The sequence below is a fragment of the Triturus cristatus genome, chromosome 10, assembly GCF_964204655.1.
Source record: "Triturus cristatus chromosome 10, aTriCri1.1, whole genome shotgun sequence".
NCBI lineage: Eukaryota > Metazoa > Chordata > Amphibia > Caudata > Salamandridae > Triturus > Triturus cristatus.
Window position 1 is genome coordinate 1,182,210,061 of NC_140593.1, and position 144,179 is coordinate 1,182,354,239.

The 144,179-nt window shown below is 45.7% G+C and overlaps 1 protein-coding gene across 1 annotated transcript; it reads left to right on the top strand.

Moving 5' to 3' along the window:
* The first annotated feature begins 26,056 nt into the window (after nt 1–26,056).
* Nucleotides 26,057–26,959, top strand: LOC146796963 (olfactory receptor 8D1-like). Its single transcript, XM_085630282.1, has one exon. The coding sequence runs from the start codon at nt 26,057–26,059 to the stop codon at nt 26,957–26,959; it is 903 nt and encodes a 300-aa protein (XP_085486408.1).
* The last annotated feature ends 117,220 nt before the right edge of the window (nt 26,960–144,179 follow it).

The following is a 144,179-nucleotide window of genomic DNA, read 5'->3' on the forward strand; positions in this document are numbered from 1 at the left end:
GTAGTGGTGGTGTAACCTGTGTTGGTGAGATCCATGCTACATCCCGCTCAGTAGCAGCCTTTCTGGATAGGGTGAGAATGTTGGTCTCCAATCCCTTTGGGGCGGGAGTAATGTGCGTGATGACTGGCTCGTCTTCATCAACATCATCACCCCCCTCTTGTACATCTACTTCCATAACTCCAAGTTTTTCTGGGACCTTCCTTTTCAGAAGCATTGTCTTGTGGCGTATATCACTCTCAGACCGAGCTGGTGGGACCCAAGTGTCATCACGATCATCAGAAGCGGGGCTTGAAGAAGAAGATGATGGACTAAGCCTCCTTTTCCTTGCTGGTGGTCTGAAAGACAATAGATCTTCTGAAACAGTGGTTTGACTTTGCTCCACTTTGTCTGCAGGAAGCTCGATTTCCTGAAATGCCCCTACGTCAGGAGCAACAACTACTATGGTGGGCTGTTGCGGCAGCTGCTGCTGTTCTTGTTGCGGCGGCTGCTGCTGTTCTTGTTGCGGCGGGTGCTGCTGTTCTTGTTGCGGCGGGTGCTGCTGTTCTTGTTGCGGCGGCTGCTGCCGTTCTTGTTGCGGCGGCTGCACACTGATCTGCTGAGTTTGCGCCTGCGTTGAACTTGATTGTGTACTACTTTGCGGTAATGACATTTCTTCAACATCGCTGCTCGTTAGTAGACTGGCTACCTCTGCGACACTAAAGCCCTTGGGCCTAGGTTGGTGGGGTTGGACCGCTGTGCTGCTCCCAGCTTGGTTCCCGGACAACGCTTTGGTGCCAAAAAAAACATTGGCCGGCACACCACCAGTCGTGGTTAATGGCACTTCCTTTTTCTGTTCCTTCTTCTCACCGGCAACTTTCTTGGTACTGGACCTGGTACATTTCTTTGAGGCCATCTTCTTCAGATGTCAGGCAGAATGCAGATGCACAACAAGTTCTGGTCACATGTGGACGTGATGCGCAGCAGGACTTCTGTCTGGCTGGCAGTACAACGGGTAGCCGGGTGATGCTGATGACACCTCCTACTCTGTCTTTTGTGTACCTAAAAGCAAATAAGACAGGAGAAGAACATCAGTGAAATGTTGCATTTGTTGTTGTGGTTCAGTTACTTAGTACTGTACTAGTGCAAACAAAAGATAGTCTAGCCATTTATGACTTTTTTTTTTCACTAGAGCTATGTTATACTACTGTGTACAGCCACACACTACACTCTCAGGAAGGATAGGAAAGTTAATAATAACCACCAAAATAAAAATGTAATGAAAGTGGGGTGGACCATTAAATTATTTGAGCATCTCAGCATCCATGGAGCTGCTGCTGGCAAAGGGGGTGGATGGATGGAAGCAGTAAGCCAAATAGCCAATAGGAAAACCATGCAGGCCTATGGCAAAAGCAGGACACTAATAACTCACAGTCAAAAAAACACCAAAAAAGGCCACCACCCACATGGACACTCACAAATCACAAACAAGCCGGGGGCCTGGGAAACACCAGGAGCTGACAAAAGGCCTATAAAAGCCAGGTAAAGGATGCATGCTAAAGCACACTGCTCTGCCTTTTTAATGCAACAAAATGGAAATACGAACATTCACAGGCCCCAAAAAGGTCTGCAGGGTGCATGCATTGCACACCAACACACCAGACACATACAACAAAAGCATGTTTTTAAGACAACAAACATCAGAAAGGCCACCCCAAAAAACACACTTCCCCAACTCAATCCAATGCCATCCATGCCCTAAATGATGTCTAAATTCAACAGACCACACAGAAAACAAAACACTTGATTAATAAAGCTGTGGCTACCTGCTCTGATCCTACTGGATGAAAGCAGGCCTGTTGGCAGACAAGGCCAGACAAGCTTGCAGGCCTAGGCTTCACAATGGCCACCAGCCACATCGCCAGGCCCAACAACATCAGAAAGCCCACCCCAAAAAAACACACTTCCTCAACTCAATCCAATGCCATCCATGCCCTAAATGATGTCTAAATTCAACAGACCACACAGAAAACACTTGATTAATAAAGATGTGGCTACCTGCTCTGATCCTACTGGATGAAAGCAGGCCTGTTGGCAGACAAGGCCAGGCAAGCTTGCAGGCCTAGGCTTCAAAATGGCCACCAGCCACATGGCCAGGCCCAACATCAGAAAGCCCACCCCAAAAAAACACACTTCCCAAACTCAATCCAATGCAATCCATGCCCTAAATGATGTCTAAATTCAACAGATCACACAGAAAACACTTGATTAATAAAGCTGTGGCTACCTGCTCTGATCCTAGTGGATGAAAAAACAGGCCTGTTGGCAGACAAGGCCAGCCAAGATTGCAGGCCTAGGCTTCAAAATGGCCACCAGCCACATGGCCAGGACCAACAACATCACAAAGGCCACCCCCAAAAAACACACTTCCCCAACTCAATCCAATGCCATCCATGCCCTAAATGATGTCTAAATACAACAGACCACACAGAAAACACTTGATTAATAAAGCTGTGGCTACCTGCTCTGATCCTAGTGGATGAAAAAGCAGGCCTGTTGGCAGACAAGGCCAGGCAAGCTTGCAGGCCTAGGCTTCAAAATGGCCACCAGCCACATGGCCAGGCCCAACAACATCACAAAGGCCACCCCAAAAAACACACTTCCCCAACTCAATCCAATGCCATCCATGCCCTAAATGATGTCTAAATTCAACAGACCACACAGAAAACACTTGATTAATAAAGCTGTGGCTACCTGCTCTGATCCTAGTGGATGAAAAAGCAGGCCTGTTGGCAGACAAGGCCAGGCAAGCTTGCAGGCCTAGGCTTCAAAATGGCCACCAGCCACATGGCCAGGCCCAACAACATCACAAAGGCCACCCCAAAAAACACACTTCCCTAACTCAATCCAATGCCATCCATGCCCTAAATGATGTCTAAATTCAACAGACCACACAGAAAACACTTGATTAATAAAGCTGTGGCTACCTGCTCTGATCCTAGTGGATGAAAAAGCAGGCCTGTTGGCAGACAAGGCCAGGCAAGCTTGCAGGCCTAGGCTTCAAAATGACCACCAGCCACATGGCCAGGCCCAGCAACATCAGAAAGCCCACCACAAAAAAACACACTTCCCCAACTCAATCAAATGCCATCCATGCCCTAAATGATGTCTAAATTCAACAGATCGCACAGAAAACACTTGATTAATAAAGCTGCGGCTACCTGCTCTGATCCTAGTGGATGAAAAAGCAGGCCTGTTGGCAGACAAGGCCAGACAAGCTTGCAGGCCTAGGCTTCAAAATGGCCACCAGCCACATGGCCAGGCCCAACAACATCACAAAGGCCACCCCAAAAAACACACTTCCCCAACTCAATCCAATGCCATCCATGCCCTAAATGATGTCTAAATTCAACAGACCACACAGAAAACACGTGATTAATAAAGCTGTGGCTACCTGCTCTGATCCTAGTGGATGAAAAAGCAGGGCTGTTGGCAGACAAGGCCAGGCAAGCTTGCAGGCCTAGGCTTCAAAATGGCCACCAGCCACATGGCCAGGCCCAACAACATCCCAAAGGCCACCCCAAAAAACACACTTCCCAAACTCAATCCAATGCCATCCATGCCCTAAATGATGTCTAAATTCAACAGACCACACAGAAAACACTTGATTAATAAAGCTGTGGCTACCTGCTCTGATCCTAGTGGATGAAAAAGCAGGCCTGTTGGCAGACAAGGCCAGGCAAGCTTGCAGGCCTAGGCTTCAAAATGGCCACCAGCCACATGGCCAGGCCCAACAACATCACAAAGGCCACCCCAAAAAACACACTTCCCCAACTCAATCCAATGCCATCCATGCCCTAAATGATGTCTAAATTCAACAGAACACACAGAAAACACTTGATTAATAAAGCTGTGGCTACCTGCTCTGATCCTAGTGGATGAAAAAGCAGGCCTGTTGGCAGACAAGGCCAGGCAAGCTTGCAGGCCTAGGCTTCAAAATGGCCACCAGCCACATGGCCAGGCCCAACAACATCACAAAGGCCACCCCAAAAAACACACTTCCCCAACTCAATCCAATGCCATCCATGCCCTAAATGATGTCTAAATTCAACAGACCACACAGAAAACACTTGATTAATAAAGCTGTGGCTACCTGCTCTGATCCTAGTGGATGAAAAAGCAGGCCTGTTGGCAGACAAGGCCAGGCAAGCTTGCAGGCCTAGGCTTCAAAATGACCACCAGCCACATGGCCAGGCCCAACAACATCAGAAAGCCCACCACAAAAAAACACACTTCCCCAACTCAATCATATGCCATCCATGCCCTAAATGATGTCTAAATTCAACAGATCGCACAGAAAACACTTGATTAATAAAGCTGTGGCTACCTGCTCTGATCCTAGTGGATGAAAAAGCAGGCCTGTTGGCAGACAAGGCCAGACAAGCTTGCAGGCCTAGGCTTCAAAATGGCCACCAGCCACATGGCCAGGCCCAACAACATCACAAAGGCCACCCCAAAAAACACACTTCCCCAACTCAATCCAATGCCATCCATGCCCTAAATGATGTCTAAATTCAACAGACCACACAGAAAACACTTGATTAATAAAGCTGTGGCTACCTGCTCTGATCCTAGTGGATGAAAAAGCAGGCCTGTTGGCAGACAAGGCCAGGCAAGCTTGCAGGCCTAGGCTTCAAAATGGCCACCAGCCACATGGCCAGGCCCAACAACATCCCAAAGGCCACCCCAAAAAACACACTTCCCAAACTCAATCCAATGCCATCCATGCCCTAAATGATGTCTAAATTCAACAGACCACACAGAAAACACTTGATTAATAAAGCTGTGGCTACCTGCTCTGATCCTAGTGGATGAAAAAGCAGGCCTGTTGGCAGACAAGGCCAGGCAAGCTTGCAGGCCTAGGCTTCAAAATGGCCACCAGCCACATGGCCAGGCCCAACAACATCACAAAGGCCACCCCCAAAAAGCACACTTCCCCAACTCAATCCAATGCCATCCATGCCGTAAATGTGCTTGAAAATGAAATACATTAAAAAAACAACAAAAGGAACAGTTGCTTCATCATGCACACACACACCCATGAGGCCATGCCCATGGCTAGCTCGGGCCTACTACTACTACTACCCACAAAATAAAAAAAATAAAAGGAATGATGATAATTAATTATCAAAAATAAATTGTAGTTACAACAACTGCAATGCCCACAATCAAACAAACACAACAACCACTTACTTGTAAAATATCCTATTCCAAAAATCCTCAAATCCAATTGCAATGATGCAGCAGACAAAAAGAGTGATCTTTCCAGCTCCAAATCCAAAGGCAGAATAATAATAATAATAATAATACTGATATTTGTAGAGCGCGAACAGCTACCTCACAAGGAGGTGTCCCGGCGCTATAGACCGCTGGGGAACCCGTCCTGGCTATCCCTGTGAGATGGTCCCTTTCTGGGTATCTCCAAGGTGAAACCAGGCATCCCCAGCGTCTGTGGGGGGCCGTTGTAGAGATGAGGCAAGCTTAATGCCCAGAGTTGCCGAGTGTGTTCCTGGTTAGAGTAGGTACCGAGGCGAGAATTATCGAGTCCGTTTTGACCCTGGTCCACGACCCTGCCGCGTCGGGAATTGAACCCTGGTCCCTGGCCAATTCTCTGCTTACGGGTCTGCCGCATCTAACCAGTGAGCCACACCACACAAAGCACTGGGAGGAGCCTGCTGGACAGGAACAGGAAGTTGGAGATTCTGTGTCACTTCCTCCCTCTCTCCACCTTTTAAAAAAAGGACTCCTTGCACAAAAAAGGACAGCCAAATGTCAATGTAAGGAGTTGTTTTCATCCAAAATCAGCATTTGCAGAAGGTTTCATGCTGCTAGAGCTGATATTCCTCTCCAAATTGAAAATTTTACATGTTGAGTTCTCGAGCTTCACATTACTTCCGCCGGCGTGTCGAAAATGACATGATCGCGTTCTCTTTGTCCCTGTCGCGTTGGATATGACGTGTTCGGGGTCTCTTTCTCCTGTTCGCGTTCGATTAGACGTGCCCGCGTCTTCATCCTCTGGCTCGCGATGTAGAATGACGTGTTCGAGATCTCAATCTTCTCATACTCGCGCGGTGCATGATCGCGAGAAGAAAGACGTGATCGCGCAACAAATGACGTGATCACGCGACAAATGACGTTAATGCGGCCGCAAACTGTCACGAGACAGCGCAAAATGGCTACCAACAATCCAACATCTCGTGGAGAACGCGACCGGGTGGTGAAAACTTGTCGGCGAACGCGGGGATTCAGGTAAGGCGATCGCGCGAACGCGAGAATGTATTTTTTTACAGCGCGAGCAAGAAACAAATTATCGCTAAGCTGCGGAATGCGGAAATTTTGACATTTTTGCGCTTTCCGCGGAACGCGAAAATGCCAAAATATCGCAATTTCCGCGAACGGAACAGAATTTTGGCCCAGTCCTACTCCATACACACACTTGGACTATTAGACTACACATTTTTTTCCCATGTACACCAAATTTATTCGAGCTTCAATTACATTTTCATAAGCCAAGGGCTATTAGGGTCCCTCCAAGTTGCGAAAATTCTCCTGATCTCTATATCGGACCACAGACTAGTCACGATCTGTTTATCTTGGGAGGGCGGTGCACCCAAGTCACAGAGATGGTATTTTCCTGTCTCCTTGACGAGAGATAAAATACTAAGAGATGAATTATGAGGGACCATTACAGAATTCTTCCAACCAAACCAACCGCAGGATACCTCCCCCGGAATAACTGGGATACTTTTAATGCGGTTGTACCGGGAAAGTGCATGGAGCTTAACTATGCATTAAATAAACAGAGAGCCAAGGAGAGGGAAACTCTGGATGCCGAACTTGAGGTTATCGAAAGGGAACATAAAAAGAACCCCTTGTGGCTGTTGCAACTCAAATTGAGCACCTTAAAAGGGGAAAATTACAGCGATCTATTCCAATAGGGCAAAATATACTCTTTTACTGCTGCACCACATCTCTTACGCACAGGGGAACAAGATAGGAACCCACCTAGCCAGACAGCTACGGTAAAAGAGGGAGAAAGAACACATCGGCGGTATAGTTGACTCAATGGGAATCATATCACACTCGGATGCTCATAAGGCAAAGGCATTCGGGCATTTTATTAGGATCAGTATACAAGGGACCACGTAGATACAACAGCACAACATCACAACCTATGGTGGCTAAACCTACCACAGGTCTCTCAGGCCTGGAACGATACTCTAAATGCCCCCTTCACTGAGGAGGAGACAGGGAAGGCGATTGCTGCACTTGAATCTAATAAGTCTCCGGGGCCCAATAATAGGGAAGGCAATTGCTGCACTTAAGCCTAATAAGTCTCTGGGGCCCAATGGTCTTGAGGCCCATTTTTCCAAAACTTTTACGCTGGATATCATCCCACAGCTTATGCAAATATTCAATGTAATGGCAGAGGGTCCATTCGTCTCACAATCAATGGTGGAGGCTGTTATAACGGTCATCCACAAGCCCAGGAAAAATCCACAAAAGTGTGCCTCTTACAAGCCTATTGCACTCCTGAGCCTAGACGCTTAATTATACGATAGTGGTGGCGAGACTGGAAGACCTGATGACAATTTTAATCCACCCTGACCAACTAGACTTAAAAAAAAGCCAGACAGACCCATGACAATATTCGTAGGACCCTTTATCTGATAGAGAAGGTATCCAAATTCAAGATACCGGCAGTTGTGGTGGGTCTGGATGCTGAGAAGGCCTTTGACAGAGTGGACTGGTTGTTCCTCTTTCTCATGCTTGAATACTTTGGTTTCGACAAGCCATTTATAGATATGGTTAGAGCTAATTATGCGCACCTGCGCTCTAGAATTCACGTTAACGGGACCAGTTCAGCCTTTTTTTCTCTAGAGAGGGATATGAGGCCGGGTTGCCCACTCTACTCTTTGCCCTAAGTATAGAACCACTGGCATTACGGGTCCGGGCAGCCCCTGAAATTCTGGGCATTCCTTTCGGGGGGAGGAACATAAAATATCGCTCTTTGTTGATGATGTGTTGCTTTCACTCACTTCCCCTGACCACTCGCTGCAAGCGCTACAGGTTGAACAGAGGGAATTTGAAGAGGTACCGGGCTTTAAAGTACACTTGGCGAAATCGTATATCCTGAATCTCACATTGCCAGAGAAAGAAACCGGCAGGCTTCTGCAATACACCTCCCTTCAATGGGCCAAGCATACACTTAAATACCTGGGTATTCAATTAACTCCCAGATTGGAAGACTTATTTAAAGCTAACTTCCCCTCACTTATGCTTCAAATACAGCAGGATCTCAAACGCTGAAAGCCTCTCTTTATCTCATGGTTGGGTCGCACACTCGAAAAATGACAGTTTTACCCACATTGTTATTCCAGGCCCTACCAACAGATTTGGACAGGGATTTCGTGCCCAGGCTGCGTTCTCTTTGTATACGATATATCTGTCGGTAGATCGCAGCTTCCCTTTCACACATTAGGACGCGCAAAAACGAGGGGGGTTGGGTGGCTCTGCAGGACTTTAATCTTTATTTTAAAGACGCCCAGCTAAGAATCCTGACAGAATCCGAAAAGCATTGGTTGCACATGGATTGGGCAAAAGTGGTGAAAACAATCTGGTATGTAGTATGGACACCTTAGAAAGATAGAGCACCGAAAGCTTACATTAGCACCCCTACACGAACCACACTCAAAGTATGGGATGAGGTATCCAGAGGGATGGATTGGTCTACATTCTCTTCTCCCTGCACTCTGATCCACTTTAATCCGGAATTCCCCCCGGCGATGCACGAAGGTCTGTTTGACGCCTGGAAGAGGGAGGATGCCTGATACTCTCAGATTTATTTCACAACCCCGATATTCTCCGATTTGACAGCTGCCAAAGGGATTTTAATGTACCGCCTAGCGAACATTTCCACTTCCTTCAACTTAAACATTGGGCCCTACAGCTACAGGTCAGAGAGGCATCAACACAACAAAATACGGCAATAGGAAAATTTGTGCAGCGGGTGGGTTTGATGAGGGGAGCGATCTCCTTTTTATTCAGCCTACTTCGCTCCACTTCACACTCACTGAGACCCAGATACTTTAACACATGGGATCAATGGGCAGGAAGAGATATCTCAGAAGTGGAATGGAAGCACTGATGGAGGGATATTGCTAAAGATAACCACTCCCTAGATTTAAGGGAAGCACACTATGAGATTCTCTCTGATTGGTACCTGTACCCAACCAAACTCAAAAAGATTTTCCCAGAGACATCAGATTTGTGCTGGAGGGGATGTGGTCTCTTAGGGGACTTTTGTCATATATGGTGGGATGTCCTACGATTAGAACATTTTGGGAGGAAATTCTATCTCACATGAAGGACATCCTTGGATATCCTTTTCCAATATCCATGTAGGGTGTCCTGCTGGGGATAAGAGACCCAGTGCTAGAACATTACACAAAAGCAGATAGGGCCATAATGTGGGCATGTCTAAGGGCCGCCAAAATAGCGATTGCAGTGGCATGGAAAGAAAATGCAGCACGGGTACTTTCCCAGTGGCACTCACGTCTCTGGAGAATATTGACCATGGAAAGGATGGCTGATAATTTTAGGGATGAATATAAATTTTTTGAATATAAATGGGGCCCTCTCGTCATTTATCCTACAAGCAGCCTTCCTATGGTGGTATGCCAACCCTTGTTGCGTGATATGCATCTATTCCAGTGCTAGGCAGGAGTCTCTTAGCCACCTTGAATGATTGACCAGACATCGGAAGTTCACATAGTGACAACAGGCATATATATTAGACTCAGAGACCAGTGTACACATCATCCAACGTCCACCTCCCTTGTTGTTATTTTGTTGTGGAGTGAAGAATGGGGGTGGGGGAAGGTAGAGTTGGGAGGGGGAAATACATTTCTAGGACTCATGATATATAAAATATCAGAATAACAGGGTAGGCTGGCACTTACACTGGCTAATGATCTCGACCCCCTCATTTGAGGAAACTGTACCCCCGATAGAGTGTTTAATAGCCTTGGGGAATGTTGCTTCATCTTTATCGCTGTGTATTGTTTCTATGCCTAATAAAAATAATTTAGACAAAAAAGTGATGATGGAATGCTTGAACTAATCTTAGCCATTGGTAATTTTTAATCACCATCATTAATAATGAATTATCCCAGTCTGTTGTTATTTGGCACACCATGCCACCTCAGTTTGGTCCCGGTCATATGTAAATCAGTCTTGACCCTGCTCAGGTAAGTTTTCACATTCGAAGAGGACATTAATGTTGACAACAGACCCACTGTGATAGAGGCTAGTCTGACTGGTAGTACAAAAGAAGGGTGCAGGCAATGCTATCAAGAGCACAACAACACCTCAGCACACCCAATGCCTTTTGTCCCTGTTCTATGAGCATGTTCACACCTCATTCAAACCCATTATATTTCTAATTATTGGCTCGCAGATTTAGCTTCAGGGACTTCAGGCAGAGCAAAGATAACTTTTCAAAAATGTCATTGTTCTAAAATATTGATTACATATCTGAGTAATTTGGGTCTATAATACATATTTAAAACATTTGTAGCTGTTTCCTAATCTGAGATAACATGTATTTCACTTAATATTATATCCCATTTTTTTCCTATGGAACAGCTGACCCTGCTAAGGTGAAAATAGCTTGTGGTGCTAGACACTGTAAGACATGTCAAACATTAAACTTTTACATGTCCTACTTTTTAATGTCATGCACCCTGCTTTATGGACAATAAGGCATACTCAGGGGTAACCTAACATTGAAACCGAAGGTTTAGGCCTGTCTAAAAAGGGGTTAATTTGATAGGTCCCAAATTTAGTTTTCAAACTGCACAGCCAGGCTACAATGGTAGGCCTGAGACATGCTATGCAATACCACTGCAGTAGATGGCTCAATGAGTGCTGGAGTCTACTGGTAACATTTAATTTGCAGGCTCTAGGTACAATTGGCATCATATAATAGGGACCCCATACAATAGGGAGTAAAACAACAAACAAAAGCACGTTATCTCTGACTAAAAAAAAAAAAAGGAGTACAAAATGGTGAAGTACAAAAACTAAAACAAAAACAAAGAGAGCCAACAGTATTTGCCAATGGATTACTGCTAAGAAGAAACAGAGTTATAATTTCACAGAATTTAAAAGAACAGGGCCGGCTTTAGCCCTGATGGCGCCTGGTGCGACAGTCTGTTTTGGTGCCCCCCTCCATGCCCAGTCAGCAAAAGAGCCCCTCATCTCTCCATAGACCCTCTCTCACATACATTTTATTTATTTTAGAGCGCTGGTAAAGGCTGGCTTTGCTAATCCACACAGCTATCTACATAAAGTACAGATCTGTTCTTTGCAGCAGACATATTAACCCTCTGCACTACTATATGGCAAGTCAAAACTGCTTCTAGAAAAAACTCTGCACTTTCTAGCAGGAACATTATTCACAAGATTTATCTTGACATTTATATTGCTGTATGAAAGCTGGACCCACAAGGAACTCTGCAGCGTGTGCTTTAAAATTGTGTAATTGCTAAACACAGCAGCCCGCAGTGAGGCCGGTGCCCCCTTCCAGGTCAGTGCCCAGTGTGACTGCACTGGTCGCACCGCCCTAAACTCAGCCTGGTACAAGAACAAACAGTGATTATTGCTCACAAAACCCATCTAGACATTGGGTCAACAAAACAAAAAAACTATTGAGAGAGAAAGTGTGGTTCCAAACATAGTGTCTAATCTATATGTAGCCCATTTTTCCAAGAGGGGGAGGGAGTGAATTATTCCATCATCCCCATGGAAGTGCCGCCCAACTAATTTAGAAATGACCACCAATCTTGAGGTCATTTCTAAAGTATTTGCAGTAACTGTTATCACAGTGGTTCCTGTCAAAGTTGTTTACAGTTTGTTACAGGGCTTCGTCATCATGAAAGCCCGCCATCACATTGCTTTCTTTTTTATTTTCAAAAAGAAAATCCTAAAGCGGGATTTTCTTTTTGAAAATAAATGTAAAATGCTTCACTCTCCCGTGATGAGGGGAGCATTTAGTCGTTTTTACTACCCCTTATCATCTAGGTTTTCCTGGTGATGCTAGGCAGTGAAAACTTAACTACAATTCTGCTCATCTAAATCAGGTGGGTGGAATTAGAAGCCAGCCTCCAATGGCCCTTACTCCAAAGGGCCGTTGGAGTGGTTTAATCACAGAAGAGATGATTAAATCTAAGGTGATTTAACCTAAGGTCTCCTCACTTTTAAATTCGGCAGGCTGAACTTTATCTTGGCAGTATGTATCAAGATGCATCGCCCTTGTGATGGAGCATGCATACAGTCAACAAATAAATTGGGCCATTTGAATTTTTGGGTTAAACTTGAGGTTCCGGACTTTTTAAAAGTCCAGAGGTGTCAGGGAAACAACACCCGAAGACCCCTGAGTTCCTCCTGTCCCGGTGCACAAATAAACAGAGACACGGGCTTCTCGATGGTGGCGTCAAAGACCAAGGTTTATTTACTGCAGGGACACAGAAATCATAGGAACCACACAGAGGCAGAATCTACGAGACTGTTCAAATTGCATTAAGTGGGTTGTTCTTTAAATACACGCAAAATGTCTTTAGGCAACATTACACGAATATTTCTCATGCCCAACCCGGTATCCCAAACAAACAGTAAATAGACATCAAACAATAATTAGTCGTAGGTTTTCGGTATTCGATCAGGTCCCCTCGACAGTTTTCCATTCTTTGCCCGATCCTCCCCATCATAAAAATCGTAACCTCCCCATTGTAAAAGCCCAGAAGGAGAGGAGCAGAGCCAGGTGCAAAGGATTGAAAAGTAGGATAAGAGGTGTTTATGGATCATAAACGGGCATGGCTACCGTCTTCGGCCTTTCAGTCAGGACAACGGACACGAGAACCAGTATAGCAGGACTGGCCTCAGGCAAGGGAGGCAGCTTGATTCTGCCTAGTCATGCAGCGTCAGCCTTTCTCGGGCTCGAGCTTACTTGTCTTTAACAAGGTGACTCTGCCGGGGTCATCGTCCGTTCATTGACTATGTGAGGGCAAGAAACAAAATGGATGCCGTAACTAAAATGGATGCTATGACTTTACAACAGAATGCCCTATTTCTCAGTGAATTCATGCTAGTTGCGCAGCGAAAACACTGTCATGCCTATAATGGATCATTTGCGGTTCATTGGTACCGAAATCGTGTCAGTACTACGATACCGAATTCACGGGTTCGGATCGCTACAGAACCTCAGACCGTCCTTTTGCCCTTACATAGGCAATAACTCACTCTATGTCAGAGTCCATTTCTATGTTCATCAGGTCACTGATATGTTGTTGAAGCATTACTCTATCTCGTGGTGTATCTCTAAAAACAGGTGGTCTTCTTACGCATGTAGAAATGCAGAGATTACATAAGGCAGGACCACACTGAACAATGAGGCAGCACGAAAATAAAAATACCAACGCAACACCAGTGACTATCAGAACCTTCCATCCCCACGCAGACAACAGGCTCCAGAGCCATCCCATTAATGACCAGTCACCTTCCTCTACATGAATAGAGTCAGAAATTTTATGTAACTTAGAGATGGCCTTGTATACCGTTGGCGCATTATCTGGGATAAAAACACAGCAACTCGATTGGATCATCTTACATACTCCACCTCGATCTGCAAGTAACACATCAAGAACCATACGGTTCTGTAACGTCATGAGGCGATCCGCTTGAAGCTCAGCTGTCAGGTTACTAAGGGCACCCGCAGTTTCGGTGATAGTGGATTCAACTACCCGTGTTAGTTGACGTAAGTTTCTACTGTTGGCCATAGGCCCCCAGAATGGGAGGAAACCTTTGAAGAAGTCTCCTGCCTCTTGGCCAGCAGTATCTTCTTTACTGAAAACACCTCTCACAACTCTAGTTTTGTGATAGTCCGGTGCAGCAGTGTATGTCGGAGGTAACAGTTGAGCGATGTAACATGAGCCTGAGAAGTCAGCAGGCAGCCATGTGTATGCTCTGTCTTGGCAAACAAAATAGGTACCCTTAGCAGCTAAGAATGCAGGGGAAGACTGTGACGGGAAAACATATGTTTCGATACAGTCACTTTTCCCTAGTCGAGCTTTCGGATTCCTCCCATTTCCTTGCAAACAGACCTGACCTTGGTGGGGTACGACCCAGATCGGAGTCAAGCTTTTACGTTTGTTCTCACCCAGAGTAATGCCATATTCCGTAACATTCCAACCCATGTAAACTCGCAATTCATCCTTGGGAATGAACGGAGTATTATTGACATCTCTAACCATGTCAGTGATTCCTTTTACCAAGGCTCTATTAGCAGAGTTATACCGAGTGGAACGCGGAGGTCGTGGAGGATAGGTCTCTAGGGCATAAGCGAACATGGTCTGAAATGCCCAGAATGATCCATTATAACTAAAGGGCAGAACCAGATAAGGGATGCCCTTGTTCATGGTATGTGGTATCAAGCCACACACCCAGCAGTTTGTTGTGTTAACCACTAGTTGATGTTGGTGCAAGAGCTGAATGAAAGTGTTATTTATAAACTCAGAGCGTCGAGCTTGCTCGTGGGCAGGAAAAGGATGGAAAGAATGAAGAGAAACAACAGTCGGAGAAACAGGAGCATGGGGAGATACTGTAGATGTAACAGGTGTAAAGATCAACTGAATACCAAAAATAATTCCGCCTACCAAAGTTATTAAGACAATTAGAAATGTCAGAGTACATTGCATTAGAAAACATTTACTATATAATATGTCATATAGTTTTGTCTTGTGCACATTTATGACGTTAACCCGTCGTAGTTCAGGAAGCTCCATCTTCTACAACCGTTCGCAACGGATGGTTTGTACCTGTTAAAAACTTGCCTCTGTTTACCCTGGGAGTTCCCAAGATAAACAGAAGAAACCGACCTTGTGTCTGATTCCCTGCAAATTAAAACAAGGCACACGTTACGACCCTACGGTAACCCAGATGGTAAGGTGAGAGAAACAAAAAAAAATAAAAAGATAAAAATTTGAGCAAACTTCCTGACTGAATGGAATGCAATACGATCAAAACAGTTTTCAAACAGAAAGGTAATTATGCAATGTCATTAGTTCATAACATGAGAACGTAGATTATATCTGTACTTTCCGGGTCTTGTCTGATCTTGAAATAGCTGGTCTATAGGTGCGGAAATGTTCGACTCCACAGGTGACAAATGTTCACTTTGTACAATACTCGGTTCAAGATTCAAAGGAGCGGTTCCTGCTGAGGTGTCAAAGTTCTGTGTTTCAGTTCGTGGGTGGTCCGTTATGTACTCTGCATCACTGAAAGGGATGTGCCTAGGAACAGGTTCTGTCTCGGATACACCAAATCCCTGTCTAACCCAGTTGTCATAGGGGAGTGGGAGAGGGACACGCTTCGTATGGCTAGCGTGCATCCAATTTTTCCTTCCAGCTAGGCGTACAGCAGTTCTTGTTGTGAGGAGTACCTGGAACGGACCCACGAATCTTGGCTGGAGGTTCCGAGTACGTTCAAAATTCCGTACTACAACTTGGTCGCCTGGTTTCAACGTGTGGCCTGGACTCTCCGGCAGTTTAGGCAAGGATTCGAATACCTGTTGATGAATAAGGCTCAATTTAGCAGTCAGATCATGAAGGTAATCAATCAACATTGGGTATTCAATCTGTTTGAATTCCTTTGGCCTAGGGACTCCCCAAACATTAGCAGGGCGGCCGAACACAATCTCATATGGGCTAAGCCCTACTCGAGAGTGTACAGTCGCTCTGGTGGACAGTAAAGCTAAAGGCAGTGCGTCTGGCCAAGAGAGACCAGTGGAAGCTTGAATTTTAGCAAGTTTCAGCTTCAGGGTGCCATTGTACCCTTCAACCAAACCCGCTGACTGTGGGTGATTCGCACTGTGAAATGTTTGGGAAATACCCAAACCCGTACACACACTCTTCATAACTTTCCCTACAAACTCACTTCCATTGTCCGACCAAACAATCCGTGGCATACCGTACCTGGGGAAGTATTCTTTGAGGAGGATTTTGGCGGTGGACATAGCAGTGTTATCCTTTAACGGATATGCCTCAATCCATCTTGAAAAGGCACAGACCACCACTAGGACGTATTTGAGATTGTTACACCTGTCCATGTGGATAAAATCCAACTGAATCACTTCAAAGGGACAAGAAGGGGGAGCAAAATGGCCAGTTGGGGTTGGGGTTCCCTTGCCAGGATTATGCATCAGGCATATCATGCAATTTTTCACCACTCTTTCCACACACTTAGTAATTCCATCGTTCTTCCATACTGGAGCTAACATTTTACAGATCCCTTTCGAACTTATGTGCGCCGCTCCATGCGCCATCGTGACTACTGCAAGTACATACGCATCAGGTAACATCCAACGTTGCTGCTCAGACAAATCAAGCCAACATCCACTTGAATCCATTTTACCCGTTTTCTCCTTCCATTCATTCTTCTCGTTTTCAGTTGCTTCATTCTGGATTGCCTTCACACTTTCAATCGTATTCTCACACATTCCTGATTCAGCAATCCATCTTGCAGACGTTGCAACGTACATTCGGCTCGTCATGTTCTTGGCCGTTTCTTTAGCGACCTCATTAGCAAACGCATTCCCATGGCCAACATCATCCGTAATCTTTCGATGTGCACTGCACTTCACAATTGCAACTTCATTCGGTAGGGTCAGGGATTCCAATAGATCACTGACTAACTGTCCATGTTGGATCTTAGTCCCATGGGACGTGAGAAAACCTCTTTCTCTCCAGAGACGTCCAAAGTTGTGTGCTACGCCGAAGGCGTATTGGCTATCAGTAAACACATTCACTCTCTTTCCCTCGGCTAAAACACACGCTCTTGTTAATGCAATTAATTCTGCAGCTTGGGCAGAATTCTGACTTACTCTTGCAGTCTCAACAATCGTACTTAAAGTCGTAACTGCATACGCGGCCGTCACATCACCATTCTGTAACTTAAAACACGACCCATCGACATATAAAGTGCCGTCTGGATCTAGTAACGGAGTGTCTTTTAAATCAATCCTACCTCTTGTCTTTTCCTCAGTTCTGAAACAACAGTCATGGGGCTCTGAATCACTCGACTCCTGAGTAGTCGGCAACAGCGTTGCTGGATTCAAGATGTTGCATCGCTTAATCTGAATGTGACTTGCCAAAAGCGTCAGCTCATAGCCTGATAGTCTAGCACTGGTGAGGTGCTGAGTTTTCGTTCGATTCATGAGTGTATCCACAGCATGTGGAACCATGACTACTAACATGTTGTTCATGACTAGTCCAGCAGACTGTCGGATCGACACTGCAGCTGCTGCTGTAGCTCTCAAACAACTTGGCAACGCTCTGGCTACCGGATCTAATGTAGATGAGAAATATGCACAAGGCCGCTGTTTGTCACCAAATTGTTGCGTTAATACACTCAACGCACAACCTTCTCTTTCATGGACATATAGAGTAAATGGCTTACAGTAGTCAGGAGTACCCAACACAGGAGCTGAACACAGCGCATCACGTAAGTCGGAGAAGCTCTGTTGACATTCATCAGACCATGGCAAAGGGCTCGGAACACCTTTTCCCGTCAGGGCTACCAATGGTTTTGCCATGAGAGAAAAATTTGGGATCCATTGCCTGCAGTATGACGTAATACCCAAAAACGCACGTACTTCTCTCTGTGTGCTTGGTACAGTCATCTGCGAAATTGCTTTGATTCTCTCTGGGGTCAACCTTCTTCCCTCCTTTGACAAAAGATGACCTAAGTAGGTCACTTCTTGGCAACAATATTGCAGTTTAGAAGGTGACACCTTGTGATGTAAGTCTGACAAATGACGTAATAAAGAAATTGTAGCTGCTTTGCAAGTTTCCTTGTCATCAGCGGCTAGTAAAAGATCGTCTACGTATTGGATCAGAGCAACACCAGGAGGAAGTACAAGAGCATCTAATTGACTCTTCAATGCTTGGCTGTAAATTGAAGGGCTCTCACAATAACCTTGTGGAGCGCGTTTGAATCTGAAACTGCGACCTCCTAAGGAGAAACCAAAAATGTCTCTACTTTCCTCGGCTATGGGAATGCTGAAAAAGGCATTTTTCAAGTCGATCACTGTAAACCATGAAGCTGAGGCAGGAATCAACGTCAATAATGCAGTGATATCTGGGACTTCAGGAAACTGTGGAATCACTATTTTGTTAACCTCTCTGAGGTCAATCACAAATCTGTAGATTGGAGGTTTGGAAGGGTCAGTACGTTTCAAAATCGGCAGAACAGGACTATTGCAGACATTTCCCCTAGTTTCCTCAATCACATCTTTCTGTATTAAGTCTTTCACAATCAGCAAGAGTGCACGTTCACCTTCATTCGAAATCCGATACTGTGGGATTCGTGGGAATTTAACATTCGCTTTCAGACTTACTACATAAGGGGGAATTTCCAAGAGGCCTACATCGTTAGGACCAGTTGCCCAAAGAGTATCAGGGAGAGAACGCAGCTCTGGTGGGAGCTTATCCATCGACATATACATTGGAGAGATGACTCTTTTGCCTAATGTGAGCTGTACTCCCGAAGGGGAACAGTACAGTGTCGCATGCAGGCGTTTCAACAGATCTAAACCAAGCAGATTCTCATTACAACCGGTTGTTAGAATAAGGGGCGCTTCCAGTTCGCATGGCCCAACAGATATTGGCAAAGGACTAGAAACAGGATTGTGAACAGGGGCGCCTGAGAAACCTACTGAAGTGTTCGTTAAGCCAGACAAAGGTGCGCCAGGGAGTTTCGCATGCATAATTGAACTTTTTGCCGCACCAGTATCCAACAGAAACGGTTCGACCACGCCTGAGGTAACTACTGCGACATAAGGTCCACTCTGATCAACTGGAACTGATACTACTCCCTCTCTTTGCCTGTGGCTGTCCTAGTGCTCGCTTCTCTGAATCTCTTCATTATGATCATAATAATCTTCAACATGATACTGTGGAGATCTGCCTGGTTGCGTAGATAGTACATTTCGCTGATCGAAATAATTTGATTGGCGATCAGTCTGTGGTGTCATCGTACCACTTCCTCTACCTCTAGGAGTTTGCATAGATCCAACATTACCTCTCTGAGCTGGGACACCACTAGTCTGTGCGTGCAGTACTGGACACTCATTCTTATAATGACCCTCCTTTTTACAATAAGCACACTGATTCCATGCTAACTGTTGTCGGGAAAAACCATAATTAAATCTTTGGGACGTCCCTTGCTGGAATTGTGGCTGTTGCTGAAACTGGGGTTGCTGCTGTGAATCTGACTGATTCGAACGAGGCGGATACGCCTGTTGCAAAAGAACTTTGGTCTTTAAATCTTTCGTTTTCTTTTCTGACTTTTCCTTCTCTTCTTTCTCTCTATTCTCGTAATACTGAGCAGTTGCAAGTATATGTGCTGTCGTTGACACTGCCCATGCACTTTCAGAATCCTTTATCTTGTTACTAAGCTCAGGTAGTAAATTAAACACGAACTTGTCGACAAACAATCTCTGGCCTCCCTCAGTACTCATATCTTGCCCACTGTGGTCTACGAAGGTCTCTTCAAATCTAGTGAAAAAGTCAGAGACGCTTTCGTCCTTCTTTTGCTTGCATGCCGATAGTTTATCCCAATTGACTCGTAATGCTGGCATCAGCGTTTTCATCAGATTAATTATTCTGCCAGGTAAGGCAGCAATCAGAGGTTCTGGTTTAGCACCGCCAATTTGTTGCGCATCTGCTGCTACAATAGCTGGCCAATCACCTCCTAAGGCGACTGGGTGGTTCTCTTGTCGAATCTTGGCCCATATAGGCTGTGGCACTACATTACCAAATAACATTTCAATGTCTGCCAAATTCATGATGCACGCTTGAACTGTCTGCGTTAACTCTTTGTAATAACCAGCAGGATTTTTACGTGGGTCTGGTAACACTTGTTTTACTGCTAATACTTCGGCCCGTTTCCAAGGGATGTGTATCCACACTCTCTGGAATTGTGCCGGGGCAGCTGCAATACCATTAGCTGCATCAGCTTGAACTGCATCACGCCATATCGGTGGAACTTCCCTCATCGGATATTGACCTCGTTTTTTCCTAGTAGTAATCGGTGAACCATCAGGGTCTCTTGTCGCTCGAAGAGGGGAATCATCCCTATAAGCTAAAATCAGTTCTATCGCTCCTCTTACTTCTGAACCTATCACCATTCCTGCGGCAAATTTCTGTTGAATATTTATCAGATCAGAGGGGACAGAATCTAAGTCATCATCTTCCCATTCTTCACGCACAAGAGAACACATCACGTCAAAAACATAACGTTAAGTAGGTTCATTCCATTGCATAAAGGTGTCTAGCACTCTTTGTGCATCATACTTCACAGCTTTCGACATCCACCTAAGAGCTGTCGAATCTAACATGTCTCGTTCCTGAGGACCAGGAAGCTGGCTACGTCTCTGTATAGAGTCAGAAACGGGGGTCCCAATTAAAGACCTGTAGAGAGGAGTTAAGATATTAGTTACAGAGTCGGTTATTTTCCGACGAACGGAAAGCGGAGTCAGAATGTTCATAGGATTCGGGGACAGGACAGCTGAAGCAAATGAAATAGTAAAGGTGGGAGTAGCAGGTAAAGCAGTTTGCGAAACGACAGGCAAAGGCGGAACAGGCGACCCAGGAAGAGGGAGTGCCGAAGGAACATTAACCACAGGAAGGACAGGAGCTGGAGTCAAAGGAAGTGGAGCAACTATTCCAGGCTGACCAGCAGCTGGCTGTACAACAGGTAATAACTGTGGGGCTGTAATACCCTGTGCATACGGTGGAGGTGAATTCAACAGGTAAGACAACAGAGGATCCTTTTCATAATCCTCCATCGGCTTAGTAGGACAAGATGGCAATACAGGGTAACATTTATCAATTGCCAAATTATATTTTCTATTCGCCATCTCCATTGCTTTCTCAGTTTCGTTGACGTGCAGCTGCCTAGCAGACTCCATTAAAGTCAACCCTTTCTCTTTCTGTTCTTTCTTTGTCTTCCTAATTTCTCTCTGTTTGGCTTCTTTGCGCCATACGCGAAAAGAATCAAACATTGCCGGACGGGCTTTTCTCTTGAACAACTTCATTTCTAGATTGTCTAGTATTTCCGTTTCGAAACTACCATGCGGTGGCCAACTAAGGACACCATCTTTTCTGGTATAACGGACCCATACTTCATTATACGTAATAGGACCCACACCATGTTTACAATAGAGCTCATATGTAGGAGTTCCAATCGGAGGAACCAAACACGAATCCTCCAACCGGGAATCCCCGTTGCAACGTAACCAGGACAAGAAACAATTACTACTGGTAGTCATGACAAACAAATACAAATTCCAACCAAAATGCGCAGAGAACTTAGGCCTATCAAATGAACTAATACCAAAACAAAGATTATCTAAACAAGAGCAACCAATGATAATCTACGAATCAAACCAGAGCAACAAGGAACAACCAAACCGAGCGTAACCCACTTAATACTTAACTGAAATGTGGAAGACGTCACCAAGGAGAACCTGTCTACGTCTCGCCGTACTAAGGTCTGCACCTCGGGTCCAAGACAGGACGACAGTCAGGGCAGCGGTCCTCTGTAGCCATCTGGGAACGGGAACCCTCGTGGAAGAGATCGTCGGGCCACTTTTACGACATGCAGGGATCGATGAAGCGGGGTACCTCCCTCCGGAATCTTCACACGAAACTTCTCGAACTTTTCAGGCTTTGGACCGGTACCGGATGACGTCGCCCCATGTTGGGCGCCAATTTGACGTTCCGGACTTTTTAAAAGTCCAGAGGTGTCAGGGAAACAACACCCGAAGACCCCTGAGTTCCTCCTGTCCCGGTGCACAAATAAACAGAGACACGGGCTTCTCGATGGTGGCGTCAAAGACCAAGGTTTATTTACTGCAGGGACGCAGAAATCATAGGAACCACACAGAGGCAGAATCTACGAGACTGTTCAAATTGCATTAAGTGGGTTGTTCTTTAAATACACGCAAAATGTCTTTAGGCAACATTACACGAATATTTCTCATGCCCAACCCGGTATCCCAAACAAACAGTAAATAGACATCAAACAATAATTAGTCGTAGGTTTTCGGTATTCGATCAGGTCCCCTCGACAGTTTTCCATTCTTTGCCCGATCCTCCCCATCATAAAAATCGTAACCTCCCCATTGTAAAAGCCCAGAAGGAGAGGAGCAGAGCCAGGTGCAAAGGATTGAAAAGTAGGATAAGAGGTGTTTATGGATCATAAACGGGCATGGCTACCGTCTTCGGCCTTTCAGTCAGGACAACGGACACGAGAACCAGTATAGCAGGACTGGCCTCAGGCAAGGGAGGCAGCTTGATTCTGCCTAGTCATGCAGCGTCAGCCTTTCTCGGGCTCGAGCTTACGTGTCTTTAACAAGGTGACTCTGCCGGGGTCATCGTCCGTTCATTGACTATGTGAGGGCAAGAAACTAAATGGATGCCGTAACTAAAATGGATGCCATGACTTTACAACAGAATGCCCTATTTCTCAGTGAATTCATGCTAGTTGCGCAGCGAAAACACTGTCATGCCTATAATGGATCATTTGCGGTTCATTGGTACCGAAATCGTGTCAGTACTACGATACCGAATTCACGGGTTCGGATCGCTACAGAACCTCAAACTAACCATGCAGACTCGCCAATTCTGTAAAACCTTTAGTAAAGATAATCCACCAACAAAATAAATAATCTGGGAACTTCTATATACTGTATCATTAATGGTACATGTCAACATCTATGGACCAAAAGAGTCAAGCTGTTATTTGAGTCTGGTCATTGATGAATATTCCTAAGTCCTTTTAGTGTGACATGCATCTTCTACCTCTGTGACAGCTGTACTTCTGATTCTTGATGAAATATTTGTGGGATGTGGATAATCAATTACATTAAAAACTGATTATCGGCCTACATTCAACTGAATTGCTTGTGCTGCACGATATCTAGAGATTAATCACAGGAAGATTGGTCCAATGTGGACCAAGGCAAATGAGACTGTAGAGAGAGTCATGGCCACAAGTAAGATAGCAAGCCAAAAAGCAATACTATTGCATATATTTTGCATCAAGCAATTTGTGAAGGAGTACAGACTATGGTGCAACTCCACATTCTACCACCGGGAAGTAGGCATCAGAGTTGATGATTGAAAATAATATTTACACCTGATTACCTCAATTTATGAAAGACCCCACCCCTGAATGTGAAAGTATTAATAATCGAGACAGTCAAGCAAAGCAGAGAACTAAAGAATGCACTGTTTCACGTCGACATGCAAGAGACTCAGATATCTGACCAAAAGACTGGGTGTTAGCGTAACAACCACAGCTAAGAAAGACAGGTGCTTCTTTAAGAACATGCTACTAATCACTCAGGTTGAAGGTGCTATGGCGTCTGCTACAGGTTTTTCAAAAACAAGAATCGTGTCTTAATTTAGGGGCCCAATTATGACTTTGGTGATGTGGGAGTAGGGCCACCATGCAATCGCACCACACCGCCAAAGCTATGTGAGCACCGCCCACCATGTTACGAGTTTTCTTATGTCTGGCAGGCATTTCTTTGGCAGTCCCACAGCTGTGCCTCTGAAAATGGGCACCGATATGGGAGAGTGAAGGCAGTTCCAGTATGGCATGGATCCTGCAGTCTATGTCGTGCAGGAACTGGAGTGCAAGCACACTGGGGAAACAACATGTGCCCCCTGCATACCCCAGTGCACAGGGCCAATAGGCTTTCCTTACCACCAGCAGTTCCATGGAATAAGACCCTCCATGAGACCGCTATCAGTGAGGAAAGTCTTAATATGCTTGGCAGTGCCGCAGTGCACCACCAAGCATATTGAGATTTTCAGACTGCCGCACCACCACCAGCAGTTGCTGTGGTTCCATGGTGGTCTGACCATCCGAGTTGTAATCCAGCGGTCGGACCACCAGAGCAACGGTGGCCGGACTGCCACTGCTGTGCCACCATGAGATTGGCGGTTCAAGATTCATAATTATGCCCATAACGTGGCCGTCAGACCACCGCATCACCACCAGGGATCTCTGATTCCTGGCGGTTGCGGCAGTGCTACAACGGTCTGCCCGCCAAGTTGTAATAAAGGGATTATCTGGAATCCAATCAAGCTAAATAAAATACTAGGGGTGGGCGGAATTTGCGCAATCGCGTTCCGCAAATCTCCGCGAAACGGTAAAAAATCTCCGCGAACACGCAGAAATTCCGCGAACACGCGAAATTGCTTGTTCGCGATGCTTTTTTCCTGTTCACAATCGCTGAGTGCGTGCTCGGGGAGAAATATCTCGCGAACACGCATTTTGAGAACGCGAACAAGCAAACATTTCGCGAAGTTGCGGAAAGCAGCTTTTTGGGCAATTTCGCGTTCTCCGCAGAACGCGAAATTACCCAAATTTCGCAAATTCCGCGAGCGGAACGAAATTTACCGCCCAGGCCTATAAAATCCACATCAGTTTGATGAGTATGGAGAAGGAGGTGATGAGGTGGAACCCAGAAAAGTAAACACCTGCAAACATAACCATGAATGTAAAAGTGGTAAGGACTGTGTTGATGTAGCAGGGGACAATGTGAATAGCAACCTGTTTGTAGATTTGTTTTGTATTCCTGATGTAATGTCCCTGTTTCTGTTTAGAGTATATGTAAGTTCTAAAACAGAGAGAAAATGTTGGCTCTTTAATTATAACTGTATTAGTTGCATGATTCTACAGTCTCACAGATAGAATGTTTTGGTTTGGTAGAAGTGTAGTTCTAGAGCTGGTTACAAGGAAGAAGCTGCACTGTACATGTCTAATACTGTATCCCCTACATAAACAATTTGTACAGCAAAGCTAGCCGCTCCTATTTTCACTTGACAGGGTGCTGTGAAGTGCTACTTGCAGGTGCAAGTTCAACTCTCCTGAATATTTTGTACATTTGAGAGTCTTCTAGCAAAATAGGTAGACTAGCTGTTGTTGCTTACATACATGTGCAAGGGAACCTTTACCCCTTCTAATACTGTAGGCCTTATTTTGATTTTGATGGTCTAATGGACCACCAAACCCAGGGTGGTAGTGGTGCGGCTGCCGCCACACTGGAGGTCCAACCACCCTATTACAAGTTCAGCGGTTGGACAGCCATGGGACTCTGCTGCCACCAGTGATCCATGATCCCTGGCGGGCTTGCCGTGGTCTGAGGCCCCCTAATATGCTGGTGGTGCCGCTGTGGCACCACCAAGCATATTAAGAATTTCCTCACCACCACAGTTTTCATAGCTGTGAACCCACCATGAAATCTGTAGTGGTGAGGAGACAAATGCCAGGCCTCTGTGCCAGGGAAAGCATGCAGAGGGTAACATAGTGTGCCACCCTGTATGAATGCACACCCAGTTCCTGAAGGCCATGCACTTGACAGTCCATGCTCTGCAGGAATGTGCAATGGTGTTCCCATTGGGGTGTCTTGTTAGGGCTGACATATGAGCCTTAGCACTGCACTGCCGCGGGCCTGTCGCTGTAGGACCACCTGACCTGGATTGCAGTCAGAATCCGGCAGGCGGTTTCGTTATGGCTGCGGTGTTGTGGCAGCGTGGCGTTGGCGTGGCGGCCCGCTGTCACTCCACCAAAGTCATAATAAGGCCCTGTATCTTTTTTATTTTTAGACACAGTGAAGTCACTTTTAGGACTTATCATGAGAAAATCCTAAAAGTTTCTTTGCTGTATTTAAAAGCAGAAAATATACATTATTAATGGGGGTAAAAGTTCTCTTACACCTGTATTAAAACAATTGAACTAATCATCTAAAAAACTTTAGAGCTTTGCGTAGTAATGAGGTGAGTGTTTAATATATTGGTAACTTGTCAATGCTGAATGCTCTTAACTCTCTTGCTTAAAATATGATTTCACTTTTCACCCACAGCTGTTTGGAGATAAAAGAATGGGCATGGAGAACCAGACCAGTGTGATCTACTTTATTTGCCAGGGCCTGTCAGACAATCCAAAGCATCAGACTGCTCTCTTCGCCCTGTTTCTTACAATTTACTTTGTTGGGATAGTAAGCAACGGTGCCATCATGGCTGCCATTGCTACTGATTCAAAGCTTCATACCCCCATGTATTACTTCATCTGGAGCCTGTCACTGGTGGACCTCTGCATATTGACAGATATTTTGCCCCAGCTGATGGTCAGAACCATCTCTCAGAGGAAGACCATCTCGTACTCACGCTGCATTGCACAGTTATTTTTCTTTGTTTTAATGGAGACAACTGACAGTCTGCTACTTGGGGCAATGGCCTATGACCGATATGTTGCCATCTGTAGGCCGTTGCAGTATTTTACAGCAATGAGCAAGAATATGTGCATTCTACTGGTGGCAGGTGCCTTGATAGTTGGTTTCCTGAATTCTTTTCTATACAGTATGATGGTTCTCACACTGTCATTTTGTGCATCCAACCTGATCCAGAGCTACTTCTGTGACGTGTCTGCACTTTTGAAGCTCTCCTGCACAGACACCACCATCATTGAGATCCTGATTTTCACTGTGGGCACGTTCCTAATCCTGGTCTCCATTGTCCCCATAGTGGTCTCATACATCCGTATCATCTCAACCGTATTGAGTATCCGCTCAAGTGAGGGGAGGAGTAAAGCATTCAGCACCTGCTCTTCACACCTTATTGTTGTCAGCTTGTACTACGTGACCATTATATTCACCGAATTCCAGCCTAGCTCCAGCTACTCGCTTGAGAGGAAGAACGCAGTAAATGTGATGTACATCATTGTCCCCATGCTGAACCCTTTCATATACAGCCTAAGAAATGAACAGATAAAAAAAGCTTTGAAGAAGTAATGTGTAGATGCATCTTCTTTTGCAAGTTCTAAAGATGTTGACTTTGTTTCTGATTTATAAACCAAACCTAGGGTAGATATTATTTAACTGCAAACCAAATTCTTCATCAATCTCTAAATTCCACCCTACTCAAACTCATTTCTGAATAAAAAAAGGGTGTTGCTGATACACAATCATGTTTTTTCCAATCAAATATCTAATTGGAATTTCCTGTGTAAGGGACTCACTGGCTCAATTTCACTTTCTCTCCCCTGCCATGTTTTCACTTGTTCTGTATGTGTCACTGTTTTATGTCAATAGGACAACCAATTCAGTTGTCAGTGGTTTTCTAATTGTTATTGGTTGACTTATTAATGAAATTAGACTAAACAGAGTTTTGTCTCACCCCAAAGCTTTTTGTTGCTTACTTTTAGTCCTTATAGGAGGCTCCATTATTGTCACTAGTGCTTGCACAGGTTGTGTGACATGCTCTTTTTGGTTTCACTTGAACGTGTTTGCTTGAATAGTGATGCATCAATAATAGTTGTCTTGCCAACAGTCAATACTCCCTTGATGCAAAAAGCCACCTAATATTGTGTTTGCAAGTATGTTATTTGGTATCTTTCATCTCCTGATGAGCTGAGACATATGTAAAGCAAAGATCCCCCACAGATGAAAACACCAGCTTATTTTAGGCAACTTCTTTTGTATTTTCCTCAGCTACTAATGTCCTTTTTTAGGGTCTATTTTTAAGTCAGAATAGTTTCTCTTTGACTACATTTGTCTGGGAATGCACTGTACTAGTATGACAACCACCACCTGCAGAGGTGTGGTAGAAGCTAAAAATAATTAAAATATCCCTCTGTTTAAAATCTATTATACGGATTAAAGTTAAAAGGAAATGATAAACTGTAGATATCTTTTATGTTGCTGGTAAAGTTAGAGGACAGGGTCCTCAAAGAAGAGTCTGGAGCCACTCAGGTAAGAGATAAGTTCTTTAGTCGATGTTAGCCTTTTAGGTAACGGCACCAGCATGTGGGTTATGTTAGGGCTCCATCCTGTCTCCACTGTCCCTATCTCTTATCTCCTAGTTTCCACTCCACACCACTCACCAACATTATATTACATTGTTCACTCCACCCCCCTTGGCGCATACTACATGGAGCAATGGGGTACCCACTGTTCACGTTGGATCTTTTCACTTTGGTTGACTGCAGAAATTCTGGGCACATTTTTCGTATCCCTTAAAAATATTTCCTATGTTTTCATTTACAAAGCTGGTTCAAAGTGTATGGTTTAAAAACAAAATTATATTAACGTTAAATCCCAGCTATTTATTTGCCCTGTATTTTTGGGTGTCCATTTTGGCGACATTTTATTTTCCGTCTCCTTCTTAAAGCTGCTGTTAGAAAGTGTGCGAGTCGCTCTGTAAGATTGAAGCGATCTGCAATTTGGTTGCTTGGTTTGGATGTGAATTATTCTTGTCTCCTTCACTAATAATAATCAGCAAACGCACTGTACAACTGAAAGGATTTTTATTTAAACATTCCTAGCAAACCGCCTACCTCAGTGAATGTTTTTAATTAAAGCTTTTTTTTATTATATGGCAGCCACCTTTCATTTTTTTTTGTGGCATGTGCTTGCATCAAATACACCATTTCAGCAACGAAGGCAATACCTAGTGGCTTTGCCAGAGCTTGTTTTCCTTTTTGAAACAGTTTGAGGAAGCCATCCAACTGTTAGTCTTAGTGCTCCCCAAGGTCACTTTTAGTGTGGCCTGAGACTCTGGATACCCTCTGTCTCCCCACCTTTTTGTGGCAGCTTTGTAGTATGTTGAAGTGCAGTAGATGGAGCGAGTGGTGAGGCCTACTTGTGTAAGTTTCTGAATGAAGTCCAATTTCCTAGGTCAAATATGATTTATGTCTCTTTTGTAGCTGCGTGAAAGGTTTGAACACAAGAGTCTGGAGCCACTCAAATAGGAGAGATGTTCATTATTTCACGCTAGGCACTTAGGTTATAATCACAGCTGTGTCGCCCCACTTAGGGCCTCCTCTTCAACCCAGATATCAGTCTGTAACCTTGGAGCCAAAGGTGGAATAAAGAACTTTCCTCCTACCTCAGTGGCTCCAGACCCTATGAAGAGACTGCCCTCAAACTACAACAGTCTCCACGGCCTGTTTGAAAGGAATGCACAAGGTTAGCTGCCAGGGCAGGTCTCTGAATGTTGTACATTTCAGGGTATGCCTAGAGAGTAGCCACCACAGTGCATTCTAGGGTGATGGCAAGTGGCAAGTTATCCTGCAGCCACTCTAAAGAGAAACCATGCTCAAATCTGGATGGCTACAGTTTCAAATTGCAAATAGTGCACTGACTCTGATTGGCAGGTTGATGATGCCCAACTGTGCAAAAGTTGACTTAATAGCTCACATGAAGATTTATCATAGCTGAGGAAGATCTTATAAAATTTGAATAGAACAGGTGAATCCATTTGTGGTGCTTCCAGATCATGGCGCCAAGAACTGTTCAAGGAGGGTAATGATGTATAGCCTCACCAGATGGTGTATGCCCTGTCCTGAACCCTGTATATGAGTCATTTGTATGTGGTCTTGTACATCTCGGACAGCCATTCATGCGTTGGTCTATGTTGCACCCACCAGTGGCACAAGATGCAATTTTTCCCCGTGGTGAGGCCCGTGGGATATCAAGGGGCGGATATTAGTCATTTAAAGGGATACTAGTGATCCCATCAGTATAATAGGCATCTGTGGGCCTCGCCGAGGGAGGACCAAACTGAGGACCAATACACAAACAGGTCCAAAATTTGAAAGAGTATGTGGGACATGTCACATTGATTGTATGTTCATCTCCAGCAGGCCATGCGGTGCAACAGCCCTACATTTTTCAGTTTTGAGGGACCAATAACAGCTCTGAAGCATTTTAAATAGGGTAAATTTCATTCTAGATTCCCTGATACCCCTGTCCAAATTTTCAATAATTTTGGTGCAGTTGTTGCCCGTATATTCAATGTTGAGTAGCTGTTGCAAGGTGGCATGCACCTGCAATAGAAGAAGTTTTGAGTGGCGATGGCACACTATGAGATTGTAGAATCTTGAGAATACCCACTTGAACTGGTCCCACTGGGTCAGATATTGCAGTACGAGGAATTCCTCTACTACCCACGGGGGGAACAACGACAGCTGGAGATGGAGTGTTTCAGTTGCCAATATTTTCACAGCTAGGAACTGACTAAGTGGATTTCCTCTTGTAGGAAGATTTGAACTGATTGTCAGACAGTACATGGCCGATAGTAAGAATGCCACCCGTTTCCAAAAATTACACAAGATGGGCCGGTCTCCCATACATACAGTGGCATTATGCCATATGAGCTCGCCTGTGTATTTGCACGTCGCTATTGAGAAGTATGTGTTCATGATTCCACATCTTATCCATGAACTGTAAAACGGGGTTAGCAGTGTTGAAGGAAGGACAGTGGGTCAAGGTTGAACAGCATGTGGAGAATCAGACTGGCAGTTAATAAATGCCATTTGATAAGGGCCCACAAAGGGAGCTCTTATGTAGTCAACCAGAGCTTAAGAAGTTGGGACAAGTGGAGCCCTGTTTGGTAATGCTCTACACTCAGGAGGCTGAGTGCTCCACAATGCCTGTGAGAGGTGAGTTTAGAAATGTTCAGCTTGGGCCTCATGATCCCATATATGAAGGATTTGATACCCTTGTCAATTTTTCAAAGTACAGAGGTTCGGACCATCAGGGATAACATACCCAGGACACATATGGAGCATGGCATTACTAAAGCGTTTACCTCTGGCACCCTCCCCAGAGGTTCGGACCATCAGGGATAACATACCCAGGACACACATGGAGCATGGCATTACTAAAGCGTTTACCTCTGGCACCCTCCCCATAGGCATATGTTCAGATGTGTCCATTCAGCATAGACCAGCTTCATTTTGGCAATAAGTGGGCTGAGGTTATCCGCTACCATCCGCTCTAGATCCCTATTGACGTAAACATCCAAATATCTCAGGCGATATGCCTTCCACTGGAATCCATAGCCTGCTATGGTCAGAAGAGTGACATATTCTCACTTTTACTTCAGTTAACCCAGTAACCCACAATCTCAGAGAATTTTGTGTTGGTAGACATGAGGGTCAGCTGTTATGCGGCAGGTCAGGAAGGCTGAGCAAGATATCACCAGCATTTAAAAGGTTTTTGGAGGTGTCCGCTGGACTAAGAATCCCTGTGAGCTGTGGGTTTTGCAGGATAATAACCGTCAGGGGCTCAAGGGCAAGAAGGAACAGATGGAGAGAAAGAGGGTACCCTGATGCCCCTCCGGAACTCAGAAGAAGTGAGAAAGAAATTCTCTGCACTTGTGCCATAGGTGTATCAAATAGCCATTTAACCTTGGAGCTAAAATCGTCTCCAAGTCCAAGTCTCTGGAGTGTATATGGCCACTCAATCTGATCGAATGCCGTTTTGGCATTCAATGAGAGGGCGATCCTTTCCTGCTGAGAGTCCTTTGAGGGAAGGTTTGTAATCTCAACACAAAGTAACCAGCTTTAGGCAATAAGGTTATTATACTCAATCGTACAACTTAGTATTTGTAAACAGATCGCAATTGTGTTAAATGCTTGTGATTATTGTATGCACCACCCACTTGTATTATCCCTAACAGCATTGTGTTGCTTTTGTGTTCTTATTTTCAGGATTGTTCCAGTGTTTTCAATCATCTAATGACTGCTAATGGTACATAGATATTGTATTCAGGAGCCGCTATGTCCAGGCTAGTTTGAGACAACAATGGTCTCACCTCAAATCAGGGCCAGAGTCAGGAGTATTTATTTTGGGCTGGAAGATCCTCAGTAATAATAACATGTGGGATTTAGGGAGGCAGGTTCTGAACACAGCTACCAATTTCATATACTATATATAAATATCTGCAAGAGAAACTGACATTTGAGGGGAGCAGCTTTGGAATGTATATGGTGTTTTAGTGTATTCCATATATAAGGAGCTGCTCTTCACCTGAAACTTGGCAACCACATTTGATGAAACTTCACAAAATGTTTTTTTTTTTTTTTTAAATGGACTACTTCAGCTTATTTCCAACAAGTTTTGGGGTGATCTGCAAAGTGATGGCTGTGAAAACTGGTGTGTCCCATAGGAAATTTTGGGAAGGGATACTGAAAATAATGGTTAAACAGAATTATACCAAATTTAGAAGTTAAAAGGCATTCTTTTTTATTAATCACTGAAAAAACAAAAGGTTAAGTGGCATTATAGTTGGATATGGTTAAAGATCTTATTTTACATTGAAAAAATCTTCGATATACCCTGAAAAACCCAGGTTAAAGTTAAAGTGATAGCTAGGTAGGAAATAACATTTTAGCTTCTGTTTAAATAACCCTAGAAATTAACTGAAAAAAATAAAGGTTAAAACAAGGTTATAGTTAGGTGCTCTGATAATAGAAAGACTAACATTTAAAAACAAAAGAAACAATAAAGTTCACCAGTTATACTGACCTACCTGTAAGTTGCTCCCGACAATTCACTGCTTATGACCTCACATATCACATCACTCATGATGACATGTTACATGACATCATTGATGACAATTTATTTTGTTTTTAAATGTTATTTTATATATCATAACAGCACCATCTATAATGTCACATTACCTTTGCTTTTTGCAGTAGATATATGTATAGCTATATATCCACCAGTTGCTGTCACCTGGGGTAGTTAGGACTATGTTTCCATGGGAAAAGCAGTTTTCAGATTGAAAATAACTTTGGCACCAATTAACGAATCTTCATAAAACTTTCAAAAACAAAAGTTCATCCGTTACAGCTCGTTTCTGTAATGATTTTGGGTGATCCATCAAACAGGGGCCAAGAAAAAAGGGAGTGCAAAAACCCATATTCCACATTAATTTTTACTTAGGAAAATTAGACACAGCTATAGCAAAAACGACTGAACGAAATTATACCAAATTTGCCAGAAATCTAAATCTTGGTCCAGAAAAGGTGAATTTTATGATTTGCTGTAATCATGTTCAGTAATTTTAAAAAATATTAAGGATAAAAAATAAATATATTTCATGCCGCGGACAATCTGCTGAGCCAACAGATCTGATTGAATGCCACCATATTCATAAAGATGTGATGGCAGACATTTTAACTATAACTCGACCCTCTACCATGCAGTCTTCTCGTAAATGATGTCTTTTGAGATGACATGAGTTTTGCAATGAATTGTTAAATTTAACATGCAATAAGTGACATAATATGAAAGGGCATGATCAGTGCATGGAGATGGCATGAGTTATAAGTAATTTAGTCTGGCAGCTAGTAAGTTTTGAACAGGAGTAAATTATAACTTTAAGTTATGACTGAAAAGTTATTACTATTACTTTTACATTTTGAATTTTTGTGTAGTTTAAGTTGGTTTTGTGTAGAAATAATACATGAAGTATTTCAAACTATTATTAATCTTAAACACTTGTTTTTTTCATTAAATGTGTATGTTTTAAAAAAATGTGTTTCTAATCATACAATGTTTTTTACTATGGTATTAACTATTGTAAATTTTGTTTTTGTTACCGCTGTACTTTTGCGACAGGTTAAAAATAATTATGAATGTCAGCATCGTCTGCATGATCATTTTGCTCTCAATAGCAAAAGATGTGTCTTAAAGCTTCATAGCAAATGGTAAGTTAATTATAGACTACTACAGTTAAATATACTCGGCCATATGTCATTATGATGGGAGAGAGAGATATGACCATGAATGAATGAAATAAATTTATAAAGCGCACAGCTACTCCAAAAGGAGTGTCCCGGTGCTGCTGATTTACACAATGATGACAAAGAAATGGTTTAACTCCCAAAGAGCCAAGTTTTCAACAATCTTTTAAAATTCGTCAAATCCGTTGAAAGTTTAAGGGGCAACAGAAGTTTATTCCATGCCTGTACCCCCAGAAGGCTAAAGGATTTACCACCCCTACGTGCCAGGCGCACCTTAGGGACACAAGCATACGACCCGGAGGTTGATCTCAGTGCCCTTGTCGGAGTGTACCAGCCAACACGCCATCTGAGGTAGCAGGGCCCCTTGCCGTGAAGAGCCTCAAAGAAAGTTACTAAAGCCTTAAACTTTATCCGCTCCCTCACCGGGAGCCAATGAAGGTCTTCGAGATACGGTGTCATGTGGGAACTCGGTTTTAGATGGAGAATAGCCCTGGCTGCAGAATGTTGCACCACCTGAAGGCGTAGTAGGAGAAAGTCTGGCAAGCCCAGGTAGAGGATGTTCCCATAGTATAATCTGGATGTGATCGGTGCCTGTATCATAATCCTCCTACAATCCAACGGGAGAAGCGGAAGAAACTTTCACACCATCCGGAGTAGTCCAAAACAGGTCCCCACCAAAACCTGAACTTGGGAATGCATAGGGAGAGCGTTATCAATATGGATTCCCAAGTTTATGACTGTGTATTGAGCCACACTGGGACGTGGAAATTCTTCCAGCCACCATTGACTCCAGTCATGCACTGCAGGCAGGCCGAAAAAAACAATTTCTGACTGGTCAGAGTTGCACTTAAGCTGGTTTTCCTCCAGCCACCCGAAGACGTCAGTGAGGCAGGATCTAATCATGCCCCCATAAAACTCATTGCCTCTGTTGCAGGAGAAAATCATCTGAGTGTCGTCAGCATACAAAATTATCTTTGCACCATAAGACTTCAACATAGTGGGGCATATATAAGTTAAAAAGCGTTGGGTTAAGGCAGGAGCCCTAACTTGAAGGCTAGGCATGGTAGAGGAAAAAGGGGGAGTCCAAATAACCTGTTCTCTGTCCTCCAAGTAGAAAGTTAGCCAGGCTAGAGCCATTTCCCCGAAGCCCATTTGTTCCAGTCTATCGAGGAGCCTCCTATGTGGCACCATGTCGAACGCTGCCGACAGGTCCAACAATATGAGGATTGCTCTACCCCCTGATCCAGTTTCTCCTTAAGGTGTTCTGTCACCTCCAACAGAGCCGTTGCAGGGCTATATTTAGCCCTGAAACCTGACTGAGAGGGGTGCAAGAGATTTTGATTTTCGGCAAACTCGAAATGATTTTATTTACATGCTTTCCAGCACTTTGGAGAAAGCCGGAAGGAGGGAGATAGGCCTGTAGTTTGTGGGTATGAGGGGGTCGGCGCTCGGTTTCTTTAGAAGGGGCAGGATTTTCGTCTGTTTCCAGAGTGACAGCATAACACCAGATGCCAAAGAGGAATTCAAAACCGTGTTGATTTATGGTGGGAGCAAGGGCTGGTAGAAGCTTCGCAGGAACACATCTACTGGTGAACTGGATTTTAGGCTCATCAGATAAGAGTGTGAATCCCCAATGTCAATGGCCGGGAAATGTAGTAACTGAGGACCTTGTGGGGGTTCCAATGATGAAGAAGGCCTAACTGGATACTCTTCTGTACTCATCAAGGACGTATTAACAATGGTTGACACCAAAAAGGACTGCTGGATTGTCATTTTTTTGGCGTGAAAGTATTGGGCCACCAGGTGCATCCAGTCCGCTGTATTGTAAGCTTGTGGTGGCTCACCAGTGTTCTCCCCAACAGTCTTAGTTTTGCTTTTTGCCTTAGTTGCCGCCCTGTTTCCTCTTCAGACTATAGTTTTGCTTGGTCATGTTCACCTTGTAAAAAGAAAATCCCGCAAAAATCTCAAAATAAGAAAAAAAAGTTGTTTTTAGAACTAACCAAATAGCTCAAAAGATAAATAGCTTCTACTAATAATAACCATATTTTTTCAGGTATGAGAAATATTACATTGTAATTCATATAGACATAAATGGTAAGTATAAGGTAAGTTAAACATGTGCCTTATGGTGGTGTCATAGTAGATGTTAAGTTAATAAAGACTACTACTGTGACATCTGATTGTAATTATTAAGCATAACACAACATAAGACCATCATTGTTTTCCTTTTTATGTGTTTTCAGGAGAAAAATCCCTTCAGTTACACTGCTATGTCATCATTTAGAACATTTACGGGTCAACATCATCATGAAACACTGTGGAAAAACAAATCAATTAGATGTGAAAAATGTGATTATAATCTTCCAAGTAGCATCTTTTCGTTAAATGTCCTCCTCTCTTTTTGCTTCTTCAGGTATTGTTTTTTTAGGTATTTTATTCAATGTGGGCAAATCCGTTTTGGAAAAGACATAAAGGTGCCGATTCTAATCCTGTAAAACCTGGGTACGAATGGTCGTACGGAGCGTATTCTCCGTACGACTCGTACCCAGGAAATCCACCATACAATCCAGCAAGTACTATTCGTACAGAAATACCATTTCCGTACGAAACGTACAAAACAGCGTACGGCTAAAAAATACCTACGAGTCTGATCCTGGACAGCGCGTACGCGACGTCCGTACGGAGTAAGGCAGCATTTTACGGACCAGCAAGTACGAATCGTCCCTACGTCACTCCGCACAGCTATTTTTTTAAGGCAGCCAAAAACTCCCGGAAAACTGAGTCCGACGCGAAAACGATGCCCCGGTATGCAACGGACAGCCATGGACCCCATCCTACGTGTCATCCCGGCCCTCTTAGCCTACGACCTGGTGCACTGAACCCGACGCACATGCCGCAGAAGGTGAGAAAACACCCAGGGGCCAAGGGGGGGTGAGGGGCAGGAAACATACCCCCTACCTAAATTAAAACGTACAATATTGAGGACATACATTACCTCCAGGGTCTAGTCACTTCGGGGGGCGTGTCCACCAATCCCTGCGTCCCGCAACAACGGAAGTGGACGTGTACGCGTACCCCTACGGCAACACTACAGTAGTGATACGCACCGTACTCACACATCCATAGCGTGGGTACGGTCCGTATCACTATTGTAGTGGGGCCGTAGGGGTACGCATGGTATGGCCCGTACACACGCTCTGAGAGCGTGTGTAGGGTCCGTATCACTATAGTAGTGGTGCCGTAGGCGTACGTGTGGTACGGACCGTACACAAGCTCTGAGAGCGTGTGTACAGCCCGTATCACTATAGTAGTGGTGCCGTAGGAGTACGCGTGGTACGGACCGTACACACGCTCTCAGAGCGTGTGTACGGCCCGTATCACTATAGTAGTGGTGCCTTAGGGGTACGCGTGGTACGGCCCGTACACACGCTCTGAGAGCGTGTGTTAGGTCCGTATCACTATTGTAGTGGTGCCGTAGGGGTACGCGTGGTTCAGACCGTACACACGCTCTCAGAGCATGTGTACGGGCCGTACCACGCGTACCCCTAAGGCACCACCACTATTATAGTGATACCGGCCGTACACACGCTCTGAGCGCGTGTGTACGGTCCGTACTACACACACTCCTACGGCACCACTACTATAGTGATACGGGCCGTACACACGCTCACAGAGCGTGTGTACGGTCCGTACCACGCGTACGCCTACGGCACCACTACTATAGTGATACGGACCATACACACGCTCTCAGAGCGTGTGTACGGGCCGTACCACGCGTACTCCTACGGCACCACTACTATAGTGATACGGACCGTACCCACACATTCATAGCGTGGGTACGGGCCTTATCACTATTGGATTGGGGCCGTAGGGGTACGTGTGGTACGGACCGTATACACCCTATGAATGCGGGGGTACGGTCCGTATCACACGTACCCCTACGGCACCAGTACATTTGGGATACAAGGCATACACACGCCACGAATGTTGGCTTACAGCCTGCTGCAGCGTATTACCTTTATATTGGTGTGTGTGTAGGCCCAGGACAGCAGTGTACTGCACCAAGGGGGTGGGTGGGTGGGTGGCTGCATAGGATTCCCAGCAGTGGACAGATATGTGAGGATTGGGTGCAGAAGACTCCCAGCAGTGGACAGACATATGTGGGTGGGTGTATATGACTACCAGCAGTGGCCAGAGACATGGGTGTGGGTGCATATCACTACCAGCAGTGGACAGACATGTGAGGGGTGGCTGCAGAGGACTCCCAGCAGTGGACAGACATATTTGTGTGGGTGCAGAGGAATACCAGCAGTGGACAGACACATGGTGGTGGGTGCATATCACTACCAGCAGTAGACAGACATGTGAGGGGTGGCTGCAGAGGACTCCCAGCAGTGGACAGACATATTTGTGTGGGTGCAGAGGAATACCAGCAGTGGACAGACACATGGTGGTGGGTGCATATCACTACCAGCAGTAGACAGACCTGTGAGGGGTGGGTGTAAATGACTACCAGCAGTGGCCTGCAATATGAGGGATGGGTGCAGAGGACTCCCAGCAGTGGACAGACATGTGAGGGGTGGGTGCAGAGGACTCTCAGCAGTGGACAGAGACATGGGGATGGGTGCATATCACTACCAGCAGTGGACAGAGACATGGGGGTGGGTGCATATCACTCCCAGCAGTGGACAGACATATGTGGGTGGGTGCAGAGGACTCGCAGTAGTGGACAAAGACATGGGGGTGGGTGCATATCACTATCAGCAGTGGACAGAGACATGGGGTGGGTGCATATCACTCCCAGCAGTTGACAGATATGTGAGGGGTGGGTGCAGAGGAATACCAGCAGTGGACAGAGACATGGTGGTGGGTGCATATCACTACCAGCAGTGGACAGACATGTGAGGGGTGGGTGTATATGACTCCCAGCAGTGGCCTGCAATATGAGGGGTGGGTGCAGAGGACTCCCAGCAGTGGACAGAGACATGGGGGTGGGTGCATATCACTCCCAGCAGTGGACAGAGACATGGGGGTGGGTGCATATCACTACCAGCAGTGAACAAACATGTGAGGGGTGGGTGCAGAGGACTCCCAGCAGTGGACAGACATATATGGGTGGGTGCAGAGGACTCCCAGCAGTGGACAGACATGTGAGGGGTGGGTGCAGAGGATTCCCATCAGTGGACAGAGACATGGGGGTGGGTGCATTTCACTACCAGCAGTGGACAGACACATGGGGGTGGGTGCATAGCACTACCAGCAGTGGACAGACATGTGAGGGCTGGGTGCAGAGGACTCCCAGCAGTGGACAGAGACATGGGGGTGTACATCATTATCAGATGACCACAACTCCATGGGTGTATGTACGCATCCCTAACTTTGGACTATGATGATAGTGCCATGACAACACATCACTGATAGCAGTGTCCCACTCCCAGGAGGATGGATGTCTTTCCCCCACTGCATGACACACCACATGTGGGTGTGAGGACAAATAACACATGCATACCCACCCCTGGCAGATGCAGCACAATACACACACTGAGATCATGCCACAAGACTGTATAATCATGTCACTGCCTACTAAACTAAGAGAGCCAAAGGGAACACACACTGTCACGCACATCGCAGGACTGATAGGAATGTACAGGTGCTGGGCCAGCCACAAAGATGTTGTCTCTCATGGAAGGAATAGGGTGGAGTTCCCACAGATTCAATGCCCACAATTGTGAGTCAGGTGCCCAAATACCCTGCAGAACAAGTACCATATGTGTGCTAGGCCGGGATTACACACATGCATAGTGCTGAAAAGGGAGAATTTCTCCATGAAGGCATTTCAACATACTCAATACACAAGTACAGTGACTAGCAAGGATGGCACAGACGATGCAGCCGGAGACATTGCTGAGCAGGCATGGCCATAGTTGAAGGGATCCGTCACCAACAAAGGAAATGTAGACACAGGTCAGCACAACAATTGTGCAACTCTTTGCAGGGAAGATGTCAGGTGCCACAGAGGAAGGAACACTCCTTGGGACAATGTCTCAAAACCAAAATAACACACACTACCAATGATTCTTTGCAGAGACCTCGTGATGGCACGCAGATACCATGGTCCACCTCATGACCATCAGACTAGAACATTTCTCAGAACAATAACACATTACCACAACACCAACTCCTGGAGCCTCAGCACCAACATCAATACCTGAAATGCAATAGTGTTCAAAGTAAAAATAAAATGCTTTATTCAGCAAAAAAAAAATCAAACTATATACAAAGGCCAATGGCCAGTCCATAATAGAAGTCCTTGGGGGGACACATGGGCACGCGTCTCCCCTAGCTTGCCTGCACAGTGGAACCCTCAGGTTCGTCGACTGGGGGGGGCATCATGTGGGGAAGGACCAGGCATCGCAGGGACAGGAGGGGGAAGGGTAGGTGTGGTGGGTGCAGGGGTGGACGTCTCCACCACAGGGGGTGGGGCAGTGCCGAAGGTGGTGGTGAGCTCGGTGCTGCACACCGCAGCAAGGACGTCCTGGCTAACCCCTGCACCAGAGGATTGCCCAGGGTCAGGGGAGGGTGTGGTGGGCAAGGGATGGGGCGCAGCGCTCATGGGGGAGGGGGTTGAGGTGGTGGGGGACTCAACTCCCCTGCCTGGGGACTTCCTCACCCGCTTGGGGGGTGGTGGCTCAGCAGGGACGAGGTCCAGCTCAGCAAGTAACAGCTGCTGGGGTGACAGTTTTGCAGGGGAATCAAGGAGAGTGCTTTTGGAGGGACTGGGTTGTGAGGCCTGCGGACTCAGACTTTAGCTGCATGTATGTCTTTTTGCCCCAGACCCAGTGGGTGTGCCTACATCCCCCTGAGTGTGCGTGCCAGGAGGTGTGCGCTTGCCCTTACTTGGTGGTGTGCTGCCTGTGTCTGGTGAGGTGCGTGCTTGGGAATGTCTGGGTGTGCATGGGACAGGTATGGGAGAGGGAAGTGTGGATGGGGCTGGGGTAGGGGGGGACGAAGCGCTGCAGGAGAGTCACTGCTGCCATCAGGGAAGAGTCCATGGACCGCAGAATCCTGCGTTGGTCAGACATCGTTGCTGACATGCCCTCCATGAACAACACCATCTGTGTCAGCAGTGTGGTGTGGCCATGGAGGACATTCAGCACCGATGCCTGCCCATCCTGCAACTGCCGCTGTATGTCCACAGACTCTTCACTGAGGGCAGCAGGGGTGACAGGGGCAGGGGGTGCAGTGCCTGTCCCGAAGGAGACATGGTGGGGCTCTGCACAGACAGAAGGGACTGGAGCAACTGGGAGGGAGGTGATGGAAATGGAGGAGGCAAGGACAGATGTTGGGCTGCTGCCAGGTGTTGTATCAGCCTCCGCCCCCTCGATTAGGTCAGCCTCAGACCCGTCTGCGTCGTAGTTGGGCTCGCCACCAGACAGGTCCTCTTACTGACTCCCCTCGCCCTCCGTGCCACCGGCTCCCGCAGACTCGGCAGCACTGGTGGCACTGGTGCTGGGTCCCTCCTCCAGGTCCGTGCAGGTGTCTCCCTCGATTTCCAATGATGATGCTGTGGGCAAGGTGAAGATACAGAAAAACATCAGTCACCTGTATACATCTGACACATGAGTACAAAAACAATAGGTCACAGTGCATATCAGGCAATGCATCATGAGTAACAGCTAGATTACTCCGCACTTATGTAAGCCCTGTACTCCCCAGTTGGTAGACCCACCATGCAACTTGGACACAAGGAAAAATAGGACACACCAGCCCAAAACTTGATTGAGAAATACACTGAGAAGCTAGTGTCTGGGCACAGGTGAGCACAGCAATACAATGAAGTCATGCCACCTCTTGTTTACCCTGAAAGAAACAGTAGTGGTGCACCCAAGGTAAACTAACAGACCTCAATACTAAAGGTGTCCCCACACTCAGAGACCTGTAAGTACTTTGGAACACAAAACGAAAAAATTTTGGTCCCTTGGGAATCACAATACTTTACACAATCAACATGTTTAGAATGTGGGAATGTGCCATTTTGTGAACAGAACACACATGTGCCTGTATAAAAGATGTCTCCCAAGGAGGTGCACACAAAACTACATTTACCCAGTCATTGAAGAAGCTGGCAGCCTTACTTAAAGCAGACACTGTTAGAAAGAAATGGTGTTGCAGAAAGTACATATACATGGGCCCACGGAGGTCTTGATGACTTGACACTCGTAAGTTGGTATCACCAACAACCAAGGATTTACCCAAATTCCAGAACACTGTGGGAACATGTATATGTATAATCTGAAAAACAGTATTATTAGAACATTGTCTTCTTTTAAATGTGCCAGTGTGTTCCCTGACAGTGTAAAGGTGATTTGTTGTGCACTTCCTTGGGAGACATCTGTCATGCAGGCACATTATTGTTCTTAACAACAAAACATCAAACTAAAGCATTTAAAACATGAAGACCTGTTGACAAGTGTTGTGAGTGCCAAGGTACTATACTTTTTGGCTAACAACTTGAATTATGTCAGTTGTCACATGGCCATCCGTTACCTGATGACACAGTTGGCAACACATCTGACCCACTGCCTGTCATGTGGAGTGGCACACATGTCCAAACCCAGGACAATGCATAAGCTAATGGGCCTGCAATTTTGTTGTAAAAAGGCATACCTGCACTGAGGAGACACCCTCATGGCAAGCCAGAATGTCCACACAGATGTCAGCACACAAAGACCAAACTACGTAGCATCTGGACCACACACTGGTGCAAAAAAAGTATGAGCAGGAATCATGTATTTAAACAATTGACACATGCTACAAAGCACAAAAATTAAACCCTGCACAACATCACTGGGTCACTGCATGTTGAGTCTCTGTCCAGCCAATTATCACACACAGGTCAGACCTGGCAAGGAGACATAAGGTTTGGCCATGTAGGCCTCGCCCGCACAAACCCCCCCATACCTTAAACAATGTGCTTGAGACAGATCAAGAAGTGACACCTCTTAATCAGGGTTAACAAAAATGTGCAGCAAGAATTCCCAAATGTACTCAACATCACCTCGTGAGGCTGGAAACACATATTTGTGACAAACAACCATCAACAGATAGTTGTGAATAGACACACAGGCACTGTCCAGTGTGAGTATGCACAAGCCAAATGGGGTCTCCCTGTCCAGTGGACACATGTTGCACACTTTGGATAAATACAAATGAGGCCAGGGAACAATACCACAGAGGCCAACCTATGCTGAACACGCAGAGAATGGGCACAGTGTTGGATGACACACATGATTATGAGGCAAGGGTGTCTCAGAAGACTGTAGTGGGCACACTGCTCCTTGTTCCTGGAATGATCTGACTGTAACATGAGCAACCGTCCTGGCACTATGCATATCTCCCACTCATGCACATCATGTCTGAGGCCACAACATTGGTCATGCATGCTGCAAGTGTGTTCATTTGAAACCTCACACTCTTATGTTGAGACTCATCATCAGTGCCAACATGCTGATTTCCCATGTCTGTGCATGTTTTCCAGGGTCTGCACACGATGCCTACATCATGAGGCGTAGCAGGGTGCCACAAATGATGCTGCGGCTGCACAACGAACGAGCATGACTTGTTGGTGGGTATACTCTGTTTGTCCTGTGTGTTGCGGTATCTTTGGCTCTTACGGCATCTCCTGACCCTCTTATATACATTATGTTTCCATGTAGGGGACTCTGGATATCCCAACATGCAATGGCTGTTGACACCTCTCCGCAACCCAAGATCAGCTGCAGATCACCGGTACAACAATGCACACAGGCAGACCAGGCGAGTGATTGAGAGGACGTTTGGCCTCCTGAAAAGCCGATTCTGGTGCCTTCACAAGACAGGCGGGTCCCTCCCATATGCACCGGAGAAGGTCTGCAAAATATTCCTTGTGTGCTGCATGCTGCACAACATGGCAGTGGAGAAGGCAGTGCCACTCCTCCTGGAGCAGGATGAGCAGGAACATCCACCCATGGAGGATGAAGGGCTTGGTCACGAGGCAAGTGAGGAGGAGGAGGAGGATATCCGGAGTCAGCTCATACGCAACTTCTTCTCATAATGGTGAGTCACTGGGTCTGAGTGTGCACGCTTGTAGCCTTGGGTGGCATGTGTTGCAATGTGTGTGTCCATCTGACTGTATGCAAAGTGACTTAGATGTGTGTTCTGATGTGTCACTCGAGTGATGATGTCATTCCACACATTTTTGCAGAGACATTTTCTTTTAAATTTGCATGGGGACAACATTGTTCATGTTTAATAAATGCCCATGTATGCAGAGAAAAATCTTTTAGCTGACTTCTTGTGTGTCTGTCATTCCCAGGTTCTTGCGCATGTTGTCTGCTCGTGTCATCGTTGTCCTCCTGCTATTCCTCATGAGTATTGCAACGTGTGCTGAATCAGCGTTCCATGCACGGACATGGGGAAATGTCATTTTTGGTAAGGATTGCAGCAAGGCATTTTGGGGGTAGTACGTGTTTGGAATGTGTGGGGACTGCTTCTGTACATGTTGTGTTACCATGCATACATGTCTACACACCATGGGGCACATAACATGTAGCATTACTCCCATGAATTGATTGTCACCCTTCGTGACAGTCATCTGTAATGGATTTTTGATTCTGATGAAGGCATCAATGTGTGTAAAACTTCCTTCTGAAACATACGGGATGCTACGGGTGGACATAGTGTGGGACATCCCCATAACAGGCTCAATGGGGAATTGCAGCCTCTCCATGTGCAGCAGGAGGTGTTCGGCTCATCCCCTTAACTTGTGTGCCAGTTCATTGGGATTTACAACATGACAAAATGACCTGTGAGTCTGTTCATATTGATGCATTTCCCTTAGTGTGAGTTTGAGTAATAAAGGTGTTCCTCACCCTCCAAAGTGCCTCATCTCTGTCAATGCAGGTCTCTTGTCACTTTGCATGCGTCATCTCTGGCATAGTTGTCAAAGATTGTTCATATGAGTGTATGTGTAGTTCGGCAACATGCATGCAGTTCTTCATGGCTAATAATCTCTATTGTGCATGAAGTCCATGGTTGTGTATGTATTTGGGCAGGTTGCTCCCCCCAACGGGCCGTCAACGCCTGCTGAGGGTGTGTCTCCTGTGCGCAGCTCGGCCTTCTGTTTCCTGATCCTGTGTCAGTCATCTTTGATGATTATTCATCCATTTTCTCTGGGTGAGCCATGAGTAACCTGACGCTCCTTCCTTTACGTATGCCTGTTGCAGTTGTCCTTTCTGACCTCCTTGTCTTTGTGTGCTACTTTCGGCCTAGTTTCCAGTACATGCCTCCTGCTGCTGTGGCCCCTGCGGCAAGGGCCCACCAAGTTTCCGGATTCTGCAACACACACGCCTCCAAGATGCTCCTCCCTTCTTCCCTCCACCCGTTCATTAGCCTGTCATCAGCTTGTCTGTGCCACTGTTGCGGCCATGCCGTGCCAAAGGCAGGACCGTCAGTGCATGCAACGTGCACATTGCACGACCCTCATGTCCTTGCATGACCCACATCACACAACAGTCTCATGTTGCAGCCACCCTCCAAGCAATGTCCAACCGAAAATCAACCGACTGCTCTCAGGCATACCCTAAGCGCACACACGACACCTTCGCATACTGAGTGGGCAACTCCAACTGCCTACACAGCGCTGCCCCGCCTTCCTGGCCCTGTCACACCAACCAGGTCATGTCCCTCCTACTCCACACCGGCTCCGTCCAACAGCACGCCATTGGACTCTGTTACCTCCTCAACACAACAGGCCCACACATCACCTTCATGACAGCGACCTGGATAAAAGCATCCTCAGCACACAACTTCTTCATTGCCATCTCAGACGGATACAAGAGCACCCGCAGGGACGGCACTAATAATCCCGGAGGATGAATTGATATCTATTCACAAGTACGCACTCAGGGTCACAAATCCACTTTGGCACAAACCCCCTGCAAACCCTCAGAGTAACACTCATCTACAGATCTCCAGGCCTACATCCACAATTCCGCAAAGCCATCAACACGTCCATCTACACGCACGCCCTCACATCCACAGGATACATGTGGCTGTGGGCCAGGAGCTTCTGGCTGGAGGAGAACCACACCAGCATCCATCATTGGTCCATCCACATTAGCATTCACGTCTCCGACAAGCAACACACTGCCACACACCCCCTACCAATCCCCCAAAGATGCTTGATGTAAGTCAATTTAGACATGCTGTGTGGGACACTAGAACCAACACCACCGCCACACCCTGCAACCTCACACACTGGATCAGCAACTGATCCAACAATCTAGCCACATTGACAGACTTTCCTGTGACGCACAACAACAATTAAGCCACCTGGGACAAAGCAGACCTACTGGACTCATACACGTCTAGCCGGGCTCTTGTGCACAGCTTGCAACACAAATAACCATCAGTGGCCATACAACCCTGGAAAACGGCACATACAGCAATCACCAGATCATCAGCAAGGACAATTGGAGATCCTTCAGATGGGGCAGAGGCAAACAAACGCACGACATCAAGGAGCTCTTCAGCATTGTGAGTGCACTGACATCAGCTCTCCATCCAAAAGACACCCCACCCTTGCAAGGCTGAGCCAATCCCTTGCAACTTTCTACCACTGCAAGCTCATGGACATACACGCCAGCCTTGTCACACAGAGGCAGAGAGCACTATTATACGCGGGACCAACCCCCCTCAGGTTTTGGACTTCCATCAGCAGGAAATACAACACCCGGCTCATGTGCAACATCCCCTGGGGATCTCCATCAGGCCCCTTCCCACACAACATCTCAACCACATCATTCCCCATCCTTGTAGCCCCCGTCAAGCACGTCATGTATGTATCATTGGAGTTAGCCACATTCCATGGTAGATAGAGGCATGCAGTGACCCAGGCCCTTCTTAGACAACGGACGGCAGGAACGCAGGCTCTCAAGGAACATCACCGTGCTTCCCTAGCCGGCAAATGTCAACAGGAAGACAGTCAATGAGCAACTGACAAACTTCCTCCCCGCAAACAGCTCCAGGCAACCTGCACAAGATCATCTTCCACAGTAATCACACCACTGCAAGCATCATCATTGCCACCAACACCGACAACTTTGCCCTGCTCAACAATGGTGAGGCCACCCCCTTGACCTCTCCACAGCATTATACATGATATGCTCACACACTGTCAGCTCACACATCTCCAACACTGGTATCCAGAGGATGGACCAGGATGAAATCACCAAGTAGCTCACCAGCAAGGCCATGGGAGTCGGACTCAAGCCTTAAGCATGTAGTACAGTGGCGTCATATGGCACATGGCCCAGGGCTCATCTCTCAGTGTGTCAATCTTCAATGTGTCCATGACCCCCCTCTCCTCCATCACATGCGCACACAACCTCATCATCATCTCGTATGCCATTGAAAGCCAGCTGCTCCTCACCCTCACCAAAGACCCATCCATTGCCAGTTCCAACCTTCAAGAAGGCATGAGGTCCGTTGATGAATGGCTGAACATCAGCCACCTGAGGCTGGACTTGGCCAGGACTGAGGTAATCATCTGAGGATTGGCCCCTTACAGCTGGGTCAACTCCTTGTGTCCCACCTGCCAGGGCACTGCACCAGCACCCAGTGGCCACGCACGCAAGATGGTGTGCATCATGGACTCGTCGCTCACAATTGCCATGCAACTCACCAGCGTCTGTACCTCATGCTGCAACACCCTCCGCATGATGCACATGATCCACAGATAGATCCACTCCAAGGCAAGACAGACCGTCCCCCAGGTCCACGACACCAGCCGTGTCAACTACAGCCCTGCCCACTACGGAGCAAGAACAGCCAAACTCCCGGAGAACTTGTCCGCATGCAGGGTTCATCTGCACACCTCAGCTTCAATATCCCGCGCCCCAGCCATATCACCGTCCACCTGAGATAGCTGCAATGGATCACTGTCTGCTGTAGGATGACCTTCAGACTCCTCACCCAAACTCAGGAGGAAGTCCACAACCCCAGATCCCAAACCAACCTTGGACGTCTGTCATTCAAGTCCCCGTTGTGCCAACTCCGTGCATCCAACCTTGCCCTGGCCAACATTCTTCACATCCACCGAACTCCAGCATGCAGGAGATCGTTCTCCCACCTGGCCAAACATACCTGGAACTCCCTCCCCGGGAACCTACACATGAGCCATGACCTCTACGCCTTAATAAAACTCTTCCAAATAGGTTTGTCTGCACAGTATTGCAAGCCCCCCCTCAGCAGCTTGAGGCCATCACGGGTGAGTATTGGGCTCCATGTCTGTATTGGATGATGCATTGTGACCCATGTGTGACCTGTACCGGACTCAGATCCCAGGGTATGGATGGCTGGAGTTAGTTCAACACTCAGGCATAGTTTGACATTTCCTCACACGTATGTTGTGGACTCATGCAAAATGACTGCAACATCTAATTACAAATATTTAGTTTTATTCTCGGTGGGGGGCGTTTTTAGTGGGAAAAAATAGGCGCTATACAGTGTGCCTAGAATCCAAAGTTCACAGGGGGAGATGGGATCCTTGGCATTTGAAGTCATCAGAGTCCAGAAGACAGTGTTTGTCATCATTGGTCAGACTGTGACCAGCAAGTCCATGTGGCAGAGAATGTCAGTGAATGAGGTGATGCTGTTGCGCATGACGGCCAGGTGCCAGGCCAGGTGACCTGGGAGATGTGGATGGCCCGCTGCCTCTCACGGTCTTTTCCGTGGACGACCCACCTTCCTCGCTGGACCCTCAGATGCAGGCCTTGACGATGCTTGGGACGCTCTGTCGGACGAATCCTCCTCCTCCTCCCTACCTGTGGCTGGTGGTGGTCTTCGCCTGGTGGCACAGGGAGGATTACCCATGTTGTCTGCGATCCGACGGAGTGAACGGCTTATGTCCGTTTGCACTGCCAGGAGCTCAGCCAGTCTTGCCTCCATCCGTCCTTGGTGTTCTTGTTGACTGGCTTGTTGCTCGGCCGGCTGGTTCTTAATCTCTGTGAGGGTCTCCACTACCTAGCTGATGGCCCTGGTGTCACGTCGGTATGCGTTCATGATGTTGCGTATGTGTGACATACCGGTCCCTTCAGCTGGCTGGTCAGGTCCTCGCCTCCGCCTGCCTCCACTCCCACCACCCCTGCCCACACGAGCCTGGACTGCCGTTGTGGGCACATCGGGTCTACGGGACCCCTGAGGGATGGCAGTTGCGGGGTTGTCTGCCTCCTCCTGGGTGCCCGGCGAACCTTGTCCCTCCAGGTCAGTCTGGCTCAGTTGTTCAGTGCGGGCAGGGCTCCTGGGTGTCTCCTGGGATGTGGCAGGAATGAGGGTGGTGGTTGGCACAGATGTTCCTGAAGCAGGTGTTGCAGGGGCTTGGACACCAGAGGGTCCAGGTGGGTTGGGGTCATCCGCGTAGTGTTGAGAGGCGTCACTGCCGGTGGGCTCAGGTTCCTCCCGAGCCTGGGACTGTGATTCTTCACCCCCATTGTTGGGGGGAGGTCCATCAGGTTGCCCTGTGTGTGAGAGAGAGAGACAATGTTAATGCTGTTTCATGCGACATCCATGTTTCATACATATTCAAGTTGGCACAGTTCCTCCAGGTAGTTGTATGTGCCTAGCATGCCTCAATGTTCACTTGTGGATGGGTATGTTGCGGGGGACACATTGATATGTTCTCCTGAGTGTTTGACATGTATATTTTGGGCTTGGATGCTTCTTTGGCTATGGATTGATCTTGTTGTGTCACATTTCCATTGTGAGAGTGGGTAAATCCATTGCCTGCCCCGGGGGCGTGTGCTTGTGTAACGGGTGTGTATGACAGGGCCTGCTGGTGGGTGTAGTGAGATTTGGCAGTGGGTCTCCCAGGTGATGTATCTGTCTCCCCATGGAGCATGCTGCCATGACAGTGAGTGTGAGTTCCTGTCCTAGATATCTGAGCTTGTTGTGTTGGTGTTTGAGTTTGCAGTGGTCACAGGAGGGCCTTGTGCTGCCTTCAGCAGGGCCAAGTGTCAGCTATCTTGTCAGTACTTTGCCAGTCCCTGTGCATTGAGCATGGTGCATGGATATGAGGGCAATGGTGTCTGATTCAGAGCTGAACAATGCGTTTTGTGAGCCCCCCTCCCAGCATCCCGGACATCCAGTCTTGGGTTAGTGCTTCGTGTAGCCTGGGACATGGCATGGCCTTGCTTTGTGAATGGGGCATACACATGTTAGTGGCATGAGCATTGTTTTTGAGTGTGGTTGTGTCCGGTGAGGGATTGGGGATAGTTGCGTGCATTTTGTGTAGTTGGGGTGTGGATGCCATTCCCCCATGTTCCATGAGTTGTTTGTGTACTCACCAGGCTCTGGAAGTCCTTGAAGTTCGTGTGCTCTCACCGGCGGAAGCAGGGCCATCACCTTCTCCTCCCAGGGATGGTAATGTAATGTACCAGTCTGCGGGGCAGCCCACCTCCAGTGTTGTTGCTCTGGGCGTAGTCCTTCTTCATTTTCCGCCTGACTGCCCTCCGCAGATCGTACCACCTGGCTTGGCATTCATTCCTGGTCCTTCTGATTGGTGCAACAGCATTCACCCTATCGACGATCCTCTGCCACAGGCGTGATTTTTCGGCTATGCTGGTCTGTCTGACCAATGTTCCAAAGAGCTGTGGCTCGACTCTGATGACTTCGTTGACAAGGATGACCAGCTCCTCCCTTGTGAACTTTGGATTCTTGTCTGTGGGCATGGTGTGGGGTGAGGGTGTGGATGGTTGTGGGTGTGTGGGTGTGAATGTGAAGGTGTGTGTGGGAATGTGAAGAGGGGGTATGTGTGAAGGAGTTTGTGTGAAGGTCTATATGTTAAGGTGTATGGGTGCAGTTGTTGGGGTGTGCTCTGTACCTGCAGTGAGTCTGTTGCAAAGGCTCATGGTTTGTGTGTGTGGGCCCTTTTTATTGGTCCATTTGTGGGTTTGCCTGAGTTTGAAATTTTGGTGGGTGTGTTATAAGAGGTGGTTGTGAGTTTGGGCCTCTGTTTGCCTGTTTGGATGTGCCAGGTCAGTCATTTTGATGTTTTTTCTACTGTAGACGTGTTTTGTGGTGTTGTGCGAGTCGAATTGACCCTCCTTGTGCTGTTTTACAGTGTCCTGGTTCAGTACGAGCCGTTTTCGCGTATTTAAGGTGCGTACATACGCGATGATGTTGTATCGTGCTCGCATATGCAATGTTGTTGTAAGGTCCGTACATACGCGATGCTGGGGGACGGGGCTGGGGTACGGTGCATCCAAGTACGGCACTGGGGTACGGTGCGTCCAAGTACGGGGCTGGGGTACGGTGTGTCCAAGTACGGGGCTAGCGTACGGTGCTGGGGTACGGTGCGTACAAGTACGGGGCTGGGGTACGGTGCATACAAGTACGGGGCTGGGGTATGGTGCATACAGGTATGGGGCTGGGGTACGGTGCTGGGGTACGGTGCGTCCAAGTACGGGGCTGGGGTATGGTGCTGGGGTACGGTGCATCCAAGTACGGGGCTGGGGTACGGTGCATCCAAGTACAGGGCTGGGGTACGGGGCTGGGGTACGGTGCGTACAAGTATGGGGCTGGGGTACGGTGCAGAAAAGTACGGGGCTGTGATACAGTGCTGGGGTATGGTGCGTACAAGTACAGGGCTGGGGTACGGTGCGTACAAGTATGGGGCGGGGTACGGTGCGGACATGGGGGGGTACGGTGCTGATATACGGGGGTACGGGGCTGACATACGGGGGTATGTGCGGACATACACGGGGGAGGGGGGGACTGTACGACTCGTATCCCGGGCACAAGTTTACCCAGGATACGAGTGGACAGAGTTCGCTACGTACGGGACGTTTTACATACGCTTGTGTATTCGGAAGGGCGGTACGGATCGTACTTGTGCGCTCGGACTTCAGTTTAACAATTTGTACGCAAAACTGTCTGGGTACGTCTCGTAGACCTTTTCCCGATATGATTCTTATGTATTTTTCACATACGAATCGTACTTCACCGGTGGGACGGGACTTGTACGATTCGTACGTAAAAATATACGGATACGAGTCGTACGGGAATTTTTTTTCCCCGATCGGAATCGGCACCAAAGAAGTATAGTTACCACAGTGATTGTCCTAATGCAAATGTTATTTATTTTCCTGTAATATTTTTACATAAAGAAACGTACCTCTTTTATTTAGAAATATATAGATGGAGGTAATGAGGTATAATTTTCAGTTTCTCAGTTCTTTCTTTAAAGAAGGATTTGAACTCTATTGCTTTCCAACAGTCTCTAAGGTTGGTGGTAATATTTAGTAGAACTGGAGTCTGTTTATTGACCACTTTGTGTTATTAAAAAATAATTTCTTATCTATTTCTTTATTCTTTTTCAGTGTCATGTGACCAGAAATGTGTGATTCACATGCCGTTCTAATACTTTTTAAATGACATTGCTGCAAACTAGCTTATTTTTTCTCCTCATTTTGGGTTTATAATAGTGTTCTTCTTTGGTAGCTGAAATTGTATTCATGCCAATAATTGTCCTCCTTTCAAAATTAACTTGTTGGTATGATCTAGTTTCCTAATGGCCAACAATCTAATTTTTAATATATTTATTTGTGTGGCTTTGTGCTCCTTATTCTTGTATGTCAGTGTATGTACAGGATTATTTGGATTTGGCTGGTTGGGTACAGATTAATTCTTTGGTCCAGACACTATGCTAAGAAAGTAGGGGCCTCATTTGTAAACTTTTTGGCGTATGGCAGTGCCATAAGCCTTCCTGCTATGCTGCTCTATGTCAAAAAGGGCAAGAATACACCGTATTTATGAGATATGATGCATTCCTGTCCTTTGTTACTGCCCTGGCGCTCAAATGGCTGCCATGCGCTAAGTTAGGCACTGTGTCTGCATGTAAATCAGATTGTTTTTGTTAAGTAGGGGACATCTTCCCTCACAAACTCAACCCTTACACCACCCCTGGGAGCCATAGGCTTTTTATGCATTTCCAGGTTTACAGCTTGTTGTAAATCTGGGAATGTGTCAAATGCCATGGGTGTTACCCGAGAATACCCACCATAATGTCCATGGCATGCCTTACCATCGCAGTGTGAGGCAACCCAGTGGCTTGCTTTGCGTTGCCTCACACCATATCTACGAGGCCATGAAAAGCCATGCAGGGTGGCTTTCCGTGGCCTTGTAGATATGGGTAAGCCCAGTGCGTCACCGATACATCGTTAAAAGTGACGTTCCGGCAGCAAACTGAGCCCCTAGGTGTTAAAAATCATTTAGGTTTGAAAGGAGTTTAACTAAAATGGATTGGTGAGAGAGGTTTGAAATGGAATCCATTACTCCCTCTACTTTCCTATGTATGTAATTGTGACCATCCCCACTTTATGGTTATCTACCGTGACTGCAGTGATATAGGACACTTAACTGGAGTTAGATTGGAAATTGAGATGAAGGAGACATTTTCCATTTAGACGTCTAATCTTCTGAACACACAATTTGTGTTCTCAAATATTTGTCAGAGACAAAACTGGAAGTAGTCTACTGTAGATGCTGCTAGCCTTGAAAATACTCAAACACATGAGAACAAGATAGTGTCAGAATTCCTTTGCGATAATAAAATATCTTCCATTATTCATTTAAATATAAGATATGGCAATGCAGCACTGTTTCGTCCTGGTGCTGTACATTTTTTAACCTATGCAAACCATACTTTTATTTAAAACCAAAGAACTTAACTTGCCAAAAATGAATAAATATGTTGAGTGAAATAAACAAATATTTTTTTAAGAGCCACCCTGTCTTATGCCTAATTGTATTTCGTCATCTATGCATTTTTATTTTTTACATTTCAATAAGTACCGCATCACTTGCTAGATAATTTCAAGGTAGTACTGTGATACATCATAAACATTTAAAAAGATATAGAAATCAATAAAAATACATTTCCCTAAATCTACAGAGTTTGCTAAACTGCCTTGTGTCTTCCAATACATCACGAAAACAGTAATAAGCCATATTTCACATTAAAGCACAGAACAAAGACAATGTGCGGTGCAAACAATATGGCTTCCTTTTTTATTTTGTAAGGGCTTTGATTAACCAATACTATTGTGTTTTCTCACCACCATGAAATACAGTATGCCACACAGGTACAACAAAACACCATGGCCTATATATATGGAAGTAAGATTTTTTCACGTATTACTTGAAAGACACTGAATAAATTCAGATCAAATAACAAAAAGGACCCTTTCCACAACATAATCTATATTACTGCCCAATTTCATGTTAATCAGTTCAGCTAGTTTGCCACTACGTCTCTTTAAAAAGTCTATAAAAGGTTTTGGTGGAAAAACGTGTTTTTGGAAATTTTCCCCCCAAAGGTTTAGCCACCCCAATGCCTTCCTTAAATATTGGTGCACTGACCAATCAAGCGTGGTCCCAGAAAAGGGGAGGTCCCAAAAAATGTATTCCTAAGGAGAAATCCCTTAGCAATCTTCTGTTACAGCTACAGAAAAAACACCAAACTTGGTAAAAAGTTTGAACTTTACTCAGCAATAGTGCTTGATAGGCCATATCAGTCCAGACTGGCTGGACACAACCTGAACAATGTATTTTGTCAACCATTAGAGGACTCATAGATGTGGTCCCTGCAACCCACAAAAAATTGAAAAAAATATAAAGGGGCAGTACTTGGACCAGTTTTTGAAGGTCAGAAAAAGAGTACATCTAATTGTTGATAATATACTTTAGTCACAATGTAGATCATTTGTTGGTACCATTTTAATTTTCGATTTTTTTTGTGGGCTAATGTGATTTTACCATGTGAAAAGTGATGATCCTCTGCTGGGCTTTGATTTACCATGTTTGAGAGAAAACTGTTACGAACGGTACCCTAGAAGTTAAAATGCAAGCACATTTTTTTCTATAGGTTCATACTATCTTCTTCTGCTATGCACGGCTGACCCCTCCCCTTTAATAAAAAATGGCCCAGGGTGATAGGGCCACCAGAGACAGGTCATATGGCCAACCCCCCCATACACACAAAGCTGAAGGCTGTGTGCCATCTGGGTTTGATTTTCTTTGCGGGGGGTTGGCCACAGAGCCCTGAACGCAAGCCAGGCCTTTTGGCCAACCCCCCTGGGCGTGTCCATAGCATGTGTGCAGCATAGGGTTGGGCTGCATGAGGGACGTTGGTTGCAGGGCCTGGCCATAAATTTCTGCATTTTTTTGTTCTCAAAATGTTAATGTGGTCACTGAGAAATTCACCTTACTATATTGTTACTTTAACCTGTTTTTTTCAGTAAATTTCCAAAGGTCAAAGTAAATGCAAATGTGTGGCAGGGAGTTAGATGCTCCTATGTAAACTATAAAACAAACAAAGAAAGACACTCATTGGATGATGTCATCTGTGATGTCATTAGTGATGTCATCAATGATGCCACGTAAGCCATGTCATGTAAAGTCACAGGGCCTTCTGTATTTTAACGGGGAGGTGGCAATGTGGCCCTCCTCCCCAAGCCTATATATATGGAAGTAAGATTTTTTCACGTATTACTTGAAAGACACTGAATAAATTCAGATCAAATAACAAAAAGGACCCTTTCCACAACATAATCTATATTACTGCCCAATTTCATGTTAATCAGTTCAGCTAGTTTGCCACTACGTCTCTTTAAAAAGTCTATAAAAGGTTTTGGTGGAAAAACGTGTTTTTGGAAATTTTCCCCCCAAAGGTTTAGCCACCCCAATGCCTTCCTTAAATATTGGTGCACTGACCAATCAAGCGTGGTCCCAGAAAAGGGGAGGTCCCAAAAAATGTATTCCTAAGGAGAAATCCCTTAGCAATCTTCTGTTACAGCTACAGAAAAAACACCAAACTTGGTAAAAAGTTTGAACTTTACTCAGCAATAGTGCTTGATAGGCCATATCAGTCCAGACTGGCTGGACACAACCTGAACAATGTATTTTGTCAACCATTAGAGGACTCATAGATGTGGTCCCTGCAACCCACAAAAAATTGAAAAAAATATAAAGGGGCAGTACTTGGACCAGTTTTTGAAGGTCAGAAAAAGAGTACATCTAATTGTTGATAATATACTTTAGTCACAATGTAGATCATTTGTTGGTACCATTTTAATTTTCGATTTTTTTTGTGGGCTAATGTGATTTTACCATGTGAAAAGTGATGATCCTCTGCTGGGCTTTGATTTACCATGTTTGAGAGAAAACTGTTACGAACGGTACCCTAGAAGTTAAAATGCAAGCACATTTTTTTCTATAGGTTCATACTATCTTCTTCTGCTATGCACGGCTGACCCCTCCCCTTTAATAAAAAATGGCCCAGGGTGATAGGGCCACCAGAGACAGGTCATATGGCCAACCCCCCCATACACACAAAGCTGAAGGCTGTGTGCCATCTGGGTTTGATTTTCTTTGCGGGGGGTTGGCCACAGAGCCCTGAACGCAAGCCAGGCCTTTTGGCCAACCCCCCTGGGCGTGTCCATAGCATGTGTGCAGCATAGGGTTGGGCTGCATGAGGGACGTTGGTTGCAGGGCCTGGCCATAAATTTCTGCATTTTTTTGTTCTCAAAATGTTAATGTGGTCACTGAGAAATTCACCTTACTATATTGTTACTTTAACCTGTTTTTTTCAGTAAATTTCCAAAGGTCAAAGTAAATGCAAATGTGTGGCAGGGAGTTAGATGCTCCTATGTAAACTATAAAACAAACAAAGAAAGACACTCATTGGATGATGTCATCTGTGATGTCATTAGTGATGTCATCAATGATGCCACGTAAGCCATGTCATGTAAAGTCACAGGGCCTTCTGTATTTTAACGGGGAGGTGGCAATGTGGCCCTCCTCCCCAAGCCTAATTAGGCCTGTTTGGCCCTGGGAACCCCAGGGCAATATGATTTTTTGAAGGGGAAGGGGCCAAGCGGCCCCCTCACCAAGCCTTATTAAGCCCTGGGACCATCTCCGCCAGTGCCCTTTCTTTTTAATTTTAATTAGGTGGGAACTTTGTGGCCCCCTCTCAAAGCCCTATTAGGCACAGGGGACCCCATCCTCACGGCTGTTTTTTATTAAAAGGGTAGGAGGGCCAAGTAACCTCCCTCCCTAAGCCTTGTTAGGCCCTGGGGACCCCTTCCCCCAGGGCCACTTCCTAAAATAATCTGGAGGTGGCAATGCAGCCTCTTCCCAGGGCCTTGATAGGTCCTGGGGACCCCTCCCCCAGGGCCAATATTAAAAATAAACGAGCACAGCGAGTCTCTTTAGGCCCTGGAGACCACATCCCCAGGGCTGTAAATGCAAGTAAATAGGATAGAGGGCAGTGTGGCCCTCCTCCAAGCCTCTTTAGGCTCTGAGGTACACTTCCCCTTGGTGTTTTTTTTATTAAAGAGGATGGGTTACTTGGCCCACCCTCCCTGAGCCTCTTTAGGCCATGGGGACCCCATCCCCTAGAGCAGTACATATAAATTAAGAGGGGAGCGGGCCGCACGGCACCACTCCCTAAGCCTTAACGTTCCTGGGGACCCAATCCCCTAGGCTGTTTGTTTGTTAATAAAAGTGAGGAGGATGTGCGGTCCCCCTCTCTGGGCATCCTTAGGCCCTGGGGACCCCATTTCTAGGGCAATTTCTAAAAATAAAGGAGCTGGGGCACATGGTTTCCCTCCCAGAGCCATTATAGGCCCTGGGGACCCCATTCCCTGGGGTTACCTATTTAAATAAAGGGGAGGAGGGCTGTGCAGCCTCCCTTCCGGGCCATTATCTGCCCAAGGGACTCCATCCCCAGGGGCCCTGAACACTTAAAGCTGGGTGCGCACCCAGGGCATCCACCATACACATGTTGGGGGGCACGGAGGGAGCCCCAGCTGGCTCCCTGCATGCTGCAGGAGCCAGCAATACTCCCGCCCACAGTGAGCAGCTATTTATGCTGCTTCCTCCAAGCTGGAGCAATCTGTTGATCTGTTTCCCTGTCCAAATCACTGTGGGCAGGGAAACAGAACACAAGTCTGCCCCCACCTTACAAGAGCATTTATAAATCTCCACCCACTTGCAGAAGATTTTGTGCGTGCTCCCATTTGATGAGAGTTTTAACAAATGCTCCTGCCAGGTAGGATCAAACACAAGTTTCCCTGCACACAGGAGTGGGCAGGGAAGCCACTTTGTCCTGGAGGTGGGTTCCCGGAAACACAGCAAGCGAGCCGGCCCTGGGGGTGGGTTCTCTGGAGCCATTAAAGGCTTAGGGATGAGGGCTGAACAGCCCTCCTCCCTTTTTCAAAAAGTAACGATCCTGGGAGATGGGGTCCCTAGGGCTTTTTAGAGGCTCTTAGAGTAGGGCTCCATGGCCCCATCCCCCTTAAAAATATATTGGAACCTGAGGAATGGGGTCGGCAGGGCCAAATACTGCTCAGGGAGGCGAGCTATGCAACCTCCTCCTCATATTAATAAATTGAGCTTCACGGGCTTGTGGCAAAAAATAAAGGCTGGCCCCGGGGGATAGGGTCCCTGGGGCCTATAGAGGCCTAGAGGCCTCAGGAGGGGGTCTCGCAGCCCCCCATAAATAAATACATATATGTGGCCATGTCCCGGGGGATGGGGTCCCCGGGGCCGGAATTTGCAACGGGAGGGGGCCCACGTGGCCCCCTTCCCATTTAGAGTTTTGTTTTTTAAAAGGGGTCAGGCCCTGGGGGATGGAGTCTCCAGGGTCCAAAAAAACAAAAAAGAAGGGAGGTCACACAGCCCCCTTCTAAAAAAATAGAAATAAAAAAAAGACCGGCATCGTGCCAGAGGCCCCGCCCCCTCCCAGAAACACTCTGCAAACCTGCCCTGTGGCGCATTTTAACATGGGGGATTAATTCCCCTTCAATACTGGGGGTCCCTGGGGGCCAACTAGCCCAACAGGTACCTCCAGTATGCGCCTCAGAGCTGCCTTGCAGAGAGGTGGTCCGAGGCCATGCTCCTTTTTACACCTCTCGGCAGTGCAGCTCTGTGGCACTTACTGTAGGACCTGGTGGGCTAGTTGGACCACAAGGACCTTCAGGATTTAATCTCCCAAGTTTACAATGCACCAGGGACGTGTTTGCACAGTGGTGCAGGGAGGGGGCATGGCCTGATTTGACAAGTGTGCAAACGTGACCTGTGGCGCGTTTTAAGTTGGAGGATTAAGTCCCCTTCAATCCTAAGGGTCCTTGGGGGCCCACTAGCCCACCAGGTACTGCCAGTAAGTGCCAGGGAGCTGTGTTGCAGAGTGGTGGATCAAGGCCACACCCCATTTTTATATCACTCAGCAACGCAGCTCTATGGCACTTACTGGAGGTAGCTGGTGGGCTAATTGTCCCTCAGGGACCCTCAGGATTCAAGGAGACTTAATCACCCAACTTATAATGTGCCACAGGATGCGTTTGCACACTTGTCACATCAGGCCCCGCCCCTCACCCTGCACCACAGTGCCATTGAGGGCTCCAGGAGGGCGGCTGTGTGGCCCCCCTCCCTGTATTTTGAAGCCCCGGGGAGGTGGTGGTCCCAAGGGCCGGGGGGCCGCTACAGACCCCCCAATGTCAATATTAAGTGCCACGGGGAGGTGGTGGCCCCTGGGGCAGTGTCACACTAATTCTTTTTTTAGCTCTGGGGAGGTGGCGGTCCCCCCAATTATCATAAATGTGCCGGGGAGTTGGCAGTCCCCGGAGCAGCGTGGGGGGCTGGGACCCCCCGCATTTCTTTAGGTAGCCCCGGGTAGGTGGCGGTCCCCGGGGCTACGGGGAGCTGCGTGCCCCCCCGCATTTATTTTAATAAGCCCCAGGGAGGTGGTGGTCCCGGGGCTGCAGGGGCCCTCGCAGACCCAGCAACATTACTTATAAGTGCCCCCGGGACCTGGCCCACCCGTGGACTTTTTAAATAGGAAGCGCAGGAGCCCACGCTTCGTTTTTGTAAATTTTTCAGCCGGATTCACGCACCCAGCGTGAATTCGGCTTTTTTTTTTTTAAATGCTCTTTTTGGCCCTGTGGGTCCTTGTGGGACTCCCTGAGCAGGCCTAGGGTGTCAGGGTGTTTCTACCCTGCACCCCTTTTCTTTTTTTTCACCTTTGTTTTTCTGTTTTCTTGTTACTCGTTTCTACCGAGTCACAAGATGGCTGCCAACACTTCCTGGTTTGGAGTGTTGACAGCCAATTAGAATAAAGCTTGTGGTCGGGAGGGTTCGGGAACCCTCCTCGGCTATAGATATCGAAACTTTTATTTTTGATTCTCTCAGCAACTACTGAACGTATTTACCATTGAATTCTGAACCGAGCACTACCTTGCCAAATTTAGGTTAATTCCATTCAGCAGTTCGGGCTGTCGCCTTGCCTAAAGTTTACCATGGGAAATTGATTTTTTTACTTTTATTTTTTGAATTGCTCAGCAGCTATTGAACGGATTTACACCATTTTAAAAAAGGTCGCTTTCTGAACTAAGCACTACCTTTTTGCCAAATTTGGGGTAATTCCGTTCAGCAGTTCGGGCTGTAGCCCGTCTCAAAATTTTCTATTGAAATTAACATGGGTAAAACATGTTTTGGGACCCTCCTTTTTTCTCACCCTGAAACTTTCAGGATAGGAGCTAACCTGGATAGACTTTTTTTGGGAGAATTTCGCGAAGATTCGTCAAATGACGCCAAAGTTATTAGCAAATCAAGAAATGCTTTTCCTATGGAAACTAGGTTCTAACTATACCTACCTTCTGGCGACCGCCAGTAGGTAGTTATAGTTAGGACCTAGTTACTATAGGAAAATGGCAACATTCTATTCGCAATAACTTTGGCGCCGATTGATGAATCTTTGTGAAATTTTCAAAACGAATTCTTTGTTGAGATCAGCTCCTATGTTGAAGGTTTTGGGGTGATTCGTCAAGGGAGGGGCCGAGAAAAAAGGGGGTCCAAAAATGTGTTTTTTCAATGTTAATTTACATAGGAAACTTTAGACAAGGCTACAGTTCGAATGGGTGAACAGAATTACCCCACATTTGGCAGGGAGAAGGGTCTTGGTCTAGAAAGCACGCTTTCATTTATTTGGTGTAAATCCGTTCAGTAGTTTTTGAGAAATATCGAAATGTACAGATATTGATATTTGGGAATTCTGCTATCTGATTGGCTGAGGTGTTACGAGCACGAGCTTGCTGCTGATTGGCTGCGAGCGCTGCGAGTGTTTGCAACTAGGACGTGTTGGCCGCCATTTTGTGATTCTGTTGAAGCGAGTAAGGGGAAAAAAGGGCAAAAAAAGTGGGAAATAGGAGGGTAGGACCACTGTAACCTCTGTGGGGTGTTTAGGGTGTGCTATAGAGTGGGTGCGAAGTGAACTAATCATACATACCGGTGTGAAAGTGCTAGGCTACGAAAATTAAGTGAGGTATTGCCTAGAGTGTGATGCTGCTAAGGTGAGGTGATGCGGGACTCGGGGATTAGAGCGTGAGTCTAAATTGTGTGTCTTATACTGTGAAGTCATGTGCCATGGCCGCTGCACTACAGCTGTGGAAGTAGTGTCAGCATGTGTTTATAACTACTAGGACGAACTACTGACCCGTACTGGTCTGAAAGTTCAGGGGTACGGAAAATATGTGAGGTAGTGTGTAGAGTCTCATGCTGCTGCTAAGCTGAGCTGCTTCTGGATTCGGGGATGAAAGCGTGAGCCCAAACTGTGTGTCATATGCTGTGAAGTCATGTGCTCTAGCCACTGTGCCACATCTGTGCAAGTAGTGTCAGCATGTAGTTATAGCTACTTGGAGGAACTTTTGTTTCGAACATTGTAACTTGTGTATGGTGCTTAGGGGGTGTTATATAGGGAGTGCGAAGGTAAATTTGTGTGTACGAAATGAATTTGGTATTTGGAAAGTGGAAAGCACTGACTCCTATGGGTCTGATGGTGCTGGGGGTGCAAGGTAAGGTGAGGTGCTGCTGGAGTTGGGAATAAAGCTGATGAACTACTGACCCCTATTGTGAAATTTTAACGTGCATGTGCCGTTAAATGTTCGATAAAATGTTGCAAAAGTATATTGTTAGGTTAGAAAGTGTGGTGATAAAATAGGTTGAACTTGTGACCTGCTTGTGGTGCGGAATAATAAGTAGCTTTTTGGAAGGAAAATTCAAAATTAACCAATGGAGGTAAGTTTTGTAATGTCGCTGAAGGAGTGAAGTATTCTGATTTGTTCTTTGCTTGTATTTATGTGTGGAGCGACAGAGAAATTGTGTCATTCCTGGTTTAATTCTTGATGAAGTCAGAGCTTTACATGTACTATGTGAGAAAGAGAGAATTGTATGCGTGTGTCATTTGAAATCTGGATAAGAACTACAAAGGTGAGTTAGAAATGAACAAGGTGTGTCATGTGTTTATAGTATTGATTAAGTATTTGAGGTGATGTTTTTAACTTTGAAAGTATTTTTTATTTCAAAGTAATATAGTGTTAGTAAAGTGTGGTGTTTGATATTGGTTATGAAATATGCATAAAATTTGAGCTGTTGTTATATAAGTATTTTAAATATGTTTAGAAATTTTTCACAGAGAAGAAGTGTAGTTTGTCATCTTTATAGGACTGTATTGATTTGAAAATGAGGTACAGCGTTAATTTGAGTTTGTAATGTTGGGGAGATAAAGAAAATGTTGCACGTTTGCAACTGATACTTTTTGTGGAAATAGTGGGGTGTGGGGGGTAGTGGTAGGAGACGTATGTGTTATTAACTTAAAAGCGATAAAACGAAATGCAGAAATGTTATGTGGGCAGGTTGTGGTCTTATTTTTGACACTGAGAGGTAGGTTTGAATGTAAGTCAGGGAAGTTTGTTGTACAGTGGGGCCGTGTACAGTGTTTGGAGATTACATGGAGAGGAGATGGAGATAGGAACAGTGATACGTTCCTTTTATATGTACGCATAGTTTGAAGCATGTGATCCTAAGTTGAAATATAATAAGAATATGGTTTCTGGTTTGCATTTGGATATAGTTAATAGTTTTTGTAGTTTCTGACTAGTGAATAATAAAAAGGTAAATATACTAAAATATATGGTAGTAAACATATTAATTATTGTCTGTTCTTATGGAATAGAAGTAGTTGGGGAGTGCTTCTTTAGAAGAGATGTTTTATAAATGTGTGAGAGAGAAAAAAAATTAAATGTGCGGTATATTTTGTGTATGACTTTGTTGACATTAGAGAACTACATGTGATTATTAGTGATACTATGTGTCGCTGTGGCGGATATATGTAGGTGTTGAAGTGGTTCGTGTTTTACCTATGGTGAGCTTCACTATCCCTTTTGAGACACTCGTCAATGTATTCATTCCATTTATTATCTTTAATACAGATACAGTAAAGGGACTGTATATCAAAAGTTTGGGAATTAGAACTTTGTTTACTCTCCCCATGTCCTGCTATACACTCTACAGAGTGTTTACGCGACTATCGTAACATATAGATGTCTAGCTAGTAAAGGTGGTGTAGTTCGACTGGGCCCATTTATAAACCGTGCTATGGGATGGTTTATGTTTTACCCGCAAATTTGCATGTTTGAATACTTTTTGCTGATATGTGTTCCGGCAGACACTTGTTAAAATTAACGTCGTATATGGGTATAGTGGCGCTACTACGAATGGGGGGGTTTCTGTTTGATTTCGTACTGTTAAGCAGGGGTGGCGGTGGGTGTGGGGGAGGTAGTTATGTTGCTGTTTGAAACACATAATATAGTAACGTGGAGGCACTAAAGGTGATGTAGTACCACTGGGAGCACTTATAAAGTGCCATATGGCATGGTATATGTTTTACCCGCAAATTTGCATGTTTTAATACGTTTTGCTGATGAGCTTTTCGGGAGATATCTGTTGAAATTAAGCCTCTGTATGGCTATAGTGGCGCTTCTACGTTTGTGGGGCTCTTTCTTTTATTGCGAAAGGGTGGGTGTTGAGGTGGTGTAATGGTACTGTGACTATTTATAAACCATCTTATGGTATGGTGTATGTGTGAGTTTCAGAATTGCAGGTTTTAATAGCTTTTGCTGATGAGCGTCCGGCAGACACCTGTTGACATTAAGTCTATGTATGGCTATAGTGGCAGTAACAAGAGTGCTGGGGCTCGTTGTTTGATTTCGTAAGGTTAAGCAAGGGATGGGTGGGGGTGGGGGAGGTGCATATGTTGCTGATTATAAGACGGATATTTGTAATGTGGGCATGTGTAGTTACTAATGGTAATGTAGTTTCACTGGGCCAATTTATAAACAGTGCTATAGGAAGGTTTATGTTTTACCCGCCAATTTGCATGTTTGAATAGTTTTTGCTGATAAGTGTTCCGGTAGACACATGTTAAAATTAAGCCTGTGTATGGGTATAGTGGCGCTACTAGGAATGGGGGGTTTCTGTATGATTTCGAACTGTTAACCAAGGGTGGGGGTGGATGTGGGGGAGGTAGTTATGTTGCTGTTTGAAATACAGAATATAGTAACGTGGAGATGTGGAGCTACTAAAGGTGATGTAGTACCACTGGGAGCACTAATAAGCACCCTATGGCAATATATGTTTTACCCGCAAATTTGCATGTTTTAATATGGTTTGCTGATGAGCTTCCCAGGAGACATCTGTTGAAGTTAAGGCTGTGTATGGCTATAGTGGCGCTTCTACGTTTGCTTGGGCTCTTTCTTTTGTTGCGTAAAGTTAAGCAAGGGTGGGTGTTGAGGTGGTGTAGTGGTACTATGACTCTTTATAAACCGTCTTATGGTATGGTGTATGTTTGAGTTGCAAAATTGTAAGTTTTAATAGCTTTTGCTGATGAGCGTTCCAGCAGACACCTGATGACGTTAAGGTGCCGATTCCGATCCTGGAGAAACCGGGTACGACCCATCGGACGGAGCATTTTCTCCGTCCGACTAGTACCCGGTCAAAAAACATTACAATAATGCAAGTACGATTCGTATGGAAACACTATTTCCGTACGAATCGTACAATACACCGACCGACGAATATATACATACAAATGTGATCCGGGAAAGCGCCGACGTGACGTCAGGATGCATCCAGGCTGCGTTTCACGAACCAGGAAGTACGATCTGTACCGACGTCACCCCGCACGGATTATATTTTCCGACTGCCAAAAACTGCCGGGAAATCAGGACGACGCGCACAAGGAGCACCTGTACGCGACGGACAGCCATGGACCCGAACCTACGTGTCATCCCAGCCCTCATAGCAGTCCACCTGCTCTACAGGAACCGACGCAGATGCCGCAGAAGGTCAGAACAACACCCAGGGGCAAAGGGGGGGGCAGGGGCAGGACACACAACCCCCACCCAAGTCACAAATCATACATGCCCTGGACATACCTGACCTTCAGGGCCTGGTCACTTCGAGGGGGTGGGGGCGTGTCCAGCAACGCATGCATCCGCCACAACGGAAGTGGGTGAAGACGCGAACCGCCAACACAACAATTCTGGTACGTACCGTACCCACGCCTTAAGAGCGTGGGTACGGGTCGTACCACACCCACCCCTACGTCACCCCAACAAAGGCGGTACGGCCCGTACCCACGTTCTAAAGGCCTGGGTACGGGCCGTACCAGCATTGTTGGGGTGATGTAGGGGTACGCGTGGTACGACCTGTACCCACGCTCTGAAGGCCTGGGTACGGTGCGTACCCTTACGGCACCCCAACAATGGGGGTACGCACCGTAACCACGTTCCAAAGGCATGGGTATGGGCCGTACCCAGGCCTGCAGAGCGTGGGTGCGGGTATGTACGGAGCATACCCCCACCCGTGTATGAATGGAGCGTACCAACACCCCACCCGTGTATGTTCGGCGCGTACCAACACCCCACCCGTGTATGTATGGCGCGTACCAACACCCCACCCGTGTATGTACGGCGCGTACCAACACCCTACCAGTGCATGTACGGAGCGTACCCCCACCCGTGTCTGTATGGAGCGCACCCACACCCCACCAGTGTATATTTGGAGTGTACACCCACCCGTGTATGTATGGAGCGTACCCGCACCCCACCAGTGTATGTTCGGAGCGTACCCCCACCTGTGTATGTATGGAGCGTACCCACACCCCACCAGTGCATGTACGGAGCGTACCCCTACCCGTGTATGTACGGAGCGTACCCCCACCCGTGTATGTATGGAGCGTACCCACACCCATGTATGAATGGGGCGTACCAACACCCCACCCGTGTATGTACGGCGCGTACCAACACCCCACCCGTGTATGTACGGCGCGTACCAACACCCCACCTGTGTATGTACGGCGCGTACCAACACCCCACCCGTGTATGTATGGCGCGTAGCAACACCCCACCAGTGCATGTACGGAGCGTACCCCCACCCGTGTATGTATGGAGCGTACCCACACCCCACCAGTGTATGTTCAGAGCGTACCCCCACCCGTGTATGTATGGAGCGTACCCACACCCCACCAGTGCATGTACGGAGCGTACCCCCACCCGTGTATGTACGGAGCGTACCCCCACCTGTGTATGTATGGAGCATACCCACACCCCACCAGTGTATGTTCGGAGCGTACCCCCACCCGTGTATGTCCCGAGCGTACATGGCCAGACATAGGAGGGGTGGGTGCCTATCACTCCCAGCAGTGCCCAGACATAGGAGGGGTGGGTGCAGAGTCCACCCAGCAGCACCCAGACACAGGAGGGGTGGGTGCAGAGTCCTCCCAGCAGTGCCCAGACATAGGATGGGTCGAGGCAGAGTACACCCAGCAGTGCCCAGACACAGGAGGGGTGGGTGCAGAGTCCTCCCAGCAGTACCCAGACATAGGAGGGGTGGGTGCCTATCACTCCCAGCAGTGCCCAGACACAGGAGGGGAGGGTGCAGAGTCCTCCCAGCAGTGCCCAGACACAGGAGGGGTGGGTGCAGAGTCCTCCCAGCAGTGCCCAGACATAGGAGGGGTGGGTGCCTATCACTCCCAGCAGTGCCCAGACACAGGAGGGGTGGGTGCAGAGTCCTCCCAGCAGTGCCAAGACACAGGAGGGGTGGGTGCAGAGTCCTCCAGCAGTGCCCAGACACAGGAGGGGTGGGTGCAGAGTCCTCCCAGCACTGCCCAGAGATAGGAGGGGTCGATGCAGAGTCCTCCCAGCAGTGCCCAGACACAGGAGGGGTGGGTGCTGAGTCCTCCCAGCAGTGCCCAGACATAGGAGGGGTGTGTGCCTATCACACCCAACAGTGCCCAGACATAGGAGGGGTGGGTGCAGAGTCCTCCCAGCAGTGCCCAGACATAGGAGGGGTCGATGCAGAGTCCTCCCAGCAGTGCCCAGACACAGGAGGGGTGGGTGCAGAGTCCTCCCAGCAGTGCCCAGACACAGGAGGGGTGTGTGCAGAGTCCTCCCAGCAATGCCCAGACGCAGGAGGGGTGGGTGCAGAGTCCTCCCAGCAGTGCCCAGACGCAGGAGGGGTGGGTGCAGAGTCCTCCCAGCAGTGCCTAGACATAGGAGGGGTGGGTGCCTATCACTCCCAGAAGTGCCCAGACACAGGCGGGGTGGGTGCAGAGTCCTCCCAGCAGTGCCCATGGAAAGAAAAGGGTGCAGTACCCACAGATACAATGCCCACAATTGTCAGTCAGGTGCTCAAAGACCCTGCAGAACACGGAACACATGTGTGCGAGGCTGGGAGTACACACATGCATAGTGTGTAAAAGGGAACATGTCCACATGCTCAAGACTCAAGTACAGTGACCACCAAGGATGCCACTAAGGATGCAGGTGGAGACATTGCACAGCATGCATGGGCAAAGTTGAACGGATCCGTCACACACCAAGGATATGTAGACACAGCTCAGCACAACATTTAGAAAACACCCTGCATGGAAGATGTCAGGGTCCACAGAGGATGTAACACACCTTGGGACAATGTCACCATGCAGTAAGAGCTTACATAAACAAAGTTATTTTGCAAATACCTTGTGATGGCACACAGATACCAGGGTCCACCCAATGAGCAGCACACTACTACATTTCCCAGACACCTAACACATTATCCCCACCCCAAATAATGGAGCAGCACCACCAACAGCAATACCAGAAAAGCATTAGTGTTCAAATGAAAAAAAATGCTTTATTCAGCATGAAAATAAAAGAGGTTGTTATGTGTACACTATCAACAAGCCCCATAGGGCAGTCCATATTTCCATCCCTGGTGGGGGACACATTGGGACACCTGTCCCCTGGCTTGCCTGCACAGTTTATAGTTCCTTGTCTTCCACAGGGGTAGGGGCATCATGTGGGGGGGAAGGACCAGGCACCGCAGGGACAGGAGGGGCAAGGGTAGGTCCTCCGCCTCACTCCCCTCGGCCTCCGTGCCACTCGATGTGCCAGACAAGACAGCACTCCTGCCACTGGTGCTTGCTCCCTCCTCACGGTCCGTGCCAGTGTCTCCCTCGGAGTCCCCCGACGATGCTGTGGGCAAGGTGAAGAGACAGGAAATAATCAGACACCAGTATACATATGTCACATGAGTCAAATCTACATAGGTCACAGTGCATAGCCTGAAAAGCAGCATGAGTAACATCTACAATACAAGGTACATATGTAGGCCCTGCAACGCACAGCTGTTTGACCCACCATGCCACTGAGAAACAATGGAGAGCATGACCCAACAGCAAATTACTTGATATCAAATTGGACAGAGGAGCCAGGCTCTGGGGACAATCGTGCACAGCATCTGTACCACACAGCGTTGCCAAAAAAGGGATGAGCAGGAACCATGTCTATTAACTTTTTGCACATGCTGCAAAGCTAACGCATTAAAACATGCCCAACATGACTGGGTCACTGCACCTTGAGTGTATGTCCAGACAAACATCACACACAGGCCAGACCTAGCAAGTAGACTTCAGATTTTGACATGTAGGCCTTGCCCGCACAAACCACCCCCTACCTGAGACAATGTGATTGAGACAGAGGAAGTACTTACACATCTTACTCTGGGATGAAAACACATGTGCTGCACTAAATCCTGATTGTACACAAACCACCCCTGTTGCGCCTGTCCACATACATCATTGGCAACCAACCATCATCAGATTGTCGTACCAAGACACACAGGCACTGCCCACTGTGAGTATGCACAAGCAAAATTGGGTCACACTGTACAGTGGACACATGTAGCACAGTTTACGTAAATACAGATGAGGCCAGGGTACAATGCCACAGAGCCCAACCTATGCCGAAGACACAGAGAATGTCCACATTGTTGGATGACACACATGATACCTAGGAAAAGGTGCCCCAGGGCACGGTAGTGGCCACACTCCTCCATGGTCCTGGATGGATATGACTGCAACTGAAGCAACTGTCCCTGCACTATGCATTACTCCCACTCATGCACATCATGTCAGAGGGCACAACATTGGACATGCATGCTGTAAGGCAGTACACTTTAAAAACACACTCCTATGTCATGACTCAGCATCAGTGCCAACTGACATGGACCCCACAATGACAGAACTGGCCAGGGCACAGGCAAGGTCCCAAAACCTGTTACACACCACCCCCACACATGATGCTGCAAGCCTTGTGCACTTGGATTAACTGCCAGCCTAGATTACCGTGTGCAACAGTGACTACACACAGACCAGGGAACACATGGCAAGGAGGGGAAGGGAGGAAGAACAGCACCGGTTTACTTTGGGGAACTGGTTATGCACTGCACATTTAAACCCTGGCAGTGTATCCATGCAACTGCGCACTTCCAAAAGCTGGTGACACACAACAAACACACATGTACCTACCCCCTTCCTGCTGCTGCTTCTCTTGTAAGCGCCTGTCCAAGTCGGGGAAGACCACCGCCAGCACACGCTTATGGATGTGGGTCAGACGCCGGCGCCCACGGTTCTTGTGGCTCTCAGGTGAGTCCCCCAGCAGGACCCGTGCAATCCTCCTCGTCCAGCACCAGATATCCTGCCAGCGTTTCCTCACCTGGGCTAGGCGCCGCTTCCGACCCTCCGTCTTCCTCAATGCACTGACGGCTTGCTTCCATATCTCCCCCTTGGCATGGACGCCTACCTGTGAGGATGCAAAAGTGAGAATACTTTAATACACCTGAGCAATGACACAGAGACACACATATTATTAATTTGTCTTGTTTGAACAGGCCATGGTATGCAGGCAACTCATTGCACCTTTGTCATAGTGACATTATCCTCTGGGGAAGGCAAAATGCACTACGTGGCATTGAAAGTACACAGGTGGCATGAGGGGTGACGCACAATCAATGATCCTGGATCACACTGTGCATCACAAGCTACACCAGGATTATGTACAGCACCTCAAAGCAGTCACATGCCCCAGCCCACTGACGCAACCTCAGCAGAGTACACAGACACACACAGGCACAGGACAATCACCTGCCATTGCCAACTGCGGGAACAAACCTCACTCAGCCCATGTGCCACTAGACTGGGGGGTGTCACAGGTGTGGGGCTGGCTCAGCACGGCAGTCACACAGCACTGCTCCCTGCTCACATCACATGGCCAGGGTATATCCATCCCTCATGCAGCTGGTGTGCAACACTCCCCATATGCACTCACCCACATGACAGGGGACTTGCACACACACACCAATGTCCAGGGGATGAACACATCATTTGGACACTCACAGCACAGGTACACTAAACAAACACACATCTATGGGTACCGTCACCTGTCACACTGGGGGGACCACAGAATCACATCAGGACTGTAGCAACAACATTCCCAGGAGGAGTAGCCAGGCAGAATGTGGCATGCACCATGCATTGATTGTCACAGTAAGCACTATGCAAGTGAGGAGTGCACACAGGAACTACAGCATGCTCTGCATGGGAGACATGAGTCCTTCCTTACCCTGGGACCCACTCTAAACAACATTGCATGTCTGTCACACAGGGACACAATGCCAGAAGTTACAGTCACAAAAAAGGGGCACAGTCTAAGCTAGTGGAGTCAGCCCTCACCTGCTCCCCTGGTCGACCATACAGCATGGTGTACTGTGGGAGGATCACATCCAGCAACGCCATATTCTCCTCCATGGTGAATGGCTGGGCCCTCTCCACAGACCTGGACATGGTGCCAGAGGAATCACGAGCAGCAGCAGTGTTGTGGAATGAAAGGATGTGCAGGCAAGTGCTCTCTCATGGGACCTGGCTTCCTTATATCTGCCTTGCCTGTTTCATTTACAGGAGTACAGAGAGATTGGTCAGTCACATTACCATCCTACGTTTCCTCCAATCCCTTTAAACCTACCCCAGTGAGTGGCTTTGCATGGTTTAAAAATTGAGCGTGATGTCAAGTCAACAACCACTTTGCAACAAAGTATATTGTTTCCAACCGACTTCTGCTGGCCACCTGATGCAAAAATTCAAACTGTAAACTCGGTCTCCATGACAACCAGCATGCATTTAGGCCATTATACTTGTCCCTCATGTGTTCCCTATGTTATTTCAAAATTTTCACACAGGTACGGTGCATTCCACGGCCCTAGGGCACCCCAAATGCAGTGATACGGACCGTACACGCGTGTGTAGGGTCCCTATCACCATGGGAGTGCTGGCGTATGCGTACTCCATAGTAATACTACCCGTACATGCATGTGTGTGGTCCGTATTACTATGGGAGTGCTGGCGTATGCGTACGCCATAGTGATACGGACCGTACACACGTGTGTAGGGTCCCTATCACCATGGGAGTGCTGGCGTATGCGTACGCCATAGTAATACGACCCGTACACGCGTGTGTACGGTCCGTATTACTATGGAAGTGCTGGTGTATGCGTACGCCATAGAGATACGAACCGTACACGCGTGTGTAGGGTCCCTATCACCATGGGAGTGCTGGCGTATGCGTACGCCATAGTAATACGACCCGTACTCGCGTGTGTACGGTCCATATTACTATGGGAGTGCTGGCGTATGCGTACGCCATAGTGATACGGACCGTACACACGTGTGTAGGTCCCCTATCACCATGGGAGTGCTGGCGTATGCGTACGCCATAGTAATACGACCCGTACACGCGTGTGTACGGTCTGTATTACTATGGGAGTGCTGGCATCTGCGTACGCCATAGTAATACGACCCGTACACGCATATGTACGGTCCGTATTTCTATGGCGAACGCATACGCCAGCACTCCCATAGTAATACGGACCGTACACACGCATGTACGGGTCGTATTACTATGGCGTAGGCATACGCCAGCACTCCCATAGTAATACGGACCGTACACACGCGTGTACGGGTCGTATTACTATGGCGTACGCATACGCCAGCACTCCCATAGTGATAGGGACCCTACACACGCGTGTACGGTCCGTATCACTATGGCGTACGCATACGCCAGCGCTCCCATAGTGATAGGAACCCTACACACGCCCTCAGAGCATATGTACGGTGCGTTTCACACCTGACAGTGGTGACAGGTGGCACACAGACAGGAATAGAGCTGTCATACTTGGCCAAGGCTGGACATCAAGGCATTGTCTGTGCAGTACTATATGTGTCGGGCACAGGTGTGTCAGGCTGTGATGTGGCACATTACTCCTGAGGTGTGAAGCTAATTAAAGTATGATGAGCTGTGTACACATGTCATGTGTGATGGTGCACTATGTGCCACACATCCCCTTCACTCCTTTGACATGTGTGCATGTAGTACAGACTTGTTGAGCCATGCGTCACTGGCATGGCACAGTCACCGACACCCGCAACTGTCCCCTGATGCCAGGTACATGGAATATTACCCCTGAGATGTGAATGCCCACGTTGCACGCTGTAACTATGTCATGTGTGTGTCATATGTTCCCATAGGTTTGCTGTAGGTGTTTTTTCAAATGCATCTGCAGTTGCTGCAACCAACATGTGTCTGTGTGTAGATGGGCATGGCACACTGTTACGCACACCAGCCCACATGTGTAATCCGACGTAAGGTGTGTATGTATGCATCAACACGGAGTCTCAAAACAAGGACATATCTGCATACTCTCAATGTATGTGTGATCAGTCTTGACATGCACTCCCTCATGGCAAGGTGTGTGGTCTGTCCTTTTTCTATGACATGTGACCTGTGCATCTAGTGTTCCGCAACCTGTCTGTACAATGAACATCCTTCTTCTGCACATATGTGGATGACTGTAACTCCTGTAATGCGTCTGCCTGTTCACTTACACTGGCCCACAGCTAGTTTCATGGCATGGCATATTGAGGTTGAGAATAGACGTTTGTAGCTTGCTCTTGGTAGGAGTGTCACCTGCCTGGCATACGTGTCCAGGGCATGTTGCACAGACCTGACTCTGTATGTAGCATATGTGTATTGCCTGTTGAACATGTGCTCAGTACATTGACATTGGTGGTGTACTGTACTCACTCTTCGTTGTCCCTTCAAATTCACTGCAGGGCTCCGCCTCTCCCTCGACCAATTCCGGACTTGGCTGACCTGAGGGAACATGACTGTATACACCGCTACCGCTTCCCCCAACTGTTGATTGAGGACTTGACGACACGGCTGGCACCACACCTCCAACCGCTACACAGGCATCCTACTGCACTGACACCCAAGATGAAGGTGATGGCAGCCCTACATTTCTTTGCCACGGGTACCTTTCCACATACCATTGCTCACGTTGGTGGCATGTCCCAAACCATGTTCAGCCGTGTTCTGCATGATTTTTTAGAGGCCATGTTGGATCACCTGGATGAGTTCATTAAATTCCCAACTCCTGAGCAGTTGACAGGTGTCAAGCGTGAGTTCTATGCCCTGGGAGGGATGCCCCATGTCATTGGGTCCATAGATGGAACACATGTGGCTTTGGTACCACCACAGGCACAGGAGGTAGCGTATAGGAACCGTAAGCATTACCACTCCATTAATGCCCTTGTGGTGTGTCTTGCCAACATGGTGATTTCACATGTCTTTGCTCGTTTTCCAGGATCAGCACACGATGCCTACATCATGAGGCGTAGCAGGGTGCCTGAAATGATGCTGCAGCTGCGCAACGAACGGGCATGTATTGTTGGTGGGTATACTCTGTCAGTCCTGTATTTAGTGTCATCTTCCTGTCTTACTGCTTCTCCTGACCCACTTTTGTCCATGATGTTTCCATGTAGGGGACGCTGGCTATCCCAACATGCCATGGCTGATCACGCCTCTCCGCAACCCCAGCACGGCTGCCGAGCACCGCTACAACAACGCCCATGGGCGGACCAGGCGAGTGATAGAGAGGACGTTTGGCCTCCTGAAGAGCCGATTCCGTTGCCTCCACAAGACCGGTGGTGCACTCCCATATGCATCGGTGAAGGTCTGCAAGATCTTCCTCGTGTGCTGCATGCTGCACAACATGGCAGTGGAGAAAGCTGTGCCACCCATCCTGGATCCGGATGAGCAGGACCATCCACCCGTGGAGGATGAAGGGCTTGGTCACGAGGCAAGTGATGTGGAGGAGGAGGAGGCGGTAGAGGACATCCGGAGTCGGCTCATACGCAACTTCTTTGCTTAGTGGTGAGTTCCAGTGTCTGAGTGTGCACGCATTGGGCCGTGTGTGGCATGTGCTGCAATGTGTGTGTCCATCTGCATGTCTGCCAGGTGAGTTAGAGGTGTGTTTGGATGTGTCACTCGAGTGATGGTGCAATAGACGAATGTTTTTCCAGAGTCATCATTGTCACCTAGCATGTTGACAACCTTATACGTGTCGAGTACATGCACATGCATGCGGATGTGCTTCTTTTGGCTGACTTCTGGTGTGTCTCTCATCCACAGGTACTTGCGCATGCTGTCTGCTGGTGGCATTGTTGTGATCCTGCTATTCCTCATGAACACAGCAACATGTGCAGAATCAGCGTTACATGCACGGACAAGTTAGAAAATCTCCTTAGGGTAAGGGATGCAGCACGGCTTTTTGGGTGTGGTATTTGTTTTGATTGTGTGTGCACTGCTCCTGTTCATGTTTGGATACTTAGCATACATGTAGAATCACCATGGGGCACATGGCATGGAGCTGAATTCACCAGAATTGATGGTCAGACTTGGTGACAGTCATCTGTAATGGGATTGTGGATTGTGATGAAGCCATCAATGTGTGTAACGCTGCCCTCGGAAACATACGGGTTGCACCGGGTTGACATGGTGTGTGAATTCCCCATTGGGGGCTCAATGGTGTATGGCAGCCTCTCCGTGAGCAGCAGGGGGTGTTTAGCTGTAACCCGTCACTTGTGTGCCAGTTCTATGGATTTTAAGCATCTGTGGTGCAAAGGGGGGTGCCAGTGTCAGTCCCACATGTTCATCCACATGACCTGTGTATGTGTTGACAGAGTTGCATTAGCATTCCGACACACATGACTAATAAAGGTGTCCCTCTGCCTCCAAGGTGCCTCATCTCTGACAATGGTGGTCTGTTGCCACTGTGCATGCAGCATGTCTGGCATAGTTATCAGAGATGGTGCATATGAGTCTATGTGTAGAGTAGCAAGATGCAAGCTGTTTGTCAGGGATTAGAATCTGTATTGTGCATGATGTCCATGGCTGTGTGGGTATTGTGGCATGACAGTCTCCACGACGGCCACTGTGCTTCATGTGCATCCATTGTGTGTGTGTGTGGCATGTTGAACTAGACATTCCTTCCTTGCCATACACATTTTGCATAGTACCTTCCTGAGATCCTTGTCTTTGTGTGCAACTTGGGGCATTGTTTTCTTGACATGGCGCATGCTGCTGCAGGCCCTGCAGCAAGGGCACCCAGTGTCAACGGAAACGAGCTGGTGTTCATCATGGATTGCTTGCTGACATGTGCTATGCTGATCAGCAGCATCTGTGCCTCATGCTGCAGCACACTCTGCATTATGCACAAGATCCCCAGTTCCATCCACCTCAAGGCAAGAGAGACCATCCCCCAGGTCAACTACGACATCCGTGTCTAATCCTACCCTGCACTGTACGGACATGTGCGTTACAACTCCCATGATACTTGTCCACATCCAGGGTGCATCTGCACAGCTCTGCTTCTACATCCGACGACCAGGCCACATCAACGTCCAACATAGATGGGGGGAATGGATCACTGCCAGCTGCAGGATGACCTTCTCAATCCACGCACACACTCAGGATGCAGCCCACAACCACAACACAACCTTGTGGCACTGTGATCCAAGACCCCATTGTGCCATCTCCATGCATCCAACTTTGGCCGGCCCACCATTTTCCACATCCACCTGACTCAAGCATGCAGGCCATGGTTCTGCCACCTGTCTACACATACCTGGGAGTAGCACCCCAGGACACTCCACATGATCCCTGACCTCTGCGCATGACTGTTGCTCTTCTAAATAGGTCTGTGGGCACAGTTGTGCGGGCACCCCCTCAACTGGTTGGGCCTATCACGGGTGAGTATGGTGCTCCATGTCTGTATTGGATGATACATTGTGACCCATGTGTTTCCTGTGCAAGACTCAGACCCCAGGGTATGGATCGTTGGAGTTACAATTCAGGCATGGTTTGACTTTACAACACACACATGTAGTGGAATAATGCAAAATGACGGCATCATCTTGTGATTGTGAAGATATTTATTGGTGGTGGGGTACGTGTTTGGGGGGATGACAAAAGGTGCTTGGCGGGAGTGTAGAATCCAAAGTTCACTGGGGGAGTTGGTATCCTTGCCATTGGAAGTCATCAGAGTCTTTGCCACAGTCTTTGTCAATATTGGTCAGACAGTGACCAGCAAGTCCATGTGGCAGAGAATGTCATTTGCTGATGTGCTGCTGTTGGGCCAGAGGGCCAGGTGCCAGGCCAGGTGACCTGGGAGATGGTGATGTTCCGCTGACTCTCACGGTCTTTTGCGTGGACGACCCACCTTCCTGCGGGGACCCTCAGAAGCAGGCCGTGACGATGCTTGGGATGCTCCGTCGGATGAATCCTCCTCCTCCTGATCCCTCCCTGTGGGTGGTGATGTTCTTCGCCTGGTGGCACAGGGAGGGTTGCCCATGTTGTCAGCAATCCGACGGAGTACACGGGTCATTTCCATTTGCACCGCCACGAGCTCAGCCTGTCTTGCCTCCATCCGTCCTTGGTGTCGCTGTTGACTGGCATTTTGCTCGGCATGCATGTTCTTGATCTCATTGAGGGTCTCCACTACCTGGCTGAGGCCCCTGGTGTCACACCGGTATGTGTCCAGGATGTTGCTGACATGTGACATTACCGGTTCCTGAGCCAACTGGTCAGGTTCGCGCCTCCGCCGTCCTCCACTCCCACCACCCCTGCCCACTTGCACCTGGCCTGCCGTTGTGGGCACATCGGGTCTCCGGGACCCCTGAGGGATGGCATTTGCGGTGTCGCCTGCCTCCTCCTGGGTGCCCGGAGAACCTTGTCCCTCCTGGACAGACTGGCTGTGTTGTTGTGTGCGGGCAGGGCTCCTGGGTGTCTCCTGGGATGTGGCAGGAGTGGGGGTGGTGGTTGGCACAGTTGTACCTGACGCAGGTGCTGCAGGTGGTTGGACACCAGAGGGGCCAGGTTGGTCTGGGTCATCCACGGAGTGGTGAGAGTCGTCGCTGCCGGTGGGGTCCTCTTCACGCAGAGCCTGGTCCTGTGAGTCTTCCCCCCCAGTGTTGGGGGGAGATCGACGACGTTGACCTGTGTGTGAGAGAGACAATGTTAATTGTGTTACATGCGACATCCATGTTTCATTCATTTTTGAGTTGGCACAGTTCCTCTGGGTGGTTGGATATGGCTTACATTCCTTTCGCAGTGCACTTATGCATGGGTATGTCCCTTGGCCACAGCTTTCAACACTTTACCTATGTGTGACACAATCTTAGTTGATGCATCTTTTTGGAACGCAGTCAGCAGTGTAGTGAGCGGGCGTAGCAAGCCATGCAGAGCCGCCTTACGTGTTGCACTGTACGTGGCCAAATGGTGTTTTTTCCATGCTATTTGAGAATGCAGGTAGGTAACTTAAGCATTTGTGACAGGGTTCTAACAAACACAGTGGGTGGGTATACTGGATGTAAGGTTAGGTTTGTGCCTGCAGCACGGATGTACTCGTGCACAGATTGACACATGGCCCAGTGTTTATCAAAGGAAAAAGGGGGGGTTCACGCACTGCCAAACCTTGTCTACATGCACACAGTCCACATGCTGACGAGCGGACATGGCCACACCACCCAAGGGTGATTTGGTCTCCCTCTGTCTCCCTTTCTCCCTCCCTCTGTCAGCCTCCTCCCTCTGTCCGTCTCCCTCTGTCTCCCTTTCTCCCTCCCTCTGTCAGCCTCCTCCCTCCCTCTGTGTGTCACCCTCTGTCACCTCAGCCCAGCTTCCTGGGCACACACAGTTTGCAGATCTTTAAAAGGCCATTGGCTTGTTCATGTGGGTTTGTTTCTAATCTCCGGGCACCCATTGGGCGGAGTGTCTGAGTCTGCGCTGCTGCTGTGGCAGTGTGTGCTGACACTCTTCCAGAGTGATGCATCTTCATTAGCTGCTGTTATGTGCAAATTGTGCCTTCATACCCATGTCATCCTGCAAGGCGGCCACCATTTGCAGGCAAAACAGTACTGTGTGGGGACACACTGTTTGTACGGCTGTGCCCTAGGCCATATGGGCTGAGGGCATTGTGAGGTTCTGTAGTGATCCGAACCCGTGAATTCGGTATCGTAGTACTGACACGATTTCGGTACCAATGAACCGCAAATGATCCATTATATGCATAACAGTGTTTTCGCTACGCAACTAGCATGAATTCACTGAGAAATAGGGCATTCTGTTGTAAAGTCATGGCATCCATTTTAGTTACGGCATCCATTTTGTTTCTTGCCCTCACATAGTCAATGAACGGACGATGACCCCGGCAGAGTCACCTTGTTAAGGACACGTAAGCTCGAGCCCCGAGAAAGGCTGACGCTGCATGACTAGGCAGAATCAAGCTGCCTCCCTTGCCTGAGGCCAGTCCTGCTATACTGGTTCTCGTGTCCGTTGTGCTTACTGAAAGGCCGAAGACGGTAGCCATGCCCGTTTATGATCCATAAACACCTCTTATCCTACTTTTCAATCCTTTGCACCTGGCTCTGCTCCTCTCCTTCTGGGCTTTTACAATGGGGAGGTTACGATTTTTATGATGGGGAGGATCGGGTAAAGAATGGAAAACTGACAAGGGGACCTGATCGAATACCGAAAACCTACGACTAATTATTGTTTGATGTCTATTTACTGTTTGTTTGGGATACCGGGTTGGGCATGAGAAATATTCGTGTAATGTTGCCTAAAGACATTTTGCGTGTATTTAAAGAACAAACCACTTAATGCAATTCGAACAGTCTCGTAGATTCTGCCTCTGTGTGGTTCCTATGACTTCTGTGTCCCTGCAGTGAATAAATCTTGGTCTCTGACGCCACCATCGAGAAACCCGCGTCTCTGTTTATTTGTGCACCGAGACAGGAAGGAACTCAGGGGTCTTCAGGTGTTGTTTCCCTGACACCTCTGGACTCTTAAAAGTCCAGAACCTCAAAATGGCGCACAACGTGGGGCGACGTCATCCGGTACCGGTCCAAAGCCTGAAAAGTTCGAGAAGTTTCGTGTGAAGATTCCGGAGGGAGGTACCCCGCTTCATCGATCCCTGCATGTCGTAAAAGTGGCCCGACGATCTCTTCCACGAGGGTTCCCGTTCCTAGACGGCTACAGAGGACCGCTGCCCTGACTGTCGCCCTGTCTTGGACCCGAGGTGCAGACCTTAGTACGGCGAGACGTAGACGGGTTCTCCTTGGTGACGTCTTCCACATTTCAGTTAAGTATTAAGTGGGTTACGCTCAGTTTAGTTGTTCTTTGTTGCTCTGGTTTAATTCGTAGATTATCATTGGTTGCTCTTGTTTAGATAATCTTTGTTTTGGTATTAGTTCATTTGATAGGCCTAAGTTCTCTGCGCATTTTGGTTGGAATTTGTCTTTGTTTGTCATGACTACCAGTAGTAATTGTTTCCTGTCCTGGTTACGTTGCAACGGGGATTCCCGGTTGGAGGATTCGTGTTCGGTTCCTCCGATTGGAACTCCTACATATGAGCTCTATAGTAAACATGGTGTGGGTCCTATTACGTATAATGAAGTATGGGTCCGTTATACCAGAAAAGATGGTGTCCTTAGTTGGCCACCGCATGGTAGCTTCGAAAGCGAAATACTAGATAATCTAGAAATGAAGTTGTTTAAGAGAAAAGCCCGGCCGGCAATGTTTGATTCTTTTCGCGTATGGCGCAAAGAAGCCAAACAGAGAGAAATTAGGAAGACGAAGAAAGAACAGAAAGAGAAAGGGTTGACTTTAATGGAGTCTGCTAGGCAGTTGCATGTCAACGAGACTGAGAAAGCAATGGAGATGGCGAATAGAAAATATAATTTGGCAATTGATAAATGTTACCCTGTATTGCCATCTTGTCCTACTAAGCCGATAGAGGATCATGAAAAGGATCCTCTGTTGTCTTACCTGTTGAATTCACCTCCACCGTATGCACAGGGTATTACAGCACCACAGTTATTACCTGTTGTACAGCCAGCTGCTGGTCAGCCTGGAATAGTTGCTCCACTTCCTTTGATTCCAGCTCCTGTCCTTCCCGTGGTTAATGTTCCTTCGGCACCCCCTCTTCCTGGGTCGCCTGTTGTGCCTTTGCCTGTCGTTTCGCAAACTGCTTTACCTGCTATTCCCACCTTTACTATTTCATCTGCTTCAGCCGCCCTGTCCCCGAACCCTGTGAACATTCTGACTCCGCTTTCCGTTCGTCAGAAAATAACCGACTCTGTAACTAATATCTTAACTCCTATCTACAGGTCTTTAATTGGGACCCCAGTTTCTGACTCTATACAGAGACGTAGCCAGCTTCCTGGTCCACAGGAACGAGAAATGTTAGATTCGACAGCTCTTAGGTGGATGTCGAAAGCTATGAAGTATGATTCACGAAGAGTGTTAGATACCTTTATGCAATGGAATAAACCAACTCAACGTTATGTTTTTGACGTAATGTGTTCTCTTGTGCGTGAAGAATGGGAAGATGATGACTTAGATTCCGTCCCCTCTGATCTGATAAATATTCAGCAGAAATTCGCCGCAGGAATGGTGATAGGTTCAGAAGTAAGAGGAGCGATAGAACTGATTTTAGCTTATAGGGATGATTCCCCTCTTCGAGCAACAAGGGACCCTGATGGTTCACCGATTACTACTAGGAAAAGACGAGGTCAATATCCGATGAGGGAAGTTCCACCGATATGGCGTGATGCAGTTCAAGCTGATGGGGCTAATGGTATTGTAGCTGCCCCGGCACAATTCCAGAGAGTGTGGATACACATGCCTTGGAAGCGGGCCGAAGTATTAGCAGTAAAACAGGCGTTGCCGGACCCGTGTAAAAATCCTGCTGGTTATTACAAAGAGTTAACGCAGACAGTTCAAGCGTGTGTCATGAATTTGGCAGACATTGAAATGCTATTTGGCAATGTAGTGCCACAGCCTATATGGGTCAAAATTCGGCAAGAGAACCACCCAGTCGCCTTAGGAGGTGATTGGCCAGCTATTGTAGCAGCAGATGGGCAACAAGTTGGCGGTGCTAAACCTGAACCTCTGATTGCTGCCTTACCTGGCAGAATAATTAACCTCATGAAAACGCTGATGCCAGCGTTGCGAGTTAATTGGGATAAACTATCGGCATGCAAGCAAAAGAAGGACGAAAGCGTCTCTGACTTTTTCACTAGATTCGAAGAGACCTTCGTAGACCATAGTGGGCAAGATATGAGTACTGAGGGAGGCCAGAGGTTGTTTGTCGACAAGTTCGTGTTTAATTTCTTACCTGAGCTTAGTAACCAGTTAAAGGATTCTGAAAGTGCATGGGCAGTGTCGACAACAGCACAGATACTTGCAACTGCTCAGTATTACGAGAATAGAGAGAAAGAAGAGAAGGAAAAGTCAGAAAAGAAAACGAAAGATTTAAAGACTAAAGTTCTATTGCAACAGGCGTATCCGCCTCGTTCGAATCAGTCAGATTCACAGCAGCGACCCCAGTTTCAGCAACAGCCACAATTCCAGCAAGGGACGTCCCACAGATTTAATTATGGTTTTCCCCGACAACAGTTAGCATGGAATCAGTGTGCCTATTGTAAAAAGGAGGGTCATTATAAGAATGAGTGTCCAGTACTGCACGCACAGACTAGTGGTGTCCCAGCTCTGAGAGGTAATGCTGGGTTTATGCAAACTCCTAGAGGTAGAGGACGTGGTACAACGACACCACAGGCTGATCGCCAATCAAATTATTTCGATCAGCGAAATGCACAATCTGCGCAACCAGGTAGATCTCCACAGTATCATGTTGAAGATTATTATGATCATAATGAAGAGATTCAGAGAAGCGAGTACTAGGACAGCCACAGGCAAAGAGAGGGAGTAGTATCAGTTCCAGTTGATCAGAGTGGACCTTATGTCGCAGTAGTTACCTCAGGCGTGGTCGAACCGTTTCTGTTGGATACTGGTGCGGCGAAAAGTTCAATTATGCATGCGAAACTCCCTGGCGCACCTTTGTCTGGCTTAACGAACCCTTCAGTAGGTTTCTCAGGCGCCCCTGTTCACAATCCTGTTTCTAGTCCTTTGCCAATATCTATTGGGCCATGCGAACTAGAAGCACCCCTTATTCTAACAACCGGTTGTAATGAGAATCTGCTTGGTTTAGATCTGTTGAAACGCCTGCATGCGACACTGTACTGTTCTCCTTCAGGAGTACAGCTCACATTAGGCAAAAGAGTCATCTCTCCAATGTATATGTCGATGGATAAGCTCCCACCGGAGCTGCGTGCTCTCCCTGATACTCTTTGGGCGACTGGTCCTAACGATGTAGGCCTCTTGGAAATTTCCCCTTATGTGGTAAGTCTGAAAGCAAATGTTAAATTCCCACGAATCCCACAGTATCGGATTTCGAATGAAGGTGAACGTGCACTCTTGCTGATTGTGAAAGACTTAATACAGAAAGATGTGATAGAGGAAACTAGAGGGAATGTCTGCAATAGTCCTGTTCTGCCGATTTTGAAACGCACTGACCCTTCCAAACCTCCAATCTACAGATTTGTGATTGACCTCAGAGAAGTTAACAAAATAGTGATTCCGCAGTTTCCTGTGGTACCAGATATCACTGCATTATTGACGTTGATTCCTGCCTCCGCTTCATGGTTCACAGTGATCGATTTGAAGAATGCCTTTTTCAGCATTCCGATAGCCGAAGAAAGTAGAGACATTTTTGGTTTCTCCTTAGGAGGTCGCAGTTTCAGATTCAAACGCGCTCCACAAGGTTATTGTGAGAGCCCTTCAATTTACAGCCAAGCATTGAAGAGTCAATTATATGCTCTTGTACTTCCTCCTGGTGTTGCTCTGATCCAATACGTAGATGATCTTTTACTGGCTGCTGATGACAAGGAAACTTGCAAAGCAGCTACAATTTCTTTATTACGTCATTTGTCAGACTTACATCACAAGGTGTCACCTTCTAAACTGCAATATTGTTGCCAAGAAGTGACCTACTAAGGTCATCTTTTGTCAAAGGAGGGAAGAAGGTTGACCCCAGAGAGAATCAAAGCAATTTCGCAGATGACTGTACCAAGCACACAGAGAGAAGTGCGTGCGTTTTTGGGTATTACGTCATACTGCAGGCAATGGATCCCAAATTTTTCTCTCATGGCAAAACCATTGGTAGCCCTGACTGGAAAAGGTGTTCCGAGCCCTTTGCCATGGTCTGATTAATGTCAACAGAGCTTCTCCGACTTACGTGATGCGCTGTGTTCAGCTCCTGTGTTGGGTACTCCTGACTACAGTAAGCCGTTTACTTTATATGTCCATGAAAGAGAAGGTTGTGCGTTGAGTGTATTAACGCAACAATTTGGTGACAAACAGCGGCCTTGTGCATATTTCTCATCCACATTAGATCCGGTAGCCAGAGCATTACCAAGTTGTTTGAGAGCTACAGCAGCAGCTGCAGTGTCTATCCGACAGTCTGCTGGACTAGTCATGAACAACATGGTTCCACATGCTGTGGATACACTCATGAATCGAACGAAAACTCAGCACCTCACCAGTGCTAGACTATCAGGCTATGAGCTGACGCTTTTGGCAAGTCACATTCAGATCAAGCGATGCAACATCTTGAATCCAGCAACGCTGTTGCCGACTACTCAAGAGTCGAGTGATTCAGAGCCCCATGATTGTTGTTTTAGAACTGAGGAAGAGACAAAAGGTCGGATTGATTTAAAAGACACCCCGTTACTAGATCCAGATGGCACTTTATATGTCGATGGGTCATGTTTTAAACTACAGAATGGTGATGTGACGGCCGCGTATGCAGTTACGACTTTGAGTACGATTGTTGAGACTGCAAGAGTAAGTCAGAATTCTGCCCAAGCTGCAGAATTAATAGCATTAACAAGAGCGTGTGTTTTAGCTGAGGGAAAGAGAGTGAATGTGTTTACTGATAGCCAATACGCCTTCGGCGTAGCACATAGCTTTGGACGTCTCTGGAAAGAAAGAGGTTTTCTCACGTCCCATGGGACTAAGATCCAACATGGACAGTTAGTCAGCGATCTATTGGAATCCCTGACCCTACCGAATAAAGTTGCGATTGTGAAGTGCAGTGCACATCGAAAGATTACGGATGATGTTGGCCGTGGGAATGCGTTTGCTGATGAGGTCGCTAAAGAAACGGCCAAGAACATGACGAGCCGAATGTACGTTGCAACGTCTGCAAGATGGATTGCTGAACCAGGGATGTGTGAGAATACGATTGAAAGTGTGAAGACAATCCAGAATGAAGCAACTGAGAATGAGAAGAATGAATGGAAGGAGAAAACGGGTAAAAAGGATTCAAGTGGATGTTGGGTTGATTTGTCTGAGCAGCAACGTTGGATGTTACCTGACGCGTATGTGCTCGCAGTAGTCACGATGGCGCATGGAGCGGCGCACATCAGTTCGAAAGGGATCTGTAAACTGTTAGCTCCAGTATGGAAGAATGATGGAATTACTAAGTGTGCGGAAAGAGTGGTGAAAAACTGCATGATATGCCTGATGCATAATCCTGGCAAGGGAACCCCAACCCCAACTGGTCATTTTGCTCCCCCTTCTTGTCCCTTTGAAGTGATTCAGTTGGATTTTATCCACATGGACAGGTGTAACAATCTTAAATATGTCCTAGTGGTAGTCTGTGCCTTTTCAAGATGGATTCAGGCATATCCGTTAAAGGATAACACTGCTATGTCCACTGCCAAAATCCTCCTCAAAGAATACTTCCCCAGGTATGGTATGCCACGGATTGTTTGGTCGGACAATGGAAGTGAGTTTGTAGGGAAAGTTATGAAAAGTGTGTGTACGGGTCTGGGAATTAACCAAAAATTCCACAGTGCGAATCACCCACAGTCAGCGGGTTTGGTTGAAGGGTACAATGGCACCCTGAAGCTGAAACTTGCTAAAATTCAAGCTTCCACTGGTCTATCTTGGCCAGATGCACTGCCTTTAGCCCTACTCTCCACCAGAGCGACTGTACACTCTCGAGTAGGGCTTAGTCCATATGAGATTGTGTTCGGTCGCCCTGCCAATGTTTGGGGAGTCCCTAGGCCAAAGGAATTCAAACAGATCGAATACCCAATGTTGATTGATTATCTTTATGACCTGACTGCTAAACTAAGCCTTATTCGTCAACAGGTATTTGAATCCTTGCCTAAACTGCCAGAGAGTCCAGGACACACGTTGAAACCAGGCGACCAAGTGGTAGTGCGGAATTTTGAACGAACTCGGAACCTCCAGCCAAGATTCGTGGGTCCGTTCCAGGTACTCCTCACAACGAGAACTGCTGTACGCCTAGCTGGAAGGAAGAATTGGGTGCACGCTAGCCATACGAAACGTGTCCCTCTCCCACTTCCCTATGACAACTGGGTTAGACAGGGATTTGGTGTATCCGAGACAGAACCTGTTCCTAGGCACATCCCTTTCAGTGATGCAGAGTACATAACGGACCACCCACGAACTGAAACACAGAACTTTGACACCTCAGCAGGAACCGCTCTTTTGAATCCTGGATCGAGTATTGTACAAAGTGAACATTTGTCACCTGTGGAGTCGAACATTTCCGCACCTATAGACCAGCTATTTCAAGATCAGACAAGACCCGGAAAGTACAGATATAATCTACGTTCTCATGTTGTGAACTAATGACATTGCATAATTACCTTTCTGTTTGAAAACTGTTTTGATCTTATTGCATTCCATTCAGTCAGGAAGTTTGCTCTAATTTTTTATCTTTTTGTTTTTTTTGTTTCTCTCACCTTGCCGTCTGGGTTACCGTAGGGTCGTAACGTGTGCCTTGTTTTAATTTGCAGGGAACCAGACACAAGGTCGGTTTCTTCTGTTTATCTTGGGAACTCCCAGGGTAAGCAGAGGCAAGTTTTTAACAGGTACAAACCATCCATTGCGAACGGTTGTAGAAGATGGAGCTTCCTGAACTACTAGGTTAATGTCATAAATGTGCATAAGACAAAACTATATGACATATTATATAGCAAATGTTTTCTAATGCAATGTACTCTGACACTTCTAATTGTTTTGATAACCTTGGTAGGCGGAATTATTTTTGGCATTCAGTTGATCTTTACATCTACAGTATCTCCCCACGTTCCTGTTTCTCCGACTGTTGTTTCTCTTCATTCTTTCCATCCTTTTCCTGCCCACGAGCAAGCTCGACGCTCTGAGTTTATTAATTACACTTTCATTCAGCTCTTACATCAACATCAACTAGTGGTTAACACAACAAACTGCTGGGTGTGCGGTTTGATACCACATACCATGAACAAGGGCATCCCTTATCTGGTTCTGCCCTTTAGTTATAATGGATCATTCTGGGCATTTCAGACCATGTTCGCTTATGCCCTAGAGACCTATCCTCCACGACCTCCGCGTTCCACTAGGTATAACTCTGCTAATAGAGCCTTGGTAAAAGGGATCACTGACATGGTTAGGGATGTCAATAACACTCCGTTCATTCCCAAGGATGAATTGCGAGTTTACATGGGTTGGAATGTTACGGAATATGGCATTACTCTGGGTGAGAACAAACGTAAAAGCTCGACTCCGATTTGGGTTGTACCCCACCAAGGTCAAGTGTGTTACTTGCAGATCGAGGTGGAGTATGTAAGATGATCCAATCGAGTTGCTGTGTTTTTATCCCAGATAATGCGCCAACAGTATATAAGGCCATCTCTAAGTTACACAAAATCTCTGACTCTATTCATGTAGAGGAAGGTGACTGGTCATTAATGGGATGGTTCTGGAGCCTGTTATCTGCGTGGGGATGGAAGGTTCTGATAGTCACTGGTGTTGCGTTGGTATTTTTATTTTCGTGCTGTCTCATTGTTCAGTGTGGTCCTGCCTTATGTAATCTCTGCATTTCAACATGCGTAAGAAGACCACCTGTTTTTAGAGATACGCCACGGGATAGAGTAATGCTTCAACAACATATCAGTGACCTGATGAACATAGAAATGGACTCTGACATAGAGTAAGTTATTGCCTATGTAAGGGCAAAAGGACGGTCTGAGGTTCTGTAGTGATCCGAACCCGTGAATTCGGTATCGTAGTACTGACACGATTTCGGTACCAATGAACCGCAAATGATCCATTATATGCATAACAGTGTTTTCGCTACGCAACTAGCATGAATTCACTGAGAAATAGGGCATTCTGTTGTAAAGTCATGGCATCCATTTTAGTTACGGCATCCATTTTGTTTCTTGCCCTCACATAGTCAATGAACGGACGATGACCCCGGCAGAGTCACCTTGTTAAGGACACGTAAGCTCGAGCCCCGAGAAAGGCTGACGCTGCATGACTAGGCAGAATCAAGCTGCCTCCCTTGCCTGAGGCCAGTCCTGCTATACTGGTTCTCGTGTCCGTTGTCCTTACTGAAAGGCCGAAGACGGTAGCCATGCCCGTTTATGATCCATAAACACCTCTTATCCTACTTTTCAATCCTTTGCACCTGGCTCTGCTCCTCTCCTTCTGGGCTTTTACAATGGGGAGGTTACGATTTTTATGATGGGGAGGATCGGGTAAAGAATGGAAAACTGACAAGGGGACCTGATCGAATACCGAAAACCTACGACTAATTATTGTTTGATGTCTATTTACTGTTTGTTTGGGATACCGGGTTGGGCATGAGAAATATTCGTGTAATGTTGCCTAAAGACATTTTGCGTGTATTTAAAGAACAACCCACTTAATGCAATTCGAACTGTCTCGTAGATTCTGCCTCTGTGTGGTTCCTATGACTTCTGTGTCCCTGCAGTGAATAAATCTTGGTCTCTGACGCCACCATCGAGAAACCCGCGTCTCTGTTTATTTGTGCACCGAGACAGGAAGGAACTCAGGGGTCTTCGGGTGTTGTTTCCCTGACACCTCTGGACTCTTAAAAGTCCAGAACCTCAATTGTTGTGTGCTTCAGAGTTGATATGTGTTAGTTTTGGGGCCCACCCTCCCGACATCGGGGACATCCTGTCTTGTGTTGGTGTTTTGTGTGGCCTGTGACTTGGCATGGCCTTGCTTGGTGCATGGGGCATGGAGGTGCTAGTGGCATGTGTGTGTTTTGGAGTGTGGTTGTAACCGGTGCTGGCTTTGGGGGGGTTGCATGCATGATTGGGATTTTGGTTGTGTATGGCGTTCCCACCATGTGAGGTGAGTTGTTTGTGTACTCACCAGGGTCTGGGACTCCTTGTACTCCATCTATTCCCACCGGCGGCAGTGTGGCCATCACCTTCTCCTCCCAGGGATGGTACTGTACTAGTCTGCGGGGCGGCCCTCCTCCAGTGATGTTCCCCTGGTTGTGATCGTCCGTCATTTTGCGGCGGACCGTCCTCCGCAGATCGTACCACCTGGCTTGGCACTCATGCCTGGTCCTTCTGGTGGCCTCAACAGCATTCACAGCATTGACAATCCTCTGCCACATGGCTGATTTTTCGGATATGCTGGTCCGTCTGACCAATGTTCCAAAGAGCTGTGGCTCGACTCTGACGATTTCGTCGACAAGGACCTCCAGCTCATCCTTTGTGAACTTTGGATTCTTGTTAGTGGGCATGGTGTGGGGTGTGGGTGTGGATGGTTGTGGGGGTGTTGGTGTGGATGGTTGTGGGTGTGTGAGTGTGGTTGTGAAGGTGTGTGTGTGTGAAGGTGATGAGGGGGTGTTTGTGATGGTGGTTGTGTGAAGGAGTGCAAGTGTAAGGTGTATTGATGGCTGTAGTATGGCGCAGTGCGTTGTATCTGTGGTCTGGCAGTAGTGGATCTGTTGCAAAGGATCATGGTTTGTGTGTGTTGGGCCTTTTTATTGGTCCATTTGTGGGTGTGGCTGTGTTTGAACTTTGGGTGGGTGTGTTATAAGGAGTAGTTGTGTTTTGGGCCTCTGTTTAGCTGTTTGGCAGTTGCAGGTCAGTGTATGGGGTGTATTTGGGCTTGTTGGACATGTTTTGTGGTGTTGTGTGAATCGAATTGACTCTCCTTGTGTTGTTTTGGTTTGTCCTGGTTCAGTACATGTGTGTTTGGCGTCTGTACGGTGCGTACGTGGGCCATTTTGTTGTACAGTGCTGTCCTTTGCTATGGCTTAGTACGACTCGTCCATGCGCGATGTTGGGTGAGGGTGCTGGTGTAGGGGCCTGGGGTAGGGTGCGTACAGACACGGGCAGGGTGTTGGTCCGCACCGTCCATCGGTGGTGGTGTTTCGCCACGTACATACAGGGGGGGCTGGGTGTACGCTCCGTAAATACATGGGTGGGGGTACGCTCACATACACTGGTGGGGTGTTGGTACGCTCCATTCATACACGGGTGGGGGTACGCTCCATAGATACACGGGTGGGGGTTCGGCGCATACATACACTGGTGGTGTGTTGGTACACGCCGTACATACACGGGTGGGGTGTTGGTACGCTCCATTCATTTCATACACGGGTGGGGGTACGCTCCGTACATGCACTGGTGGGGTGTTGGTACGTGCCGTACATACACGGGTGGGGGTACGCTCCATTCATACACGGGTGGGGGTACGCTCCGTACATACACGGGTGGGGGTTCGGCACGTACATACACTGGTGGTGTGTTGGTACGCGCCGTGCATACACGGGTGGGGTGTTGGTACGCTCCATTCATACACGGGTGGGGGTATGCTCCATGCATACACGGGTGGGGGTACGCTCCATACATACACGGGTGGGGGTTCGGCACGTACATACACTGGTGGTTTGCTGGTACGCGCCGTACATACACAGGTGGGGGTACGCTCCATGCATACACAGGTGGGGGTACGCTCTGTAAATACACGGGTGGGGGTTCGGCGCGTACATACACTGGTGGTGTGTTGGTACGTGCCGTACATACACGGGTGGGGTGTTGGTACGCTACATTCATACATGGGTGGGGGTACGCTCCATGCATACACGGGTGGGGGTACACTCCGTTCATACACGGGTGGGGGTTTGGCGCGTACCAACACTGGTGGTGTGTTGGTACGCGCCGTACATACACGGGTGGGGTGTGGGTACGCTCCATACATACACAGGTGGGGGTACGCTCCGAACATACACTGGTGGGGTGTGGGTACGCTCCATACATACACGGGGGGGGTACGCTCCGTACATGCACTGGTGGGAAGTTGGTACGCTCCGTACATACACTGGTGGGGTGTTGGTACGCGCCGTACATACACGGGTGGGGTGTTGGAACGCACCGTACATACACGGGTGGGGTGTTGGTACGCAACATTCATACATGGGTGGGGTACGCTCCATGCATACACGGGTGGAGGTACACTCTGTTCATACACGGGTGGGGGTTCGGCGCGTACATCCTGGCGGGGGGGCGTTTCGCGCGTACATACGGGGGCTGGGGGGGGTGTTCGGCGCATATGTAGGCACATGTCTCCATGGTTGCTATGTGAGTTCGGTCCGAACGGTGTTTTTTCCATACGGTTGTGAAATCGGAAGGACGGGACAGATCGTACTTGCGCGGTCGGACTTCATTTTTCCGATTCGTACGGTAAATCGTCCGGAGATGTGTCGGACACATTTTCCGACCCAAGGACGTGTGGGGAAATTTTCCCAATGCGATTCGTATGGACTTTTTCCCATACGAATCGTACTTGGCAGTTTGTACGCTACTTTTACGATTCGTACGGTAAAAAATCCGGATACGATTCGTACGTGGTAAATTTTTCCAAGATCGGATTCGGCACCTTAGTCTATCTATGGCTATAGTGGTGGTAACGGGAGTGCAGGGGCTCATTGTTTGATTTCGTAAGGTTAACCATAGTATGGGTGGGGGTGGGGGTGGGGGATGTGCGTATGTTGCTGATTGTAAGATGGACATTTGTAACGTGTGCATGTGTTCTTAGTAAAGGTAATGTAGTTGCAATGGGCCCATTTATTAACCGTGCTATGGAATTGTTTATGTTTTCCCGTGAATTTGCATGTTTGAATACTTTTTGTTGATAAGCGTTCCAGCACACACCTGTTAAAATTAAGCCTGTGTATGGGTATAGTGGTGCTACTAGGAATGGTGGGGGTTTCTTTTTGATTTTGTACGGTTAAGGAAGGGTGTGGGTGGTTGTGGGTGTGGGGGAGGTGGGTATGTTTCTGATTAAAACACAGAATATAGTAATGTGTAGATGTCGAGCTAATAAAGGTGATGTAGTACCACTGGGAGCACTTATAAAGTACCCTATGGCATGGTATATGTTTTACTCGCAAATTTGCATGTTTTAATACGCTTTGCTTATGAGCGCTTCTGAAAGTGGGGGTGCTCTAAAAGTGGGGGGGCAAAGCTCTTAAAGGGGTGTGAGCTATGCAAGTTGGGCCGTGGTCTAAATCAAGATAAGTATCATTGTGTGCTTTAGAAAATTCTCTCCAATTGTCCTATGTTTGGAAAAAAACATTCTTTAAAGGATTTCCCTTCCTTCTACAACGTGGGTAAAGTAGTGTGATGTCTCCAGTTCTCAGTAGTGAGCAAAATAAGCATGCGTACATCGATGTGCATGCTCTCACTGCAGTGCAATAAAAAAAAAAAATTGACAATGTTTGGGTGGGCCGATAATAAAATTAACTGTTTGCGAAGGCTGAAAATAGAGCTTTATAGAGACCCTTTTGGAGGCTCCTTGAAAATAAGTGTTGGTACTCAGACCCGGCCCAATTAAAGCACAGCATTCATCTATCCTAAGCACTGCACCATCCAACCACCTTTTAATTGATGCATACATTCCTACTTATATACATCTGTTCCTGCACTTATCTTAAGCATCTATGAGCGCACTCGCCTATTGTAAGCGCTGTGTCATTCATGCAGCCATACACCTTTATATCCATAGATACCTCTGTCCCATAACCAATCCTAAGCATCTATCAGTCCACCAGTCTATCGTAAGTACTGGTCCCTGTATTCATTTATCCTTCCATTCATACATTGATACATCCATCTATGTATATATGCATTGATGCATCTGGCCATGCATCCACTCGCCTTTTATTCAACTATACCTTCTTATTTTCGGGCATCGTCCGCCCCCGATCCTAAATAGGACGCATTATACTCATCCATCCAGCTTGTTAAGGGGTCGAAAAGGTTTGCGAAAAGCATTGACAGGCAGATTATTTTATAAAGAATAAAAAGCTTTGAGTTGCTCTTTGTGGAGCATACTTTACCATCCTTCTCTGGTGGTGTTTTAAAGAAAGGTACATATAGCGAAAGAAATGTAAAGGAGCTTTTAAGTGTAAGACGTTAATTTAGAAACATAACGTTTTGTCGAGTTGTATATAGGTACACTGTTTAAAAGTGGCCGTGACTGACAGATACTGAATACCTGTATTTCTTCCATTTGAGAAAGTATACCAGGGAGGTAATTTGGGGTGGTGAGAACCTTGATTTCAATAATTCCATGTGAAGTACAGTATAGGAATATAAAAGTAAGTGGAAAGCTTTTATGTTCATATTAAAGAGGGGGTGTTAGAACGTAGCGCTGGGGGTCCACACCGTACATACACGGGTGGGGGTACGCACCGTACATACACTGGTGGGGGAACGCACCGTACATACATGGGTGGGGGTACGCACCGTACATACACTGGTGGGGGTGCGCACCGTACATACACGGGTGGGGGTACGCACCGTACATACACTGGTGGGGGCACGCACCATACATACACAGGTGGGGTGGGGGTTCAGCGCGTACATACGGGGGCTGGGGGGGGTTCGGCACGTATGCGGGCACATGTCTCCATGCTTGCTATAGAGGATCGCTCCGTACGGTGTTTTTTCCATACGGTTGTACTATCGGACGCACGGGACGGATCGTACTTGCGCGCTCGGACTTCAGCTTTCCGATTCGTACGGAAGATCGTCCAGGGACGTGTCGGACACTTTTTCCGACCCCAGGACGTGTTGAGGAATTTTCTAGGGGTGGGCGGAATTTGCGGAATTGCGTCACGCAAATCTCCGCGAAACGGTAAAAAATCTCCGCGAACACGCAGAAATTCCGCGAACACGCGGAATTGCTTGTTCGCGATGCTTTTTTCCTGTTCACAATTGCTGTTTGCGTGCTCGGGGAGAAATATCTCGCGAACACGCATTTTGAGATCGCGAACAAGCAAAAATTTCGCGAAATCGCGGAAAGCAGACTTTTTAGCAATTTCGCGTTCTCCGCGGAACGCGAAATTCCGCAAATTCCGCAAATTCCGCGAGCGGAACGGAATTTACCGCCCAGGCCTAGAATTTTCCCAATGCGATTCGTATGGATTTTTTCCAATACGAATCATACTTGGCAGTTTGTACGGTACTTGTACGATTCGTACGGAAAAAAATCCGGATACGATTCGTACAGGGAAAATTTTTCCAGGATCGGAATCGGCCCCATAGTATCTGTTACTCGGAAACAAAAGGAGTTTCATGAAAATCGTCAGAGACTTTTTCGATCTAGAGTGATTCAGAATTCAATGAAAGAATGCTTCAAATATAAAAGGAATATTTTTTAATTGAAAGAGAAACAGCGTATTGAAAGTATAGTGGATAGTGCTTTCAATTTAAAACAGAAGTTATTCATTGTGATTTTGAAGAGAAAGTATTAAACAGAACGTTAAGTTGTTACAAGGACTAGATCGATGTCACGTAAGAAAATATCCTGAGAAGTATGGGCATTCTCTGACTTGTCTTTGAGGAAAAGTTTGTAAAAGTGTTTTTTATCAGTTGAGGATGATAGCAGTATGTTATTCAGAAATGCGGAAGTTTGTGAGGAAAGTGTACTATGTAAAAAGTTCTGCATTATTTTTAAGTGAACTGAGTACAAGTCTTTTATATGCTTCTTTATTAGTTGTTCAAAAAAAATATGATGATATTGAAATGCGATATTTTGGTACAGAGGAGCAGTTCATAGAACGTGAAAGTTTGACAATTACAGATGTTGGAGGAGATGGGAAAGTGATTAGCACTGATCAGTTTGAAGAAGAAATTGGAAAGTTTAATGTAGTGTGGTGTGAAATACGAGACTATGTTTGTGTTTGTTGTTGACGTACTGATTATAAAAGTCAAAGTAGGAATGTTAATTTGTATTTGAAAAGTGAAAAGGAGAACAATGGTAAGTGGGTAGAATTTACAATTTACTTGTTGGTGGAAGGTCAATTTGAGTTAGGTAGTGATCAAGTATATGTAAATATTGTTATTACAAATTAGAAGAGAGCAAAATGCCTTTTAGAGCAGTACATAATAACTTAGAATTAGTAGCTATTGTGGAGAAACTGGCAGAATTGAATACATATGAGTCTGTTCTAATTCAATGTGTTAATTCTTTTCAAACTATAATTCGGATGGAGCCTAAAACATGTAAACTGTAACCAACAGACTAGCAAAGAGGTTTGAAGAAAGAGTGGTGTACTTACCTTTGGATTTTAAGAAGTATTTTGAAACTATTGCTGGAGTGCAAGAGGAAAATAAGGCAGTAGTCATTCTAATAAATGTTGTTATAACAAAAAGTTGGAAAATATGGAAAGATTTTGTGGGTGTTAATAAAGTTGAAAAGGCTACCTTATATCTTATAGAGAACAATATTTATTACAAAACTGTAAATGTGGGTGACCAGGTAGTAAGTTTAGAAGATGAATCTTGTTGATCGATATTCTGTAGCTGCAATCGGTGCAAGTGGATCATTATACTGTCCACCTTCTCCTGTAGGAAAAAGCTGTGGAAAATAATGACCTTCCAAGGTTTTCTCCCATACACTTATTGGAGTTCCCTGTGCTTTTTTCATTTCAAATAACTCAATGCTGCTTCCTATTACTTCTTTTGAATGCAAAGGACATATTGTGTAATGTTCATAAATATCTTCAGTCCTTGACTTGTCCACTTTCTCTATTTGACCACTTGAAATTTCAGATTATATTATGAAGATCCTAGATTTTGCATGTTATACATATTTCACCTTTTTGTTTGAAAGTGATCTGTCTTCTTTGTCGTATGCAGTGAACCACATACTTAAAACTAAAGTTCATCAATAAGAACTTTCTGCGATAGAATTTGTGGAGAAACTTCAAGAAAGAGATGAAAATTTAGAAGGACACTTAATCAATTTGATGGCATGTCAACGTGGAATAAATGAGTATTGGTATTGTCTTCATGAAGAACTCAAGTGCATGTAGGTACAAGAACATGGTTTGTCTCACTTAGCTGTGCAGAGTATGCATGGGAAGATTTGCTTGACTTTCTAAGAGAAGCGAATTCCAATATAAAAAATGTTGAAATAAAGACTTGTGGTGAACTGTGTTCATTGGATCCTGTATATGTGTGCAGATATTGTAATGATAGGTTTCAACCTATAATGTCTTTCATCTGCAAGAAAAAGAATACAGCTCTTGGAGAGGTTACCAATTTCTTTTGGAGAAAGGAGTATCAAGCAAGAGGTGCACCTCATATACTATGGATCAAGGATGAACCTAAATTTGGAAATGATTCTGATGAATCAGTATTGTCTTTCATTGAATAGTATGCGGCATGTGAGATACCAAGAGAAGAAGGAGATAGAAGCTTGAGATAGCAAGTTTTACGTTTCCAAAGTCACATTTGTTAAAAGTATTGCAGTAGAAATTACAACTTTAAAGGAAAATTTTACACCAGATGTCGGTTTGGTTTCTCCTGTCCAGTCATCAATGATTACAATCCAGTCATTTTAAAAATGTGTAATGCGAACATAGACATTCAGTATGTTGCACATAACTCAATTGTTGTTGCATGTTACGTTACATCGTACATAACAAAATCAGAAAAAAAGAGATGAAAGAACTGTGGGAAGAAATTACACAAGAGAAAAGCCTTAGTAAAGAATTGTACAGCTTTACTTTGAAAATGCTTTCCCACCAAGAAATTGGATTGTACGGATGTTCAGACTGATTGTGCTCTTCTAGTTTAACCCCTTCGCTGCCAGGCCTTTTCCCCCGGTAAACAACCTTTACAACGCAACTTTTACAACGCACTACCATTAGAACGAAACTTTTACAACGCAAGTGGATTTACAACGCATGCTTTTACAATGCATGCTTTTACAACACAAGTACCTTTACAACGCAAATACCTTTACAATGCAAGTATTATGTTTTCATTATTAATTTATATTTGTGATTTTTTATAAATATTGTATGAAAAAATACTTTTTTTTAGTGAAGTTGTTTAATTAATATTTAAAAATATTAAATGGTAAAAATACTACAGTATTGAGAAATAGTACTTTAGTATTTTTAATACAAAAAATATGGACAAGTAAGAGTGTGCAAATATTTAAAAAGTATTTTTTTAAACAAAGGTATTTACTATAATTATATAGATTTTTTTTTAAAAAATATCTTTTTAGAAACAAAAACATTTGGGTTTAAATACTCTAGTATATTTTTAAAAATATATACTGTGTAAATTAGGAAATATAATTTAAATGTTGGAATAATTAATTTTTATTTTTAAAGATAAAAAATGTAGTGTAAAAAATCATTTTATACATAGGTATTAAAAATAATGTTAAACTAATTTTAAATAAATAATACATTTTTTAAATAATTATTAAAAAGTATTAAAAGTGAAATATTAAATATATATATTTTTACAAAAATAAATTAGGTGAAAAATAATTTTACATTATTATAATAAAAAATGTTCCCACGCTTTTGCATTGTTTTCAATGGGAAAAATTGTCCATCATTTATGTCAATAGATGAAGCTGTTTCTCCCGCGGAACAGAAAAGGAAGGTGTAAAAAAAGAAGAAAGGGGATCTTTTGAAAGGAAATGGAATAAGCATCCAGGTAAGGAAAAAATTACATTATTTTACAATTAATAACATACTAAAAAGATGTATAGATAAAATAGATACATTAATAAAAATGAAGATCACATAGTTTAATATTTTTTTAATTTCAAAAATATAGAAGAAAAGCATTTTTTAATTTGATATTTTCACATATTTTACCAATATTTTTTAATGTAATATATTATTTAATTTAATTCACTAAATAAATTTAAAAATAATATAATTAAATAGTCCGTTTTCAATCTTTGCAGCTTCAGATGACGAAAGCACGTAAACATGAACGTAAGCGGCCATTTTGAAGAGCATCGATGGAGGAAGCAGCTGGAAGCTGATCTACGTCCAGGTAGGAAACATTTTAAACTTTATTTATACATGTTAAGTGAAAAGAATATAAATATATTGTAAAGAAAGGTTAAGGAGAGGTTGCGGTTTAAGAATGTAATGTTAAACTGGTAAAAAAGTATGTCTCCAATCGTGTTATTAGAGTATGCCTATGTGGGGTCAAAAAAAGTTAAAGTGAAAAGTATTTTGTGTTTAGAATTTGTTGCAAATTAAAGAAAAAGATTTGTAATATAAATGTTTAATACTACGAATTTGTTTACGCAAAGCTGAATTAAAAAAATGCTTTTTAATGTAAAAAATTTTTGGAAACAAAATATGGTTTCTGATGGTTGAAAAATTGTAATGGATTTTTAATTTTTGAAACAATTTTTATCTCCTTTAAACTTTTGATTGTTTGGGGTTTTTGGAAGTTGCAAAAATTTGATTTATTTTGGTGGGAAAAGGTAGGCTGACCCGACGTAAATTTTGGAAAAATGTTTTGGAAAAATGTTATTGCCAATTGTAATTGGTGTTTGATTAAATGTAGGGGAAAGTAGGAAAGTAAGGTGAAAAAGTTATTTAGAAGTTTAGAATGTTAGCAAGATTTTCAAGGTAGTCTAGAGCCACACACAACGAAAACTGTTGCATAATACTCAATAGTCTCACAGACATTTCCTTTGTTTTTTGTGTAACTCGTGGGTTTAGACTACCAGTTAATGTTTGTGAAAGTCTCATTTCCTGAAAACGTTGGTCCTTCTTCAAAGTTTCCAAAAAAGAGTAGAAATTAGGGTGTGGTTTGCCAATTGTATGGTTGAAGGAGTTATGCCATCCCTCAATGGCATTATTTGTTTTAGCTTCTCCCTCTAAACAGCTCGTATAACAGTTCCACCACTCCACATGGAAACGTGGCTTCCTCCTGCGACCCGATCTGCTTAGGTGCCCAATCCATGTGTCTTCAAAATAATTTAGGATGGGTGCCAATTTGTTTTCATTTACATTGTAATAATCTGATTCTGTAATGGCAGTGTAGTACTCGTCTACACTTTCGGGAGGAACAAAACAAAAGAGCTGTTAATTTTTTTAACTCAAATTGTAGTTTGCTATCTGTTGAGTATTCTGCAACCAGGGATGTTTTCTGTAACTTACGCCAGAATGCCTGGGAAAAATGGAAAAAACACCCCTGAATTTGGGTATCCGTGTACATTTTACTGATCACATTGATCATGCTCAATTCAAAATCGACAATTATTTTCCTAGTACTTTTGGATGTACTATTTTTAATAACTGATAAAAGTTCAGTGTAGGTTGCAGAAGTTTTATCAAAAACAACAATTGAGGGACAGAATGCAGAACAATGTCATACATTCACCCCAGTGCAGAGATCTGGGCCTAAATCCATCGTTTTTTTGCTCACCATGCCGTTCCAGTTTGAACCCAGCCATATGCAAATCAGTCTTGACCCTGTGCCTCATGGGAACAGTCCAGCCCGAACTGCCAAGCCAGGTCCTCCCTGGACTGGAAACAAGCATCCTAGGACCGGTTTCTGGCATTTCAGCCATCTTCAGCCAGGCTTGCTTGATTTCCAGTGGCATGGAGAGCAAGGGACCCACGTCTGGGCATACCCTTCCCACTCGGGGTGACAAATGCAAAAACAACAATTGATGGACAGAATGCAGAACAATGTCATACATTCACCCCAGTACAGAGATCTGGGACTAAATCCATCATTTTTTTGCTCACCATGCCGTACCAGTTTGAACCCAGCCATATGCAAATCAGTCTTGACCCTGTGCCTCATGGGAACAGTCCAGCCCCAACTGCCAAGCCAGGTCCTCCCTGTACTAGAAACAAGCATCCTAGGACCGGTTTCTGGTATTTCAGCCATCTTCAGCCAGGCCTGCTTGATTTCCAGTGGCATGGAGAGCAAGGGACCCACGTCTGGGCATACCCTTCCCACTCGGGGTGACAAATGCAAAAACAACAATTGATGGACAGAATGCAGAACAATGTCATACATTCACCCCAGTACAGAGATCTGGGCCTAAATCCATCGTTTTTTTGCTCACCATGCCGTTCCAGTTTGAACCCTGCCATATGCAAATCAGTCTTGACCCTGTGCCTCATGGGAACAGTCCAGCCCGAACTGCCAAGCCAGGTCCTCCCTGGACTGGAAACAAGCATCCTAGGACCGGTTTCTGGCAGTTCAGCCATCTTCAGCCAGGCTTGCTTGATTTCCAGTGGCATGGAGAGCAAGGGACCCACGTCTGGGCATATCCTTCCCACTCGGGGTGACAAATGCAAAAACAATAACTGATGGACAGAATGCAGAACAAGGTCATACATTAACCCAGTACAGAGATCTGGGCCTAAATCCATCATTTTTTTGCTCACCATGAAGTTTTATCAGGCAGCAAACTATATACTAAGGGGATCACATTATGGTTAATTTTAGTGTGTATAGTGTAAATTTGAGTGAAAGGATGGGGTGTACTTTTAAACGTCCCATCCATCATCCAAATTTCACTATTTTCTAACTTAACAAGGTTGCGTGGTGTACTAAAAATTAGAATACGTTCTTGAGGGTTTTCGTTGTCATGGAGAAGGGAGGGTTCATCAGCAAACGAAATAGTAAGATTGTGTGGAATAAGCATGTCAGAAAAGGTATGAGGTGTTGTGGTTTGTGTGTTACTTGCCTGCTTTTGTCTTTGTATAATTCGCCTCAATTTAGGAATTATAGGCATATTACTAGCAACATGACTGGGGACATGCTGTGCAACCTCTCTTAAAATGGATCCAGTAGAATCATTGGAAGTGATTGCAAGTTTTTTCATCTCATTTAAGGTTTCCCTTACATCAATCTCAATAGCAGAGGCAGAGTGGTTATGATCTGTTGTTTTAATAATGATATCATCAAGGGTAACCGCTCTCCCGCTGCAATGGGATGAGTAGTATTGCACACACCTCCAATGATTTCTTGGAAAACTTATCCTTTCTTTACAATATATGTATCCTGCATGCTTAAGTAATCTGTTTCCTTTTCTGGATTTTAAGTAGGAAGCTGTTTCCTGAGTAGACATTATCTGTGAAGACAAAATGTTTAATTTTAGTATGTGGATTAAAATGACAAATAAGAGAGAACAATATCCTACATTTTCCCTACTGCTGCACTTTCCTGGAGTTAGAACAGCAAATCCTGCCCCTACACTATCCCACACTTTCCCAAATGCTGTACCTTCCAGGAGTTAGAATAGTAAATCCTGCCCCTACACTATCCCACACTTTCCCTATTGCTGCACTTTTCTGGAGTTAGAATAGTAATTGTGACCCCTACAGTATCCCACACTTTCCCTACTGCTGCACTTTCCAGGAGTTAGAATAGTAATTGATACCCCTACACCTTCCTACACTTTCCCATACTCATACTAGGATGAGAATTATCAGTCATTTTTCAGAATGACTTCTTTTTTACACAATGTCTTTGATTTGGAAGGCAGAAATGCATCGAAAGTCAATAGGTAATAACAGTTCCTTTACAAATCTGAATTACCCTAAGTCTCCCGATAAAAATGGTACCTCACTTGTACCTCACTTGTGTGGGTAGGAATAGTGCCCCCACCAGGAAATGGCTCAAAACCCAACGTGAACACACCACATTTTCACAATGAAAATGTTCCCTTTTTATGCGAAGTGTCTAGCTGTAGTTTTTTAACACTAGCTCTGCCGGCACCTAGTGAAATGTTGCAAACCTATACATTTATTAAAAATAGACACCAAGGGGAATCCAGGATGGGGTGACTTGACTGCCTCCCACCAGGTTCTGTTACCCAAAATCCCTTGTCCAAAAAACACATTTTCCCCACATTTCTGTGGTGGAAAGTTCTGGAATCTGTGTGGATCTAAATATTTCCACCCACCCCGCATCCCCCAAAGTCATACGAGAAAAATGGTACCTCACTTGTGCGGGTCGGCCTAGTGCTTGCGACAGGAAACGGCTCAAAACACAACATGGTCACACCTCAATTTTGCAGTGAAAAATGACCCTTTTTCAGCAAAGTGCCTATCTCTAGTTTTTCCACTCTAGCTCTGCGGGCACCTTTGGAAACCTAGCAAACCTATACATTTTTTAAAACTAGACACCCAGGGAAATCCAGGATGGGGTGACTTGACTGCCTCCCACCAGGGTCTGTTACCCAGAATTCCTTGCAAACCTAAACAACTGTCAAAAAAAACACATTTTCCCCACATTTCTGTGGTGGAAAGTTCCGTAATTTGCATGGAGCCACAAATTTCCATCCACCCCGCGTTCCCCAAAGTCTTACGAGAAAATGGTACCTCACTTGTGCGGGTCGGCCTAGTGCCCCCGACAGGAAACGACGCAAAACGCTACGTGGTCACACCTCAATTTCGCAGTGAAAAATGACCTTTTTTTGGCAAAGTGCCCAGCTCTAGTTTTTTAACCCTAGCTCTGCGGGCACCTTGGGAAACCTAGCAAACCTATACATTTTTGAAAACTAGACACCCAGGGGAATACAGGATGGGGAGACTTGACTGCCTCCCACCAGGGGCTGTTACACAGAATTCCTTGCAAACCTAAAAAATTGTCAAAAAAAACATATTTTCTCCACATTAATTTGGTGTAAAGTTCCAGAACCTGCGTGGAGCCACAAATTTCCATCCACCCCACCTGACCCCAAAGTCTTACGAGAAAATGGTACCTCACTTGTGTGGGTCGGCCTAGTGCCCCCGACAGGAAACGACGCAAAACGCTACGTGGTCACACCTCAATTTCGCAGTGAAAAATGACCCTTTTTTGGCAAAGTGCCTAGCTCTAGTTTTTGAACCCTAGCTCTGCGGGCACCTTAGGAAATCTAGCAAACCTATACATTTTTGAAAACTAGATACCCAGGGGAATCCAGGATGGGGTTACTTGACTGCCTCCCACCAGGGTCTGTTACCCAGAATCCCTTCGAAACCTTAAAAAATTGTAAAAAAAACAACATTCCCCCACATTTCTGTGGTGGAAAGTTCCGTAATCTGCGTGGATCCACAAATTTCCACCCACCGCACGTTCCTCAAAGTCTTACGAGAAAAAACGTACCTCACTTGTGCGGGTCAGCCTAGTGACCGCGACAGGAAACGGCGCAAAACACAACGTGGTCACACCTCAATTTTGCAGTGAAAAATGACCCTTTTTCAGCAAAGTGCCTAGCTCTAGTTTTTCAACCCTAGCTCTGCGGGCACCTTGGGAAACCTAGCAAACCTATACATTTCTTAAAACTAGACACCCAGGGAAATCCAGGATGGGGTGACTTGACTGCCTTTCACCAGGGTCTGTTACCCAGAATTCCTTGCAAACCTAAACAACTGTCAAAAAAAACATATTTTCTCCACATTTCTGAGGTGGAAAGTTCCGTAATCTGCGTGGAGCCACAAATTTCCATCCACCTGCAATCCCCAAAGTCTTACGAGAAAATGGTACCTCACTTGTGCGGGTCGGCCTAGTGCCCCCAACAGGAAACGGCGCAAAACACAACGTGGTCACACTTCAATTTCGCACTCAAAAATGACCCTTTTTTGGCAAAGTGCCTAGCTCTAGTTTTTTAACCCTAGCTCTGCGGGCACCTTGGAAAACCTAGCAAACCTATACATTTTTGAAAACTAGACACCCAGGGGAATACAGGATGGGGTGACACGACTGCCTCCCACCAGGGTCTGTTACCTCAGAATCCCTTGCAAACCTAAAAAATTGTCCAAAAAAAACATATTTTCTCCACATTTCTGTGGTGAAAAGTTCTGGAATCTGCGTGGATCCACAAATTTCCACCCACCCCTCGTCCCCAAAAGTCTTGCAAGAAAATTGGTACCTCACTTGTGCGGGACGGCCTAGTGCTTGCGACAGGAAACGGCGCAAAACACAACGTCGTCACACCTTAATTTCGCAGTGAAAAATGGCCCTTTTTTGGCAAAGCTCCTAGCCGTAGTTTTTAAACCGTAGCTCTGCGGGCACCTTGGGAAACCTAGCAAACCTATACATTTTTTAAAACTAGACACCCAGGGGAATCCAGGATGGGGAGACTTGACTGCCTCCCACCAGGGTCTGTTACCCAGAATTCCTTGCAAACCTAAAGAATTATAAAAAAAAGCATATTTTCTCCACATTAATGTCGTGGAAAGTTCCGGAACCTGCGTGGAGCCACAAATTTCCATCCACCCCACGTGACCCCAAAGTCTTACGAGAAAATGGTACCTCACTTGTGCGGGTCGGCCTAGTGCCCCTGACAGGAAACGGCGCAAAACACGACGCGGTCACACTTCAATTTCGCACTCAAAAATGACCTTTTTTTGGCAAAGTGCCTAGCTCTAGGTTTTTAACCCTAGCTCTGCGGGCACCTTGGGAAACCTAGCAAACCTATACATTTTTGAAAACTAGACACCCAGGGGAATACAGGATGGGGTGACTTGACTGCCTCCCACCAGGGTCTGTTACCCAGAATCCCTTCCAAACCTAAAACATTGTCCAAAAAAAACATATTTTCTCCACATTTCTGTGGTGAAAAGTTCTGGAATCTGCGTGGATCCACAAATTTCCACCCACCCCTCGTCCCCCAAAGTCTTGCAAGAAAATTGGTACCTCACTTGTGCGGGTCGGCCTAGTGCTTGCGACAGGAAACGGCGCAAAACACAACGTCATCACACCTTAATTTCGCAGTGAAAAATGGCCCTTTTTTGGCAAAGCTCCTAGCTGTAGTTTTTAAACCGTAGCTCTGCGGGCACCTTGGGAAACCTAGCAATCCTATACATTTTTTAAAACTAGACACCCAGGGGAATCCAGGATGGGGAGACTTGACCGCCTCCCACCAGGGTCTGTTACCCAGAATTCCTTGCAAACCTAAAGAATTGTCAAAAAAAACATATTTTCTCCACATTTCTGTGGTGAAAAGTTCCGGAATATGCGTGGATCCACACATTTTCACCCACCCCGCATCCCCCAAAGTCTTATGAGAAAAATGGTACCTCACTTGTGTGGGTCGGCCTAGTGCTTGCGAAAGGAAACGGCGCAAAACACAACGTCGCCACACCTTAATTTCGCAGTGAAAAATGGCCCTTTTTTGGCAAAGATCCTAGCTGTAGTTTTAAACCCTAGCTCTGCGGGCACCTTGGGAAACCTAGCAAACCTATACATTTTTGAAAACTAGACACGCGGGGGAATCCAGGATGGGGAGACATGACTGCCTCCCACCAGGGTCTGTTACCCAGAATTCCTTGCAAACCTAAAGAATTGTCCAAAAAAACATATTTTCTCCACATTAATGTGGTGGAAAGTTCCGGAACCTGCGTGGAGCCACATATTTCCATCCACCCCGTGTGACCCCAAAGTCTTACGAGAAAATGGTACCTCACTTGTGCGGGTCGGCCTAGTGCCCCCGACAGGAAACGGCGCAAAACGCAACGTGGTCACACCTCAATTTCGCAGTGAAAAATGACCCTTTTTTGGCAAAGTGCCTTGCTGTAGTTTTTGAACCCTAGCTCTGTGGGCACCTTGGGAGACCTAGCAAACCAATGCATTTTTTAAAACTAGATACCCAGGGGAATCCAGGATGGGGTGACTTGACTGACTCCCACCAGGGTCTGTTACCCAGAATCCCTTGCAAACCTTAAAAATTGTCCAAAAAAACATATTTTCTCCACAATTCTGTGGTGAAAAGTTCTCGAATCTGCGTGGATCCACAAATTTCCACCCACCCCGCGTCCCCCAAAGTCTAACGAGGAAAATGGTACCTCACTTGTGTGGGTCGGCCTAGTGCTTGCGACAGGAAACGGCGCAAAACACAACGTGGTCACATCTTAATTTTGCAGTGAAAAATTGCCCTTTTTTGGCAAAGTGCCTTGCTGTAGTTTTTGAACCCTAGCTCTGCGGGCACCTTCGGAAACCTAGCAAACCTATACATTTTTGAAAACTAGACACCCAGGGGAATCCAGGATGGGGAGACTTGACTGCCTCCCACCAGGGTCTGTTACCCAGAATCCCTTGCAAACCTAAAAAAATGTCCAAAAAAACATATTTTCTCCACATTTCTGTGGTGAAAAGTTCCGGAATCAGCGTGGATCCACAAATTTCCACCCACCCCGCGTTCCCCAAAGTCTTACGAGAAAATGGTACCTCACTTGTGTGGGTCGGCCTAGTGCCCCCGACAGGAAACGGCGCAAAACACAACGTGGTCACACCTCAATTTCGCAGTGAAAAATTGACCTTTTTTGGCAAAGTGCCTAGCTCTAGTTTTTGAACCCTAGCTTTGCGGGAACCTTGGGAAACCTAGCAAACCTATACATTTTTGAAAACTAGACACCCAGGGGAGTCCAGGATGGGGTTGCATGACTGCCTCCCACCAGGGTCTGTTACCCAGAATCCCTTGCAAACCTAAAAACTTGTCAAGAAAAACATATTTTCTCCCCATTTCTGTGGTGGAAAGTTCTGGAAACTGCGTGGATCCACAAATTTCCACCAACCCCGCGTCCCCCAAAGACTTACAAGAAAAACGGTACCTCACTTGTGCGGGTTGGCCTAGTGCTTGCTACAGGAAATGGCGTAAAACACAACGTGGTCACACCTCAATTTCGCAGTGAAAAATGGCCATTTTTTGGCAAAGTGCCTAGCTGTAGTTTTCAAACCCTAGCTCTGCGGGCACCTTGGGAAACCTAGCAAACCTATACATTTTTAAAAACTAGACACCCAGGGGAATCCAGAATGGGGTGACTTGACTGCCTCCCACCAGTGTCTGTTACCCAGAAGCCCTTCCAAACCTTAAAAAATTGTGAAAAAAAAACACATTTCCCCCACATTTCTGTGGTGGAAAGTTCCGGGATCTGCCTGGATCCACAAATGTCCACCCACCGCACGTTCCTCAAAGTATTACGAGAAAAACCGTACCTCACTTGTGCGGGTCAGCCTATTGACCGCGACAGGAAACAGAGCAAAACACAACGTGGTCACACCTCAATTTCGCAGTGAAAAATTACCCTTTTTCAGCAAAGTGCCTAGCTCTAGTTTTTCAACACTAGCTCTGCGTGCACCTTGGGAAACCTAGCAAACCTATACATTTTTTAAAACTAGACACCCAGGGAAATCCAGGATGGGGTGACTTGACTGCCTCCCACCAGGGTCTGTTACCCAGAATTCCTTGCAAACCTAAACAATTGTAAAAAAAAACATATTTTGTCCACATTTCTGTGGTGGAAAGTTCCAGAATCTGCGTGGAGCCACAAATTTCCATCCACCCGGCGTCCCCCAAAGTCTAACGAAAAAAATGGTACCTCACTTGTGCAGGTCGGCCTAGTGCCCCTGACAGGAAACGGCACAAAACGTAACGTGGTCACACCTCAATTTCGCAGTGAAAAATGACCCTTTTTTGGCAAAGGGCCTAGCACTAGTTATTTAACCTTAGCTCTGCGGGCACCTTGGGAAACCTAGCAAACCTATACATTTTTTTAAACTAGACACCCAGGGGAATACAGGATGGGGTGACTTGACTGCCTCCCACCAGGGTCTGTTACCCAGAATCCCTTGCAAACCTAAAAAATTGTCCCCAAAAAAATGTTTTCTCCACATTTCTGTGGTGAAAAGTTCCGGAATCTGCGTGGATCCACACATTTTCACCCACCCCGCATCCCCCAAAGTCTTACGAGAAAAATGGTACCTCACTTGTGCGGGTCGGCCTAGTGCTTGCGAAAGGAAACGGCGCAAAACACAACGTCGTCACACCTTAATTTCGCAGTGAAAAATGGCCCTTTTTTGGCAAAGATCCAAGCTGTAGTTTTAAACCCTAGCTCTGCGGGCACCTTGGGAAACCTAGCAAACCTATACATTTTTTAAAACTAGACACCCGGGGGAATCCAGGATGGGGAGACATGACTGCCTCCCACCAGGGTCTGTTACCCAGAATTCCTTGCAAACCTAAAGAATTGTCCAAAAAAACATATTTTCTCCACATTAATGTGGTGGAAAGTTCCGGAACCTGCGTGGAGCCACATATTTCCATCCACCCCGCGTGACCCCAAAGTCTTACGAGAAAATGGTACCTCACTTGTGCGGGTCAGCCTAGTGCCCCCGACAGGAAACGGCACAAAACACAACGTGGTCACACCTCAATTTCGCAGTGAAAAATGACCCTTTTTTGGCAAAGTGCCTAGCTCAATTTTTTTAACCCTAGCTCTGCGGGCACCTTGGGAAACCTAGCAAACCAATGCATTTTTTAAAACTAGATACCCAGGGGAATCCAGGATGGGGTGACTTGACTGACTCCCACCAGGGTCTGTTACCCAGAATCCCTTGCAAACCTTAAAAATTGTCCAAAAAAACATATTTTCTCCACATTTCTGTGGTGAAAAGTTCTGGAATCTGCGTGGATCCACAAATTTCCACCCACCCCGCGTCCCCCAAAGTCTAACGAGAAAAATGGTACCTCACTTGTGCGGGTCGGCCTAGTGCTTGCGACAGGAAACGGCGCAAAACACAACGTGGTCACATCTTAATTTTGCAGTGAAAAATTGCCCTTTTTTGGCAAAGTGCCTTGCTGTAGTTTTTGAACCCTAGCTCTGCGGGCACCTTCGGAAACCTAGCAAACCTATACATTTTTGAAAACTAGACACCCAGGGGAATCCAGGATGGGGAGACTTGACTGCCTCCCACCAGGGTCTGTTACCCAGAATCCCTTGCAAACCTAAAAAATTGTCCAAAAAAACATATTTTCTCCACATTTCTGTGGTGAAAAGTTCCGGAATCAGTGTGGATCCAGAAATTTCCACCCACCCCGCGTTCCCCAAAGTCTTATGAGAAAATGGTACCTCACTTGTGCGGGTCGGCCTAGTGCCCCCGACAGGAAACGGCGCAAAACACAACGTGGTCACACCTCAATTTCGCAGTGAAAAATTGACCTTTTTTGGCAAAGTGCCTAGCTCTAGTTTTTGAACCCTAGCTTTGCGGGAACCTTGGGAAACCTAGCAAACCTATACATTTTTGAAAACTAGACACCCAGGGGAGTCCAGGATGGGGTGGCATGACTGCCTCCCACCAGGGTCTGTTACCCAGAATCCCTTGCAAACCTAAAAAATTGTCAAGAAAAACATATTTTCTCCCCATTTCTGTGGTGGAAAGTTCTGGAAACTGCGTGGATCCACAAATTTCCACCAACCCCGCGTCCCCCAAAGACTTACAAGAAAAATGGTACCTCACTTGTGCGGGTTGGCCTAGTGCTTGCTACAGGAAATGGCGCAAAACACAACGTGGTCACACCTCAATTTCGCAGTGAAAAATGGCCATTTTTTGGCAAAGTGCCTAGCTGTAGTTTTCGAACCCTAGCTCTGCGGGCACCTTGGGAAACCTAGCAAACCTATACATTTTTGAAAACTAGACACCCAGGGGAATCCAGAATGGGGTGACTTGACTGCCTCCCACCAGTGTCTGTTACCCAGAAGCCCTTCCAAACCTTAAAAAATTGTGAAAAAAAACCACATTTCCCCCACATTTCTGTGGTGGAAAGTTCCGGGATCTGCGTGGATCCACAAATGTCCACCCACCGCACGTTCCTCAAAGTATTACGAGAAAAACCGTACCTCACTTGTGCGGGTCAGCCTAGTGACCGCGACAGGAAACAGAGCAAAACACAACGTGGTCACACCTCAATTTCGCAGTGAAAAATTACCCTTTTTCAGCAAAGTGCCTAGCTCTAGTTTTTCAACACTAGCTCTGCGTGCACCTTGGGAAACCTAGCAAACCTATACATTTTTGAAAACTAGACACCCAGGGAAATCCAGGATGGGCTGACTTGACTGCCTCCCACCAGGGTCTGTTACCCAGAATTCCTTGCAAACCTAAACAATTGTAAAAAAAAACATATTTTGTCCACATTTCTGTGGTGGAAAGTTCCAGAATCTGCGTGGAGCCACAAATTTCCATCCACCCGGCGTTCTCCAAAGTCTTACAAAAAAATGGTACCTCACTTGTGCAGGTCGGCCTAGTGCCCCTGACAGGAAACGGCACAAAACGTAACGTGGTCACACCTCAATTTCGCAGTGAAAAATGACCCTTTTTTGGCAAAGTGCCTAGCACTAGTTATTTAACCTTAGCTCTGCGGGCACCTTGGGAAACCTAGCAAACCTATACATTTTTTTAAACTAGACACCCAGGGGAATACAGGATGGGGTGACTTGACTGCCTCCCACCAGGGTCTGTTACCCAGAATCCCTTGCAAACATAAAAAATTGTCCAAAAAAACATTTTTTCTCCACATTTCTGTGGTGAAAAGTTCCGGAATCTGCGTGGATCCTCACATTTTCACCCACTCCGCATCCCCCAAAGTCTTACGAGAAAAATGGTACCTCACTTGTGCGGGTCGGCCTAGTGCTTGCGAAAGGAAACGGCGCAAAACACAACGTCGTCACACCTTAATTTCGCAGTGAAAAATGGCCCTTTTTTGGCAAAGATCCAAGCTGTAGTTTTAAACCCTAGCTCTGTGGGCACCTTGGGAAACCTAGCAAACCTATACATTTTTTAAAACTAGACACCCGGGGGAATCCAGGATGGGGAGACATGACTGCCTCCCACCAGGGTCTGTTACCCAGAATTCCTTGCAAACCTAAAGAATTGTCCAAAAAAACATATTTTCTCCACATTAATGTGGTGGAAAGTTCCGGAACCTGCGTGGAGCCACATATTTCCATCCACCCCGCGTGACCCCAAAGTCTTACGAGAAAATGGTACCTCACTTGTGCGGGTCGGCCTAGTGCCCCCGACAGGAAACGGCGCAAAACGCAACGTGGTCACACCTCAATTTCGCAGTGAAAAATGACCCTTTTTTGGCAAAGTGCCTAGCTCAATTTTTTGAACCCTAGCTCTGCGGGCACCTTGGGAAACCTAGCAAACCAATGCATTTTTTAAAACTAGTTACCCAGGGGAATCCAGGATGGGGTTACTTGACTGACTCCCACCAGGGTCTGTTACCCAGAATCCCTTGCAAACCTTAAAAATTGTCCAAAAAAACATATTTTCTCCACATTTCTGTGGTGAAAAGTTCCGGAATCAGTGTGGATCCACAAATTTCCACCCACCCCGCGTTCCCCAAAGCCTTACGAGAAAATGGTACCTCACTTGTGCGGGTCGGCCTAGTGCCCCCGACAGGAAACGGCGCAAAACACAACGTGGTCACACCTCAATTTCGCAGTGAAAAATTGACCTTTTTTGGCAAAGTGCCTAGCTCTAGTTTTTGAACCCTAGCTTTGCGGGAACCTTGGGAAACCTAGCAAACCTATACATTTTTGAAAACTAGACACCCAGGGGAGTCCAGGATGGGGTGGCATGACTGCCTCCCACCAGGGTCTGTTACCCAGAATCCCTTGCAAACCTAAAAAATTGTCAAGAAAAACATATTTTCTCCCCATTTCTGTGGTGGAAAGTTCTGGAAACTGCGTGGATCCACAAATTTCCACCAACCCCGCGTTCCACAAAGACTTACAAGAAAAACGGTACCTCACTTGTGCGGGTTGGCCTAGTGCTTGCTACAGGAAATGGCGCAAAACACAACGTGGTCACACCTCAATTTCGCAGTGAAAAATTGACCTTTTTTGGCAAAGTGCCTAGCTGTAGTTTTCGAACCCTAGCTCTGCGGGCACCTTGGGAAACCTAGCAAACCTATACATTTTTGAAAACTAGACACCAAGGGGAATCCAGAATGGGGTGACTTGACTGCCTCCCACCAGTGTCTGTTACCCAGAAGCCCTTCCAAACCTTAAAAAATTGTGAAAAAAAAACACATTTCTGTGGTGGAAAGTTCCGGGATCTGCGTGGATCCACAAATGTCCACCCACCGCACGTTCCTCAAAGTATTACGAGAAAAACCGTACCTCACTTGTGCGGGTCAGCCTAGTGACCGCGACAGGAAACAGAGCAAAACACAACGTGGTCACAGCTCAATTTCGCAGTGAAAAATTACCCTTTTTCAGCAAAGTGCCTAGCTCTAGTTTTTCAACACTAGCTCTGCGTGCACCTTGGGAAACCTAGCAAACCTATATATTTTTGAAAACTAGACACCCAGGGAAATCCAGGATGGGGTGACTTGACTGCCTCCCACCAGGGTCTGTAACCAAGAATTCCTTGCAAACCTAAACAATTGTAAAAAAAAACATATTTTGTCCACATTTCTGTGGTGGAAAGTTCCCGAATCTGCGTGGAGCCAAAAATTTCCATCCACCCGGCGTTCTCCAAAGTCTTACAAAAAAATGGTACCTCACTTGTGCAGGTCGGCCTAGTGCCCCTGACAGGAAACGGAACAAAACGTAACGTGGTCACACCTCAATTTCGCAGTGAAAAATGACCCTTTTTTGGCAAAGTGCCTAGCACTAGTTATTTAACCTTAGCTCTGCGGGCACCTTGGGAAACCTAGCAAACCAATACATTTTTTTAAACTAGACACCCAGGGGAATACAGGATGGGGTGACTTGACTGCCTCCCACCAGGGTCTGTTACCCAGAATCCCTTGCAAACCTAAAAGATTGTCAAAAAAACATATTTTCTCCACATTTCTGTGGTGAAAAGTTCCGGAATCTGCGTGGATCCACAAATTTCCACTCACCCCGCGTCCCCCTAAGTCTTACGAGAAAAATGGTACCTCACTTGTGTGGGTCGGCCTAGTGCTTGCGACAGAAAACATCGCAAAACACAACATCGTCACACCTTAATTTCGCAGTGAAAAATGGCCCTTTTTTGGCAAAGCTCCTAGCTGAAGTTTTTAAACCCTAGCTCTGCGGGCACCTCGGGAAACCTAGCAAAACTATACATTTTTGAAAACTAGACACCCCGGGGAATCCAGGATGGGGAGACTTGACTGCCTCCCACCAGGGTCTGTTACCCGTAATTCCTTGCAAACCTAAAAAATTGTCAAAAAAAACATATTTTCTCAACATTAATGTAGTGGAAAGTTACGGAACCTGCGTGGAGCCACAAATTTCCATCCACCCCGCGTGACCCCAAAGTCTTACGAGAAAATGGTACCTCACTTGTGCGGGTCGGCCTAGTGTCCCCGACAGGAAACGGCGCAAAACGCAACGTGGTCACATCTTAATTTCGCAGTGAAAAATGACCCTTGTTTGGCAAAGTGCCTAGCTGTAGTTTTTGAACCCTAGCTCTGCGGGCACCTTGGGAAACCTAGCAAACCTATACATTTTTGAAAACTAGACACCCAGGGGAATCCAGGATGGGGTGAATGGACTGCCTCCCACCAGGGTTTGTTACCCAGTATTCCTTGCAAACCTAAAAAATTATCAAAAAAAAAATATTTTCTCCACATTTCTGTGGTGGAATGTTCCGGAATTTGCGTGGAGCCACAAATTTCCATCCACCCCACGTTCCCCAAAGTGTTACGAGAAAATGGTACCTCTCTTGTACGGGTCGGCCTAGTGCCCCCGACAGGAAACGGCACAAAACACAACGTGGTCACACCTCAATTTCGCAGTGAAAAATGACCCTTTTTTGGCAAAGTGCCTAGCTCTAGTTTTTGAACCCTAACTCTGCGGGCACCTTGGGAAACCTAGAAAACCTATACATTTTTGAAAACTAGATACCCAGGGGAATTCAGGAAGGGGTGACGTGACTGCCTCCCACCAGTGTCTGTTACCCAGAATCCCTTGCAAACCTAAAAAATTGTCAAGAAAAACATATTTTCTCCACATTTCTGTGGTGGAAAGTTCTGGAATCTGCGTGGATCCACAAATTTCCACCCACCCCGCGTCCCCCAAAGACTTGCGAGAAAAACGGTACCTCACTTGTGCGGGTTGGCCTAGTGCTTGCTACAGGAAACGGCGCAAAACACAACGTGGTCACACCTCAATTTCGCAGTGAAAAATGGCCATTTTTTGGCAAAGTGCCTAGCTGTAGTTTTCGAACCCTAGCTCTGCGGGCACCTTGGGAAACCTAGAAAACCTATACATTTGTGAAAACTAGACACCCAGGGGAATCCAGGATGGGGTGACTTGACTGCCTCCCACCTGGGTCTGTTACCCAGAATCCCTTCCAAACCTTAAAAAATTGTTAAAAAAAACACATTTCCCCCACATTTCTGTGGTGGAAAGTTCCGGAATCTGCGTGGATCCACAAATTTCCACCCACCGCACGTTCCTCAAAGTTTTACGAGAAAAACCGTACCCCACTTATGTGGGTCAGCCTAGTGACCGCGACAGGAAACGGCGCAAAACACAGCGTGGTCACACCTCAATTTCACAGTGAAAAATGACCCTTTTTCAGCAAAGTGCCTAGCTCTAGTTTTTCAACCCTAGCTCTGCGGGCACCTTGGGAAATGTAGCAAACCTATTCATTTTTTAAAACTAGACACCCAGGGAAATCCGGGATGGGGTGACTTGACTGCCTCCCACCAGGGTCTGTTACCCAGAATCCCTTGCAAATCTAAAATATTGTCAAAAAAAACACATTTTCCCCACATTTCTGTGGTGGAAAGTTCCGGACTCTCCGTGGATCCACAAATTTCCACCCACCCCGCGTTCCCCAAAGTCTTACGACAAAAACGGTACCTCACCTGTGTGGGTCGGCCTAGTGTCCGTGACAGGAAATGGCACAAAACGCAACGTGGTCAGGGCTCAATTTCGCAGTGAAAAATGACCCTTTTTCGGCAAAGTGCCTTGCTCTAGTTTTTTAACCCTAGCTCTGCGAGCACCTTGGGAAACCTAGTAAACCTATACATTTTTGAAAATTAGACACCTAGGGGAATCCAGGATGGGGTGACTTCACTGCCTCCTACCAGGGTCTGTTACCCAGAATCCCTTGCAAACCTAAAAAATTGTCAAAAAAACACATTTTCCCCATATTTCTGAGGTGGAAAGTTCCGAGCTCTGCGTGGATCCACAAATTTCAACCCACCCTGTGTTCCCCAAAGTCTTACGAGAAAAATGGTACCTCACTTGTGCGGGTCGGCCTAGTGCCCGCGGCAGGACACGGAACAAAACGCAACGTGGTCACACCTCAATATCGCAGTGAAAAATTACCCTTTTTTGGCAAAGTGTCTAGCTCTCGTTTTTGAACCCTAGCTCTGCGGGCAACTTGGTAAACCTAGAAAACCTATACATTTTTCAAAACTACACACCCAGGGGAATCTAGGATGGGGTGACTTGACTGCCTCCTACCAGGGCCTGTCACCTAGAATCCCTTGCAAACCTGAAAAATTGTCCAAAAAAACATATTTTCTCCACATTTCTGTGGTGGAAAGTTCCGGAATCTGCGTGGATCCACAAATTTCCACCCACCCCGCGTTCCCCAAAGTCTTACGAGAAAAAATGGTACCTCACTTGTGCAGGTCGGCCTAGTGCCCGTGACAGGAAACGGCGCAAAATGCAACGAGGTCACATCTCAATATCGCATTGAAAAATGACCCTTTTTTGGCAAAGTGCCTAGCTCTAGTTTTTGAACCCTAGCTCTGCGGGAACCTTGGGAAACCAAGCAAACCTATACATTTTTGAACACTAGACACCCAGGGGAGTCCAGGATGGGGTGGCATGACTGCCTCCCACCAGGGTCTGTTACCCAGAATCCCTTGCAAACCTAAAAAATTGTCAAGAAAAACATATTTTCTCCACATTTCTGTGGTGGAAAGTTCTGGAAACTGCGTGGATCCACAAATTTCCACCCACCCCGCGTCCCCCAAAGACTTACGAGAAAAACGGTACCTCACTTGTGCGGGTTGGCCTAGTGCTTGCTACGGAGAAATGGCGCAAAACACAACGTGGTCACACCTCAATTTCGCAGTGAAAAATGGCCATTTTTTGGCAAAGTGCCTAGCTGTAGTTTTCGAACCCTAGCCCTGCGGGCACCTTGGGAAACCTAGCAAACCTATACATTTTTTAAAACTAGACACCCAGGGGAATCCAGAATAGGGTGACTTGACTGCCTCCCACCAGTGTCTGTTACCCAGAAGCCCTTCCAAACCTTAAAAAATTGTGAAAAAAAACACATTTCCCCCACATTTCTGTGGTGGAAAGTTCCGGGATCTGCGTGGATTCACAAATTTCCACCCACCGCACGTTCCTCAAAGTATTACGAGAAAAACCGTACCTCACTTGTGCGGGTCAGCCTAGTGACCGCGACAGGAAACAGAGCAAAACACAACGTGGTCACACCTCAATTTCGCAGTGAAAAATTACCCTTTTTCAGCAAAGTGCCTAGCTCTAGTTTTTCAACACTAGCTCTGCGTGCCCCTTGGAAAACCTAGCAAACCTATACATTTTTGAAAACTAGACACCCAGGGAAATCCAGGATGGGGTGACTTGACTGCCTCCCACCAGGATCTGTTACCCAGAATTCCTTGCAAACCTAAACAATTGTAAAAAAAACCATATTTTGTCTACATTTCTGTGGTGGAAAGTTCCAGAATCTGCGTGGAGCCACAAATTTCCATCCACCCCGCGTTCTCCAAAGTCTTACGAAAAAATGGTACCTCACTTGTGCAGGTCGGCCTAGTGCCCCCGACAGGAAACGGCACAAAACGTAACGTGGTCACACCTCAATTTCGCAGTGAAAAATGACCCTTTTTTTGCAAAGTGCCTAGCACTAGTTATTTAACCCTAGCTCTGCGGGCACCCTGGGAAACCTAGCAAACCTATACATTTTTTAAAACTAGACACCCAGGGGAATACAGGATGGGGTGACTAGACTGCCTCCCACCAGGGTCTGTTACCCAGAATCCCTTGCAAACCTAAAAAATTGTCAAAAAAACATCTTTTCTCCACATTTCTGTGGTGAAAAGTTCCGGAATCTGCGTGGATCCACAAATTTCCACTCACCCCACGTCCCCCTAAGTCTTACGAGAAAAATGGTACCTCACTTGTGCGGGTCGGCCTAGTGCTTGCGACAGAAAACGGCGCAAAACACAACATCGTCACACCTTAATTTCGCAGTGAAAAATGGCCCTTTTTTGGCAAAGCTCCTAGCTGTAGTTTTTAAACCCTAGCTCTGCGGGCACCTTGGGAAACCTAGCAAACCTATACATTTTTGAAAACTAGACACCCAGGGGAATCCAGGATGGGGAGACTTGACTGCCTCCCACCAGGGTCTGTTACCCAGAATATCTTGCAAACCTAAAAAATTGTCAAAAAAAACATATTTTCTCCACATTAATGTAGTGGAAAGTTACGGAACCTGAGTGGAGCCACAAATTTTTATCCACCCCGCGTGACCCCAAAGTCTTACGAGAAAATGATACCTCACTTGTGCGGGTCGGCCTAGTGTCCCCGACAGGAAACGGCGCAAAACGCAACGTGGACACACCTCAATTTCGCAGTGAAAAATGACCCTTTTTTGGCAAAGTGCCTAGCTCTAGTTTTTGAACCCTAGCTCTGCGGGCACCTTGGGAAACCTAGCAAACCTATACATTTTTGAAAACTAGATACCCAGGGGAATCTAGGATGGGGTGACTTGACAGCCTCCCACCAGGGTCTGTTACCCAGAATCCCTTGCAAACCTAAAAAATTGTCCAAAAAACATATTTTCTCCACATTTCTGTGGTGAAAAGTTCCGGAATCTGCGTGAATCCACAAATTTCTACCCACCCCGCGTCCCCCAAAGTCTTACGAGAAAAATGGTACCTCACTTTTGCGGGTCGGCCTAGTGCTTGAGACAGGAAACGGCGCAAAACCCAACGTGGTCACATCTTAATTTCGCAGTGAAAAATGGCCCTTGTTTGGCAAAGTGCCTAGCTGTAGTTTTTGAACCCTAGCTCTGCGGGCACCTTGGGAAACCTAGCAAACCTATACATTTTTGAAAACTAGACACCCAGGGGAATCCAGGATGGGGTGAATGGGCTGCCTCCCACCAGGGTCTGTTACCCAGTATTCCTTGCAAACCTAAAAAATTGTCAAAAAAAACATATTTTCTCCACATTTCTGTGTATTGGAATGTTCCGGAATCTGCGTGGAGCCACAAATTTCCATCCACCCCACGTTCCCCAAAGTGTTACGAGAAAATGGTACCTCTCTTGTGCGGGTCGGCCTAGTGCTCCCGACAGGAAACGGCACAAAACACAACGTGGTCACACCTCAATTTCGCAGTGAAAAATGACCCTTTTTTGGCAAAGTGCCTAGCTCTAGTTTTTGAACCCTAACTCTGCGGGCACCTTGGGAAACCTAGCAAACCTATACATTTTTGAAAACTAGATACCCAGGGGAATTCAGGATAGGGTGACGTGACTGCCTTCCACCAGTGTCTGTTACCCAGAATCCCTTGCAAACCTAAAAAATTGTCAAGAAAAACATATTTTCTCCACATTTCTGTGGTGGAAAGTTCTGGAAACTGCGTGAATCCACAAATTTCCACCCACCCCGCATCCCCCAAAGACTTGCGAGAAAAACGGTACCTCACTTGTGCGGGTTGGCCTAGTGCTTGCTACAGGAAATGGCGCAAAACACAACGTGGTCACACCTCAATTTCGCAGTGAAAAATGGCCATTTTTTGGCAAAGTGCCTAGCTGTAGTTTTCGAACCCTAGCTCTGCGGGCACCTTGGGAAACCTAGAAAACCTATACATTTTTTAAAACTAGACACCCAGGGGAATCCAGGATGGGGTGACTTGACTGCCTCCCACCTGGGTCTGTTACCCAGAATCCCTTCCAAACCTTAAAAATTGTCACCCACCGCACGTTCCTCAAAGTCTTACAAGAAAAACCGTACTCCACATGTGTGGGTCAGCCTAGTGACCGCGACAGGAAACGGCGCAAAACACAACGTGGTGACACCTCAATTTCACAGTGAAAAATGACCCTTTTTCAGCAAAGTGCCTAGCTCTAGTTTTTCAACCCTAGCTCTGCGGGCACCTTGGGAAATCTAGCAAACCTATACATTTTTGAAAACTAGACACCCAGGGAAATCCGGGATGGGGTGACTTGACTGCCTCACACCAGGGTCTGTTACCCAGAATCCCTTGCAAATCTAAAAAATTGTCCAAAAAAACCCACATTTTCCCCACATTTCTGTGGTGGAAAGTTCCGGACTCTCCGTGGATCCACAAATTTCCACCCACCCCGCGTTCCCCAAAGTCTTACGAGAAAAACGGTACCTCACCTGTGTGGGTCGGCCTAGTGTCCGTGACAGGAAACGGCACAAAACGCAACGTGGTCAGAGCTCAATTTCGCAGTGAAAAATGACCCTTTTTCGGCAAAGTGCCTTGCTCTAGTTTTTTAATCCTAGCTCTGCGAGCACCTTGGGAAACCTAGTAAACCTATACATTTTTGAAAATTAGACACCTAGGGGAATCCAGTATGGGGTGACTTCACTGCCTCCTACCAGGGTCTGTTACCCAGAATCCCTTGCAAACCTAAAAAATTGTCAAAAAACCAAATTTTCCCTATATTTCTGAGGTGGAAAGTTCCAGACTCTGCATGGATCCACAAATTTCAACCCACCCTGTGTTCCCCAAAGTCTTACGAGAAAAATGGTACCTCACTTGTGCGGGTCGGCCTAGTGCCCGCGGCAGGACACGGAACAAAACGCAACGTGGTCACACCTCAATTTCGCAGTGAAGAATTACCCTTTTTTGGCAAAGTGTCTAGCTCTTGTTTTTGAACCCTAGCTCTGCGGGCAACTTGGTAAACCTAGAAAACCTATACATTTTTGAAAACTACACACCCAGGGGAATCTAGGATGGGGTGACTTGACTGCCTCCTACCAGGGCCTGTTACCTAGAATCCCTTGCAAACCTGAAAAATTGTCCAAAAAAACATATTTTCTCCACATTTCTGTGGTGGAAAGTTCCGGAATCTGCGCGGATCCACAAATTTCCACCCACCCCGCGTTCCCCAAAGTCTTACGAGAAAAAATGGTACCTCACTTGTGCAGGTCAGCCTAGTGCCCGCGACAGGAAACGGCGCAAAATGCAACGAGGTCACATCTCAATATCGCATTGAAAAATGACCCTTTTTTGGCAAAGTGCCTAGCTGTAGTTTATGAACCCTAGCTCTGCGGGCACCTTGGGAAACTTAGCAAACTTATACATTTCTGAAAACTAGTCACCCGTGTGCTTCCAGGGAGGTATGGCATGCGTGGATCCCCCAACGTTTCCTTACCCAGAAGAATCCCCTGCAAACCTCAATTTTAGCTGAAAAAGTCAAATTTTTCACACATTTTTGTGTGGGAAAGATGTGGCATCACTGGGCTCACTCAAATTTCCCACCACCCAGCGTTCCCCCAGGTCTCCTGGTAAAAATGGTGCCTCACTTTTGTGGGAGGCCCAAGTACGATCGACAGGCAAGGGCCCAAAACGTAGTGAGGCGACATCAAAATTGCCTATCTCAAAACCACCTGGTTTTTCAAGTGGGGTCACTTGGGTTTTTGGCCCGGTGCTCGACGCCCATCTAGGGTAACCTACCAAACCCACACATTTCTGAAAACTAGACACCCGGGGTCTTCCAGGGAGGTATGGCTTGCGTGGATCCCCCAATGTTTCCTTACCCGGAATCCCCTGCAAACCTCAATTTTAGCTGAAAAAAATCACATTTGTCACACATTTTTGTGTGGGAAAGTTGTGGCATCACCGGGCTCACTCAAATTTCCCACCACCCAGCGTTCCCCTGGGTCTCCCGGTAAAAATGGTGCCTCACTTGTGTGGGAGGCCCAAGTACCCGCGGCAGGCAAGGGCCCAAAACGTAGTGAGGCGACATCAAAATGGCCTATCGCAAAACCACCTGGTTTTGCAAGGAGGGTCAGTTGGGTTTTTGGCCCGGTGCTTGGCGGCCATCTAGGGAAACCTACCAAACCCTTACATTTCTGAAAACTAGACACCCGGGGGCTTCTAGGGAGGTATGGCTTGCGTGTATCCCCCAACGTTTCCTTACCCAGAATCCCCTGCAAACCTCAATTTTAGCTGAAAAAGTCACATTTTTCACACATTTTTGTGTGGGAAAGTTGTGGCATCACCGGGCTCACTCAAATTTCCCACCACCCAGCGTTCCCCCGGGTCTCCCGGTAAAAATGGTGCCTCACTTGTGTGGGAGGCCCAAGTACCCGCGACAGGCAAGGGCCCAAAACGTAGTGAGGCGACATCAAAATTGTCTATCTCAAAACCACCTGGTTTTGCAAGGGGAGGGTCACTTGCGTATTTGGCCCAGTGCTCGGCGGTCATCTAGGGAAACCTACCAAACCCATAGATTTCTGAAAACTAGACACCCGGGGGCTTCCAGGGAGGTATGGCTTCTGGGGATCCCCGAACGTTTCCTTACCCAGAATTCCCTGCAAACCTCAATTTTTGCTGAAAAAATCATCAAATTTTTCACACATTTTTGTGTGGGAAAGTTGTGGCATCACCGGGCTCACTCAAATTTCCCACCACCCAGCGTTCCCCCGGATCTCCCGGTAAAAATGGTGCCTCACTTGTGTGGGAGGCCCAAGTACCCGTGACAGGCAAGGGCCCAAAACGTAGTGAGGCGACATCAAAATTGCCTATCTCTAAACCACCTGGTTTTGCAAGGGGGGTCACTTGGGTTTTCGGCCCGGTGCTCGGCGGCCATCTAGGGAAACCTGCCAAACCCATACATTTCTGAAAACTAGACACCCGGGGGCTTCCAGGGAGGTATGGCTTCCGGGGATCCCCCAACGTTTCCTTACCCAGAATTCCCTGCAAACCTCAATTTTTGCTGAAAAAATCATCACATTTTTCACACATTTTTGTGTGGGAAAGTTGTGGCATCACCGGGCTCACTCAAATTTCCCACCACCCAGCATTCCCCCGGATCTCCCGGTAAAAATGGTGCCTCACTTGTGTGGGAGGCCCAAGTACCCGCGACAGGCAAGGGCCCAAAACGTAGTGAGGCGACATCAAAATTGCCTATCTCTAAACCACCTGGTTTTGCAAGGGGGGTCACTTGGGTTTTCGGCCCGGTGCTCGGCGGCCATCTAGGGAAACCTACCAAACCCATACTTTTCTGAAAACTAGACACCCGCGGGCTTCTAGGGAGGTATGGCTTGCGTGAATCCCCCCACGTTTCCTTACCCCAAATCCTCTGCAAACCTCAATTTTAGATGAAAAAATCATCACATTTTTCACAAATTTTTGTGTGGGAAAGTTGTGGCATCACCGGGCTCACTCAAATTTTCCACCACCCAGCGTTCCCCCGGGTCTCCCAGTAAAAATGGTGCCTCACTTGTGTGGGAGGCCCAAGTACCCGCGGCAGGCAAGGGCCCAAAACGTAGTGAGGCGACATCAAAATGGCCTATCTCAAAACCACCTGGTTTTGCAAGGGGAGTCACTTGGGTTTTTGGCCCGGTGCTCGTCGGCCATCTAGGGAAACCTACCAAACCCATACATTTCTGAAAACTAGACACCCGGGGGCTTCTAGGGAGGTATGGCTTGCGTGGATCCCCCAACGTTTCCTTACCCGGAATCCCCTGCAAACCTCAATTTTGGCTGAAAAAGTCAAATTTTTCACACATTTTTGTGTGGAAAAGTTGTGGCATCACCCGGCTCACTCAAATTTCCCACCACCCAGCGTTCCCCCGGGTCTCCCAGTAAAAATGGTGCCTCACTTGTGTGGGAGGCCCAAGTACCCGCGGCAGGCAAGGGCCAAAACTTAGTAAGGCGACATCAAAATGGCCTATCTCAAAACCACCTGGTTTTGCAAGGGGAGTCACTTGGGTTTTTGGCCCGGTGCTCGTCGGCCATCTAGGGAAACCTACCAAACCCATACATTTCTGAAAACTAGACACCCGGGGGCTTCTAGGGAGGTATGGCTTGCGTGGATCCCCCAACGTTTCCTTACCCGGAATCCCCTGCAAACCTCAATTTTGGCTGAAAAAGTCAAATTTTTCACACATTTTTGTGTGGGAAAGTTGTGGCATCACCGGGCTCACTCAAATTTCCCACCACCCAGCGTTCCCCCGGGTCTCCCGGTAAAAATGGTGCCTCACTTGTGTGGGAGGCCCAAGTACCCGCGACCACTCCAAATCTAGGAACACTTGCCTGTTCCACAACAACAAGGCTAGCTATCACAGATTGCTGAAACTGAAGAAATGTCAACTTTGACGCAGGAAAACACTCCTTGAACACAATAAAAGCATTGAAACTTGCTAATTCGAAGAAATTGATGGCAAACCTCTTATACCAAACATAAGCCTTCCAAATAGCAGAGTAAAGTTCCAACCTCTGATCTACTCTGTCAACACCACCCATGTGCTTATTGTAGTCTAGAATGCACACAGGTTTGCGCACTTCAGCAACCTGACCCCAAACAGCCACAGGTGAAGTACTCTCATCATGGATGGTAGTCAGCATGTACACATCCCTCCTGTCCACCAATTTTACAGCTAGTAGTTCATCACCATGCAAGGAACTGCACTGCCCCCTCTGAAGTTTTTTGCAAAAAAGCTCTTTCGGATAACCTTTATGGTTAGAGCAGATTGTGCCACATGCAAAAGTGTCCACTTTATACATTTCCTTAAATAATTGCACAGCAGTTTATAAGTTATCAAGGTACACATGGTGGCCTCTGTTAAACAGTCTTCTAGCAAGATCCCACACAATTTTCTCTGAAACTCCAAAAGTGGATGGAGAACCTGGGGGGTCAATAGTAGAATCTCTACCAGTGTACACACGAAAATTAAAAACATATCCTGTCCTACTCTCAGACAACATATACAGCTTAATTCCATAGCGTGCCCTCTTGCTAGGGATGTACTGCCTAAAAACCAAAAAGCCCTTGAACAAGACCAAAGACTCATCAATAGATATTTCTTTCCCTGGAGTATATATCTCAGAAAATCGATCTACAAAGTGATCAAGAACGGGCCGAATCTTAAAAAGACGGTCACAGTCAGGGTGATCTCGTGGCAACGCCATATTATCAACAAAATGCAGCATACATAGCAAAAGTAAATACCGATTACGAGTCATAACTGCAGGAAATATGGCAGTTGCCAACAAGGGGCTAGTAGACCAATATGAAGGCAAGTTTGGCTTCCTTACCACACCCATCAATAAAGTCAAACCCAAAAACTTCTTAATCTCTTCCAGATTTGTGGGAGTCCACCGGGTAGCTCTAGACTGGGGCCTAAGTTTGTCACTGTTGTCCCTCAAAAACTGTTCAGCATACAAATTTGTCTGCTCAACAATCTCACTCAAAAATACATCATCCATAAACAACTGAAAAAACTGTATAGGCAAGACATTTTCACAATCCACTCTACACCCTGCATCACCGCTAATGGCAGGCAAAATGGGCTGCACCATGTTTGGATCAACCCAAAGTCCAGAACTTCCAGTAGGAAGCCTAGCAGCCTCAGATTGCAATCCAGATGCCTCTTGCACCATCGGCACAGCAGTTTCCTCCTCTGAGACAGGCACTTCATCCACACTGAGAGTTGCTTCATCCACACCAAGAGTACCTTCATAAGCACTGAGAGTACCTTCATCATCCGATGATTCCATGTGGAGAGAAAACTCACTGCCAGAATCTTCCCCTCCCTCCTCTCCCTCAGACGCACTGTCAGTCTCATAATCATGCTCAGAGGAAGATTCAAGAAGCATACCAACCACCTGTTGAGCAGTCATTCTATGGCTAGCCATAATGCTTACTAATAAAGGTAATTTGTCAAACAAGTCAACAACAAACACTTTGTAAAATAAGTAATAAACAAAAAGCACCTTTATCAAAAACACATATATACTCCAAAACAATACCACTCACTGGCCAGAGGCAGCTTAACTACTCACCACCACCTACTCTGCACCGACACAGTATGGATCAACAATATCCCACTAAAAAAGAAAGAGAAAAGAAATTACACATAAGACTATGCAAAACACATCGCAAAGAATTTCATGCTCAAAGCACTAACTAAATATGCTGCCATTATGACATCACTTACAAAAAAATTAATTCAAACATTACAATATTACTCATTTGGAGTAAATACAAAAAAAAAAATTCTTACCAAAAAAATGCAACTACACAAAACTGCAGAACAACCACTGTCGAAACCGGAAACAGGAATCAAAAGCTTTAGACTAGAATGAAAAGGAGAAAAAAACATTAATGTCACATATGCATATAATGCTCTAGACCATCACGTACTGCGCAAAATGTATTGCTTGAACCTCCCACTTTCAAGAAGGAAAGATCGATGGCCCAATCCTTTAAGGCAACGCGGCGACAATCTGAAACTCAGCCTCAGCTCCGGACCACCCCCTCTTCCCAGTCCTTCAAAACTGGCCGCAAAGTTCTCCTCCTGCAAAGACACTTCCAAACTTAATTCTTGCCCTCTCTATTGTCTGATGGAAGTCTTTTCATTATAGGAAATTCTGTTCTCCATGCCTATAGAAGTGCCTTCCCAGTGTGTTCCTGTGTTTTGAGTGTCTGCCATTTATTGCACTTTTATACCTCTACTTGTACTTTGTACTCTTTTGTAACTTGGACACATGTCACTTTTCCTCTTGTAACGTATTGTTTGCTACCTCTTGTATTTTGTTTGCTTTTGATACATGCACAATTACCACCATTGCCTCATGTAACGTAACGCCTGCTCTTGTTTTCTGAGTGTCTGCCATTTATTGCAGTATTTTACCTCTACTTGTATTTTGTACTCTTTTGTAACATGCACACATCACTTTTTCCTCTTGTAACGTATTGTCTGCTACCTCTTTGATTTTGTTTGCACTTTAAAATATTAAAAAAATAATGTGGCCATAAGGGGAGCGACCCTTGCCTAAGGGGCCGCTCCCACAAATAACCCCAAACCTAAAAAAAGAAAAAAAACCCTGGCGCTAGTGGCCATTCCTGCTGCACGATCGCACGAGTTTGTGAGGATTTCTGTGTACTCCCTCTGATGAGGTGCATCAAACTCTAGGTACCAACAGTGGAACGGTGTCTTGATCCCACAATGGATGATGTTAGAACTGCATCTGAGAGTGGAGATGAAGGTACTCCTTTTGACCAGGTACAACCAACTCTAGGTCCCAACAGTGGAACGGTGTCTTGATCACACAATGGACGATGTCCGATATAACATGCAGGTGAATTTTCAGAGGTCCTTCTGTTGAGGTGCATCAGACTTTGTGCTTCCGTAGTTAACTGCTGCACGTGATTAATGGCCTTGTTTGACTGTAGTTGGTGGAGTACACCACGATACAGCAGGTCTGAATAGTGGAACGGGGTCTTGATTCTATGATTGAGAATGTCAGAAGTTACAGTTTGTGATGATTTGTGGTACCCCCTCCGATGAGGTGCATCAAACTCTAGGTCCCAGCAGTTGAACGGTGTCTTGATCTGACAAAGGAGGATGCTAGAACATCATCTGAGAGTGGAGATGAAGGTACTCCCTTTGACCAGTTGCAAGCAACTGTAGGTCCCAACAGTGGAACAGTGTCTTGATGCCACAATGGAAGATGTCTGATATTACTTGTTGCTTGGTTTTCATAGAACTCCCTCCATTGAGGTGCATCAGACTCGGTGTTTCTGTAGCTAACTGTTGCACATTATTATTGTGCTTGGTTGACACTAGTCGGTGGAGTACACTGTGGTATAGCAGGTCCGAACAGTGAAATGGGGTTTTGATTGTATGATTGAGGATGTCAGAAGTTGAAGTTTGATATTATTTCTGTGTACCCCTTCTGATCTGCTGCAAGCAAGTCCATGCTTTCGAATTGAACGTTACATGACTGTCAGGTGTTAATGAATATTGATTCTGGCCTACAATGCAGACAGAAGGGTTCACAATTCAGATCGAGTGCTGATTGTTTAATTATAGAATCCAGTAGTCAAATAACTACAACGTCTATTGGAATATTCATATTATGTTTTTAGTATACTTTTCTGAAGACATTTTTTGAAATGACTTATAGGTTTAGTACAATGACCAAATTGAGGGGCATATCTTCAAGAAGCGGCATTAAAATCATTGCCGCTTTAGCGGCAGAAAACTGCAGCTAAAGCGGTGATAGTGGGCTTGATAATATGCCCTTGTGAATTCCCATAGAAGCCCATGTTCTGGTGTCAACATGGGCTTCTATGGGAATTCTCTGCGGCATATTATGAAGCCCATTATCGCCGCTTTAGCAGCCGTTTTTTTGCCGCTAAAGGGGCGATAATTTTAACGCCCTGCTTGATAATGTGCCCCTTAATTTGCAAGTGCAAAGGAAGACTGAATAGTCTACACTGTAGACAGCAGAAATGGTATTTGAATTGTTTTGTTTTATTTATTGCAGATTGTTCTGCAATTTATGTTGTCTTTTGTTAAGAGGAAGTGAGAGAAAGTATTCATGAATGTCTGTGTGAGTACTGTTTACAATTAACACTGCAGATAGCAGTGTTCACAATTCGGATCGAGTTGGTCTTGAAAATGACGCAGTTCTGTAGGAAAAGACATTGCTCCAGTGCGCTCTGTCTACACCATGAATACGTATTATTACAGGCTCCAGACATGCATTTTGTTGCTTCGCGTACGACAAACTGTGTAGCTGAATTCCACCTGACGTAGCTGTGGGCCCTTGCTAACTGCTCTCTCTGGCCTACACTGTAGACAGCAGTGTTCACAATTTAGATTGAGTTGCTATTGCTGATGATGTTCTGTTGGTGGCAACAGATATTACTCCAAGTACGGCCTGCCCGTCTACAGAACACATTATTGCTGGTTGTTGACATGCTGAATGATTTTGATGTGGCTTTCTGTGTGCACTAATACTGATGGACCCTTTATGATAAAATCTTTTTGTGTATTATTTCTGATCTATTAATTGTGTCTCAGTAAACCATAAGTTGTGTTTCTTTTACAATAGAATATTTTTCTGTATTTCTTCACATCTACTGTCCCTAACTTACTGCAGTACAAACTATTGATTCTTTTATTATTGAATGTCTGTGTGTGATCCAATATTTACTGTTGTAGTAGATGATAGCAGCAACTATTTCTTGAGGAATGGTTTACACTGACTCCACACGCATCCACCACAGACGTTACTGGTTGTGTGACCCTAGTAATAAAAAGGTGTCGAGCGCATGTGCTCATACCCACTTCCACTATCTATCTGTGTCCGTGTGTTCATTATCTATGCATGATAGTGCCCCTGGGCCGTATGATATTACATTGTGCTGTGGGCAGTGTATGTAACTATGTTACCTCTGGTAGTGGGGAAAACTTTGGTTATGTAACTTATAGGTGCAAGTCTATCACAGGTGGATGGCTACTTTACAGACCATGAATATTGAAGAATATGATGGTTGCTTGTTGTGTGTAGTGTAAGATATGTATACATTGCAAAAAGTTTAGAAAAAGCTCTCTATGCAGAAGAGATGTGTCTCATCAAATGCAGTACAGAGATTTAGTAAAATGGGTGGCGTTTTCCAATTGTTACAATGGGAAATGTAATGAACTAATGAAGTGCTTTTTTTTATGGTCACATGGCAATCGCGCACCTAGTGCGCAAGGAGACCGCACCCAATGTGATTTTGAGAAAATATAATTGCTAAAATATAAGTTTATTACAGTTAGAAATATATAAATGTTTAACATATGTTAGATTATCGCTTGCTCTCAGATACACTTTAAAGTTATTTAGATATAGTTTTGAGACAAAACAAGATGAGAGAATGGCGTACGCGGCGCACCACCGTATGTTTATGATGTAACACAGGGTGTGGCAGCGTGCACTCGTCGCATTCCCAACGTACAGAGGGCACGACCCCATATATACATGACGTAACGCACGGCTTGGTAATGCGTACCCGTCGCATACTAAAGTAGCAGCTGGCGCGACCTTATACGTACATGTTGTTACTCGGGACGTGGTGTCACAAACCTGTCAGATACGAAATATGCATCATTTAAATGTGGTGGATAGTATTTGTGTGCTGATTGAGGTTGGTAGAATACCGATACGGGACTGTAGTTTTCTCCCCCCCAAAAAAAGTTTGATATGCATATTTTTGGGGGAAGATATAAAACATTACATAATTTTTAAAGTTAAAAAAAGGATAATAGAGTTGCAAAACATTAAAAAACAAAAAGAAAAATATAGGTTTTATTAATATTAAAATATGAAATTAACATTTATGGAAGAAACTATAGGTTTTACTGACGTTATAGTTAGGAATTAGCATTTAAAAAACCTTAGAAATTCACTGAAAAAAACATAGGTTTCAGGGACGTTATAGTTAGTCGGACATTTGACTCATATAAAACCAGAGAAATTCGACAGTTATAGTTAGTTGAGCTAACTATAACTCGTGCGCCCGCAATGCACTGCTGATGACGTCACATATTACATGGTGAGTGACATCACTGATGACATCACTGATGACATCATCCACGTGATAATCTGATGCACATACTGATGCCCTAATATAAACTATGATACACGCACTCTAAAATACAGACTACTATTATTGAAACCATACACAAGAATGCCAGATACTACATAGCACCGACTATTTCCTAAGTCTATACACACATCCAGTGTCTTACACATACAGTTACTCATCAATACAGTACTATAATATGTACTGAAACACCTACACATAGTCACACTCTATCACTCATCCATAGAGTTAGTCACACACCTAGTTAATCATGCAAAGAATGAATTACATACTCATTTACTCATGTATACAGTTATATACACCAACTGTTATTTATACACACACCACATCACTTATTTATGCAGATACTAAGACATACTTATTGTCTTATACAATCAGTGATACAAGCAGACACACATTTATACACCCACTCTTCAAATGACTTACTCTTACATATAGTCATTTATATACGCCAACACTCGCATATCCTGCCTTAAAACATATGGAGTTACTCACACATATACCACTGAGACATTCATTCACTCACCACACACCCATACACACACTAAGTCACCCATACAGCCCTTCCCAAATGCACTTTTGAATTCATATAACCAGTGAATTACCCACTCAGACATCTGTGCACAGAGCCACACCCCCTCCACCGACTCACACAGACACTCAGGCACTCATACAGATACTCAAACAAGAAATCAATAACCCATATAGACACCTATGTAGATACTTACCAACCAATTCAGCAGCTTGCACACCAACTGAGAGACTAATACAGACTTTCACACAGTTTAATCACTAACCCATTCATTCAGCAAGACACGTTGACTCACTCACTTATACAGTCAGTTATGTGCCTACTAAATAATCCCTTCAGGCACTTCTCAATCCACTCATTCTTCAATACACCTTGGCATAGATATATATGAAAAATATTTAAAGTTTAGAGAAACACACATTCACTGGATGATGTAATCAGTGATGTCATCAGTGATGTCATTTGAGATGTCATCAGTGATGTCATCAGTGATGTCACTGACCATGTCATGAGTGATGTAATATGTGATGTCATCAGCAGTGCATTACGGGCGCGCGAGTTATAGTTAGCTCAACTGACTATGACTGGCGAATTTCTCTGGTTTTATATGAGTCAAATGTCCAACTAACTATAATGTCCCTGAAACCCATGTTTTTTTCAGGGAATTTCTAAGGTGTTTTAAATGATAATTCCTAACTATAACGTCTGTAAAGCCTATGGCTTTTTCAGTGAATATATATATATATATATATATATATATATATATATATATATATATTATCTACTGGCGGTCGCCAGTAGATAGTTATAGTTAGGACCACGTTTCCATAGGAAATCCGCAACATTCTATTTTGAATAACTTTGGCGCCGGTTGACGAATCCTCGCGAATTTTTCAAAATAGGTGGGGCGCTACGCTCCGCTCCTACCCTGAAAGTCTCGGGGGGATTCGTCAAGCGGGGGCTGAGATAAAAGGGGGGTCCCAAAACGCGTTTTTCCCATGCATTTTTCCATAGGACCTTTAGACACAGCTACAGCCCGAACGGCTGAACAGAATTACTTGAAATTTGGCAGAGAGGTAGTCCTCAGGTCAAGGAAGTGCCTTTTGTAGGTTTGGTGTAAATCTGTTCAGTAGATCCTGAGAAAATAGCATTTAAAAGCATATATATATGTGGGCGGAGCCTAACCACACATCTCATCCTGAGATCTGATTGGCTGTCAGCACTTCATCCAAGAAGTGTTGGCAGCCATCTTGGGACCAATATACATGATAGCACCTCATTAAAAAGCATTGCAGTTAATAGAAGGTTTTAAGACTTTAGTTACATTATAAATCATTTGTTGATGGTACCATACTCATTTTAGGAATTGTGGTATGTTCTAAGGTGATTTCACCATGTGAAAAAGCCTTCTGCTGGGATATCATGATTGAGAGAAAAATATTTTCTCATGCTTTTACCACAGAGGTTTGGAAGGTGATCTATAGGCTAAACTGAGAGCTTATTTTCTGTAAATTCACATTATCTTTCTCAGTCATGTGAGAATGAAGTCTGACATTCTCAGTAAAACATGTACATCCAACAAGGGCAGAGACTGTCAGTTGATTCCTTTGTGTTCTACTGCAGCTTCCCAGAGTGTTCCAAAGAACTACTAGAGCGCTAACAGTCCTACTTATGATAAACGTATGGCACACCTGAAGCCATCTTGCTTGGATTAAAGTGGTAACTCTTAAAACATTTAATTTAAAAAGGAACACAATGAGGGGGTTCATTTTTCAATAAAAAGTATGATTAGTGCTGCAGAAAGAAAAATTAGGGCACATTTTGAGTGACTTCTCAAATCCTCTTCTATTTCATTAAAAAATTCTGACATGCAGACTGAAACATGCACTTTCAATACCAGCAGCAGTTTTCCCTGGTGAGCAGTAGCTTTACTACAGTGATCTAATGAGCAAAAAGAGTGCTAACATTCTGAATTTATGGCAAATGTGTGACACATCTGAATGCCTTCTTGATGGAATCAAAGTATAAAACTGAAAGTATTTCCTACTGAGGAGACTGCAGTAAATGAGGAAATTAGGAAACTTCATAACAAATAAGTCTCCCAAGATGGCCACCAGAGACAAAAGAGCCCAAATGTAGCCCAAATATCACCCAGATGTAGCCCAAGTATAGCCCAATGACAGAATGTCCCAGAATGTTCTTAAAAACAACTAGAGCGCTTACTGTCTTCATTATGACAAAAGTATGGCACACCTGAAGCCATCTTGATTGGAATAAACTGGTAACACTTAAAACATTTAATTTAAAAAGGAACACAATGAGGAGGTTCATTTTGCCATAGAAATTATGATTAATGCTGAAGAAAGAAAATGAGGGCACATTTTGAGTGACTTCTCAAATCCTCTTCTATTTCATTAAAAAAATTCTGACATGCAGACTGAAACATGCACTTTTAATACCAGGAGCAGACTTCCATGGTGCAGTAGTTTTACTACAATGATCTAATGAGCAACTAGAGTGCTAACATTCAGAATTTATGGCAAATGTGTGACATATCTGAATACCTTCATGATGGAATCAAAGTAAAAAACTGAAAGCATTTCCTACTGAGGAGACTGCAGTACATGAGGAAATTAGGAAACTTCATAACAAATAAATCTCCCAAGATGGCCACCGGAGACAAAAGAGCCCAAATGTAGCCCAAAATCACCCAGATGTAGCCCAAATATAGCCCAATGACAGAAGTGTGCAAAACACTTATTATTTTGTGTTTTTGCAGTGTTATATAGTGCAGACTTGTCAGGTATTGGAGTGCTTTACATGAGCATTGGTTACATCACACAAGAACACATTCATTTTGGTTGTAGACATGGGGAGACTAAGTGATTTGACCAGAATCACAGAATGTCGAGCTGAAGCAGAAACTTCAACCTGGTTCCCCAGTTGCAAAGTCTGCAGTTCTGGAAGTAACACCACATCATCTCCCCTAAGTGCAACATTTAATCAAGTGGTCAACTGGATAAAAAAACATAAAGATAACAAATAATTTAAAAGTGCTTTGTCGCTATTTGAAAACTCAGAAAATATGTCCTTATTTTACCCTTTTAGAGCACTAACCATAATTTTGATGCCAATAAGACCCTCTCATATATGTAATTTCTAAAGGAAATGCTCTAGGTATTACAGTTTTGATTACATCAAGATGATGTCAGGCGTTCCACACTTTTGTAATAAATATAGAATGTTAGCAATCTAGTTGTTCATTAGGATACTGTTGAGAGGCAGAGGACAGGGGCACGGACTCTGAAAATTGAAGGCAGGTAGGAGGGTGCAAAGGCAACAATTTAACCACACTGAGCAGGCAGGAAGGGCCGTGGAAGCACAACAGACTATGGAGGGCAGTGGAAAGGGGGGCAGGGGCAACAAACCAACAATACAGGACTTGCAAGAGAGGCTGTTGGAGGCAAGATCTATTACGGGTCAAGGAAGCTAGGGGCGGTCCCCAGATCCCCGGGAGCCACCACAGAACTGAGCAGGAGAGTGAGTCAGGGACAAAAGGGGCACCTTAATTTGAGCCGGGGTGCCTAGGAACGCTTGCTCCAAAAATGAAGAAAACAGACATATGAGACATGGAATTGGAGGCAGAATACAATGGCAGTTTAATGAGAAGATGCAACTTCAAAGAAACCGCAGAATAGAGACATAAAGTACAAAATACAGAATCCAGATAATCATACAGCTGTCATGATATTCTCTGTATCTCAATTAATGTACTGACAGAGAGAGAGAGAAAACACATCTATAAATGCATCATGAGAAACAAGTTACACCAAGGAAAATGTTACCTAGGAACACTCACGTTTACTCTTAGAGCAAGCATTCCTGCAATTACAATACAAAATCTTTTAAATACAAAAGTAAAGAGAACAATGGTTAAACATAACATGACATTTCATATAGGTAAAATAGAATAAGATACTTCAAGCAAAGCAGAGCAAGACATTTTAAGCAAAGGAAGACAAGAGCTCCCAGCTCTTGGGGAAAACCTGCACTGCCTGTTAACCTACATACAGACGGCGAGGTAGTCCGTCGATATTTGTGGGTGCTCCCTTTTTATATCATTTTGTGGGCTCCTTTGCACGCTACATCTACCTACGTATGCTACCCAAAAGCTTCGTCTGCAGATTTTACCAGACATTTCGTCATTTACCCACTTAATGCTGACAATGGACTGGGTGAAAAGGTCAATCTCTCAGGCCAATCGCTTATCGTAAGTTCCATAGAGCAAGCAGAAAATAATGGGTATTGTACGGGAATTCAATATATTCATGTATAAAATCTCCTCAGTTCTCCTAACTTGACGCTCTGCGGTTGCCACTTCCTTAAAAGCGGGAAACCTGCCCAGGAAGCAAGTACCAGTCCAGGATGCAGCCTACTGTATGTCGACAGCTTCAGGGGGATGTTGAACTTTGATACCGAGCACGGAGCACTCGGGTAGGGTGGGGGCTACTGGTTTGGAGCAGAAGGCCTCGCAGACCTGCCTTCAGACTGCTATACACTAAAATTGCAGAGCTATGGTCAATTTAACAAAGAGGCCTACATATTGAACAGAAGGGCCTACACAGGGGTTTTATACTGGCTGAGTGGTAAGGATGTCTCAGGATAATTATATAGCAACACAGGACCCGCTGGTCAATTTAATACGGCCTACAAATGCAGCTGGCAGGGCAAGGACAAGGGTCTCATACTTCAGGTGTGGACAGAACGGGCCAGGGGCCCCCTGTGATACAAAATCTACCCTCCTTCAAGCCTCTGGCAATGTAATAGACCATTGTGGGCAGAAGGAAGAGGCAATGGTAGTACAACCATACATGCCAACAGACCCGATTCAGCCAGGAAACGTCCAATGTTTTTAAGCTCAAATGGGCTTTATTTGATCTGTCTCCTGTCTACAATATCCTCTTTTTCAATGTAACTCAAAGGGGAAAATCAATACCCCAGTTTTTTTTCAAAATCTCCCTCTTACCAAGTTCAAAATGTTCGCAAGTATGGTACATTGGATCATGGAAGGAAATGGGATAGGGACATGGACTTGGATAACAGAGGACAGGAGGGACATGGAGAGGTGCACCAAACTGACCCTGCAGGGCAGGCATCAGGGTTTGCAGCAGCACAATACACCACAAGGGAGTGCAGCACAACAATCCATAGAAAGCAAGAGGGAGGGGACAGGACCATGCACATGGACAACAGAGAACAGAGGGGCAAGAGGCAATGGTAGCTAGCTGACCATAATGGACAGACAGGAGAGAAAGCTGCAGCATAACAGACCATAAAGGGCAGGAGGGACGGATCAGGGGCATTACAATGGAACAGACAAGCCAGGAGGGAGGGAGTAGGGCTGGGGGCAAGGGGGCAGGGCAGGAGCAGCAAGATAGCCATGGAGGTCAGGCAGGATGGGCACTAGAAGCAAGACACACCATGAAGAGCAACAGTGAGACTGTGATGGCATACACACAGACCATGGAGGGAAGGTGGGAGGGGGTCAGGGGCAGCTAACTGACCACACAGGGAAGGTGGGAGGGGCCATGGCAGCACAGAAGACCATGCATGGCAAGTGGGAGGGTTAGTGGCAGCACAATGGCTATGATGGGCAAGAAGGAGGGTGGAGGGGCATGCACAAAGGACGATGGAGGATAGAAGGGAGGGTCAGGACCTGTGCACAGACAAGAAAGTTCAGGGGAAGGGACCTCACAACAGACCACACGGGGCAGGCAGGAGGAGCAGCTGCAGCACAACAGACCAGGGAGGGCAGAAGGGTGTGGCAGTACAATGGACCATGTAGGACAGGAGGAAGAGGATAGGGGCATGGCATGTGGACAGGCAGGGTGGAGGTGACAGGGACAGGTTACAGTCATCTGACAATGCTAGGCAGGTGGGAGGGGAGTGGCAGCTCAACAGAACACTCAGAGTAGATAGGAGTGGCAGGTCCATGGGACATGGTGGGCAAAAAGGATGGAGCAGGGGCATGCACAAAGACATCGGAGGGCAGGGGGAAGGAGAATAGGGGCAGCAAGCTAAGCACAGAGTTTAAGCAGGAGGTCAATGATGGGGCATAGAATTGGGCAATGGAGGGCAGGAGGAGTGGACTGGTGCATCATACTGAGGGCAGTGGCAGCACATCAGACCATGCATGGCAGGAGGGAGGAGGCTAGTCCATGGATTCACACAACAGAGGATAGGGAGGAAGGGGATGGGGCAGCAAGCTAACTGTTCAGAGAAGGCGGGTATTAGGAACTTTATTGTTTTTAAAACATTGTGTCTGTGCGAACTACTTAAAATATGAACAAGTATGCAGCATAATCTCACTTTTATTCAGGAAGAAGACGACGTTTGTGACTGTGACTCCGGGCTTACTTGGCAGAAACACCCCCTGACCCTCCACCCCCTATCGCAAAATGTAATGCCCGTGAAAAGGGTAGGTGAACACAGTGTTATATAGAACATAGTCCTGAGAGCACGATTGAAAATGAAAACTAGATATAGTGTATGGTATAAACTATGCACCAAAAAGTGTGATATAAGATGAACCGGGCGTGAAATATAATATGCAATACATTGTGCGCAATGACAGATTCATTGGAGAGCGCGGGATAGCACAGGCACTAGCGCGTGCTATGCGATATGCGCCTTGGAGTGTAATATGCACAGGGCAGTGTTGTGTAACCTAACTAGTCTCTAAAGTTGTAATATAAAATATGTGCTGGGGAGTGTAAGGTTGCATATGCACTGTGACAAAGATATGGATCCCAGATTGTAATATGTATGGCATAGCACTGTGCGTTATAACATAGGCATCGAGAAAGGCACGTTAGATGGGGCAATATAACCCGTGCGAAGACAAGTGTGGCATGACATATTCACGGGGTGGTGTTACAGTGCACATGGGCTAGAGAGTGTCATAGCATATGCACTAGCTAGTGGAATACAACACAGAGGTGTGTGGCACACGGCAGGCAATGGTGGGTGTAACACAGCATTGGGCTCTGTCAGGAGCGCGCTGTGACTCTCAAGTGATGTTCGTCCCCTTTCCAGAGAGTAAAATAAAAAGTATTACACATCCGGCAGTGGATGTGTGTTTTATTAACCGTGAGGGGGGTTTCTTGCATAGTTTTGGTCGAATTTTTGTCGAATCCCCTTTGAATGGCTTGTTGTGTATGTGTATTAAATGTGCCCGTCAATAGCTACCCAAGTTTGTATAAATAAACGACAAGGGTGTCTACCGGGATTAGGCACGGTAGGGCATCAGACATGTCAGAGCTTCACTAGTGGTGTAAATACATTCCACGTGGATTCATTGCATGCATAGTCGCCTTTTAATGAATATCACGCAAATCGTCATGGTGATAGGTACGTACGGTTTGTCCAGCATGTCCTAGGTGTGTCTATAAATATATATTTTTTAAAAATAATAAAAAACAGTGGCCGGCCCTGGGGATTGGGGTCAAAAAAATATAATTAGGAGACTGGCCCTGGGGGATGGGGTCATCAGGGCCAATAAATTAGAATAAGAAGGGGAACCAAACAGCCCCCCTTCTTAAAAAACTAAAATAAATAAAAGACTGGCATTGTGCAGGAGGCCATGCACCCTCCGTGCAGCACTCTGCAAACGCGCCCCCAACAGGTATCTCCAGTATGCGCCAGGGAGCTGCGCTGCAGCCAGGTGTTCTGAGGCCAAGCCCCTTTTTACACCTCTCTGCAACGCAGCTCTGTGGCGCTTACTGGAGGTACCTAGTGGTCTAGTTTGACCCTAGGGACCCTTAGGATTCAAGGGGACTTAATCTCTCAACTTAGAACAGCCACAGGGCGCGTTTACACAGTGGTGAAGGGAGGGGACGGGGCCTGAGGTGACGTGTGCAAACACGCACTATGGCACGTTTTAAATTGGGGATATAATTTCCCTTCAATACTGAGGGCCCCTGGGGGCTAACTAGCCCACCAAGTGCTTCCAGTAAGCGCCACTGAGCTGCATTGCAGAGAGGTGGTCCAGGCCGTGCCACTTTTTACACCTCTCTGCAACGCAGCTCTGTGGCACTTACTGGAGGTACCTAGTGGGCTAGTTGGACCCCAGGGACCCTCAGGATTCAAATGAACTTAATCTCCCAACTAAAAATGGACACAGGGCGTGTTTACACAGTGGTGAAGGGAGGGGACGGGGCCTGAGTTAACGTGTGCAAAAACGCCCTGTGGCCTGTTTTAAGAGGTAGTTTTAATCCCCATGCCCTCTTATATACTAGGGGCTTACAGAGGAGGTCATGCTAATCACAGGGGGACCCCAACGCATAATGTTCCCTAGTGTATGTAGGTGTTTTCACTGTATTCTAAGTGTCTTTTAACATAGCACTGGCTCTAGGACTGGTTAGTCAGGCTCAGTTACCACCAGTATCCGTCTGAAAAAGTTGAGGGTACAGGATGATTTTGCAACAAGGCTTCTTTCTGCTCTTCTTTTTGTTCTTTCTGCACGTTATCCTTCTTCCTGCACTTATCTTCGTATTTGAGGACTTCTGTTGCTTCTTTCTGCACTTCTTTTGTTTCTTTCTGTGCATTTTTTCTTCTTTCTTCACATGTCCTATCTCTGTAGGCATAGTTAGAAATTAGCATTTAAAAAACCTTTGAAATTCACAGAAAAAACCATAGGTTTCAGGCACGTTATAGTTAGGAATTAGCATTTAAAAAACCTCAGAAATTCACTGAAAAAACCATAGGTTTCAGGGGTGTTATAGTTAGCTGGACTTTTCACTTGTACAAAACCATTGAAATTCCCCCGTTATAGTTAGTTCAGCTAACTATAACTCGGGCGCCCGCAATGCACTGCTGATGACGTCACATATTACATCACTCATGACATGGTCAGTGACATCACTCATGACATCACTGATGACATCTCAAATGACATCACTGATGACATCACTGATGACATCATCCTTGTGATAGAGTGGCAGACCTCCTCTCACCCTAATATAACCTTTGATACACACATTCAAAAATAGAGACTAAAATTTTCAAAACAATGGACATACCAATACCAGTTACAACAACCTCTTCAGTAATTCTATGATCCACATACACATCCACTCATTCACCAACAGTCCTATACAGTCACTCATACATGTACTCACTCATCATATGTACTCATACACCTATACATCCTGTTACACAATGCCACTCATCCATAGAGTTACTCACACACATAGTCACTCATGCTAATAAAGAATCAAACATACATTTACTTGCATATACAGTTATACACACACCACCATACTTACTTCTACGGAAACTTACACATACTTAGTCTTTTAAACAATCACTTATAGAAACACATACTTATTCATACAGGAACTCTTTCAATCTCTCACTCTCACATATACTCACATATATACACCAATAGTCACATATACTAGTTTAAAACATATGTAGTTACTCATAAAGACACTATTGAGACAGTCATTCACTCACTAACACACCCATACACACACTCATCCACCCATACAGTCCTGCACACATGCTGTGTTCAACACATACAAACAGTGAGTCACTCATTCATGCACCTATGCACTACGTAATACCCCCCACCGAACCATGCAGACACTCAGACTGATACTCAAAAAACCAACTAATAACCTATATAGACACCCATGTAGCTACTCACCAACCCATGCAGCCACTTATACACAAAGTGAGAGACTGATACAGATATTTACATATTTAAACATTACTCACTAAGCCATGTATTCACTATGATACACTTAATCAGTCAGTTACACAATCAATTTTTCAAAAACAAATCATCCATTTAGACACTTATATACCCATTTATTCTTCCATCGACCTTGAGATATACATATATAAAACATATTTAATTTTCAGAAAAACACACATTCACTGGATGATGTCATCAGTGATGTCATTTGAGATGTCATCAGTGATGTCATGAGTGATGTCACTGACCATGTCATGAGTGATGTAATATGTGACGTCATCAGCAGTGCATTGTGGGCGCCCGAGTTATAGTTAGCTGAACTAACTATAACGGGGGAATTTCAATGGTTTTGTACAAGTGAAAAGTCCAGCTAACTATAACACCCCTGAAACCTATGGTTTTTTCAGTGAATTTCTGAGGTTTTTTAAATGCTAATTCCTAACTATAACGTGCCTGAAACCTATGGTTTTTTCTGTGAATATATATATATATATATATATATATATACATATATATGTTGAAGCTACATTGCACCTTCCGTCACCTCTCACCCTAGGCAGTGGATCACTGTGGCCGGCAGGGCGCGCCGGACATTTTACTCCATTCAAAGTCAAAAATACTGTGCATTGCGGGCGCGCGAGTTATAGTTAGCTCAACTGACTATGACTGGCGAATTTCTCTGGTTTTATATGAGTCAAATGTCCAACTAACTATAATGTCCCTGAAACCTATGTTTTTTTCAGGGAATTTCTAAGGTGTTTTAAATGATAATTCCTAACTATAACGTCTGTAAAGCCTATGGCTTTTTCAGTGAATATATATATATATATATATATATATATATATATATATATATATATATATATATATATATATATATATATATATATATATATATATTCACTGAAAAAACCATAGGTTTCTCACACGTTATAGTTAGGAATTAGCATTTAAAAAACCTTGCAAATTCACTGAAAAAACCATAGGTTTCACACATGTTATAGTTAGCGGAAATTTTACTGATAAAAAACCAGTGAAATTCCCCCGTTATAGTTAGTGCAGGCAACTATAACTCACGCGACCGCAATCCTCTGCTGATGCTAATACTGTATTTAGACACTTATTTGCCCATGTCTTCTTCCATACATTTTTAGCTATACATATATTACAAATATTTTTTTTTCATAAAGACACATATGTCATCAGCAGAAGATTGCGGTCGCGTGAGTTATAGTTGCCTGCACTAACTATAACGGGGGAATTTCACTGGTTTTTTATCAGTAAAATTTCCGCTAACTATAACATGTGTGAAACCTATGGTTTTTTCAGTGAATTTGCAAGGTTTTTTAAATGCTAATTCCTAACTATAACGTGTGTGAAACCTATGGTTTTTTCAGTGAATTTGTACGGTTTTTTAAATGCTAAGTTACTTTACGCCATTCGTGGCGTGCGCGCCCACTTAACGCAGTTCGTTCCGTGCGCGCACGGTGCGCTTCGCGCACCGTGCGCGCACAGTAAGCACGCGGTGCGCTTCGCGCACCGCGCGCCCACTTCACGCAGTTAGTGCCGTGCACGCACGGTGGGCACGCGGTGCGCTACGTGCACCGCGTGCCCACGTTACGCTAGATGGGCCATGTACGCACGATGCGGTTCGCGCACCATGCGCACATGGAGGACATATGATGCACTTCGTTTTGAAAGGTAATATTTTAATTTTTCGTCATTTTCATAAGCCATGCACAAATGGGGCCCTTCGGGCACCATTTGCACACGGGGTGGATGTGTGGATTATTTTTCCGTTTATTATTTTTGTTTAAAATATTCTAGTTTATCACAACCATGATACGCCATGCACAATTGGTGGCCTGCAGCCATAAATTGCACACAGGGTGGGGAGAGTGTGGATAGTTTTTTTTTTTTTATTATTTTTTACCGTACGCGTACGGTAAGCGTAATCGGCGAAATTATCGAAAAAATAAAAATAGCATTATTGGCCTTGGGGGGTCTTTGGGGACTCCCTCAACATGGCTATGTGTGTGGGAGCTGTCTAAACAGCCCCTTTACATGTTTTTTGGCTTTATTTTACAACCTAACTCTCAGTGCGAGAGAGAAAATGGCGGCCGACGCTTCCTGGTTTCGGCCGATTAGAATGTTTACTAAGATCTAAGAGCCAATCAAAATCGCGCTCGCGCCCGCCACTGTACGCGTACGGTAAGCTTACGGTAAGCGTACCGTAAGCTGGCTCAGATATATATATTGATTTAAAGGCTATTTTCTCAGAATCTACTGAACAGATTTACACCAGACCTACAAAAGGCACTTCCTTGACCTGAGGACTACCATAGCAACAGCTCATGGAACACTGCTGTGTGGAGTTAGGTCAGAAGTTCGCCACACAATGTTTCATTTCCAAAGAGCAGGAGTGCTTGACTTTTCAAACCTAACAGCAAATCCAAAGTACTGTTCTTTAGTAACACATTTTTCTGTACCAATACAAAACATGCTTCTATTAATTTACACATACAGCCTAGTTTTTATTCTAGAATGGTATGAAACAGCCAACCAGTTCTTTTTTTTATAAAAAAATATGTATGCCTCCATTTCCAAACTGTCTTTCATTTCTTTTTGCCATTCTACTGAATTACACCTCCTGAGTGCATCCAGTTCTCCTTTGAAGATGTTCACAGTGTGGATTGTAGGGCACAGCTATGTCTTCTGGAGTGAAAAGTATGCAGAGAAAACAGATATGGTGAGAGACCTTGCTTTGCCAAATGTAGACATTAAATGGATTGGTCAGAGAGGGTTAAAGTGGCACCAATTGATGCCATTGGTGAAATCCTTCATGCAAATCCAACACCCTGACCTCATAATAGTGCACTGTGGTGGCAATGACCTAGGCACTTTGACTGGGGTAGGTCTGGAAATGCTTATGAAGGACACCTTTGCACAACTGTTTTCACTTTTCCCTAAAACTGCCTTTGTGTTTTCTAACATATGCCAAAGGCAAAAATGGAACTGGTCCAATCATTTTTGTCCGCAAATTGACAAAGCAAGAAAGCACGTCAACAAATCTGTTTCTGCTTTCCTCCGTGACTATGGTATGGGTTCCATTTACCACAACAACTTGCGTTACGACATGCAAGACATTTATAGAGGAGATGGTGTGCACTTCAATGATGAAGGGAACAGAGTCTTCCTCTTGAACCTTAGACTCTGCATCGGTACTTACTTGTAGGTACCACTAAAAAATCACTTCATAAACACAACGGCTCTTTTTAGAGCCCCCTAATATCTAAACACTTAAATCTGCATTTCATTTCTTTTTTTTATTTTTTTTTACCGTACGCGTACGGTGAGCTTACAGTACGCGTACCCCGCGATTTTTTTTAAAATCAATAAATGTTTTTTTTGTACTTTTCTGTCCTTCTTTGACCCCCTTTCAAATGTTATGGGGTCTGTAACTCTATTCCTTGCCCCCTTTTCAAGTTATCACCCTTTTTTTTCTGAGTGAAACACACAAAATGGCGGCCGCCGCTTCCTGGTTTCGACCGATTCGAATGTTTACTAAGATCTATCAGCCAATCAGAATCGCGCTCGCGCACGTCACCGTACGCGTACGGTAAGCTTACCGTAAGCGCACGGTAAGCTGCCACAGATATATATATTGATTTAAAGGCTATTTTCTCAGAATCTACTGAACAGATTTACACCAGACCTACAAAAGGCACTTCCTTGACCTGAGGACTACCTCTCTGCCAAATTTCTAGTAATTCTGTTCAGCCGTTCGGGCTGTAGCCCTGTCTAAAGGTCCTATGGAAAAATGCATGGGAAAAACGCGTTTTGGGACCCCCCTTTTATCTCAGCCCCCACTTGACGAATCCCCCCGAGACTTTCAGGGTAGGAGCGGAGCGTAGCGCCCCACCTATTTTGAGAAATTCGCGAGGATTCGTCGACCGGCACCAAAGTTATTCAAAATAGAATGTTGCGGATTTCCTATGGAAACAGGGTCCTAACTATAACTACCTACTGGCGACCGCCAGTAGGTAATATATATATATATATATATCACAAGAGGAGTTCCCAGACTCCAGTAGATAGCTGGAACAGGTACAGACCACAGCACGCTGAATATTGTCGTAGAAAAGGTTTATTCCATAGAGTCAGTAGGCATGACGCGTTTCGGCCGTGTTACCACGGCCTTGATCACATGACACCATTAGGACCATACACAACAAATATAGTAAGTTGTAGACTCCTCCCATTTACATGACCCAATAGGAATGCGGCATACAGAACAGCAAACCTCCATATTATAACAAGGGTAAAAAAATGGTAATGGAAAAAATACTACGTACACTCAGCACAAATACTGCATCATGACGAATAGCCACATCAAGCTGAATTGAACCATAGTGGTTATACAATAGAGTAATACCCTGAAGTGAAAAATGTGCTCGCAAATCCATAAATTTAGCCATGAATAAAAAATAGCTGAGAGGAATCATTGTTACAACACTTATATATAAAAAATCTTCCATAAAGGAAAGATCGATGCCAGCAGATAAACCTATTCAATAACCTTGTAGAGCCCCATACAATACATGATATAAAATAAGTGGATTATTATTACATACAATCCTTCTGGATAAATCCTATATAGAAAAAATAGTTCCTTTAAACAGATAAGCCGCATACTACACAATGCTAATAAGTTTGCATATGAAAATCCCTGCATATATACATATAAAAATATAGCTTGATTATTGCACATAACTCTTAAAACCAGTAGAAAGTTAAATTTGCAAATAGACAGTCATGAATAATGCATTGACATACTGATGCATCCTAGAAAAAGTGCTCATGCCTTTGGATTCATACAGGCCTATGTGGCACAAATCATATTATGTACAAATATACAAAATAGATAAAAAAGCAAAGAAGCACATAGGACCAATGTAAAGGAAAAATCCTAGAATAGACAAATGGCCCCACTGTAAATATTTACTCCTAGGAGCAACAGTACTGGAAATAAAGTGCAAGTGCATCAGTGCAAAATACGCAATGTATGTGCAAATCAGCAAAAATCATGTAGCAGCGTAAACAAGTTCTCAAGAACCATAAAATAAAACTAGGATAGGTAGATAGAATA

What these genes read in the sequence shown, in the direction of transcription:
- LOC146796963 (XM_085630282.1), top strand. Translation starts at nt 26,057, where the DNA reads ATGGAGAACCAGACCAGTGTGATCTACTTTATTTGCCAGGGCCTGTCA.